Below are 144,179 nucleotides of genomic sequence, written 5' to 3' on the forward strand. Positions count from 1 at the left end.
TTTTTTTTCCTTCTTCCTTCCATTAATAGGTAAATTAAGTTGATTTTTGAATGGTAAAACATACTTGCATTCCTAGGATAAATCAAACACAGTTATGAGGTATTTTCCTATTTATATATTTCTGTATCCAACTTGCTAATATTTGTTAAGGAATATCGTGCTTATGTTCATGAAGGGTATTGGCTTATAATTTTCTTTTTTTATAGTATCTTTATCAGTGTCATGCTGTCCTCATAAAATGATTTGAAAATTGTTCTCTGCCCATTTTCTAAAAATATTATGTAACAAATTGTGCTATATCTTCCTTAAATATTTGATAGATTTCACCAGTGGAACCATCTAGTCCCAAAGTTGTTTTTTGTTTTTTGTTTTCTGTAGAAATGTTTTTGTTAGTAAGTTCAATTCCTTTAATAGATGGAGATCTACTCAGACTTTTTGTTTCATCTTGTCTCAATGTTGGTAAATCATATTTTTCAAGAGATTTGTCCATTTTATCTACATTTTCAAATTCTGTTCATATACAGTTACTCCCGGGTATTTCTTTATTTTCCATCTAAACTGTGTAGGTTATTGGTCAAGGTATTTACTTCTCTCCTGATACTGGGAACGTGTGTCATTTTTTAACCCCCTTTATAATTTCATACAGGGCTATGCCGATTTCATTACTCTTTCCAAAGAGCCGACTTTTGGCTTTGTTACATTTCTCGCTTGCTTGCCTCTTTTCTATTTCATTGATTTTTATCCTCAGCCTCATTATTTTAATGCTTTTACCTAGCTCTTCATTTTCTAGCTTCTACAGGTGGAACATTAAACAATTGATTTTAGGCCTTTCTTCTTTTCTAATATAAACATTAAAGGCTATACATTCCCCTCAAGTACCACCTTAGCTGATAGATTATATTTTTGTTCCCATTTAGTTTGAAATATTTCTTCCTTGACCCATGGATGTATTAGAAGTGTATTGTTGAATTTCCAAATAATTGTTTTTTCCCCTAGATATCTTATTGTTATTTATTTTTAATTTTCACTGTAGTGTGAGAATACACTCTATATGATCTGAGTACTTTTGGATTAATTGATACTTAACTTATGGCCCAGCATAAGGTTATCTCGTTGAACTCACCTGTGCACTTGAAAAGAATGTGCATTCGGCAATTGTTAGGTTAGCTTCCATATCGTCAGTTAAGTCAAGGTGGTTGGTAGCGCTCTCATATCTCCTGTGCATGTGTGTGTGTGTTTACGTATTTATTTAGATAGCTCTGTAATTCCCACACATGCACTGAAGACCTCTGGATGCTGCAGTGAATTCACAGGGGCATCCTGGAATATTTAAACACAGTGACATCTGTTGGACACGATGTGAGCTTCTACTAGTGAGTCTTGGGCAGATCTTCCAAATGTCAATATATTCCATTGTACAGTATCAAAAATTCACATTTGTTTATATCATCACTGATCTCATAAGGAGAATCATTAAGTACTGGGAAGCTGTAGAACTCAGGTGGAAAATACAAGCTTTCCAGATTCTAATACTAATTCCAAATACCTAAGTGTGAAAAACCATCCTCTGGCTGCCATTTTTTTTCAAATAAGAATAGAGTTCCATGAAAAAGTGCTAGTTTAATTTGCAGCTCAAACAATCACACAGTTGTTTCTTAAGACAACCACCGTTGTCTTCTGTGTAGCAGAAGTGCTTTATGAATACTTTATGAATCACACAAAATATCAACATGTTGTGTAATTGAGTTTTGAGATACAATAAAATTTATATGCTCAGTAATCAACAATTTTTACTGCTTTTCCAAGAGCATTTTCAGGTGAAACAGGCTTGTGTTTTGCTGTTGAACTGTGAGTGTGTGACCACGAGGACTGTGATGAGCCCTTGTATATTAGTGGTCAGCACCTTGATCCAGGCTGAAGGCCCAACTGTTTTACCCACCACTGCCTTTGCCCCATCAGTGCACATGTTAACGCAGAGAAAAAGGAAATGAAAACAGTTTTGCCCTTTTAGATCACCTTGTGGACTCCACTAGGGGGAGAAGTCTGTGGGCTCTAGTTTGAGAACAGTTGTGTTGGGGGAACCACTGACCACCCAGCCAGCCAGGGTTTGCATCAAAGCAGCTTTATTTATTAAATGTGTGATTTCAGAGATGTTCCTTAACTTACCTGGGCCTCAGTTTATCCATTGGTAAAGTGAGGACGATCATACCCATTGAACGAGATTGTTGTGAGGGGTTGAAGAGGTAACATTTGTGAATGCTTAGCACAGGGTTGGCCCGTAGCATGTGCCCTGCAAATATTAACTATTGTTAGTAGTAGTAGTAGTAGTATAACCTCATCATACTGTCGTCATCATTGTCATCATCATCATCATCATCATGGTCAGTTAGGGTGACCAGCAGTCCCCACTGGCCTCAGATTCTCCTGATTTTCACACTGAAAGTCTCAGGTTCAGGGAAACCCCTACTGGGAAGGCATTCCGTTGCACCAGAGTCGAGCCCTGCCCTGCACTATGGCAAGAGTCCATTAGCTTTGGTGCTCAACATCCTATTCTCACAAATCAGACTGTGTCCTCACAGAGTGGATGCCGCCAGGCCAGCACATACCCCACCTGCACCCCTGACCCCCTGGGACATAGAGTCTCCGTTCTTCCCTTGGCCATTTCCATGGGACTGGTCATTTGAGGCAACTGAAGAAAAACGTTTCTTCATAGTGAAAATATTTTAGCATGAAAAATGCTTGGAGTCCCAGTTTCCGCTCTGCTCTGGAAGCACCATCGTTTGGAGGGGGCCAAACAGCTGTTAGCTTCACTCTTGCAAACCAATCATTTCTAAATAGAGTGATACCACAATCTTAATTTTCCACTCAATGGTGAAAGCAGTCACATTATTCAGAATTATTCATCAGCACTTAGTAATTCACATTCGCGAGCAATCTCAGAGTGCTTTAATGTATATATTATGGGCGAGATTTATAGTGTGAATTACAGTATGGCAAATCACCCTTTAAAATGGTGCTTAAATCACACGAATTTAAAATACTAATTATGTAAAATATATTCTGAATTTTTAATTCCTACCTTTGTTTAACAATACTCTCATTACCAACTTCAAAAATGGGAGAGCTGTATCTTCAGAAACGCTCAATCTGAATCCGTTCATAATGGGAACAACCCATATTTTTACCAGGTTGCTTTGGCCCCAATGCCCCCATTTAAAAAAAAAGTGAATAATGATCATCTAAAAGTCACAATCATTACAAGATAACGAAGCATGGAATTCCGTTCTGAGACAGTATTCATCTCTGAGAAGCGCTTGAGAAGGCTTTGATGGCCATGAAATAACTAAGTTAAAAGGTAAAATTTAAGAAACATTTTTGCGAACAACATAGCTCTGAAAGAAACATTATCATCATTTGGTTTCTCATGTGTACCCACCAGTGGAGAACCTCTGGGAGAATTTACAACCCCTGCAATTTCTTTACCATTTAAAAAAGGCTGATCTACTTCTCAGAACCCGGGAAGATACTTGTTTTTCTGCTGGAATCTGGCCAGAGGCCATGCAGAAGGGGAAGATCCCTCGTTTACACACCCTCTGTTCCTGAAAGCCATTCTCAGGGCACAGTAAAGACAAGGCTTTATTTTAAAGTGGCTCAAAATAGCTGCGGCATCTCCATGCCAGGCCCACTCTCCTGCCCCTCAAAGGTGGGGTTGCGCATTGATGGGCAGAAAACCTCAAAATCATGTTTCTCGACAGCTAAACATTCAAGCCCTTTTTTCAACAGTAAAGAGAACTTTAATGCGAAAGCATTCACCTGCCCCTGAGGCCTTCGCTGCTGAGTTAGACTGGCTGTGTCTTGAGGCTGGACAACAAATCGTGCGCAGGTTTTTATCCTGCATTGCACAGAGCTGAGAACTTAACCACATGGGGTGTTTCCGGTGAATATTTGCTGGTTGGATGTGTGAGTTAACTTGTACCCAAACAGTACCAGGAATAGTGCCTTGCTGCAGAGTTGCTCATTGGTAACAGGGCTCCTGGGTGCGGGGCCCGGACTGCTCTAGAAGGTTCTCTGCTCTAGAACTTTCACGGTGGGGTTGTTCTTGACTAGCACTTTGGACTCTCTGATGTTACCAGCTTAAAAATGAGCCAAAGCGCCAAATGTGCCCCAAACAATTGTTTCCTTTTAGCTCTTTGGCCCCACTTCCACCGGGGCAAGACTCTTCAGCACCGGCTCTTGGCTCCCGGGTGGCTGGCCTGGCATTTTCAGTGTTTGATTAAGTCCTTACATTTTCTCTTCTTTGGCAAAATATATCTCCCCTTCCGCCCCTAGTGTAGGCTTCGCGTTTTGCTTTTCCCTATTCGAAGTCTGCCGTTTCCCACATCACCTTTCCTTTTGGATCACGATCACACTGAGCCTTTGAAAAGGGACGTTCAGGGGATGCGCATCGTAGCCTGTTTCCGGCCCCGCAGGTGGGAATGCTGACCCGATTTTTCTTTTCTTTGCAGGAGTAGCTGATTCAGATTAATCAGTTAGCAGCTGGTGCTTTATGCTGACTCTAGGAAGAGTCTCAAAGATTCAGGTTTAAATTGGAGAAGAGGAGGAGAGGAGAGAGACAAATGACAGGAAAAAGGTAAGGAGGAGAAACTACTTTTTTATTACTGTTGTTGTTTTTCCCAGGGAGAGACATTCTATGACTGTGCTCAGCTCTGGGTATTGAAGATTGTCCTGTGACATGTCTACAGCTGAACTTGACCTCCTCACCGGTGTTGGCGGGGAGGGGGCAGCCTCTAAGACGGTCCCTACAGATCCCCCCCTCTTGGTGTTCACACCATGTGTCATCACCAACCTTAAGTGTGGCCAGGCCCCAGTGACTCGTCTCTGGCTGATAGAAGGTGGCTAAGGCTATGGGACGTCACGCCCAAGACAAGGCTCCTGAAAGTCTCCTGTTGCTCACCATCTCATGCTGTCTCTGGCTCCCTCTGTCTCTGTATCTTTCTCCCTCTTCTCTTTTCTTTGTGTTTCTATCTGTCTGTCTCTCATGACCAGCTGCCATGTCTTAAGGACACTCAAACAGCTTATGGAGGTGCCTGTGTGGTGAGGAACCAACGTGCCTGGTCTTGGAGGTGACTCTTCCGAGACCCACCTAGAGACAGGTCGTGAGCTTGGAAGTGGCATCTTTAGCCCAGTTGAGTTCTGAGACGACTGAACCCTTGACTGACAAATTAACTGTAACATCATGAAAGACCCTGAATCAAGGTGACCCAGCTAAACTGTGTTTGGATACCAGAGGCACAGAAACTGTGATATAGTAAATGTTTGAGGTCACCCAATTTGGAATCATTCGTTATGCAGCAGTAGCTAGCTAACACGCTCTCCAGCCTGCTGCTCCATCTCAGGGATGCTCTGGCAGACATAAGCTAGGTCATTCCTGCCTCCTGCTCACTCCTGCCTCGTGTAGCAATCTTGCCGCTTTGGAATGTGTTACATATACCGAATCGTCTAGTATTTGACCTTTCAAGATGGCAGTGTTTTACACTCAGCTCAGTGCCCTTGAGATCCATCAGGTTGTCACGTGGATTAATAGTTGGCTCTTTTTTGTTGCTGTATGGGATTCTGTGATATGGACGTACCACAGTTAGTTTAGCCATTCCCCTACTGAAGGAACCGTTTCTCAGCAAACACCAAGTCTGGTTGACTCCATGCCTTAACGCTTTGCAGATCTGCCCTCTGTCTTCACTCTGAGCTAATGTGCAGGGTCAGATCCTCTCCACCTCCCCCTGCACCACTGAGGCAGTGTCCTAACTCTGCTGCCAGAGGTCCCAGTCGTGGATTTTAAATGGATAGCGCCACACTTTCCAGGAAACACACGGAGAAAAAGCACCTTGCTTTGTAAATAAATCATGAATATTTTGAAAAATGAAAAATTGATAGAAGCGACGTAGTTTAAAGTTAAATATTATGATGCAGTGTCCATTGTGCCAACTCTGTCTCCCTGCCCTTGGCCCTGCCCACCTCGGGTCAACCCTCCCCATGCAGCACGAGAGACTAGCCTAATGTGTCATTCTGTTGCTCCTGCCCCCCAGGGCCACCCCACTGGCCCCGGATGGAGAACAGCCTTTTTTGTTGTTGTTGTTGTTGTTGTTTTTTGGCGGTGCTGCGAGGCTTGCAGGATCTTAGTTGCCCCATCAGGGATTGAACCTCGGACCACGGCAGTTGAAGTACAGGCTTTAGCACGGCAAGTTGGGGCCTTCCCTATAGGGCTCCTGCTTAGTGCTTGGCCTCGTCTCCCGCCGCTTCCCTTCCTTCCCCACCCAGATCTGAGTGTCCTCACACTGGTCATGATCCAGGTTTTCACCTCTGACACATGTCTCAAGTCATTCCTTCCCCTTTCTAAGCGAACATCCCTCAAATGTTAGTACAGGCGTCACCTCTTCCTCCAAGAAGCCTTTCCTACTTGCCCACTCCTCAGAGGTCAGTGCTTCTCTTTGTACTCTTCCAGAAGCCTGGGTGCCTTCTGCCCAAACAGCACTTATCGTTCGAGTGTGGCTCCTGTTTACTTAAATGAGTGAACACTCAGGAATTGCTATTACTACAACTACTATGATATTATTATCAGTATATGGCTACAATGCATTTTCCTGCATTGCATTGGCTCTGATTTGGGCACGTGCCCATTTCTGGACCAGTCACCATGGCCTGGGGAAAGCGATGCTCAATTAGCTCGTCCCTCACCCCACCTTGAGTTTGGAGCCTGGGACCAGGCAGTGTGGGAAACCCTGTCACAGCAGCTTGTTGGACACCTGAGAGTCACCTGGAGCATTGGCTCGGGTGTGCTTCCTGACGCAGGGTGATGGGGGCAGGTGGCAGCCACGGCTGCCACCACGGACATGGAACTATGGAAGGAGAGAGGAAGCATCACATGCTCATTCCCTGTAAGCACCATCACTCCCTAAGGAGGTAAGAACTGTTTCTTTCTGGGCAGAATTAGATGCGTCAGTGAATTGCTTTAAGGAGTAGATTAGTGTCAGTCCTGGGTCAATGAAGATCTGCTGCGTTAAACCGGAGATGATAACTAGCAGCTCCACACGATCTTTGGAAATGCATTTCGGAACTTTCAAATCCGAGAACCCATTTCCCGTGGAAAGCAAACTCATGCAGACGTGGTGGGCGTGAAGCCCAGTTTTAGAAACACTGATATTTTTTGTTGAGTGCTCCAGTATTTCCAAGATGGAGTTTTCTCCTTGCATGGACTTAACTGCACGTTGAGCACTGCACCTCTGTCCACTCATAGCTCCATGAGCATCTTTATTTTTCTTTCTTCCTGGATTTGCTTTTCTTTGGCTTTATTGAGATATAATTGACAAATAAAATTGTAGAATAGACCCTTGAACAACATGAGGATTGGGGGCGCTGACCCTCCAAGAAGTGGAAAAATCACGTAGAAGGTATAGTTGGCAAATCCAAGGTCCCCCCCCGTACCTGGGGCTCTGCAGCCACAGACTCAAGTAGCGGTGGGTTGTGTAGTACCTGCAGTATCGACTGTTGAAGGAAATCTGTGTGTAGTGTTGTTCAGGGGTCAACTGTATATATTTAAATTGTGCAGCATGATGATTTGATATTCATATACATTGAAATATTTACCACAACCAAGTTAAATAACACACCCAGTACCTCACAAAGCTGATGTGTGTGTGTGTGAGTGATGAGAATGTTTAAGATCTACTCTCTTAGCAAATTTCAAGCTGACAGTACAGTAAAATTAACTGCAGTCACCCTGCTGTACACCAGATCCCAGAACTTATTTATCTTATAACTGAAAGTTTGTACCCTTTGACCAACATCTCCCCATCTCTCTGCACCCCTTAGCCCGTGGCAGCCACCATTGTGCTCTCTGTTTCTGTGACATTATTCACAATCGTTAAGGTATGGAAACAACCTAAGTGTTGATGAATGAGTATATAAAGAAGATGTGGTATCAATGTAAAATATTTATTTATATATATAATATTTAACTAAGCACACAGTGGAATATTACCCATAAAAAAAGAAGGAAGTCCTGCCATTCGGAGGGCATTGTGCTGAGTAAAATAACCCAAGAGAGAAAGACGAGTACTGCGTCATGTCACTACATGTGAAATCTTAAAAAAATCCAGGAGCGTCAGTGGCTCACATCCCTGTAGCTTGTGAGCAAACCTCTGGGTCAGACCTCAACGCAGGACAGGGTGGTTTGTTGGCCTGGCAGGGCTCTGAGGATGAACAAAGTGATCATCTGATGATCGGTGCTGCCCTTGGTTGCCAGAAGCCTAGCACGGGCTGTGCCTCAAGGCTGGCAGAGTGAGAGGCCTAGCTGGAGGCCCCATCGCTGTGACACAGGCCACAAGTGTAGTCTTGCTGCAGGAGGGGCCATTCTCCAGGGCACGGAAGCCCTGAGTTAGCATCAAAATGGGTTGAGCGGGAGAAAGAGTGCAGAGCCATGGTACCACGTGCTTTTCCATACTTGGTGAGTGGCCTGATTTCCCACGTTCCTGTTGTAGAATATTAACTCACTTGACAGAGGGACAAAGCGTACATTGTTCATGCCTAAGAGGCCCAGACTGCAGGGAATTCACGCTGACGAGGGGATGAAAACCCGAGTTCCAATATGGGAACAGACGTCACACCTTGTGTTCAAGCTGGTTGTAAATTAAACGCTGGCTATGTCTCGAGTGTGGCTGGAGGCTGTCACTGTGGCAAACCTGCCGACTCCTGCCGAGCTCTGATTGTCACACTCGGGTGTAGTGGGTCGCATGCTTTGGCCATATCGCTGTTCCCTGCAGCCTTCACTTGGTGATTAAACAAATATGATTCTTTTCTAAATTGCATGAAATGGATAAAGAAGTGGTGTTCTGACTGAAATTGAATTTGGCTTAATTAAGATGAATCTCTGTGCAGCTCCACAGCCCCTCAGACAGTCAGGACTCTGTTCCCTTTTGACCTTTAGAGGCTCAGGCTCCCTGGGGTCGGAGTGGAAGCTGAGTTCAGAAGCCGGCTGGCCCCTGGTGATGCTGCTGCTTCATTAACTTGGTTGATGAAATTCCTGGCATATTGGGCAGGGGTTTGGGAGAATGTCTGTTATAATGCACCCCTGAGATATGATACTATCTGGCTTTTCCCTTCCAGTTTGTTAATATTACAGGGGCCAAAATAGACCCAAACCAAGGGGTATGTGTGTGTGTGTGTGTGTGTGTGTGTGTGTGTGTGTGTGTGTAGAAAAGCACACTGAGCTTAAGTGCACAGATAACTGGATTTTCACAAACTGAACACACCCATGTAAACACCTGAAATCAGGAAAAAATTGAGTACAGAATGACCCCTTGAGACCTAGTCTCTTGCTCGTGGATTAGCCGGCTCTCGGTGCTATAACAAGGCACCACAGATGGGGTGGCTTAAGGCACAGAAATTAGTTTCTCACAGTCCTGGAGACTGGAAGTTTGAGATCAGGGTGCCAGTGTGGCCGGATCTGGTGAGGGCTCTTTTGCTGGTTTGAACGTGGCTGTGTCTTCACGTGGTGTGGGCGGCAGGCAGGGGGCGGGGAGAAACAGAGCTCTCTGGTGTCTCTTCCTGTGAGGGCGCTAATCCCATTCTGGGGGCCCTACCTCATGGAGATCGTAGCTCAGCTACCCCGAGTCTTGCTGTCTCCACACCACTTTGTTTGGACAAATGGCCAGCATGCTGTGTCCTTCCTCCAGAGTCTGTGGGTAATAGACTTCTCTATTGCCGTATTTCTTAGGGTCTTTTGTTGGAACCTGGCTCACCGTCCGTCACCCCAGAGCAGGGGCTCTACTTAACAAACATTAATTTAACACAACCATGACACGTCATGACCTCATGTAAACCTAATCACCTCCCAAGGACCCCCTCTCCAAATATTGTCACATGGTGGGGGGTTAGGGCTTCAATACATATACTGGGGGGCACGATGCAGCCCATAGCACCCCTTTTCTGAGATCTAAACCATAGATTTGTGAATGGACGTGAATGGAATCCACGTTTAGTATAGCGCGTGGTTCTGTGTCTGCCTTCTTTTGCTCAACATAGTTTGTGAGACTCACACGTGTTATTGCAGGTACTGAGAGTCCCGCATTCTCGTTGCTCCATTGTACTGAATGGTGTGAACACTCTACTGTGGATGGACTTCGGGGTTGTTTCCAGTTCGGGGCTATTTCAAATAGTGCTGCTGTGAGGCGTCTTTCCTATACATTTTGGTGAATGCAGCCCTGCATCTCTAGTGGAAAGATCCGAGGCCTGGACTCCCCTGGTCACTGCAGACATTGCTTTGGAAGATACTGCCAGGCAGTTTTCCAAAGTGACTGTGCCAGTTTACATTCCAGCTGTGGAATCTGAGAGTTTCAGTAGATGCATGCTCTCAGCAATACTCAGAATTGTCAGTCTCTTTCATTTTAGCTCATGGATGGATGTGTGGTGGCATCGCATTATTTAAATTTACATTTCCTGGCTGACTAAGGAAGTTAAGCCCCTCTTCACATTTACTAGACATTTGCATTCCCGTAGGTGCCTATTCAGTCTTCTTATCCGGTTGCCCCCTGTTTGCATTGTACTGGTTATTCTTTTTTCCTTTTCACCAATATTCTTTGAGCCTATTTAAGAGATCTTGGACTACTCCAAAGTCAGGAAGACATTCAAATAGTGCCCATACCTAGAAGCACCATTTACGCGAGAGCTGTCACTGCGCTATGGGCACTTGTCAGGAAATAAAAACGAATCCAGCATTTCTAAAAGTTCATCAAGGTGACCCTCATGAGAAAGAATCAGAGCTCTCCGTTAGGCCTCTTATGCTTATTTTATGGTGTGTTAGGGACTTGGATTTTGAATTAAGTACAGGGAGGGGACACCGTGATCCTTCCAGTACTTAGAGCCTCTGAAAGTCTTAATGCCTTGTTAATGGAGGAGTTTGGGGAAGGAAGACAGGGGAGAAGAGGGAGGGCCAGACCGGGGTGGATGCAGACAGAGCCCCCGAGAGGGGCTGTGACCAGGCCCGGCCCCTCCTTTCCTCCTGCTCCAGTTTGGCCCCCAGGGATTGCGCTCAGCAGGGTTCAGAGGGGCATCAAGGGGACCCTTCCTTTCCTGGTTCTGCAGGGCCCGTGGCTGCTGTCACCTGCACACTCAGCTCCCGACTCGTGTCCAGGAGCTCCTTGTCCCTCAATTCTGCTGCCATCTGGTCCCATTTCTCACTTTGCTCACGAACTTAGCTCTGGTCGGGACTTAACTTTGAGTGAAGGGAACCCCTGTGCTGGTGGAGGGGCCGTGGTGTGGGCCGTGGCTGCACTGCTTGTAGGGTCACTTGGTTCATGCGTAGTTCATCTGGGGGCACTGAGGATGGAGTCGAGGGCGCGGCCGGCCCAGGTTCTTCCTCCACGGGAGGGACTTTGAAGAGTACGTTAGGTCAAGCATTGGTGGTTCCCGCTCAGGATCGCTCGGGAGATTGCCTTCGGGACGTTGGCTGGGCTCGACATCTGAAGGCTCCATTCCAGTGGCTCCTTGTAGCAAGGCTGTAGGCAGAGACCCTGCCCCACCACTGGGCTGCTGGAGGTTGTAGAGGGGGGAGGAGGATGGGGGGAGATGGAGACAGAAGAACCCGAAGGAGAGAGTCAGGAGGACATCACACTCTGTCATTTTACCACATTCTATCACATTCTATTTGTTGAAAGTAAGCCACTCAATGCATCCCACACTTATGGGGAGAGGAATTAGCCTCCGCCTTTTAAAGTGAGACTTATTACCGAGGACGTGTGTACATCAAAAGGAGAACAAAGGATCTACAAGAGGAGAGACTCCCTCGTAGAGATTATCTCTTGGTCTCTCTCCCGCGTTCTCTGGACTCTGAACTCTCGAGCTCTCCTGTGAATCGAACACAGACCCTCCCCTCTTCCCAGGTGTGCATTATGCAAATCAAGCAGCCTGGCTTTTGGAGTCAGCCCCGGTGGACCTGAGCTGTGAACTTTCCCTTTGCTGACCGTGGGCAGCCTGGGGCCCTTCAAGCTGCCTGGCAGCGTGTGCACACAGCGCTCACCTGCCCAGAGCTTAGCTGCTGAAATTTAGACAGCTGAGCCCAGGGGCTCTACCTGATATTAAGGTGCACGCGCTAGCCTTTCCAGAAGGAAGCAGGAGGATTTCTCCACCACGCGGGGAGGTCAGCTCCCTGAAGCAGCTTTAAAGCCAAAGTCAAGCTGGATATTTTGCTGGTCTGTTTAGCCAAGGCCTATGTGTCCTCCCAGCTCCCACCAGAACACGCCTTCCTGGACAGCGATTCTGTCCGATGCTGTGGGGATTCTGCCTGACAGTGTTGTCCGAAGGCATGAGCTCATTTGCAGAGTTCCACAAGAGGGCTTAAGGGACTTTGTGAAATTTTATGCAAACTCCGTGTCCCTATATGTATTTTTTTTAATAGAGTGTCCAAAACTTTTTTCAGATTCTCTGAGTCCCTGACGAATCCCCTCTGCCAGGCCCTCTGTCTCCCACTCAGATGCACATGTGTCAAAAAATATGACAAGCCCTTTACTCTGTAAAGCAGAGGCCATGGCCCTCTCTCCTCACGTTTGTACCCCTGTGAATCTGGCGAGTGGAAAAGGGTTGATGTTGTGACTGGTTGTGGTGCTGCTTCCACCCCCCCCCCCCCGACGCAATTAACGGAGTTTCGGGACAGAAAGGGCTGCGCCTCGTTCTCACGCTAACCTGCCTTCTTAACGAATGGTTGTGCGCTGACTTTCTGTGTGCTTCCTAGAGCTTGGTTTTCTGAAGCCAATTCTGGGCAATAATTCCTGCTGCCGGTGTGCTGCTCTCGTCCAAAACAGAATCGAGTATTAGCTAAATGGCTCTCAGTTTGTCGTGTGCAAAATAAGCAAGCTCGAGCACGAGGCAGGTCAAAACAGAAGCTGGGAATAAATGCCAGGCTGTCAGCACCGCCCCCTCTGGCTCCACTGAACCTTGCCTTCTTCCCCGCTCCTCCCTTAGCAAAGCTGTCACTGGGATTGGCCACTGGCCGCCCTTCTCCTGAAGACCGGGACTCTTGAGATGATTGGCGGTCTCGGAGCTCGCTGTCGAGAAGGGCTGTATTTGTTAATCAGACACCCTTCAGGGCCCAAGAACACCATGGGGGCAGGGACCTCTTCCCCATCCTCCCCGGCAGGCGTCCTCAACACAGCAGCCTGAATGTCCTTTAACGCAGGCCAGACCTGCGTGCCCCATCTGATCAAAGTCCCTCCACCGATGGCCTGACTCAGAACAAAAACCAGATCCTTCCCCAGCCTGCAAGGCCACGAGGTGCCCCCACCTCAGGACCTCTTCCCTCTCCATCCTCCGCCTGTCTGCCTCCTTCTGTCCCCTTTCTTGCTCCTGCCCAGCCACACCCTCGTCCAGCCCACAGGGTTCCTCGACACACAAAGTTACGAGCAGCCTGTCTCCAGCCCCAGGGCCTTTGCACTCACTGCTCTCTCTGACCGGAACATTCTTCTCCCATGGCCCCAGGGGTGGCTCTCTCTAGTTATTCCAGTCTCACCTCCAAAGTCACCCCTCATGGAAGGCTGCCTATTTACTCTTTTCCATGGGGCCCACCGCACCCCATCACCCTCTGTGCCTATTAACCTATTGCTGTAGCCATCCTGTCCTTGCAGGTATCCAGCCATCGCTGTTTGTGCATAACTCCTAGAGTGCCGTGCAGGGAGGGGCCCAGTCACCTTGTTCACCAGCGGTCCTGCGGGCCCGGGAGTGCGTGGCAGTGAGCCGGGGCTGCTCAGTATCCGAGGGATGGGGGAGGGGGTCCCAGGTCCTTCTGGTTCCAAATCCCTGCTTCTTCTCACCCCCTGCTCTGCCCCTGCCGGGACCTTCCATCTGCTACTCGTCATTCCTTCTGAGAGGCGCAGCCAGAGTAAAAGCCCCTCACATTTATGTAGCTCTTTCTTCAGTTTATAGAGGCCATCGAAAAGGCAGTCTCAGCCCCCAGCATCACAGCAGGTGATCAACGGATAGTTGTGCAATGAACGAATGAAGGAATGGTGTTTAACCACCACTGCTGACTCCACCTGAGGGAGTCGGGGACCTTCCCGGAAACGTGGAGATAAGCCCTTTCCTGGGGAAGCTCTGAAATCATCCCGGGAGCTGGGACAGTGCAAAGGCATGATCGCGTCTCCTCCGCGCCGCCGGTTTCCTCTCCACTCTGCCTCGAATAGACCCAGGTTCCCCTGCCTTGAAAACCCCCGGTGCCCCAGCTTTGCCTTCCAGGGGCCTCCTTCCCTCTCTTTTCATGCCAGCGTTCTCAAATGACTGTTCCAGATCCCTCTCCTCCTTCTTCTCCGCCTGTTCCTTCCTGAAACTTTTATAGCATTTCTCATGTGGAGGTATTGTTCTCCTTCGGAAATTGAACTCTGTTGAGTAAAGGTGGGCAAGAAAGCTTAAGATCAAGGAGCCCTGTGAAGAATGAGAGTGATTTTTGAAGACATGAAGGCGGTGGTGGAGGGAGAGATGGCGGGAGCACGCTGTGGTTATTTAGGAAGGTGGAAATGGGCCCCTGAGCCCTGGGGAAGAAGTCGCCGTCTGCATCCCCCAGAGATTGTGCATCTGTGCGCACGCTGTGATGATGAGAAGGAAAGTGTGTAGATAACGTGTATAGATGGACGTACAGACACACAACACACACACACACACAGAGCATAATTATATGCGTCAAACAGTGCTTTAGAGTTGAAGATTTTGGCTACTGTTGCTTTAAGGGTAAAGGTTGAAATGTAAAGGTATCTGCACAATTAGACCCAGAAATTCTACTTCCAGTTATTTGTCCTGAAGAGATACTCACCTATGTATACAAAGATGGGTATTTAGTGATATTTATTGTAGCATGGCTGTAATAGCCATTGGCCTGTCCATCCATGGGAGGCTGGGTAAATGGACTCGGGTCAAATGGGGTGAATACATATAAATAAATAAGTTCAGTGAAATTAGGTAAATACATACAGATCAATATGGAAAGCTCACCAAGACCGGTGGCTTTGTGAAAAAGAGCATTCCTATTTTTAAAAAGTTGCTGAGGGGGGCACACCTACGTGTGTGTGTCTGCATCCTTTTGATGTTTAAATTTTCACTACGTTTAATTTTCATAATAATGTAAGGATGTCCAGTTCTATGGGGTAATTTAAAATTGCCTCTCCAGGGCCAAAGACAGCGAGGCTGGTGGGGTCTGCTGTGAAGCTGGGGAGCACCTGCAGTAAGGTGCTGAGACGGATGCTCTTTCTGTCGATGGTAGGTTTTGCAAGCAGGAGCCTTGCAGGCTTTGGGGGCAAAACGAAATGACCCTCTGCTTGTCTGCCACACATTTCAAGGGAGGTGGCTCTCCTTTGAGGGGCCTCCCTCCATGTCACACCCCAAGCTTTGGGTCCAGAAGCCATTTAGCCTCCCCACATTAGTGGCTCAACATGCCTTGTTGCCCAGGGGTCGTTCTGTCTGCTGGTTGTCTGTTCAATGTGTATTTTTGAGCACTTACCCTGAACGAAGCACTGGGCTAGGAAGATAACATGAGCAAAATCAGACGTGGTGCTGCCCTTCTGGGGCCTGCAGTCCAGTGGGACAGGTGGATTTTAATCAAAGGACTTCACATTTAAAATTTCAATTGGTAAATGTGGTGAGCACTGCAAATAGGTGTTCATAGCACATGCAAAAAAAAAAAGCGTGCTGTGAGGACGAGTCACTGAGGCTCTGAAGGGGGCTGCCTGCACTATTGTGCAGTCTGTGCACTGACCAAGGGCTCCAATAACATGCAGTGAGAGGCGGCTGAAATCTAGACCACACTTCACTGACCAAACTTCACATCCCAGTGAAGGGTTGTGTTCACCTGCTTGGGGCCCACTGCCCCTTCCCCAAGCCATAAGCCCTCAGGGCTCTTTGTCCAGAGGCAGCTTCTTTTCTAATTGTCCACCCAGAAGTGGAGCCACGTATTAAGGATCCCCCTCAGGCTAGAGGTGTCCCTGAGCGTGGCCTCCTCAGGAATATCAGGGAGGGCTTCCTGGAGGAAGTTTAACAGGAGCTAAGAGAGATGAGTAAGAGTCAGTTAGGTGTGGAGGGAGACCCAGGGTGGGGAAGACTGTGGTCAGTGTGGATGGTGGTGAGATAGGGGGGTGCATCTTTGCATCTTCGTCTTTGCACACCTGTGTGACCGTTCTGCATGTAAATGATTAGAAATCAGTTTGCTGGGCCAAGGCTTGAGCCTACCTCTGAATGAAACAAAAGCATATCTGACTCAAGAAGGCCTCATTGGGCATTTGGTGTCATGACTATTTTTAAAATTCTGCCATGTTGATAGGTCTGAAATGATAGCTCAGTATGGTTTTAATTTGCATTTCCCTAATGGAAAGGATGTTGAACATCTTTTCATGTGCTTACCTGACCACTGTGTATCCTCCTTAGTAGATTATCTGTTCATATCTTTTGCTCAATTTTTAATTGGATTTTTTAATGTTGAGTTTTACAGATTCTTTATGTATTTAAAAAATAAGACTTTTATTGGAAATGTAATTTGAAAATATGTTTCCTGGTCTCTTAATTTCTCTTTTATTTTCTTGACAGGTACTTTTCCTTAGCAAAATGATTCATTTTAATTAAGTCCACCAAATTATTTTGGTGTCAAGTCAAAAACATTTTGCTTAACCCTAAATCCCCAAGATTTAACTCTTTGTGAATATATTTTAGTGTTATAGTTTTATGGTTTACATTTCTGTCCCTGATTAATTGTGATTCATTTTTGTATAAATTGTGTGACTGAGGTTAAGGTTCATATTTTGTGCTATTGTTGTCTTATATTTTCCTTCTGCGTATGTTATAAACATGATCCTATGTTGTTGTTTCATTTGTTTAAATAGCTAACTATCTTTTAAAGAGATTTAAATAATAAGGAAATAATGTATTTCTTAAATACTTTCCATTTCCAGTGCTCTTCACTTTGTGTAAATTCATATTTTGATCTACTATCTTTTTTCTTCTCCCGAAGAATGTCCTTCAACATTCCTTCTACCAGCTCTGCTCAGGATGACTTCTTTCAACTTTTTTTTTAATATCTAAAAAGTCTTTATTTCAGCTTCCCTTTTGAAATAAATATATTTTTGTTCAGAACAGAATTCTAGGCTGACAAGTTTGTTTTTGATTTTCCCTCAGTGGAGATGCTGCTCCTCTGTCTTCTCACCTGATTTCTTTCTGATGAGAAAACTGCTATTATACTTATCTTTGTTTCTGGGTATGAAATATTTCTTTGTTCTCTGGCCATTTTTAAGATTTTCTCTCCATCACTGGTTTTGAGAAATTTGGTTACGATGGATGTGACTTCATGTAGTTTCCATGTTCCCTGTGCTTGAGGTTTGTTGAGACTCTTACATTCCATGTATTTATAGTTTTCATCAAATTTAGAAATTATTTTGCCACTGTTTCTTCAAATATTTTTCTCTCTGCCTCTCTTCCCCTTGTAGAGCTCTGATCACATATGTGAGACTACTTAAAGTTGTTACATAGCCCATAAATACCCCGTTTCATTTTCTGAATCTTTTTGCACTCTTGTTTCATTTTGTGTGTCTTCCATTGCTCTGTCTTCTAGTTAACTAATTTTTCCTTCTCTTATAGCTAATCTGACATCCATCCCACCCAGTGCCAGTGTATTTCCATATTAGACTTTGGAGTTTTCATCTCTTGAATTTCAATCTGGTTCTTTTTTTTTTTTTTTTGCCATGCCTTGTCGCTTGTGGGATCTTAGTTCCCTGACCAAGGATTGAAATTGAACCCAGGGCCATGGCAGTGAAAACACTGAGTCCTAACCACTGGACCACCAGGGAACTACTGATCTGATTCTTTTTTCTAATATCTTCTGTTTTCCTCTTAACATGTTTATTCACTCCTCATTGTTGAACATATGGAATACAGTTATACGATCTTAAAACAACGTCTAATGTTCTTTGTTCATTGTAACATCTGTGTTAGTTCTGGATGTGTTTTAATTGATTGATTTTTCAGTATTATGGATCATCTTTTCCTGCTTCTTTGCACACTAGGTAATATTTTCTATGCCAGACATTAAGAATTCTACCTGGTTGGATGGCAGGTATTTTCACCTTCCAGTAAATATTCTTGAACTTTGTTCTGGGGCACAGTTAAAGTGCTTGAAAATAGTTTGCTACTTTCAGGTCTTTAAGATATTTTAGGCAGGACCAGACCATCATTTAGTCCATAGATATTTTTCTCCCTAAAGCTGAGGCAAACCTTTCTGAGTACTCCGCCCAGTACCATCATTTAGTCCATAGACATTTGTCTCCCTGAAGCTGAGGCAAACCCTTCTGAGTACTCCGCCCAGTACCTCTTGAATTATACAGCTTGCTCACTTTTCTGTCAGAATAGCCACTCCTTCCAGCCCTATGTGGGCCATCGTGATTACTCATATATGCTTCGGTTGTTTCTCCCCTTAGCCTGAGGTAGTTTCCTCACACACACGTGTTTGTCAGTTCTCTGTTGAATACCTGAGGGGGCCCTTTGCAGGTTTCCCTGGTTCTCTTTCATTGCAACGCTTTATTTTCTGGAAAACTCTGGCTTCCTAGGCCTTCTTGGCTTATCAGCATCATCTCCTCACTTCAGGGAGTTTGCAAGGCTCCTACTGGGTTCCCACACCCTGTGCAACAGCCTGAAAGCTGTCACAAGGTGGTAACACAGAGCATTGGGAGCTCACCTCATTTGTTTCCCATCTCTCAGGCTCACTCTCTCTCACTGCCTGGTGTCCAGTGTCTTCAAAACTGTTGTTTTATATAATTTGCCTGGGGTTTTGGGTGGGAGGGTACATCTTGCCCCTGTTACTCTATGTTAGCCAGAAGTAGAAATCCAAGATGAATGTCAACTATCCTTTGACATGATTTAAATGCCTTTTTTTTTTTTTTTTTGCTTACTTATTTAAAATGCCTGGCATTCTTCATTCCCTTTTGTAAATCTACATTTTCATCTAGTGTTGTTTATCTTTTGCCTGAACTACTTTCTTTAATTTGTCTTATTGTCTAGGTCTGCTGGCAGTAAATTCTTTTGTTTAAAACTTTGTCTTCACTTTTGTTTGTCTTCAAACTTTTAATTTCACTTCCATTTTAAAAGGATATTTGTGCTGGGAATAAAATTCTGAGTTGATTTTTTTCCCAGTACTTGACGATATCACTCCAGTTTCCCAACAATAATATCATATAGTATATATTGGCATGGCTTCTTTTTCTGTTGTTTTGCTTGACATTTTTTTGAGTTTCTTAAATCTGAGAGCTTGGGTATTTTAATTTATTTATTAAAATATTTTAAGCTATATCCCACTTTCTGGGACTTTAATTACATGTATATTGGACTTGAAATTATCCCACAGCTTGCTGAAGCCCTCTTTACTTTTCAGCTTTTTTTTTCTTTTCTCGATGCTACATTCTGGATAGTTTCTATTGGTGTTCAAGCTTTATTCTGAGCTTTGAATTCACTGATCTTATCTTCTGTAGTGTGTGATCTTCTTTCAATCTTTTGTAACTTCAAGTATTTCAATTTTTGTCTCTAGAAGTTCTGGTTGGGCCTCCTTATATATTCCATTTTTCTCATCAAGCCCTTCTTCCGCTTTACATATTTAGCATATTGTTAAGATATGAAATGAAATAGTTTTTTTCCAAGGTCTTTGTCAAATAAATCCATCATATCTGTCATTTGTGGGTCTTTCTGTTAATTGATTATTGTATTGTTTGGGGTAATGTGTTTATGTTTCTGTGCCTGCCTCGCAATATTTAATTGGTTGCGAAATCTTGTAAAATTTTGCATTAGTGGGTGATTGGAGTTTGCTCTTGCATGCAGTTGAGTAAGTAGTGGATTAGTTTGAGTCTTTTTTGACTTTCAGTTAAATTTTGTTAGGGTAGGTCTTTGGCAACCCATGTTCTGGAACTACTTTAGTTCCACTGCTAAGATGTGATGCCTTAAGGCCTCTATCTAATACCCTTTGTGTTAGGAGGTCTCTCCTCTGGCTGATACTTTCTGTCCCATGCAGCTCCAGGAATTTCTCACCTTGCTGCTTTCTGTCCTCTTTTGCCCGTCCTCGTGCAGTTTCAGCTCTTGCTCTCAGCTGTTCATTCAGATCAGTCTTCAGCCAAAGACGAAAGCATCACCTCTGCAGGTCCTGGGAGCACTGTATCTGCAGCCCTGTCCTTCCAGCATGCCGCCAGGAGCTCTAGCTGTCTGTGCAGCCCTGCCCTTCCTGCATGCTGCCAGGAGCTCTAGCTGCCTGGGCCTCCCTGAGCTCCAGCCTCTGTCTCCTCCTTTCAGAGTGACTCCCAGCTGTTCCCGTTCCCTCTCCTTTGCTGCAGCCTTGAACCTGCCTGTGGGCATTAAACTGATGCAATCATAGGGCTCACATCACATGTTCTCCTCTTGCTGGGGGTTGGGGGAATCACAGTTCTGCACTGTGCGCTGCCCAGTGGCTGAAAACCACAGTTTCATAAACCTTTACAGTTTTCTAGCTATTTAAGATGAAAGACACTTACTGGAGAAGTTAATTTTTCATGAAATTTCATTGTCTTTTAAACCTCAAAACAACCTTATAAGGCAGGTTGAGTTTATTCTGTTTGACAGATGAGAAAACCAAGAAAAAAAGAGTCTAACTCACTTTCATAAGATACCATAGGTGGAAGAATAAGAATCTAAACCCAGGTCTTCTGACTCTGAAATCTGCCTTCTTAACCCTTATCCTTTCCTGACTCCTGCATACGAAGCCCGATGCTGGGTGTGTGGGGTACACAGGTGCAGAATATTTCCATGAGATCCATAGTCTGGTGAAGGAAACCCAGTTCACTGTCCATTTTCTATCAGAGCTTCCTTTCTTTCTTCCTCCGTAGTCTTCTGAATAAACCTTTAACGTTTTTTATTTCTTAGCATCTTATTGGAGTATAATTGCTTTACAGTGTTGTGTTCATTTCTGCTGTATAACAAAGTGAATCAGCTATATGCATACATAGATCCTCATATGCCCTCCCTCTTGCGTCTCCCTCCCACCCTCCCTATCCCACTCCTCTAGGTGGTCACAAAGCACCAAGCTGATCTCCCTGTGTTATGCGGCTGCTTCCCACTAGCTATCTATTTTACATTTAGTAGTGTGTATATGTCAATGCTACTCTCTCACTTTGTCCCAGCTTATGCTTCCCCCTCCGCGTGTCCTCAAGTTCATTCTCTACATCTGCGTCTTTTTTCCTGTCCTGCCCCTAGGTTCTTCAGAACCATTTTTTTTCTTTTAGATTGCATATGTATGTGTTAGCATATGGTATTTGTTTTTCTCTTTCTGACTTACTTCACTCTGTGTGACAGACTCTAGGTCCATCCACCTCACTACAAATAATTGTTTCATTTCTTTTTATGGTTGAGTAATATTCCATTGTATATATGTGCCACATCTTCTTTATCCATTCATCTGTCGAGGGACACTTAGGTTGCTTCCATGTCCTGGCTATTGTAAATAGTGCTGCTATGAACACTGGGGTGCATGTATCTTTTTGAATTACAGTTTTCTCTGGATATAAGCCCAGGAGTGGGATTTCTGTGTCATATGGTAGTTCTATTTTTAGTTTTTTAAGGAACCTCCATACTGTTCTCCATAGTGGCTGTATCAATTTACATTCCCACCAACAGTGCAAGAGGGTTCCCTTTTCTCCACACCCTCTCCAGCATTTAGTGTTTGCAGATTTTTTGATGATGGCCATTAGACCGGTGTGAGGTGATACCTTATTGTAGTTTTGATATGCATTTCTCTAATGATTAGTGATGTTGAGCATCCTTTCATATGTTTGTTGGCAATCTGTATATCTTCTTTGGAGAAATGTCTGTTTAGGTCTTCTGCCCATTTTTGGATTGGGTTGTTTGTTTTTTTGATATTGAGCTCCATGAGCTGCTTGTATATTTTGGAGATTAATCCTTTGTCATTTCCTTCATTTGCAAATATTTTCCCCATTGTGAGGATTGTCTTCTCGTCTTGTTTGTGGTTTCCTTTGCTGTGCAAAAGCTTTGAAGTTTCATTAGGTCCCATTTGTTTATTTTTGGTTTTATTTCCATTTCTCTAGGAGGTGGGTCAAAAAGGATCTTACTGTGATTTATGTCATAGAGTGTTCTGCCTATGTTTTCCCCTAAGAGTTTTATAGGGTCTGGCCTTACATTTAGGTCTTTAATACATTTTGAGTTTATTTTTGTATATGGTGTTAAGAAGTGTTCTAATTTCATTCTTTGACATGTAGCTGTCCAGTTTTCCCAGCACCATTTATTGAAGAGGCTGTCTTTTCTTCATGGTATATTCTTGTCTCCTTTGTCATAGATTAGGTGACAGTAGGTGCATGGGTTTATCTCTGCACTTTCTGTCCTGTTCCATTGATCTATATTTCTGTTTTTTGCCAGTACCATATTGTCTTGATTACTGTAGCTTTGTAGTATAGTCTGAAGTCAGGGAGCCTGATTCCTCCAGCTCTGTTTTTCTTTCTCAAGATTGCTTTGGCTATTTGGAGTCTTTTGTGTTTCCATACAAATAGTGAAATTTTTTGTTCCACTTCTGTAAAAAATGCCACTGACACTTTGATAGGGATTGCACTGAATCTGTAGATTGCTTTGGGTAGTATAGTCATTTTCACATTGTTCATTCTTCCAATCCAAGAACATGGTATATCTCTCCATCTGTTTTTATCATCTTTAATTTCTTTCATCATGTCTTATAGTTTTCTGCATATAGATTTTTTTGTCTCCTTAGGTTTATTCCTAGGTATTTTATTGTTTTTGTTGCAGTGGTGAGTGGAAGTGTTTCCTTAATTTCTCTTTCAGGTTTTTCATCATTAATGTATAGGAATGCAAGAGATTTCTGTACAGTAATTTTGTATACTGCTACTCTACCAAATTCATTGATTGGCTCTAGTAGTTTTCTGGTAGCATCTTTAGGATTCTCTATGTATAGTATCATGTCATCTGCAAACAGTGACAGTTTTACTTCTTCTTTTCCAATTTGGATTCCTTTTATTTCTTTTTCTTCTCTGATTGCTATGGCTAAAACTTCCAAAACTATGTTGAATAATAGTGGTGAGTGTGGGCAACCTTGTCTTGTTCCTGATCTTAGAGGAAATGGTTTCAGTTTTTCACCATTGAGAATGATGTTGGCTGTGGATTTGTCATATGTGGCCTTTATTATGTTGAGGTAAGTTCCCTCTGTGCCTACTTTCTGGAGAGTTTTTGTCTAAATGGGTGTTGAACTTGGTCAAAAGCTTTTTCTGCATCTATTGAGATGGTCATATGGTTTTTCTCCTCCAATTTGTTACTATGGTGTATCACATTGATAGATTTGTGTATATTGAAGAATCCTTGCATTCCTGGGGTAAATCCCACTTGATCATGGTGTATGATCCTTTTACTGTGCTGTTAGATTCTCTTTGCTAGTATTTTGTTGAGGATTTTTGCATCCCTGTTCATTAGTGATATTGGCCTGTAGTTTTCTTTTTTTGTGAAATCTTTTTCTTGTTTTGGTATCAGGGCGATGGTGGCCTCGAAGAATATGTTTGGGAGTGTTCCTCTCTCTGCTATATTTTGGAAGAGTTAGAGAAGGATAGGTGTTAGCTCTTCTCTAAATGTTTGATAGAATTCGCCTGTGAAGCCATCTGGTCCTGGGCTTTTGTTTGTTGGAAGACTTTTAATCACAGTTTCAATTTCAGTGCTTGTGATTGGTCTGTTTATATTTTCTATTTCTTCCTGGTTCAGTCTCGGAAGGTTGTACTTTTCTAAGAATTTGTCCAGTTCTTCCAGGTTGTCTAGTTTATTGGCATATAGTTGCTTGTGGTAATCTCTCATGATCCTTTGTATTTCTGCAGTGTCAGTTGTTACTTCTCCCTTTTCATTTCTAATTCTGTTGATTTGAGTCTTCTCCCTTTTTATCTTGAGTCTGGCTAGTGGTTTTTCAATTTTGTTTATCTTCTCAAATAACCAGTGTTTAGTTTTATTGCTCTTTGCTATGGTTTCCTTCATTTCTTTTTCATTTATTTCTGATCTAATGTTTATGATTTCTTTCCTTATGCTAACTTTGTTTTTTTTTTTTTGTTCTTCTTTCTCTAGTTGCTTTAGGTGTAAGGTTAGGTTGTTTACTTGAGATTTTTCTTGTTTCTTGAGGTAGGATTGTATTACTATACATTTCCCTCTTAGAACTGCTTTTGCTGCATCCCATAGGTTTTGGGTCATCGTGTTTTCATTCATTATCATTTGTTTCTAGATATTTTTTAATTTCCTCTTTGATTTCTTCAGTAATCTCTTGGTTATGTAGTAGCATATTGTTTAGCCTCCATGTGTTTGTATTTTTTATGTTTTTTTTCCTATTACTGATATCTAGTCTTCTAGCGTTGTGGTTGGAAAAAATACATGATATGATTTCAATTTTCTTAAATTTACCAAGGCTTGATTTGTGACCCAAGATTTGGTCTATCCTGGAGAATGTTCCATGTGCACTTGAGGAGAAAGTGTATTCTGTTGTTTTTGGATGGAATGTCCTATAAATATCAATTAAGTCCATCTTGTTTAAGGTGTCATTTAAAGCTTGTGTTTCCTTATTTATTTTCATTTTGGATGATCTGTCCATTGTGAAGGTGGTGTGTTACAGTCCCCTACTATTATTGTGTTACTGTCAATTTCCCCTTCTAAGGCTGTTAGCATTTGCCTTATGTGTTGAGGTGCTCCCTTGTTGGGTACGTAAATATTTACAATTGTTATATCTTCTTCTTGGATTGGTCCCTTAAACACTATGTAGTGTCCTTCTTTGTCTTTTATAATAGTCTTTATTTTAAAGTCTGTTTTTTCTGATATGAGAATTGCTACTCCAGCTTTCTTTTGATTTCCATTTGCATGGAATATCCTTTTCCATCTCCTCACTTTCAGTCTGTATGTGTCCCTATGTCTGAAATGGGTCTCTTGTAGACAACATATATACGGGCCTTGTTTTTGTATTCATTCAGCCAGTCTATGTCTTTCGGTTGGAGCATTTAAATAATCCATTTACATTTAAGGTAATTATTGATATGTATATTCCTATTACCATTTTCTTAATTGGTTTTGGTTTGTTTTTGTGGGTCTTTTCCTTCTCTTGTGTTTCCTGCCTAGAGAAGTTCCTTTAGCATTTGTTGTAAAGTTGGTTTGGTGGTGCTGAATTCTCTTAACTTTTGCTTGTCTGTAAAGGTTTTAATTTCTCCATCAAATCTGAATGAGATCCTTGCTGGGTAGAGTAATCTTGGTTGTAGGTTTTTCCCTTTCATCACTTTAAATATGTCCTTCCACTGCCTTCTGACTTGCAGAGTTTCTGCTGAAAGATCAGCTGTTAGCCTTATGGAGATTCCCTTGTATGTTATTTGTTGCTTTCTCCTGCCTCTTAAAAGATTTTTTCTTTGTATTTAAATTTTGATAGTTTGGTTAATATGTGTCTGGGTGTGTTTCTCTTTGGTTTTATCTTGTATGGGACTCTCTGTGCTTCCAGGACTTGATTGACTATTTCCTTTCCCATGTTCTGTAAGTTTTCCACTATAATTTCTTCAAATATTTTCTCAGATCCTTTCTTTTTCTCTTCTTCTTCTGGGACCCCTAATAATTCGAATGTTGGTGTGTTCAATGTTGTCCCAGAGGTCTCTGACACTGTCCTCAGTTCTTTTCACTCTTTTTTCTTTATTCTGCTCCCTGGAGTTACTTCCATCATTTTATCTTCCAGCTCACTTATCCATTCTGCTGCCTTAGGTATTCTGCTATTGATTCCTTCTAGAGTATTTTTTGTTTTTTTTTTTTTGCGGTACGCGGGCCTCTCACTGTTGTGGCCCCTCCCGTTGCGGAGCACAGGCTCCGGACGCGCAGGCTCAGCGGCCGTGGCTCACGGGCCCAGCCGCTCCACGGCATGTGGGATCTTCCCAGACCGGGACACGAACCCGTGTCCCCTGCATCGGCAGGTGGACTCTCAACCACTGTGCCACCAGGAAAGCCCCCTTCTAAAGTATTTTTAATTTCAGTTATTGTGTTGTTCATCACTGTTTGTTTGCTCTTTAGTTCTTCTAGATCCTTGTTAAATGTTTCTTGTATTTTCTCCATTTTGTTTCTGAGATTCTGGATCATGTTTACTATGATTACTCTGAATTCTTTTTCAGGTAGGTTGCCTATTTTGTCTTCATGTATTTGGTCTTGTAGGTTTTTACCTTTTTCCTTCGTCTGTAACATACGTTTTTGTCGTTTCTTTTTTTTTTCTTTTTCAGTGGGTGGTGATGTATTCCTGTCTTACTAGTTGTTTGGCCTGAGGCGTCCAGCACTGGAGTTTGCAGGCAGTTGGATAGAGCCAAGTCTTGGTGCTGAGATTAGGCCCTCCGGGAGGCCTCCCTCCAATTAATATTCCCTGGGGTCTGAGGTTCTCTGTTAGTCCAGCAGTTTGGACTCGGAGCTTCCACCACAGGAACTCGGGCCGGACCTCCAGCCTGGGAACCAAGATCCTGCAAGCTGGTCACTGGGGGTTCCTCCCCCCCCCCTTAGGTGTCCATGGTCCCCCTCCAGAGCCTGGTAGGTGCCCTAGTTGTGCAGAGACATGAATTCCACATCCTCCTAGTCCGCCCTCTTGACTCCGCCCTCCATACCTTTAACTTTGAAGGCATATTCTCCCCCTTATTTAACCCGCCAGCTGATTCTTCTGAGAATGAGGGAGGGTTTCTTAGTAATACTTTAATAACAGACATGGTAAAAGTATCATTGTTTCTAGATGCAGTGCCTCCCTTCCCACCAGTTACCTGGATCATCTGTGGTGTAATTAACCTTTTTCTTTTAATGCCCAAGGCACTAATTTTCAGAAAGATGAAAATGCTTTCATGCATCCACATAGTCAGAATTAAAATTTAGTTACTGGGCTCAGTAATAAGGAGGCATGATGGCCAGACCATTTTTCTTCCCTGTGGTGATCCACTCCAGGATCAGAGGCTGCTCGAACCTTGAGCTGGGGGATCTGGGCACACGGAGTGGCAGTCCTACCCTGACTGCCCATCGCAGTGTGCAGAGTTCCCCAGTGGGAGACGGGGTGCTCTTCCACGAAGGGAAGGAGAGGATGCTCAGCAGGTGAACACGCAGAGGCTCTGCATCTACAAATATTATGACTCGAAGGATGTTACGGTTTGAAGACTCCCTCTCTCTTGCCCCTACTGGGCACTGAACAAAGTTTGGATAATGCACAGATCTCAGTTTAAACACATCAAATTTGTTGATGTTCACATCTTCTCATCTTCAGTGTGTTTGCAAAGAGGTGTTTAGAGGCAAAAAGAATGCAAATATTCATAATATTTCTAGTTTTTTCTGGCTCTATCTGGTTAATTTCTTCATCCAAATAGGATGAACCTTGAAGCCTTGATTAAAATATGTTAGATGCCGGTCACACGATATTACCTGTGCTTAGCGAGGTAGATTTAAATATCAAAAGCGTGTGAAGTGCCACTGTGCATTATGCAGCGTATGCTGATGTGTTTGCTGTTAAATCTGAACCCCTCATCCTATTGTATTGCTCTGCTATGAAGTGCCCTAGACCTTTGACTTGTGAATGTTTCGTGTGGTACCTAATTTGAACTGCAAACTGCAATAGGACAATTATTTTTACAGAATTTGCAAATAGTTTTGCTTCAAATTGGCTTTGTGACGTTCTAACATCATCACATGTGAAGGTCACTCAAGCAATTTCCCTTAAAAATGCATTTTAATATTAATAACGATTCCCAAGTAGTAGACAGTTTACCGTGTTAGTCTCTGGGCTCTTGTAATAGCAATTGGCCTTTGTTTTATGTAGTTTTAGATTTCAGTTACTCTGACATTACTGAGCATAAACCATAAATAATGGAGGAACTTCATTATGGGAGCCCAGCATTGCAAGCCTAAGGCGTTCTGACTGGGATTCTGCCCTCAGCCTTCTGCGTCCACCCTGGTCTTTCCTCCACCCCAGGCACTAGCGGACAAGAAAGTAGGCACAGCTTTCTAGTTTTTACTCTTTAGAGAAAATGTACAGTATTTTTTTTCTTCGCCAAATGCATTCCTTTGAATAAAGTACATTTTTCTACAATTTAAGCTCTTGAGGGCAGGGACCCCTTTCCCTTCACTGCTCTATTCCAGCATCTAAACAATTTCTGACACATAGTAGATGTTCATTGAAATGTTTAAAAATGCATGCTTATGGCCGCCAATACACAACATCTTGCCCCAAAACAATTTTCGTAAAATCCTGGAATAGGACTGTCGTAATGGGCCTGAGCAATGTCTGTCAGCCTCACTTAGTTTACAACAAAATAATGGGCAAGCTGTACGAGAACGTGGGTTGGTTTGTTGTGTCTGAGACTACGTGTTGAGTTAATGATCGGGTGAGGAATTCAATCTAGTTTTGGTGATTCCAAGTCTAGTATATTTCCAAATATTCCCAAGGGTATATTTTGTTAGTCGCCCAGTAAACCCATTTTATGAGACCAGCATCTCCATTACACCAGAGTCAGACCAGGGCACTGCAAGAAAAGAATATTACAGGCCAGTATCCCAGACCAAAATAGATGCAGAAATCATCCTGTGAACAGAATGTAGCCAGAGTGACTCCCGAGGCTTGGTTAGGAAGGTCCGTAGAGCTTTCCTAGCTCTCTCTAGGGGTTACTCACTCTTGGGTCCAAGCTGCTATCATAGAAGCCGGGCTGTGCAGAGCCCAAGGGTGGATGTTCCAGCAAAGAGCCTTTGTCAAGGTTCTAGTTGAGGACAAGCATACATCCTGATGTGTAAGTGAGGAAGCTTCACTCCATCCCCAGCCACTGTGTGTCTGTAGCCACCCGGAAACCCCAAGCGAGAACCACCCAGCTAGTTCCAAGCAACCCCCAAAGCCATGAGAAATAGTAATAATAGTAAATGATTGGTGTTACTTTACAATACTAAGTTAGAGCATTTTTATCATGCGGACAGCCAGCAACTCTGTGCAGTGGACCAAGCGTGGGAGACATCGGAGTATCTTGGGGGCTGCAGGACTCAGAGTGTGGGCTCCTTTGCCCCCTATGGCAATACATTCTGCTGTTCCAGGAGAAACTGGAAATCTAGATTTCTATGTGAAACTTCCTTGTTTGGAAAACACTGAGATGGGCCAAGCAGAGTTTCTGTGTGCTGGATCCAACCCCTGGGCTGTCGGCAGGCAGCTCCCGGGAGGAGGATTAGCCCAAGGATTAGTCTGCTCTGGACTCTGATGCTCCATCACAACAGAGTCCAGGCAGCAGAAGACACGCTGTCTTGCCAGAATCTCCTTTTCCTTGGTGGCCGCTGCTTCTGTTTCGATCTGGTGGCTTCAGAAAAGACAGTTTCCATCCCACAGCTGTACGCGGAGCTGTGAAATGGAGCCAGGCCGACCTTCTCTACAGCCTGGTTGGAAGGAGTGTACCTTGTTTTCAGGAATTATTAATTGCTGACCAGAAAGCGCAAACAAAGGCCATAAATGCTAAATACTGATCCTGCCAGAAGGCTTTCAGGGCCTGGCTCTCAACTGCAAAGGCAATGCTTATTTATTAATTCTGTTTAATACGGTTCAGTAACCTTTAGAAAGACTTTGAAATCCGACATATTCAGTGCCTCCACTGGTGGCAGTATTTAGACCACTCTATTTGGCCAGGCTTTGTAGCATTAATTAAGTCTCTGGAAATGAAGAGCTTTTTATCTCCACTGAGATTTTCAGGGCATTGTCAGAAAGTTAAGCATTTTGGGAAAGGAATTTTTTTAAGGAGCATTTTTGACTCATGTCACAGAGTCTGGGCAATCACTTTTCTGAAAGAATCTTGGTGTCAGGAACAGGGTTGCAGAACCCGCTGACCAGGAAACCGTAATGTCCCCCCACCCACTTGACTAAGCTTCAGGCAGGCTTCTTCATGACTCCAGGCAGTGACTCTCTTTTCTTAGGGCATTTACTTTAGACAACTTATAAATGTAAATTCTTTCTCTACCCCAATGAGATGAACTTTTTAAAAAAGTATCTTGCCAGTTTTACAACCCGGGAATATCCCTGTCGAGTACCTGCAAGCAATCCCTTTGTAATGGAACCCTTGAGGGGGACAGTACCTCCGTGGCCCAGTTTCTGTGAGAGAGGAGAAGCTTAACCCTGCTGGGCTCCAATTAGCAAACACAGGTGGCTTGATCATAGAGGAAAATGTTTGTGAACCCAGGAGTAACACAATGTGCTGGACCATCCCATTGGCCATCTTCCCTCCCCCCATCACCCTCCAGGACTTTGCACTGGCTCACCCCAAACCCCTCCCACCTTTCGTTTCAGTTCTGTGGAGCTCAGATGAATTCAGGCCCCTCTCCCCATTTGCAGTAGCCTTGAAGAAAGTCTTCCTTGCCTGTTCAATGTTGCACAATTTTTGCTTTGAAATATACCACTCATTTGTATTTTTCTTTATTTGTATTTTCGTTTATTATATATTTGAACTCTACTGTTAGAGAACCCATTCTACTTGCGGGAATTATGGGGTAGGGTTTAGAGGGAATGCCTGTCACTGTGTGTTATCACTGATGTGGATTCCACAGCAGGTTGCTTTATGATTGAATTAAATACGGCTACTCAACTTCCAGACCAGCTCTAAGCATTCATTGTTTGTGTGCTTTGCAGGGGTTGGGTGGTCATAGAGGGCGTCCAAGTAAAGTCTGTGGTTTAGAACCCAAGTCATCTCTAACTGAGACTCCATGTCTGCTCTAGACCTGTCCTGCCTGCAAGATAACTGATTTTGACAGTTTTTTTCTGAGTATCCAGTGAAAGGACAGATACTGTGGGTGGACTATACCTAAATGGCGCCCCATGGGTCGGGCTCCCATTGGGTGTGTGCAGCTCAGCCTTCTTTCACCACGTCTAAACTTGCTGGTTGCTACCAGAATTGTGATCTGAGCCACGTGAGTCTTTCTCCTCTCATTGCCTGTTTATTCGTTCTGCTTCTGCTAAAAGATTGTAACTCTGCAGCCAGCAGCCACATCTCCCGCTGCCTTTCTGCTGCTCAGCCCGCATAGGGATGGGCACTGAGTAGAAACTCGGCACACATTCTTGTTGCATTGACTGCACCTGTAGCCTACTAACTGCGTTTCCCATAGGCCAGTAATATTTGCATTTGTCTGAGAACCAGTGGGTTTTGGAGAACGTTCCTCTGATTACATATCAACTATAAGATCTTGTCCTTCTTAACAAAGAGATCATCCCCTCCCTTCACAGACATTTACACTGGGCACCTACTGTGTGCCAAGTGCTGTGCCAGACACGGGAGTGAAATGCTTACTTAAAAGGTGGCGCATCACACATTGAACTGAGAGGAGATTTCCTTCATCAATAGATTCTGTCCCCTAAGAAGTGCGGTACTTAGTGAATATAAAATGTGATTTGACTTTTTCAAAGTCAATTTACATGAGAAACTCAGGCACACATCTGCTATGTACAGGTGAGTTCCCAGTTTATATACGTGGAAGTGGGAGTGATTTTCCTGTGAATTGGAGAAGAAATACTTATTATCTTATGTATCCTGACTACATGTTAGGCAGTTTGGCAGTGTTCATGTACGTGTCTTCCTATTTCACTCTCACGACAGCTCTCTGAGTTACGTAGAATGATTTCTGCTTATTTGACTGACAGGAATACTAATGCTTACCGTGATTATCTCACGTAAGGCCACACAGTAGGGAAGCTGATATCTGAACCCAGGTCTGTCTGATGCAGAATTATGACTATTAGTCCTACGAGAAGAACGAGAATTCCATGGATTCTTGGTCAAAGCTCTTTCTTTGAAGCTGTCTTGCCTCTTGTTTCAGTTTTAAGAAAGAAGACCTAATGAAATATTATTCATCCCTAGCACTGATGCACGAATGTAGATGAACCTTGAAAACATTATGCAGTGAAAGGAGCCAGGCACAGATGTCACATGTTGTATGATTCCGTTGATATGAACCGTCAAGAGTAGGCAGATCCACAGAGACAGAAGCTTAGTGGTGGCCACAGGGGCTGGGTGAAGAGAGCGGGAGTGACTGCCGAATGGGCACAGGGGTTCCTATCGGGGTGGTGAACATGTTTGGGAACTAGATAGAGGTGATGCTTACACAACACTGTGAATGTACTAAGTGCCACTGAATTGTGCCACAACTTAAACGGTTAACTTTACATTATGTGAATTTTATCTCAATTGAAAAAAAAAAAAAGAAATAAAAAAGGCAGGTCCTCCATCAGCCTGGCATACCAGGAGCAATGGGAGATGCTTCTTGCCCTGCCAAGAGCTATGCCATTTTCTCATGACCCGTGGTTCCGTCCTGTGAGATTTTGACACTGCCAGGTGGCCACACCGTGCTTGACATGGGGTGTGTGAGTTTGCTGCTTGTCCGTGGAAGTGAGGGCAAGGGGGGGATGCTGCTGTTATCACCCCAAGAAGAGCATAGCTGTTGAGAGCTCAGGCTCCTGAGGCAGATGGATCTGGTTTGGACCCTGCTGAGACCTTTCCCAGCTGTGTGACCCCTCCCACACCCTTCAAGCCTCAGTTTCCTCTTCTGTGCTGGGGTTGAGAGTATCTTCCTGAGAGGGGTGTTGTGAGGGTTTAGGAGGAAGTGTACTGTGCTGACTCGTCCACACGAGCTCTTGGCTGTTGCAGGAATCATCGGGGGTCGGGCCAGGCTCTGCATCTCCAAAGCAAAGAGTGGACTCAAGAAAATGGTCTTGAGAGACCTTCCCAACAGGCCCTGCCTGTGACCTCCCTGTCAGGTGCCCTCTGCCTCCCTGGGGCCTGGTTGACTCTAGGTCAGATAAGGGGCCCCTATGGCAGGACTGATTTTGTTCAGCTGATTTCAGTGGGCCACTTGCATGGGCTACAGAAACCCAGGAGCTGGTGTTCCCATACACACATCCTTGGAGAAGCACTTCCAGCCCCCGGGCAGTGAGATTCACAGGTACCCTTGAGATAATCACACACACAGCATCTTATGGGAAACATGGCAATGACAGTCCCATCCCTGGAGGACAGAAGTGCCTGGTGCTGGTTGCCTCGACCTGGGGAACAAAGCACCCTCCTCTGGGTGCGTGTTTACTTGCATCTGGTGCCCACTTTCAGAATTTCTGAAGCCCCCCTCGGGCCAGAGGCGGCAGCGTGTGGGAGGCCCACAGCTCTCACAGGGCTCTTGACGTTTGGGAGGCGGTACTGCCATTGTTCTCTGCCTCAGAGATATTAAGCTCAAGCCCTTAAGGATGTCTTCTTTTGCTTCAGAGGAGAAAAGCGAACATTTTCCTTCTCTCTTGAACGTGAAGGGGCTGATTCACCAAGAAAACAGCCTACCCATAATCATATGCAGGAGGATTGGTAGAATTTGTAGAATTCCTTTGCCAGCTTAGGGACAGCTGCAGTAAGCTTTGTCCTGAGCAATTTGAATCCCGAAGAAAAAGTGACTCTCAAGCTCCTTGGCGTTATCCAGCTGAGCACGACCGAATTCCCAGCGTCCTCCTCTCCACTTGAGAAGCTCAGCCTCACGTAGGTGCCTTGAGAGCCAGACATTGTAACGAAGTGGGGGGATGCCACCGAAGGCCAGACTGGGGGCTTGGGACTGATGTTCCCCTTGCACGCCAGCTGGTCCAGCCTCCCGGCCCCAGAGCCCACTGGCTGTCCAGCTGTGGTGCTGGGTGCAGCACACTCTGGGTATGTCTGAGGTTCAGCTCAAATCTGTTCTGAAAGCGGGATAGCAGCTGCCCTTGTGACTGGGAGGCGGCATCAGGAAAGCTTTTGGGGGTGCTGGTAATGTTCTCTTTCTTGGTCTGGGTACTGGCAAATGAGTGTATTCAACTTGAGAAAATTCATCAAGCAGTACCCTACATGTTTGTCATTTCAATAAATAAAAAGTTAGAAATGGTTCCCTGTATTGATCTGGGAATAACTATTTTGCTTTGTTATCCCTGTTTCTTTTGGCGGGGGGGGATTGTACTATACAGTGGGTTAGACACCCTCATGATAAATCCCTGAGCTCATGAGGCCACAAAGAAAGGCTCTTCTTGGGCATTGAAGAGATTCAGGATGATAGAGAATAAACCAGGTAAGGATGAGTGGACCCATGGAAGAGTGCTACAGACAGAGGGAATAGGCACATCATAGCTCAGACCCAAGAGACATGATATTAGAAAAGCTGAAAAGCCCTGCGCGGGGGCGGCATTTACATTTCGTCAGTGTGGGGTGGGGGCTCCTGGAGGCTCATAGAGAACCCTCTGCCGCGTGTTTGAACTCAAGCCATCCGACTTTGAGCCTGTGTCCTCCCAGAGCCTCCGTCTGGCCTGCCTCAGGCTCCCTGGGTCCTCCCATTCCTTCAAGGTCAAACTCTCCAACCTGCTTTGTGTCCTGTCTGTGACAGACCCCTCAGCCGGAGTTCTCACCTTTGTTCCCTGGTCTCGATTTCCTGATTCTGACCTTCCCACTTCCTGCACACCGCCCTGACCCTCAGCATCCCCTGGGATTTCTGTTTGCACCAGTTTCCTCGTGGGGGGCTGCCGGTCCCCCGGTCGATGCCAGAATCCACCAGACCACTGTCCTGTCTCTATCAATACTTCCCTTGCCAGCGCTGCCCTTCCCTGCTGCCCAACTGGCAGTGAGAAAACTTTCGAGAACTTTCCCTTTTAAGAAGAAAACCAGCCTGTTGAAATTGAGCCCTTCTTTTTTGCTCCATTTTCAGTGAAACCAGAGGACAGATGGTCATCATCCTCCACGTTGAGGAGAAAAAAATCTCACCAACAATTAAAACTGAAATGACCGGCATGTAAAAATATCATCTCACCAGAATTCCAAAATATAAAATAAATAGCAACATTTCCTGGTTGTAGCAAAGCTCCATGTTAGAGTTCTCTTTTTATTATTTTAGAACAGGCTGAATAGTCTCATAGAACCACCAAACTTTAAGTTAAAAGAAGATAAATGATTTCCTTTATTTTTTTAACCGAGGGTGTTAAGGGCTAATTTACATGACCTCTGTCTTTCTCTGTGCCAAGGGCCTTTTGTGCTGCTGTCTTCAGAAGAGAGCCTCTTGAGGCGCCTGGGCCGCTCGCTCTGAGCCTCACTGCTATTCTGGTGCCAGCAGACAAAGGTGGGAACAAAGCCGGCCCTCATTACAGATGTGCGGGGAAGCACCCTGCTGTCTGAAACGTTAGGAAGCACTCCGAGGATGAACAGTGGCTTCCAGAGGGTATGAACAGAAACACTTCAATTTTGGAAACAAACGCACATGAAACATCATCTTTTAGTGGAGAACATATATTAACTTATCCTCTTTTAAAAAACATAACCAGGAAACAGTGACCTTTCCAATACCTTCATGAGCTGCAGTTTTAGGAGAACATAATAAATGCCGCTAGATACCGTGGAACAGAAAACATAAGGATTCGACAAATTAAACTTTGTAACACATGTCAAGGACACCCACAATGGACCTATGTATACAGTCGCTGCTGTTGGATTATTTTCTTCCATCAAAATGTTGACATTCAGAATATTCAAGAAATATGACTGCCCTTTCAGACTTCAGATTCGGATTTATTTCCCGGTGACGCTGTGTTTATTTAGCCTTGTATTAATGTCGTGCATCAGAATTGGATTTCCCTGAAAATAGAATCTCTTACTTGACTTCTCGCTATCAAAATTCAGCACGAATCCCATTAAAAGAATGAAATGTTAGGCTAGGTTTGATGCACTAATAGCTCTTTATATGTAGAATTTTAGCAGCTAAAATCTTTTCTGGTGTGATTTCCTTCAGCCATTTTGTTTATGAGCCTGTATGAATTAATAAGCTACCAGGAGCTAGAAATTAAATTAGATTTCAAATTTAAGAAAATAGTAAAGAGGAGAACAGGTTTACCTATGTATTGGGAAAATGCTCAAATTCTGATGGTTTAGATAAAAGCCAGTTTCCTGTGGTAGAATTTACCCACATTCCAGCTCATATGGGGTACACACAGGTCTATATTGGTTTTCCCAAGTGTTTGTTTATGAGTGAGGGTCCCCCTGCCCCGCCCCACCATCAGACTATTTCCAAGTCAAGCATGGGTATTTACTTTTAAATTCTCTTGTCTTCATGCTCCTACACCCACTTTCTCAGATTTCTAGATCTATAGAAAGGATGAAGGACATGCCAGCATGTGCCCACCTCACTGCTAAGATGCCTTATAGGGCATCCAGCTGACCAAGGGGAAAAGCAACTCAGTTTGCAAGTGACAGAGCAATGACAGAGCAATGAATGTCTCCTGGTGCTTGGTACTCAGATATTTAGCTCAAAATATCAAGTAAAGTTAAGCCATTTAATATTCCTTGGGAATGAACTGTTGTGTTGGCCAATAATGAACACGAAAATGATGCTTCTGAAAGTAGAGGATGCCAATCTTGCAAATCTATTTTCTTATCCTTAATGAGCATGAAGTGATTTTTTTTTTAGTCCATGGTCCTGCAAAACCAAAAGATTATGGCATACAATTATCTCGCTGTCAAAAATTATGCTTCTGTTGAAAATGAAGTCAACTTCCTTGAATATTTAGCCCTTCGTTTAATTGATCTCTTTTTAGATTTCACTTAAGCACATTCCTCATTTTTAGGATGTTCAGAAGTCAAGATACAACAATAGACAAGTGTTTATCGGGGTCTGACATGAAGATGCCTGCCCCTGATAACAGCTACAAAGGGAGAGATGCTAACCACACGTGACTCTTGTCAGAGATGTGCTGCACCTGGTGAGAGATGAGGGCGAAGTGGGTCTAGACAAGCGCTCATCAGTCTCGGAAGGGTCTCAGGGTGAAGAAGGGCTCAAGAGAAGACGTGAAGGTCACAGGCTCCAAAGAGACTTAACGAGGTACACACTTTTCCTCTGCCTCTCTTTTCTCCCTCCTCCAGCTAATCTGTTCAAAAGTTTAGATCTCAAGCATCCCTTGACCAACTCCACTTGTCGACACCCTCTTCCACGTCATTGTCCAGCCACTGCCTTGCTCACCCGGGCATTGTAGCCTCCTTCTAGCTGGGCTCCCCTCGTTCCACAAGTGATGCTCTCAAATGCAGTCACCAGGTGGCAGAGATGCAAAACTCCTCCTGCCATTCCCCATCTCAAACCTTGAAGGACTCCCCAGTATCTTTAGGGCAGGTCCCAGTGTCTTCGCCTGATACCCAGAGCCCTTCACACTTGGCCCTGGCCTCCTTCTAACTTCATCTTCAGCTTCACTGCCTCAACTCCCTGGCACTCAAGGGAGCATTGATGGTTTTTGGCTTCTCAAGAGCAAGATGCTCCTCTCGCTCTATTTCTGTCTCTATGTATCTCTCACTATCTGTCTCTCTATCTCTGTTTTTCACTGCTCTGTCTCCTGATTCTTTCTCTTCCCCTGGCCTTGCACACACTGTGCTCTCTGCCTAGAATACTGATCCTTTCCTCCTTGCCCGGTTATCTCCTATTCATCCACTAGATATCAGGTTAAATACTGCTTCCTCTGGGAAGCCTTCCTTGACCCTCTTTGAGACCATTAGAGTGTTTCTCATACTTTATTATAATTATTTTACTGTCTCCTTTGTGAGACTATGTACTAGAAACCTGTAATTTATGGACTTTGAGCCAAAGCCTGTCCACTGCTTATTTCTGTAAATAAAGTTGCATTGGGACACAGCCACGGCCATTTGTTGTCGTATTGTCTGTGGCTGCCTTTGCGCTACAATGTCAGAGGCGAGTAGGTGAGGCATATGGCTCACAAATCCTAAAATATTTACTATCTGGCTACTAACAGAATACATTTGCTGACCCCCCGCTATAAACAATTAGGTCGGAGACCCTGGCACTACTGCAACTTCAGAACCTGGGATAGCATTGAGAACAGGCATTCAGTGGACATTTGTTGGATGCATGAATGTTGGGTACAGGGACAGAGAAGCACGGCACTGCAGGAAGTAGCAGAGACAACTGGCGTACCTGTGCAGAAGATTTGATGTGTAGAAGAATACTGAGCATTGGGTTTCTTATTGTGGCTCTTGTTGATGCTACTTCTGCCAGTTATCATGTCTGGACTATTTACTGCATGCGGCATGCAGTGCTAACAGGTTTATCTGGTCTCTATGGTCATATCCATTTTACAGAGAAATAAACCAAGTCTGAGAATATTGAAATGACTTGGCCATGATCCCACAGTAGGAAGTAGTCCATGCAGACCCCGCTACTTTAATCTGTATGCCTCCAAGTGTACTAGCTCATCTGCCTATTTGGGAATTGTGTTTTCAGTTGCATTTCCTCTGGATGGGAAGCATATCTTCTCTTTGAGCGATCGGTTAGGTGTCCAGGTGAATGGTTGTTTTTGTAGGAAGTCAGGCTTCTGTACTGAAGTTGAATTTCCCATAAATTTCATGGCAGCCACAGGTATAAGATACATTTTCAAAATAGTTATATTTGAACTAAAAAAAATGTGAGCCCAAGAATGCGACTGTTAAGAAAGAATTTTCTAAAATCAGGAACTGCATGGGAGGGAATGGTAAAAATCACCACAACCGAGCGACAGTTTCAATGGCAAAACAGAAACAAAAAACATGGGCAGCAAACTGAGAGGAGTTTTAACAGATCAGCACCATCAGGTTATCACCTGTGTTAAAGAATATGGTAGGCAGTGACTGGTTCCAGATGCCAGGGACACATTAGCTTCACCCTGGGTTATGAACAGCACAGGTATTTCAGCATCATGTCTGTGGTACCCAGTAGAATAAATATTGCATTTCATAGTGATATGCAGGATGGAGTGGCGTTTGGAGTGTGATTTTGGCCTTTTTATAGCTGCTAAGCTCTCAAAGTTGGAATTGCATTTTTATTCATTTGCCTTTAATACTGACATTATAAGTGACTCATAATTTTTTTGCCTGTTTTTGCTTAATGAGTTATTGACCCTAAAACTGATCCACAGACAGAGGAGGACTTGAATGTACAATAAAAAGTCAGAGAAAACTTACATTTCCAAAATTTGATGAGCTAGTTGCAAAAAGATTGGGAAATGGCTTGTTTGGTTGAATGAAGAAGTTATCTGTCCAGATGGCAAAATTATATGGCCTTAGTGTCATGGCCAAAGTTAGAAGTGACTGAATTGAACACTTGAAGTAAAATCCTTAATTTATGTCTTGGTATGTTTCTTTAAAAGTTTAACTATTTGAATCATTAATCAAAAACCTACAAACAAACAAAAAGCCCAGGATTAGATGATTCTACCAGTGAGTTCTAACAAACATTTAAAGGAGTCTGTCTCAAACTCTTCCAAAAATAAAAAAGAAAAGAATATTTTCTAATTTATTCTATGAGGCATCCATCATTACCCTGATATCAAAGTCAGTGGAAAACATAAAAAGAACAGAAAAATACAGACCAATAAGCCTTGTGAATAAAGACACAAAAATCCTCACAAGACACTAGCAAACCAAAGCCAGTAGCATGTTAAAAGGAGTATACACCACAACCAAGTGGGATTCCTTTCAGAAATGTGAGTGAGAGTGGCTCACCATACCAGAATCAATCAATGTAGTATAACAATTAATAGAATGAAGGAAGAAAAAATTATCTTAATACATTTGATGAAAAAAAAAAAAAGAAACGTTTGATGAAATCCAGTACCCTTTCAAGGTAAAAACAAAACAAAACAAAAAATCCAACAAATTAGGAACAAAGGGAACTTCCTCAAGATGATAAACAGAATTAAGGAAAAACCTACTTACGAAAGACTGAAAGCTTTTACCCTAAGATTGAGAATAAAACAAGGATACTCACTTTCACCATCTTCTCAGCTTTGTACTAGAAGTTCTAGCTAGAGCAATTAAGCAAGAAAAAGAAATTTTAAAAAATCCAAATTGGAAAAGAAAAAGCAAAACTATCTCTATTCATCGATGATATAATCAGTTGTATCTCTATACACTAGCAATAAACTGTCTGAAAAAGAAATTAAGAAAGCAATTCCATTTACAAGAGCATCAAAAATAATAAAATACTTAGCGATAACTTTGACCAAGGAGGTGAAAGACTTATACATTGAAAACTACAAAATATTGCTGAAACAAACTTCAAAAGACTTAAATATATAGAAATGTACCCTGTGTTCATGGGATGGAAGACATAATATTAAGATGGCAGTGCTTCCCAAAGCAATCTAGAGATTCATTTCAATCCCTATCAAGACTCCAGTGACTTTTTGTAAAATTGGAAAAGCTGAGTCTGTTATTCGTAAGAAAATTCAAGAGACAGAATGTAGCCAGCTCTATCTTGAAATGGAAGAACAAAGTTGGACGACTTAAAATTTCTTATTTCAAAACTTACTATTTATGCTGCAGTCATCAAAACAGTATGGCACTGGGTCAATGGAGTAGAATTGAGAGTATAGGGGGAAAAGCATACATCTGTGATCAATTTTTTTAAAGAGAGTTCCAAGATAATTAATGGGGGAAGAATAATCTTTTCAACAAATGGTGCTGGGACAACTGGATTTCACATTCACGAAAGAATGAAGTTCTCAGGTACATACAAACATTAACTCAAAATGGTTCAGAGACATAAATCTAAGGGATAAAATATTGCTGAAAGAAAGCAAACAAGTTCTTCATAAGTAGGAAGGTGTCTTGTGTTCATGGGTTGGAAGACATACTATTGTTAAGACAGATTGTTAAACTTAGAAGAAAATGGGTACATTTTCATGACCTTGGATTTGGCGACAGTTGCTGGGCTGTGACATCAAAAACATGAGCAAAAAGTGTAAAATAGTTACATTGAACTTAACCTCAAAGTCAGACCTTTCTGCATCAAAGGGCACTATTGAGAGTAAAAAGATAATCAAAAGATTGGGGAAAATTTACAAATCATGTATATGATGAGGGTCTAGTATCCAGAATACACAAGGAACATTTACAACTCAACAATAAAAAGACTAAATCCCCAATTAAAAAACTGGAAAAAGAGCTTGAATAAACATTGCTCCAAAGAAGATATACAGATGGTCAATCAGCACATGAGACATGCTCCACGTCAGCTGTCATTGGGGAATGCAAATCAAAACTACAATGAAATAATGCCACTTCATAGCCACTAGGGGTAGGGAGTGAATACTTAATGTGTATGGGATTTCCTTTTGGGATGATGGAAAGTTCTGGAACTGTATAGTAGTCATGGTTGCACAACAGTATGAAGGTGCTTAATGCCACTGTATTGTGCACATTAAAATGGTTAAAATGATCAATGTTATGTTTTGGTTATTTTACCACAAGAAAAAAACTGTCAGTTTCTCCTAGCAATAAAATCAACCTTTACTATGCAGCTTGGCGATTTTATTATATTTTAAATACCTTTTTTTAATTAGAAAAGCAATATTTGTTTACTATTCAAGGTTTCACACACACAAATGCACTAAGGGAAAAATAAAATATTCCTGTATTCCTATGATTAAAAAGTAGCCACAGTGGATTTTTTAATGTCAGTCCTTCTGGTTTTTGTTATCATGTACATATGGGTGTGTACACGCAAAGAGTTGTTATTTTCATTTTTAACAAAACTGTTATTATGTAGTAGATAATGTTTTGTAATCTGCTTCCCCTCTTAGTATATCATGAGCATTTTCTCATTGTCATTTGGTGTTCTCCCACATCACATTAAATGGCTAGATCATACTCCACCTTACGGTTGTAACATCATTTATTTAGCCAATTTCTATTGTTGGATGGATCGTAACATTTCACAGTTGGAATAGTCTGTAGACATTATTGCATCCAACTTACTTCTTTCCTGAGCTTTATAGCTGCAAGCCTTAAACACATGGCACCCAAAGACCATTCAACGTTTTGAAAATCGAGTTAATTTTTCACTTTGCAGCTGGATTTGAGTGTTGCATGGGCTTTGGATTCACCATTCAGGCACCTAGAAGATGGAACTAGTGGAGGAGAAGGTGGAGCGGGGAAGGAGCCAGGTGAAAATAGTGCCCACAGCATCACAGTTTTATCCTGAGCGGTTTTGTTTTCCTGAAAAATAGGTACACAGACCACAAAATAGGCCCATTGAATCTGTTGATGTCAGTTCCGTCATGTAAGATGGATAATGCCTTGAGAAGCAGCTGCAGGGACTGTGTCTCCTAAGTTCAGGCAGCACGTGGACTCACCCACAGTTCACAGAACGGGGAGCATCCTGTCAGTTGGTCCTGCCGTGCCGAGCATCCCTTACGTTTGCAGAGGCAGGGGAGCTGGGCAGGAGAAGCATCTCCTCTCTCTGTCACTTCCATTGCTGGTGGCAACCAGAGACATTAGGACATCACCTACTGATGTCTTTAAACCCAGATGACTCAGATCAGGGTCTATATAAATATGTTCATTCCTTGAGGTCTACGTATAGCCATTAGCCCTTACATGTCACTAGGTCATTTCCTTCAGCAACTTCCTCTGTTGGCTTAGTTGGACATGGTATGGTGCACGTGAGGTCACATGAAACTGGGTAGATTAACTAGTTTAGCTTAGGTTTTAAGTTCTAATTAGATTGGTCTAAGAGGACCATTCCTAGACCATTTCTTTTCTATTGGGTTGAATGAATTTTTCTTACTGAGTTATAGAAACACTTTATACATCTCAGGCACTGATTCTATTCTTGTTGTATGTGTTGCAAGTTTTTCCCATATCTTTTGCTTGCCATTCAGTGGTGTTTGTGGTGTGCAGAAATTTAAAAATTTTGTGTAACCAAATATGTCTCTTGCCTCCATGGTTTCTGCACTTCACATTTTAGTCAGCAAGGCCTTCCCTCCCCAGCATCAGTGTTCCTGTTTAGTATTTCTTTGCTTATAGAGTGCCCTCCTTCTGTTTAGGTCTCTTAACCACCTGAATTTGATGTGTGTGTGAGTCAGGGGGATGAGGAAGGCTATTTCAAGACCTCTGCTATAAAACCGTATGTTCTCCAACGACAGGTGGGTCCTCAGAATGCATTTTCCCTCCTTGGAAATTAAGCGCAGAAGCAGGTCCTGCTGCTGACAAAGGTAGAGCTTCATTTCAAGTGAACTTCTATTGGTCTTACTCCTCATCGAGGCCAATGCAGAGGCTGGAAGCTTGTTTCAATGGCCTGACGGGCTTCTTTCTAAGGGAAGACGCTGTAAGGTCATTCACAGGTTTATAAAGTGCCTTCTCGTGGCTTGTGCTGCTTACAGAAGAATTTCTAATATGGCCCCAGCATATCTTTTTTTAAAAAAATTTTTAATTTATTTTTGGCTGCATTGGGTCTTCGTTGCTGCGTGCGAGCTTTCTCTAGTTGCTGCGAGTGGGGGCTTCAGTGAAGCCCTTCATTGCGTGGGCTTCTCATTGCGGTGGCTTCTCTTGCTGCTGAGCACGGGCTCTAGGCGCGTGGGCTCAGTAGTTGTGACTCGCGGGCTCTAGAGCGCAGGCTCAGTATTTGTGGCGCACAGGCTTAGTTGCTCCACGGCATGTGGAATCTTCCTGGACCAGGGCTCGAACCCGCGTCCCCTGGCAGGTGGATTCTTAACCACTGCGCCGCCAGGGAAGCCCCTACCCCAGCATTTCTTGACCAACTTGATGAGCTTTCCGGAATGAATAGATACTTATATGCTGTAAGGTCAAAACCCCTACGTCCAAGTGATTCTCCTGAGAAAGCCTTCTTCTTTGTGCCTGGCCCAGGGATTTGCTCCTTATGCAAATGTTAGCAGGGAACAAGAGAACCATGGGTGGGTAAGGCCTGAAGCAGTGGGGCTTAGAAGCAAGTGGCAGCGCCCCTCCTTTGCAGGGAGGTGTGAGATCCAGGATCTCAGCAGCCATGGCTCCACCCTTCCTCTCTCTTGATACTTTCCGTGCTGAGGGAGAGACAGCAAAAGGCTCACAGTCCAAACTTGCATCTGTCAGCTGGGACACCACATCCCTGTTTCTTTACTAAACCATAGACAACAGTCAAAGAACATCTTATAAACATGTCAGAGCCAGGTTAAGTTAACCAGAGAAGGGAAAAGGCACTGAGAGCTTGGAACACAGTGACAACTGGGTTATTCCGAAAGAACGTGACATCCTCATAGCCTGAACAGCTTACTTTTCCCCTTGCCTTGAATTTCTTCCACCAGCACCTCTTGGTGGAGGCATCACTCACAGAAACTCTGCCACTGTTTCAAGAGCACAGTACACAGGCAGTGTTAGCAAATGATAGCGGTGACTCAGGGACAGGCTGGACTGCCCAGCAGCAGGCTCTAGTTCACAGTGTCGAATGGGTTTGCCTTCCACGGCTTCAAGTCCCTTTGTGCAGCAGGGGGCTCGGGGCCCAATCTGCTTCAGTGTTTACAAAGCAGAGTCTCTGGCCCGGAAGCCTGCCCGGGAGACCCTTTCCGAGAGCCGAGCGAACTTCTACAACTTGTGTCACCAGCTGGCCGCGCAGGAGGCCTCTCTGCCAGGGGCCCTGGAGAAGCCTTTTGGCTGAGCTGGCAGGACGTGGTTCTGGGAGATAGTGACTGCCCCCCACCCCCCCCCGCCCGTAGCCTAAGTGACCGAGGGATGCTCATTGCCTGGGCTTCGGACCAAACGCTTCCCCAGAGACAAGCTACACTACTTAGCACACTTGAAGCACAAACTAGCATAAGGGGTAAGGAAAATCCATGCAAAGGGCATTAGTAACAACAGTTACCTTCCACTTCGGACTCCCTGTCTACCGGGCCACGTGCTACAGCAGGTGTGTAATGGGCACTCTCCCCGTTCACCTTCAGAGCAGCCCCAGAAGGCCATGACTCTGTCATTGTCGTGCCTATTTGATAGATGAGACTGAGGCTCAGAGAGGCCCAGTCACCTGCCCCTGCGTCACAAGAAGTGAAGGAGACAGGACCCCAACCAAGGCCACCTGACGCAGCCATAACACATAAGTCGCTCAGACCTGTCTCGTGAATAAAGATGCTATTTAAAACGTTCCTAAAAAATAAAGACAGTGAGAAAACAGAAAGACCTCCTCCTGCCCCAGACTCCCCACCCATCTCTCTATCTTCTCGCCAGCAGCCCAGACCCCATGGCAGACAAATCAAGTTCCCTTTAGCAGAGCGCTGTGTCAGCTGCCACCAAGCCCCGGGGAGCTGCGCTCTTACTCCCTGCAACTGCTCTTGGTATAAAGCCCTAGCTGGTGAAGCTTATCCCGATCCATTTAGTCCTCAGTTATCTGGTTTCTTCTCCCGTAGGGTCTGACCCTCACCCTGTCCCCTTCTTCGCACTCAGCATTGCTGGCCACAGATTGGAAATCTAAACGTGTCCTATAATTTCCCTGCCAGTTGTCCAACTGGTGAAAGGGATGGCTGAGTAGGCCCTGCATATATATTGAAAAACCATGGACAAGTGTCAGTGACAGCCGCTCCTTTGCAAGCGTGACTGAAATTTCCCTCCTCCTCCGCCTGGAGCCTCACTGGGTGGCGTGCTGTTTTCCTAATAACAAGTTAGAGAGAAAACGAGTGTGTGTGTGTGCAGCTTCCTGGTTGCTCGGATACAAAAGATGAAAACGTTCTGTTCGTGGTTTGAAAGTCTTTGTAAAGTTATCTGGCTTTCCTTCCTTTGCTCCCCAGCATACAGCCTACAGGTGTGGGGGAAATCCCAACCGAGGTGCCTACTCAGCCCTGGCCTGCTTCGTGGAAAGGGTGCAGGCGTCTCCTTCAGAAGCGTTAGGTGCTGATTTGCATGTACTTAGCATATTGATTGCTCATTTCCAGTCAAAGTGCTGAACACCAGCCTCCAGGGCTGCCCCTCCCCCTCCAGTCCCCCACCTCTCATCCGTGGAGACCAAGTGGAGTTTTTCGACTGGAAAACCAACATGTATATTTGGAGGCTCCACTCTGAGGTGGGTTGTTCCTTCAGGGTGATGGTGAATACCGCGGACTGCAGGGACCTTCTGTCTTATTTTAGAAAACATAGTGATGAAGTGTCAGGAAAGCCCATTGTCCCAGTACCGTCTGCCATAACAGAATACCACAAACTGGGAGGCTTAAACGACAGAAATTTATTTCTCCCAGTTCTGGAGGCTGGAAGTCCAAGGTCAAGGTGCCGGCGGGGTTGGTTTCTGGTGAGGCAACCCTTCCTGGCTTCTAGGTGGCCGTCTTCTCACCGTGTCCTCACGTGGCCTTTTCTCTGCGTGAGCATCCTGCTTCCTCTTCTTTAAGGACACCAGTCCTATTGGATTAGGGCCCCACCCTCATAACCCCAATTAACCTTAATTACCTCCTGAAAGGCTCTGTCTCCAAACACAGTGACACTGGGGATTGCTTCAACCTGTGAACCCTGAGGGGACACAGTTCAGTCCCCAGGACCCACGTTACTAGATTTTCAGTGCAATTTAAAAGCCAGGATGAACGTGTAGATTTCAGTGAGTTTCAATGTCTTTTTCTTCGTCCAGTGGAAAGAGTGAGCGGTGTACTGAGAAAGCTCACGGTGCAAGAGGTAGAGGTGAGAAGTACCCGAAATCCCGTCTCAGGTTCCCACGTTTCCTTCCTGTTGTTTCCAAGGACGTGGGCATGTCCTTACCTGTTGAGGTGGCCACACGTCGCCCTGGGCCTTCGCTTCGCAGGGAGCCGGCCTCCCCTGGCCCCTGGTTGATGTGTGTCAGGCTCACAGATTTGCTCCTATTTCGCCCAGATACGCAGAGGCCATGTGGTCGCTTCATCTGTTTGTTAATTTTTGTGTACAGCTGCCCCGACCTTACTCCGGGTGCCCTTGTCTGCTATATAGTGGTAATGTCCGGTCTCTTCATTAAAAGATTCAGGCCTTCAGATTTTTGTCACGTTCCTCTGATCCTCTCCAAGACAGAGATTGGGTGTAGACATGGAGTTTGCTGCATGTTTGTGGCAGAGGAGAGAAGGGGACCTTGGGTTACGAGGACGTTCCCGTGTGACCCCCTCTCCGCAGGGTCTCAGCATTGCCCCTCGTCACCTGCTGTCTCTGACGATGCCTTTGCCTTGCTCGGGACATGTCATCTCAAGGTGCTCCCACCACCAGCGGCCCCTCTGGAGGCACGGACTCTCCCTTTCAGATGCCACTTTCCTTCTCAGAGAACCTCTCACTAGTCTGAGCCCCACGAGTGTGCTCGTTCTGCAGCTTACCAGAGTGGGTGATACTTCAGGGACAGGGGACCTTCCCCAGTCCTTCCAGTTACACTGTTCCCGCTTCGCTAAGGGATGGCGTCTGGGGGAAGGGGGGGCTCACCCGACCCCTGGAGAAGTGAAACTCCCTGACTCAACGTCTAAACTCTTACAGCTTCCCTTGACCCGCAGGCCTTTTCTGCACCCACAGCCTTTTGAAGTAACTCAGCTGACTTGAAGAGGAGAGATTAAAAGTTGAATTTCTACCACTGTTCATTCGTTCTTGAGATTAAGGAAGGTAGCTCCTCAGCCTGCTTGCTCAAGGCGAGCTCAGGGAGTGGCATGTGAACAGCTTAGGTGACGTCTCGGAGGGGAGGGGAGTAGCCCCGTCGGCTCTCTTCCAGGTGTGGGGAGACTGATACGGAGAGCAGCCACCTCGTTCCCACACCCTCATCCGTTCAGCCACGGGTCACAAGTCTGCAGCATCTCACTGCAAATTTAGCAGGAAGGCAATGATCACACGTGATTAAAAAAAAAAAAAACGATTAGAAAGAGAGAAAGAGAACTCAGCTGCTGGAAGAAAAGCCAAACAGGAATGTGTTCCTCACACGACGAGTAGTGTTTGGGGGTGAGTTAGTCCACGCACGGCCATTCCTACACCTGCAGGGACCCGGCACCACAGCTTACTCCTTGGGTAAGGCAAGCAGTGCTAGGTTTGCTCTCATTTTCTGGGCTTCTGAACACGTAGGTTTAGTTTGGATGTACGATAGCCAGGAGGGCGATTGCTCCGGATGGCAGTTTAAAGCAACAGCTCAAGAGATGGATGGAATACCTCATTCCCTCAGATTCTGGGAGACGTGCAGGGTGCAGGGAGCCTGCCTCCAGCTTGGGTCCAGAGGAGATTCAGCCCAGATGAGTCCTCTCATTGGCTGTTTGAATCCCAGCCTCCTTCATTTGCATGTTAATTATCCAATTAGTTAATGCTCCCTTCTTGAGTTGAGTGGGCTCGTGGGAAAAAAAAATAGTAGGTGGAATCTTAAGGCTATAATAATGGCGTTCTACTCCTTGAGAAGCGTTTGATGGGTGTTGTTCCACAGAACTTAATTCAGTTTTGAATATGAATCAGGATGAAAACAAAACAAATCTAATAGCAATCAATAGAGTTTCTCCATGGCGGATCTCAGGGTAATTTAAGATGAATTGCACAAAGCAAGCTACATCAAACCAACAACTGCTTCATGCCTTTATGAGCAAGGTCTCACAAGGGGGTCCTGCAGGACAGACGTTCTTAGCTCGAGGCTCTAGGGGGTCCGTGTGATGGGGTTAGGAAATGGGATTCCAAGGCCAGCTGGTGTGTGCATTTTTTAGGGAAAATGATCAGTATTTTTTCCATTAGGTTCCTTACAGAAGGATCCAGTGGTCCTCACTATCTTAGGCTCCACAAAACGTTTAAAAGATGACTCAGAGAAGGATTAAAGACTACAGGAGAGATGGCACCAGCCGTGGGTCTTGGAGATGCAAACCACTGTCATGTGTGCAAGGAAGGGGACCCTTGTCTACTAGTGGCAGGTGTGCTGGACACACCAGAGGAGTGAAAATGCAGGGACCCCAGAATCACTACCTATATGTGGACCCTGATTCTGACACCAGCTGTGTGACCTTAGGCAAGCGTCTCAACCTTTCTGTGCCTCGGCCTTCTTATCTGCAAAATGGGGATGGTAGTAGCGTGCATCTTACAGAGAAGCTTTGAAGACTGCGAAAATCCACATGGAGTTTTGCATAGACCCTGACACAGGAAAGATGATCAGTGGCCGCCGGTGCTTCCTGCCGGCACTAAAGGTACTGCTGCCTCTTTCCTTCTAGAGCCTGTACTTTCACGTTTCCAGTTGCTTCTGCACTCGTTAATGGGCGATGGCGTGTGTGGCAGAGTGCTTGGCACCACGTGAGCAGGGTAGATATTCAAGGAATGTTAATTCAGGTCCATTTTTCTTTCCGTCAAACACAGCCTCCCAGTGCAAGAGCCATTTGGGATGCTTGGAGGAGCCCAGATTTCAAATCTGATGAAGGCTGCAGTTCTGTAAATTCCTCCCTCTTTTGTGCTGATGGAAACTACTTATATGTGTTTTCATTGTCTCTCTCTCAAGAGATAAATTTTGTGGCCTGCCACTGAGTCTGCCTTCCAAAATGTAGCTTGGAGATTTTATTTGAGATAGAGATTTTATTTGAGATAAACTATCATGTGAATAAAGACAGATGCTATATTTTAATTGGGGAACATTCCATTCGAAACCTTTTTTTTTTTTAAATCAATATTACTGGTGCCGTCATTCAAAGGATATGGGCATTTGGGGGAAATTTACGTCTGACTGTGACTGTGAACCTTTGCCAGCCCTGGGTAACATTGTCTTTCTCTCTGAAAGTGGCAGTAGCTACAGATGTAACATGATCCCAGATTGCAGTCTCCAGACTGAAAGTCTGTTTCAGCGCATCCCCAGGTCCCCTGTGGTGATGTGGTGAGCCGCGGTGCTGTATCCTTACATGGGAGAGCCTCTGCCTCGGGATGACGTGTACTTAGCTGAGAAAAATAAAGGAGGTTCATTGGTTGATGTGTTGATGGTGTTGAACTTCACAGGGATGAGAAAACAGGCTGGCCACTGAGGCACCTGAGAGCCTTCTGTTTAATCTTGTCCCGTTTTGCAAACGACAGAGAGGAGGGTGAGCATGAAGGATGAGCTGAGGGTGGGTGTTGAAGGTACGTGAAATTGTGGTCACTTTGGGGGGTTTCCCACATTGAAACAGACTTGCCTTTTCTCATATAACAACAAAGGGGTCAGAAGTCCCGCCGTGTTATTTCTGGTCTGTATAGATCTGGGTGCTGCCATGTGATGAGCATTATCCCGTAGGATGAGATCGGCACCTTTGGGTTAGTGCCACACCAAGACACCCTGAGAATCCAAGCACCCCTTGTCAGTGCATCCTGCAGACGTGCACGGTGACCCCACATGGAGTTGTGGGGCTGGATGATATCAACACACTCAGGAGAGAACACACCTAAACCACACCCTCCCGTACACTGTGTGATGTGCAGTAATGTAATGTGAACGACTCCTGCCCACTGTGTGTGTGGGCGGGGCGGCAGGGGCGGAGCACCCACAATGCACTTGAAATGATGCTTTTCCAGGAAAGTAGCAAAGTGCATGACATCAGTGTCTCATCCCTTTCAGTGGCCTCTCCCTTCTCCAGGGTAACGGGGTAAACCAAGGCCTGCACAAGATCACAGCAGAGGCGGTTTGATGTCTGGAAATGTTGCGTGCCTCTCTCTCCCCACCCAGGACCCTCCCAACAGACATCCACTCTGTGATTTGTCCAGACCTGCATTGTCCCCCAGTGTGGCAGAAACTGACCCAGGATTCAAATTTTCTGGAATTCAATCTGTAAAATGGATTAATTTACACCTTATTAGAACATAAAAGCAAATTCAGGATCACCCATGGGTGGGGAGGGGCTTAGTAACAGAAGGAGAGACTTGGGCTGAAAATGCACTTTGAAAAGTGGGGCTGTGTTAATAATAGATATGACAGTAAAGGAGAGGGCTCCATAAACAGGCATCACTGGCTCCATTCAGACCTGGGGCCAGCACTAGGGCCTGCTAAGGAACAAATATGACGTGAGCGTGAACTGCAAGGCACTTGTGATTAACGGGGGAGACGTGCAAACACCACAGGTGATGGGAGCTGGATCGTGTGAGCGAGGAAGCTGCCCATTCACACGTGTGGAGGTCGAACCTCTCTGGTCAGAGGAGCAGGAAGGAAGGAGTGTGGGAACGTGGGCACCAAGAGAAGGTCGGAGGACGTTTCTGGGAGGCAGGAGGGTCCACAGTGTGTGATGCGCGGAGGCACAGAGCATGATGCAGGTGGCAGGGACTGCTGGGAGCAGAAGGGGTCCTGCTCCTTCAGAGACCAGCTTTGGGGACAGTGGACCTGCAGAATGTTCTGTAGGTTACAAGGCAGGGCCACCAATATAGAGTGGTGGCTCCTTTCTTTAAAACCATGGCCAGGTTCCTGATGGTGTTTCTTCAAGGTGAGTGTCAATGGTAGAGACTCAGCTTTGCTGGATACAGAATTAGGCTTCAAAGTGTGCCCATTTCCACTCCCCCGAGGGCGGAGAGGGAAGGAAGGCTCTTCTTCTGGACATCTCCCTGTTTCTCCTTTTCTTTCTCCAAGGGCTTCTCTGAACTTTTTCTGAAAAGTCAGTGCTTCTCTCAAACAAAACAGTGAGCCCCTGTGAGAACAGTTCCAGGAAAACAAACTCTCCAACCCGGCCCCACGTCTCCTCCTGTCCCCAAACCATGGCTCCTCAGAACTCGAATTTTGGTGTAGGAAGCAGAGGGGAGGGTCTGGTAATTAAAACCTCAGTCTTGTTTGCTGAGTGATGACTTTTGAGAGTCTCTGTAGTTCTGTGTAGCACAGTTAATTGTTACTGTTCTTAAATATTGTGACTGAGCATCAAGGCCTGGAGAACAGGGCTGTCTCTCTTTGATGTGCAGTGAGGATGCTGGAGTTGTTTTTGCCAGCGCTGAAAATGCTGGGTGTCTCTGGATGTTATATTTGTCTTGGAAAAAGGCTCCTATGGAACCAGTACAAAGAGAATTTTTTACGCTTCTGTGAGGGGAGGCCAAAAACTGTATAAGAACAACAACAACAAATCCACCATCACATTTACCCCTTAGATTTACTGACAGCCCGTCACAATGAAATAAAACGTTGATGCTCACTTTATGGACTTATTAGCTGAAGGAAGGAGGCGCTTGCTTTGAATCACCGGCAATCCAAACACAGAATCTGACATCAGCGTGTGGAAGGCATCTATTGGGCCGTGCTGATTGCCTGCGCTGCATCTGTTTTCCTTCTTTCTTTCCCAACAGAGCCTCCATCCTGTGTTCGCCCCTCAGCCTTGAGGTCCTTGTGGCTCCAGGGAAGCTGGCCACCCTGCCTTCCCAGGGCTGGGCTGGGTGTGGAAGTGAACTTGGGTCAAACAGTGGCTGACAGGCACGGGGGATTCTGGAGACAAAAAGCCACCTGAATTTTGGCACCGGGAGAGACACGTTCCCTCCCCTCTTTGGGATTGTGTTGCATGTTGGGCTTGGAGGTGCTCCTGCCATCTCGCTGGTGGAGATGGCCAGCCTGGGGGGCTGTGGGAACGGAACCAGCGTGGACACGTGAGTCCTCCTGAAGCTTGCTCTCCTGCTGGACTTCTAGGAAGATGAACCACATAATTCCCTTCATGTTTCAGCCACTTTGAGTTGGGGGGGGGGCGTTATTTATCGCCAAGAGAATCCCATGGAGGAAGCTGAGAGCTTGAGAGAATGTTCTTATTATTCACATTAGAGCTGGGACCCAAGTGACCCAAAGGAGGCATGGTCAGCTGTGCTTGGCTTCTAAGACCTCCTTCTTGGGTGGCACCTTCTCCCAGAAGGTGGCATCTCATGGCCGCCTGAGCATTCTCTCCATCTACCCAGGAGAACAGCCTCTGAGGACTGTGTTTCACTCCCCTTCTCCATCCCCCACATTGGAGCTCCTCCAGGTGGGTCCACAGAGAGTGGGAAGGATGGGGGCAGGGGCTGCTGCATCTCCTTGAGGTCTCAGAGCCCTAGTGACGATCGCAACAGCAGCACAGCCAAGGTGCCCCTTCCTGCTGCCCGCGAGCTCTGTGTGCCTGACGCCCTGCCCTGCAGAGCCCTTCCCACCTCCCCTCACCATGCGCTCCTGACCCCCCCGTGTATGAACGAGGGTCCTGGGCGCACCTGGCTGCAGAGCGCCCTCGTGCCTCCATCCTGATGCTGCTCTGCTCCCCTCTGCAGCCCCCGCGCCCGCCCGGCCAAGCGTGGGCAGCAGTGCCGAGGACTGGAGGTCTCGCCTCTGAGGTGGCTGCCTCGGCCGGATGCAAGTCCGACTGTGGAAGGTTCTGTGATGTGAACGTATCCTGGACTCAGCGGCTTCTTCAGTGTTATGAGAAATTTTTAATTATGCTTAATTGATGCCTTGTACGGTCAGCAGAGGGTAGGGCACCCAGGAAGTACCTGGGTGCTTTGGGAGAAACCCAGGTTGATGATTATAAGAATTGTGGCAAGAGCTTCCTTTTAGATGGTTTTCCCCTGTGCCCTCAGAGTAATAAGTGCTCTCCCTCTCCCATCTCTCACTCCTCTTGTCAACCCTCTAAAGGAGACATAATTATCTCCATTTTACAAGTGAAGGCACTAAAGATCAGAGAGGTTAAGTGACTGTCCAGGATCACACAGCTTGGATATTGTAGGCTCCAGATTTGAACCCAGCTCTGTCCGAATGCCAGACCCACCCAGACCCTTCACCATTACACTGACCAGCTCCTGCACTCAAGGTCCTTTTTATAATTTGCTCATGTGGGTGAAGTGAGAGAGCCCAAAGGATCTAACTTACCTGGCACGTTAGGACCATACACGTTCAAAGCAGTCCCCCATGCCTCCAGCCACCTCCCGCCTCATCCTTACTCTGCCTGCTGAGATAGTCTGATGCCATTCTAAGGCTGGCAAAACTCTATTATTCTCCCCAGAAAGATGGACCTTAAAACACAGGATAGCCCCACACTCACTGGAGCTAGGGGGATTGTAGAAGAAATAAAACCTCCACATCAGGGAATCCAAACATGCAGACCACAGTCACAGTTCTGCCATTGCATAGTGATATTTTCATCACAATGTATTAATAAAATGCATTCAGATTCTAATCATTTCAAATGATGAATCTTTGCAAAATAAACAGATGTTACTCTTGCGCCATGAAAGAATACAGAGTGTTTCCTCATAAAATCACCTGAAGCTTAACCCTGACCTCACCTGCTTTAATTATGCATAACAGCAAGTCAGACTCCCTTGCAACGAGAAGGCACTCATTACCTATAATTCCTATTTTATAACTTTTTTGTTTGCTCTGTCCCAGAATTCATTCTGAAGAAATTCAGCAGAATAAATGATCATTCCCCCGACCACCTGACTGCTGCTTTGAATATGTAATGTGGCTACACATGTATATTATTTATGAAGAATTGATTGCCGTAACATCTCAATATTCCTTTCATGCTCTGCGAATGTGGACTTAATACATTTCTTGTGAAACCCCATGGCTGGCAGGGACGACGTGCCAATACGTTGAAGAGGCAGATGGGTTTATTGGTTTGGGCTGTGTGTCCTCGGTGAGGAAATCAGGGAATTCCTATGCAAAATCCACTCGTGTCGGCATCTCAGGAGCACGATGACCGCATTAGCTTACAGGGCAGTCCTCGGTAAATAAGGGCCACGCAAGGCAGAAGTGGTTTCTAACCAGAAACACCAGCCTGTGTTTCTCTGAGGACCTTCTTGAGAGAGAAGCACGTGCCCTGTGGGGAGAACCAGGATGCAGCCTCTCTTCAGCTCGGGTGCTCCCAAGAGCCCAAGAGGGTGTGCTTTTGGGTCCCCCTGACAAGCGAGGCCTTGCACCCATGGAGTTCACTTAGAAGGCGATTTCAGGCAGAATCAGTAGGGGTGTAGGGAAATGAGACGGGGCAGGTCCACAGCCAACATGGGATGTGTTAGTTATCAAGAAGGTTATGACCATGGCTGACCCCTGCTGGGAGCTCTGGGACACCCAGGGGCGAGGGAGTGGGGGCACATCCTCCAGCACCCCTTGTCACTGGCTTCATCGCTCAGCGTTCCCGGCTGGCCCAGACAGACAACTCAGACTGGACCGTGGAGGGCTCGGGGGACAGTGTCTGTGGCAGCGTCGCTCCTTAGGGTTTACCAGACGCGGGTCCGCATCCCTCCCTGTGCACCTGGAGGCCTGGGAGTCCAGCTGAGGGGCCTCGTGAGGGAAGCCCTGTCTGCTCCACTGTCGTGCCTGTGGATTCCAGGTGAAAAGGCTTGGCACGCAGTGGGGGGAGGATGTGGAGCTCTGGGTCCTGGTGGCCCTGAGGACCAGAGCCACCTGTTGGGCCAACGAGAACCTTCAGAAGAGAACGCTGGTGCTGGGCGAGTGGGAGACTGACCGACCTTGAGTAAGGAGGAGGAGGTGAAAGGCCGCGTGGGGAGCCGCGATAGAAACAGGAGGTGCAGCTGCACGGACAGAGCAGAGAGCCCTGGGCAGTCGGGGGGTTGGGGGCCGCCTGGTGTGAAGTCGCTGCTCCTGGGGGCCTGGGGGTGCTCGGGGCAGAGGGGCCCCAGGTGTCTCTGCCGTGATGCTCAACGTGCGGCCAGAGGGCCGCCAGCATCCACATCAGCTGGGAGTGGAGAGGAATGAGAATCCCTGGTCCAGCCTGGCCTCTGACTCAAAAGCTACCGTCCGACAAGATGCCCGTGCACAGCGATTCCTGTGCACGATGAGATTTGAGAGACTCAGATTCGAGCTCTCTGCTGGGCAGTCCCTTGGTCCCCCGTGAGTCTCTGGGGACTAAGAGGCGCCAACATGGCCTCATTTTTTCCCGGCACCTGGCTCTGCGTTGTCTCATTTCAGTCTCCATGTGAGGATGCTGGTGGGGAACACCGTTGTCCTCCTTGTTCAGATTAGACCCCCAGGCTGCCCCCGACACACCACAGCCCGTGCATCTGGCCTGGACACAGGTCGGCTTTCCCTGGACCCCACACTCCCCAGGCCAGAGGGGCCGTGTGGCCTTCCCCGCCCTCCATCCCACGGGACGTCCAGAAGATCCTGTCCAAAGACCAACCCCAGGCAGCAGAGTAGCCTGATTATGTCTTATTCAGATGATTCTAGGAAGGTTTCCAGACAAGGCAAAATATTTTGCTTGCTTTGAGCCCAAACTGAAGAAGATGGTGAAAGACAAAGTAATGGAGCTGGAGCCAAGATGTTGTGTTTTTTTTCAGCTGAATATTTTTCATCAGGCATCTGATGCTCTTTAAAGGTCAAATATTACTATTGTTCATTTCCTCCTCACATAGCTAATCAAGTATTGTGCATTTGCTTAAGGTCACAAGTGTTAGTTACTGATGAAAATAAAAATCTATTCTTGATTTTGTAAGAGGAAGGCGTGGTTCGAGTACACTCTTGTAGAAACAATTTTGCATTCAGGGCAAGCATGTTCTGCACAGATTTGAATATGGGGAAATAATGGTGTTATCCCAGATAAGGGATCCCGAATCCAGTCTCTGACCACCGTGTGTGGGGCTCCTGCCCACCTGGGTGTTTCCTGTCTGCGCCTAGGACATTGGTACTTGCCGTTTCCTCTGCCAGGGACGCTTCTCCTGCAGTGTCGACCCACTTGCTCTCCTGCCCCCTTCCTGCCCCTGCCCAAAGGAGGCCTCCTCTCCGGGGGCCCTGCTGAGCACTGGGTGTAGGGTCGCACGGCCGGCATCGCTGCTTCTCTTCCAGGCCACCCGTGTGTCACTTACCATGGGACATGGGGAATCTCTGTTTGTGGACTCGTTTGCTTGCCTGCTTGTTCACCTATTCTTTGTCTTCCCACCAGAGCCACGAGGGCAGGAATTTTCACCTCTTTTGTCCACTGCAGTTTTCCAGAGTCTGTCATATACAGAGCGCTTTGCTCTGTAAATACTTGTTGCCTGAATAAAAGCAGGCCTGGCGGAGAGGAGGTGGGTGAAGCCTCAATTTGAAGAACTAGTTTTGTAAGTTATAGAATTTTCTTCCTTTCTATAAAAAAGGAGCGTTCCCAATAAATAAACACGCAGACCACCTTCCCTAGTGGGGCCGGGTCTCCCTCGAGCCCCGGGACATCGGGCATGAGGAGCTGGGCTGGGGGCTGCCGGGGGCAGCAGGAGGTGGAAGCAGTGGGACTGAAATTAAGGTGGGTCTGAGTGTCTTCTTAATGACTGAGGACACTTGCTCAGGCATCACTCACAGATTCAAAACCCCCTGTGTCCTTTGGTGTCTATTTTTATTGAAACCGTTGGGATCCCACTTCTGGGTGAACTCGTTAGTGTAAGGAGCCATCTCCTGGGCCTTGCCGGGGCCTTTCAGGTCAGTGGGCTGCAGAGTGTAAGGGGAGCTCTTTCAAGCCCTCTGTGAGCGAGGGCAGCTCCGGACGAGATAACGGCCACTCGTAATGACCCCAGGCTGGGGGGATTACGGATTGATGAGCAGGTTGTCAGCACATCACTCACTGAGGCAGCAGATGCTCATGAGGGGAATCTGAACTTGGCCGAGAACCAAGGGCGGCATCCTGGGAAGGAGGTGCTGGGGGTTGTGGTTTGAAAGAAGAAGCAGAGGACCACTAAGCCCGCACTTACTTCCTGCCGGGGGCTCGGTCTCTGTCACAGCAGCTCCACGTGCCTGGAAGGCCCTCGGTGGTGGGGGGGGCTCCTCCGTCTTCCCCATCCCCGCCCCACAACCGCCTTCACCGACGCAGGGCCCAGTCATTGAGGTGGGGGGGCACTGCTGGGTCCTGGAGTGACACCCTGGGACCTTGCCCCTGCGAGGGGCTCACGGCGTGACACTGTCCTGCTGATGTGCTCGCCCGCCCCTGCGCCGTCCCTCCGTCTTGGCTTCAGTTTCACTCTCATGTTCTCAAGTCGCCCTCCCTCTTCATTCTCTATCAGGACACCTTGTGCATTTCCTTCAAAGCTCTGACGTCAGGATCCCAGAGATGCCAGGGTCTGTGTGTTTCGGCTGGGCCGTTGCTTCCACGTGGCTGAGGCAGGGTCTGCCTGGTCTTCGTGATTCACCTGCCGAACCCACGGGCCAGCACCTGGGTGCTTTTCCATCTGTGTTGCTGAACAGGAGGGAGGAACGCACAGCCTCGCTGGCATGAGAGCCGAGAAATGGCACCCGTGATTGTTAAGGGAGCCTTCTGACCTCAGGAGGGATGCGTCTGGGGGCTGCAAATGTCCTGTCCCCGATCTGGGCTGGGTCCACGGGAGTGTGCTCAGCGGAGAGCTGATGCCTGTGCTTTTCTGCACGGCTGTTATGCTGGGAAAGCAAGTTAAAGTCAATGACTAGCACCCACTAAGTATCAGATGCTGTGCTAGACACTGGGGTGGGAGTGGAGATAGGGGGAAAGAAGAGCCAGCTCCCCGTTCAGGGCTGGAAGGAGAAAGCCTAAGGTTTTCCCTCTCTGTGGCTGGCACAGAGGTGGTCAGAGGAGGGTGCTACCCCAGCCCTGGGTGCAGGGAGCAGCTCCTGGGAGTGGTGACTTCAGCACGAGTGTCAAGGGCGGTGGGATTGGGAGGAAGGGGACCCCATGGGGGTCCTTCCCTCCTGTGGACTCAGGTAATTTGTGTCCAGTTGCCTAATTTAGTGTCTGGTGAGAAAAAAACAAAAGACTCCATCTGATACACAGGTCAGTTGGCAGCTGAGGTAACACAGCTCAGCACCGACTGTCATGGGGCATTCAGGGGCCTGGGCCACCTTCCCGCTCCAGGTGGCTGTTTGGTTCTGTACACGAGTGAATGTACACGGAGGGGACACGGAACGGCGATGGGGCAGTGCTGTTTGGTGGCTGTGAGTCGTGGCTCTGAGCCAGCCTGTCTGTACTTGACTCTCACTTATCCTCTCTGAGGCGAACGCACCCAGAGGGGTTGCACTGGAGTCTCTGTCTGGAGTAAAGGGACAAAGGGTCAAAGCAAAGGGACAAAGGTCAAAGATTTTGGCCTTTGCTGTGATAATGAGATTCTGCTATTAAAACCATTTTAGGTAAGACTGAATTTGGGAGATATTTTCCTTGGTATAGGTGACTTGCATTCTAAAATGTGGGCATGTTCCCCAGGCTGTCCAACCTCAAATATGTGTTATGGCCCCAGCGGGAGGTCTGATCTTGCCTTTCCTGTGCGGTCTGTATGTGGGTGCACAACAGTATTTCATGCACGGGTGGTATCGGCACCTCCACCCAGCGCCCTGACGTTCATTTCGACTATACATTGTTCTCCATCCGCTCCCCCCAGGGCCTTTCTGATTTAAACCACCAAAGGCGGCTGCGCAAATCACACGGCCCCCTGCCCACAGTCCACACACTTCATTCTTCCTCTGGGTGTGGAGAGTCAGTGAGATGCTGCGATTCATTAGTTATCAGTGACTTCTTGGAAATACGCCAGGCTCCCTTCTCCCCCCCTGAGTTGCAGCCAGAGCTGGGCTCGTCCTGGGCAGGAGATGTCGGCTGCCTTGGAAATCATGGGGTGTAATGAGGGGGTAACATATCAACTGCCCCAAGGAGCCCCCGAGTCATCTTCCGCAGAAGGTCAGCCCACCCTGAGCCTGTGTATAATGACTGCTTCTTCGAGATACTTAGTTACTCTCCTTCAATTAAAATCGGAAAATGCGCAGGGCAGAACATTTGTCTCAGCTAACATTCAGGGAGATGTATCTGCAGACTAATAATTACTCCCCAAACGTGGGAGGGCTGATTTCCGGGCCTATTGACAAGTCGAGTCTGATGTGATTGTTTCTCTGAAAATCAAGGAGGCACGATCCTTCTCACCCTGGATGGGCTAATTTTGATACGGAGAGGGCACGGGAACTTGGTGGGCCTGGAGGAGACCTGTGCAGTCCCCCAGATGCTAACAGCACCCCACGCGGTCTGTGCTGCCCAAGCCAGGGTCTCAGATGTCCATGTGTGATCAGCGGCTGCCTCCTGCCCCCCTGAACACGGCTAACAGCTCGTTATTCAGACAGATGTTTCTGTTTGTTTCAGATTTGGGTTCCAGAGGGAATCTGGGTTTCTTGTTTACATAATGAAAACTGTACTTCAGTTTGTGCAAGATATTAGGTCCCCCAAATACCTAGACCACTGATGGGGAGGCCAATGGCTCGGGGCCAGGGGTTAGGAGGGGAAATGGTCATTCTCTGAATATTTCTGCGGTCCCCAGCCTGAAGGATATAGGACCCTTCTGTCCACAAGCTAATTTCTACCCTATTACTACCATATATACCTGGTTCACCCCAAAACTCAGTATTTCGTTCTTCTGATTATATAAATAATTCATGTTCATTATTAAAACAACGGAACAATACATAGAAATAAAATGAAGTAAAAATCTCCTGAGTCCCATCACCCTAATCTAACCCCTGCCAGACTTTTGGTGACTGCATGTTCTCATTGCATCTTTAAACACACAGCACACACACACATGCTATTAACATTTCTATCCACTTCGCTGTCATTTTTTTGAGGGATGGACTGAATAGTCTATTCACTTAGAGATCCCTCCGACCCAGTCCCTGCAGGACTCTTTTAAAAATTGGTTGATACCAATTTTGTGTGGATTTTACCATAATCTAGGAAAAACTTTACAACAGTGATGGACATATACTTTGTTTCTAGTCCTTTTTTTCTTATTTTTTTGCCATGCTGCAGTGTGTTTTCATATGTGTATTTTTGCACATCTGGTCGTCACATTTCCAGAGAATACTGGCTCCTAGTTACTGATGAGGAAGGCAGCTGGTTCTCTGTGGAACTTATCTCCTGGTGGCTACACCACCCAGGCAGAAACAGAGGCTGTTTGCAATTCTATTGTATTTTGTCCTGCGAGAGTTTCTTTGTATTGCCCTGAAGAAGAGCCTTTTTTCATTCCCAGAGCTCCATGTGTCCCTGCGGACACTTGAGATCTAGATTATCTCCTCAGATGTTCCAGGCTCTCGCTGCCATCACATTTATGCTTTGCTTCCCCATCAGTATCAGCGGTGCCTCCAGCTGTTGGCTGGGGACCCCCGGGGATGAGTAGCTGATGTGCTGGAGGACCGGCAGTAGAAGCCTCTCCAGACCCCTCCTGGGTGCCCAGCCTTGACTGACCGCTGCTGGTCATCCTGGCCCATCCGTGTTCAGTTTCCTAACTCTCAAGCAGTTAACCTTCCACGAGAAGCATGTTCTAGGCTAGGAAGACACAGTAGTCCCATCTGCAGACTCCTGCATAGCCAGCAGAGGGAACAGGGTGGTGATTCTGGGGCTGTGTCCCGAAGGTGGCACTAAGAGTCCAAGTGGGGATTAGAGAAAGAAGATTTCGGTTGGTTAGGGTAAGCACGTGCCTGTCTCCACACTTAGAAAGGGTTTCAGGAAGCAGATTCCGATTTCAGACCACAGGCAGAAGGGCTGAGTTCTTCAGGGTTTGGGGGGAAAGTGAAATATGATACAGTCTCAGCACAGCCAGAACAGGTCTTAGGGGCCAGCAGGACGGAACTCCTAGGTATGGCCTGTACATCGGAAGTCAGGAAGGTAGAAACTAGATTTTGAACTACGGATCTGGGTAGAATATAGACAGCCTGCTAGGCAGGAGGTCGGGTTCTGAGCTAGGGTTGCAGGAAATTCGAAGGGCAAATTATGTTCAAGCAAATCTAGACTTTCCCATGAGTTCTGATTGCCTCTGACTCAACACTGTCCTCTTTGCATCCTTACGGTCGATTATTTTCCCCTGGTGATCCCCGCCCACCTCAAAGCTGAGAATCATGCTTTCAAGCGGTCAGGAGCAAGTATAGCCGGGGCATTGACCAGCAGATCCATTCACGTGAGGGCAATGGGCAGCTACAAGTTCGGGCAAGAAATGCTGAAAAGGACAGAGTTTTGGTAGGAATGTTGTTTTCTACTTTAAGATGCCTGGAAGGCATTTTAACACTGAGCTCCCGTGGAGCTGTCCTCTGGATGATACAGAACTCCATTTACTGCTGTAATCTGGGTAACAAAATGAATACTCCATCATTGTACTATGAATAGTAAATTAACCCAGATAAAAGTGTTCTACATCCAATCAAAACCATTAAGTAACTAGGAGACCAAGATGGGTGAGGATATTTTGGGGGCAATTACGACTAATGAATACATTAACTTCAAGAGGGCGGCCGGTTTTGGAGGCTTTCTGGTCTCTCCATATAAAATGAGGGTAGGTGGGAAGAAAGCTGAAATCATTTTGTAAAAAGGACAGATTTATTGATGTACGAAGGGCCGTTTAGAGGGAAGATGAGTTCTTAGGGGAGACTTCGGCATAATAGACATCAGCGTATTCATTAAAAAGAATGAAAGAAATGCTCCTTTTCTACCACCTTTTACAGTCAGGCTACACGAGACCAGAAGAGCTCTTGCTTTTGTAGCCTTTGTCCTTTTTCATAGATTTCAGTTGGCAAAGTTTTGCTATCTTTTAAGAAATGCCAGTTATTGTATTTTAAATGTGAAATTAATGCCTACTAATTGGGGACAGTATGAAAAACACACAAAAAAGCAAAATAAAAACAAAACCAATCTATAATCCTATCACCCAGAGACAACCATTATTAACATTTTAGGGTAACATAAATTATATGTTTGGGGGTAGTTGTAGTTTATTCCATTTACTTAAGAATAATGGTTTTAATATTCTGCTAAAAATGAAACCTCTTATATAAAATTCAAGCCATACAGAAAAATACAAAGAAAGATACGAAAAGCTATCACCTAATCTCTCAACCATCAGAAGTTAATTATCCCCAGTGCCTGCATCTCTCTCCAGCATATGTGCTGATAAGAGAGAAATAGATCAAGTACCTTCTACAGAAAGGGGATAATTCTGGGCATCCTATTTTAATGCGAAGAAAAGATTTTTTTTTTTTTTTTTTTTTTGGCCATACCGGCACAGCTTGTGGGCTTTTAGTTCCCCGACCACAGAGTCCTAAGCACTGGACCACCAGCGAATTCCCCCAAAAAAGGTATTTTGTTTTTTTAATAAGGCTCTAGGCAGCACTGTCTTCTCTTGCCTCACTCACTTCCAGCAGATTTCCTTAGCCTGCAGGCTCAAGCCCAGATTCCACAATGACCTGACACTGAAGAGTCTTCAGTCATGGCCATAGGGCTCCTTCATCAGGCCAAGTGGCTAAATGGGGCATCTTAGCTTCTGCTAGCATCCCACACCTGCAGATCCAAGGGAGAGAGGAGCAAACCGAAATACCAAACAAAGCAAAACTTCCAAGAGCTGAGCAGTAATGCCAATGAATTAAGGGGTCACTTACCTTAAAAGCAGACAAGTAACCCCGAGCATGAACATTCCCATTCAAAGGGGACCCTGGCTTCTTCTTGCCTTATGGGAATTGGACACATGATCACATCTTTCAAGAGGATCCAAAGACCTTCATTTTCACATGTTGACAGTAAATTCAAGCATTTAAAAAAGTATGTAACGCAAACAAAGCCCATCGATAGGTCAGCCAGATCTCTTCTGCTGATCTAAACGTGATTTTGTGCACTTCAGGACATCAGTAAAATTTGAATATCAAATGAGCAATGGGTCAGTTTTAGGGAAACTGTATTCCATGCAATATTTGGGACATATTTCATTGTTCACCTGAGATTCACGTTTACCTGGGCATCTTGAGTTTTCTCTGGCTGCCCTCAGTGATGAGCTCCTCCAATCCAGTTGCCCCTGCTTGCAGGACATCTGTGGGTCCCAGGGAGGCGTGTGTGGGCCTTCTCTGTCTGCCCCTGTGCCCAGATTTCAGAGGATTTGGCGGCTAAGCATCATGTTTGTGTTTTGGTTCATTTCTTTTTTCACTGATAATATAGTTTTGTTTTCCTCTTGGTATTGTTTATTTATTTTTGTTTGCAGTGGATTTTGAGAAAGTGGTGGCGTGAAAATGCATTTTCTTACATCCTTGACTGGTAGTCTTTGCTTTATCATGTAACATGATATCCTGTAAGTTTCCTCACCATTAAATATTTTTTAAATACATTTTTCTTGGCTGCCTACAGGTCCTCCTATGAATTTTCCAAACCCATCTCAGGTGAAGTTCAATTCTATTGAGTGCCCAGAAACCCTGTGTACAAATATTTGAGCTAGAAACAGAATTTAATGGAAGAAATGATCCATCCTTCTGTTTAGTCAGTGCAGAGACCAGAAGAAAAGGGAAAGAACCATCAGCAAAAGGTCATCTTTGACTGTTCTTAGGAAATTCTAAACATGGCAGATCATCCCAAAGCTCTTCCCAGAATTTCAATAGATTCTCTTATCTTTACCTTAAACATACCGGAGGAAGATTTTTTTTTTTTTCCTCCAGGTCATCTGGGAATCCCTTACTATTAACTGTTGTCTGTGGGCTTCCAATGAGCTTGGTAATTATTCATTTTATCTCAAGGTCAACCCTACTAACCAGGTTTGGTGTGATTAAGAAAATTGCTAATTCAAGCTATTACTTTTTTTGTTTTTTTTCTGGTGGGGGTGATTCTTATGTAATTAAGCCACATTGTAAAGAAAAACTTGATACATTGGCTTATTTGGGTTTTGACATCATGATTTAAAGTACTAGGTTTTCCTTAACAGTTTGCTGCAAAGAATGTTGACATTCCATTTGATATCCGTTGGAATCTGAAGCTACGTAAGAGGCAACAGTAAATTTACAGCTAGCGAAGGAAGGGGCTACAGTGTCCTGTCTGATCTGCATGATCCATTTAGGGGGCATCTGCCTCCCAGTAGCTGGTTCAGATTATAAGGTCACCACGGAGACCAGGTACCCTTCCCAGCATAACCACATCCCAAGGTGGATGCTATCTGTCTATTTTAATGGAATGAAACACGCTGATGACTCCATTCTATTTTCTATGTCGTTTTTCCAGATTTGGTCCAACAAGTGTAGTATAATTTGTCATCTGTGTTTTCATTTTTATAACTATTGTTTTAAATTTTGTTAGTGGCTTCTTTAATTGCCATTTTTCTGAACTTAAAACATGAGGCCGTTTGTTTAGCATTTTGGACATCCATAGGCCAGTTTCTCTGTTCCTCAGAGAGAGGATCATATTGGTGTGTCTTTGTTCAGTGTGGGAGGCATCCCTCTGCCAGAACCTGGATGACGCCAGGCCACTCGGTGCCTGCCGGCCGGACTGGAAGATCCATCTTTGTTTTGGCAGTTAATTTCTTAGTCAATCATTTCTGGCTAGGATATTAAGAAATATAGAAAAAGACAGAAAGAAAGGAAGGAAGAGAGGAAGAAAGAGGACGGGAATGGGGGTGGAATAAGGAAAAATCACCGTTTCGTGATAGTCACAAGTACAGAAGGATCAGTGAAGTATTTAGCAGGAGGTTGAGGGTGTAGCAGATTCTCAGAACATCATTTAAAAAATAATAAAGTTTCATTCCAAAGATAAATCAAATAGGTAGTGGCTCTAAAATGCTAACCTACCCAATGACAATTTGTACCTAAGATACCTCTCAGTGTCTGGAGGCAGCAAGACAAAAGACAACTACATGTTTATAGTGTCTCCTGGGGAGAAAGCTACAAAAAAAAAAAAAAAGAAAGAAAGAAAAAAAAAATAACCCCGTGTAGTCTCTTCTCTCCAACACATCACAAGCCCCAAAGCTGACAACATTCCGACCCCTGGAGTGTTTATCACTGGCCGGAGCACAACTTGATTCTCAGTTATGACTGAGTCAGCATGGCTGTTGCCGAAAGCTTGTTTTGACTTGTAAACAATACAAGTTTGTGGTAGAACTCAGTGATGGCAGAAGGAGATGGGATACTAAGTTACCATTTCTACAGTCACACTTCAGATTTCTGTAGCTGCTGCTTTGCTCTAATTCTTTGCCAGTGTGTTTCCTGTTATTTTTGCCAACCTGTTGTTTTCAGACCACTTGCCAGTGTGCTGTCTCTCTATTCAAGTAATTCAAGGATTCGCTGTTGGCAAATGGAAGATTGTTTCAGCTCCCACAGACATCTATCCCACGAGATTTGAAATTTCCTTTCCTTTTCTTATTCTTCCCTTCCTTTGTTGAGTCAAATGATGCTGTATTCTTAATGATAGCAGACAGAAGAGTACAAAATTAAAATATATATAATTTTAAAAAATATATAAATGAGATTTATTTTATGTACCATATTTATATCTCATTCCATTTACAAAGGAATCCCCTTTATTCCCCTGATATTTTCTCTCTTAAGTGAAAGCACTTTGTTCACTTTTGCTACTTAGTCCTTTATTTCTAAATCTACGTAGCCTGTATCTGTTTGCTGTCTCAGTTAGAAAACTTCATACTGGAATCCAGATGTGAACTGGCCAGCCTCGAGGAAGCTTATCAAATCTTGAGTAAGTTGGAAAGGGGGAAAAAGCCATTTATTTCTCTGAATGGTATCATTGTTTATGATCAAGACTGTGTTATTTGCGTGGGTTTCTACCTGGTAACCATCGAACACGTTACAGGGCCATTTATGCTGACATATCTCAAAGTTTTCTTCTGTGTGTAAAAGATTGATCCCCCTGTGCTCTATTAAAAACAAACATCTGTTGGAAAGGAAAGCCTCCCGTAGAAGCGAAAGAATTGATTCCGTGTCCTGGATCTGACCGATGTAGTAGGCAGGCTCCAGGGACCTTTATGCACTGTTGAATTCGATACCCAGGAAAACTGCGTAAAGCGTGTTCTCAGTGGTTTTCGTGGTAACAGTTTTCTGAGGCTTCAGTTTTATATCTCTTTTCTTGACTCCATTCTTGATTTATCCTCCTGCATCACACTACCTAGGAGTCCTTGAAATTCCAGAAAATCAGGACGGAGAAGGGTAGATATAAGTACCCCCAAGACACTGCCCGGTGCTTTCCACCTGCACTGCCTAATGCTCATTTTATGAGTGGCTTAAATTACGTTCAAATATCAGTGAGAATATTATTGGGGCTTTATTTACTCTCTCTCCTCTTGGGGCAGCGAGCTGTTGCACCCCTGCTGCTGAAAGGCACTGAGGAAATATGCCGAGAACATAGTAGGCCATCAATAAATATTCATGGACTTGGCAGGAAGAGAGAAATGACATTTTCAAAGGTGACTAATGAACTCTGGAGTCCTAAAAATGTGTATATGGATCGAGTTGTCGTTTTAAAAAGAGAATTGGACGAGGAGAGCAGAATGCTGCAGCATTAAAGCCACGTGAGATCAATTCCTCAATTAAGGCCCCGAACAGCATTTCATGGGTTTCTTTGTGCCTCTGTAGGCATTGCTCTATGGCATGTGCATCAAAGTCCGTGAATTATCTTCTTCCCCTCATTCGCTGATCCATCCCACACATATTTCCTGAGCACCTACTATGTGCCACCACTGATGAACAGAGCAGCGACAGAGAGTGACTGACCCATGGCCACAGGGAGCGTATATTTTAGCCCAGGGGTCAGCAAACTATGACGCAGAGGCCAGATCTAGCCCCCTGACAGTTTTTGTGTGACCTATCAGCTAAGAAAGGGTTTTATACTTTTTTAACGGTTGAAAAAATTTCCAAAGAAGAACCGTATCTGGTGACATGTGAGAATGATTTGGCATTCAAACCTAGTGTCCATCATAAAGGTCTTATTGGACAGAGCCACGCCCACCACCTACCCGTCCTCTGTGGCTGCTTCCAACCAGACACCATGCAGCCCACAAAGCCTAAGCTATGTGCCATCTGACCCTTTACAGAAACATTCACTGACCCCAGTTTTAATGAATGAGAAAAACAAGGTGAATAACTTTCTTTGGACGGAACCTGACTCCAAACCCATTCATTTTCCGACACATATGACAGGGTCTTTCTCTGATCTGTGAAGACCTAAGTGTTCATGTGACTTTTTACTTAACCTGACCAAGCAGCAGATGATGTTGGTTGGTAGCCACGTGACATGGGGAGGCACCTTTCAAGACTGATGTGGCCCTCTGACGTGGAAACCATGAGACTTCTGTCGCAGTTCTCACTGGGCAGTGGCAAAGGATGGACTGAGACGATGGGGGTGAACGGAGGTGGAGACACCAGGGTCTGGGCTCTTTTACAGCCGCAGGGGAGGAGTCTTCAGCGACTGAATGATAATAAAGATGAAAGCCCTCCACCCACACTCCAAGTCTCTTCATTATTTTCCTTCTAAACAATATATCTTGCCTGATATGAAAGGTCACCATGATGGTGAAATTTTTCCACATTTATTTCCCATTTGATCCTTAAAGGATTTAAGGCAGTTTTCAAGCAAAATATATGTATATTCTCAAGTTGTTGCAATAGCTAGATAGTTGTTTAATCCCCAAATTCCAATTTTTTTTTTTTTTTTTTGCGGTACGCGGGCCTCTCACTGCTGTGGCCTCTCCCGTTGCGGAGCACAGGCTCCGGACGCGCAGGCTCAGCGGCCATGGCTCACGGGCCCAGCCGCTCCACGGCATGTGGGATCCTCCCGGACCGGGGCACGAACCCGTGTTCCCTGCATCGGCAGGCGGACTCTCAACCACTGCGCCACCAGGGAAGCCCCCCCCCCCAATTCCAACTTTTTAGTTTGTTTTTAACCATGTTTTTAACCATAATTGAGCAATTTCTGATAGTGTTTTCACTAGTCTGAAGCAATCTTTCTGTAATTTACCACATAAAGATCCTTAGCTGATATTCTCTTTTTGGACAAACACTGAAATATTATGCTCAGGATTATATTTATTACATATGTTCCCAGTCGTTCTGTGTCCTTGCCAAGCCTGAGACCCACTGGGTGGGTGCAGTAGAACTTGACATCTCCAAGGTAGGCTAACTAGCTTCCCCTGATAAGAACTTTGCTTAAAATGCAGAAAATGTCTTATTTTGCTCTACCTCACAATTAAAAAACTCTTCATTTAGGCTCAAATTAACCTTTGTCTCGATGAAGCCTAATATTTTCCCATTTGTGTCTTTGCTCATTGTTTTCTGTGTATCAGAATCACTGAATCATGACTGAGCGAGGTTCGATTTCTGTTGCTGATTAGTCCCAGCATGACCTCATTTGCGTGTCCTGATATCTGTCTATACTGCTGTCAGTGGAGTTGTGTGCTTGGTCATTAACTCCTGGTAGAACTGGGCATCCTGGCTGGTCTGAGCCCAGGGCTGTGGGCTGAGGAAGTGTCTGCAGCCCCTGTTGATTTTGTTCATTTTCTTTGGGGACGTGCACCCGGCGGGTACCCTTCTCCACGTCAAATCATCATTATTACAGTGTGGCCCTGTGGTCAGATGTCCCGAGTTAAAAGGCATCAGTACCTGGAGCAAGTGCTTAATCTTTGTTAAGCTTCAGTTGCCTCATCTGTTAACCCAGGTGATCACAGCATTAAATGCATAATGGGTGTAGAAGTTGTGGTACCTTCAGAAAGGAAGGTGTGGGTGCCGTGCTGTGTGGTTGTCAACAGTATCTTTATTGTCATTCTCTTTCTGAAAAGAACAAAAAGTGACAGTCTTCCAGGTCATTCCTCCCATTTGGTCACATAACTAGGTCTGGCTCTCTTTTTAAAATATATCCTGTTTGGTACATTTTTATCTTTCGTTCATAATGGAAAATAGTGCATTTAAAAAAATATATTGCTTTATCTCTATTCCCCCTATTATATGTTTTTTGGACCAATTTGTTCTGCTTTCCATGTAACTGAATCTTAACCCATTTTCTGTCTCCCTTTCTGTGCTGATTTCTGGGTAGTTTCTTTATCTCAATCGCCAGGCTGTTCATTCTTCCAGTTATTTATCTGCTGTTTAACTCATTCATTGGTTGAGCTCCTAATTTCTATGACTGGAATTTTCGTTTGGTTCTCTTTCAATCCTGCCCGTTCTACTTCCACCGTGTCTTATTCTATTCTCATAGCTTTGCTTCTTTCTTTGGGGTCATTTTGAACGTTCTCAATTTGTAATCGAATTTTTCTATCATTTAGAGTGCTGAGGGTTCTAATCTTGCTGTGTGTCCCGCCTGTGAATTCTCACCTGTGATGGAGTATTTCCTCAAGTGGTCCTAATTTGAATCCTGAATCTCTGTTGAGTGGGGTTTAGCTGTGGGAACTTCATGTGCCTCCGTCGAGGGTGTGCTTCCCCACAGCTATTTCGTGCTTGTTTCTGCCAGATGTCCTGGAGCTGTTGCTAGCTTTAGACCAATTTCTATGTTAAATCCTTGGCCCAGAGGTTTGGAGATCATCTGAGAGTTGAATTTTGAACCCCAAACCCAGGTGGGATTCAGGCTCTGGTGATCGGTTCTCAGGAGAGACCTTTTATTTGCCTTTCCAAGGTGAGGCCAGGCAGAAACAGACAAGCTCTGCAGTGTTGTGGGTGGGTGCTGCTCTTCTGGGTTATCTTTTCACTAAGGGGGTGGTTTGTGAGGGTCCCAGCTTAGTGACGGTCTCCATCCTGCCTGCCCTCCTTGCTCTGTCCTTGCCGGGACACACATGTCTAAGTCGGCGTGCTTAAAATGGGTTCCCTAGACCAGCGTGTTCAGCACCATCTGGAAGCTTTTAGAAATGCAGAAGCTATCACCCCGGATAAGACCAACTAAATCAGAAGCTTGGGAGATGGGCTGGGGTGTAGCAGAGTGTGTTTTCATAAGCCCTCCAGGTGATCGTGGTACACCTGGAGAACCACCGCCCCAGGGGAGCTGGGTGACCACCCTCTGTACACACACCTGGCCTCGTCAGGGCAGCGACAGCTCACCTGGCTGCCTCCTCGGTTTTAAGTTTTTCTTTCTTTCTTGAACCCAGGCATTCTTCATTCTTTCCAGCTCTCTTGACTGTCCCTATAAAATCGTGTTTATTAGTTTTATCAGCATTTCTAAATAATAGCGGGAGTGTTTTCAGCTATCTGCTCTGCTCTGTTGCTGGAGAGTCGATAGTTACAGTGTTTACCTGTGAGCTAGTTAATGGCCATTCCCACCCAGACTGTCAGCTCCCCAAGGGCAGAGACAACGCCTTTCTTTGCTCTCGACTGAATGTTCAGCTCCTACACAGCATGGGAAACTTAGCAGTCACTTGACAAACCTTCGTAGGATGAATAAATAAACGAAAAGGTTAGACTTGAAATTCCTACTACATCTGTATGAGGACATTGTGTCACAGTTAGATTGTTCAGTTCCCACCCCACCCCCTACCCCCACCCCGTATTCTGGCTGTTTGCAGATTCCCATCCCCAACGTGGAACTTCTGCTCTGTTCTTTCTCCCAGTCCACAAACCCTGAAGACAGGAGCCTCCAAAAGCTGCCCCTCCCCCAGCCACACCATCCACCCCCACCTCCCCTTCTGTCTTTTCTGAGTCTAGACGTACTGCCCGAGGAATCCTTTCCATCTTTGTAAAGTGCTGTATTTATTGATCATTTCTGTAGCCGGAGGGGAAACAGGCTCTGAAGGCAGAGTGCCCGGCTCCATTTCTTAGCTTCACCTCTTACCTGGACACGCAGCCTTAGTCTCTCTGTCTCCGCGTCCTCACCTGCACACTGGGAATCCGAACAGCACCACCTCATAGTGTTCCCTGAGGACTGAGTGGTCCCCAGAGAGCACCTGACAGAGTGTACCTAACAAACACCCAGAAAGCCCAGCTATTATTTTATTTCCTGTGTCTTCTCTCCCTGAGCAGCCTGTAAATTTCGTGTCTCCCAAGCACCCGCCGTATTGCGTGGCATAAAGAATGTTTGCAGAATGAAGAAATGAATGAACGAATGAGCATCATTCCAGATAGCAGTAGCTTCCAGCGGGTCATGCAGCTCTGGATCCGTTATGCTCCCTAATATAATGTCCAATCTGTGCACTTAACAATAACATCATATTTAAATACTACTGTATAGTTTTCAGGGTGGTCTCGTATCAATCGTTTCACTAGAGTAAACTTTAAAAATAATCTGTACAAGTATTACATGTGTAGGTTCTCTCTGTTAAAAATATCAAACATGGCACACACACAAAAAATTCCCCGACTGTCACAGACAGGCCTGGTCCCCACTCCATCACTGCTAGCGATTTAGTGGTGTTCTTCCAGGCCTTTTTCTGCATGTCTGTACAGTAGGTATGTACTTATAGAAGTACAGAGTCTTTGTGTGTGTGTTAAACGTTGGTGCAATTATGCTAAAAATATAGGTCTGCAGCTCAATGATTAGATCTCGGAAATCTTTCCGTGTCAGTATGTAGAGCTGGCTTATTCCGATGACAGCTGCTTTGTATTCCATTGTGTAAAAATACAATTTTAAGGACAGTTGAATTCTCGACCAGTCTGCTATTAGGTTGTTGCCGTATACTTTTATTAGGAGCAATGTTGCAAGAATATCCTTGAAACTGACGAACATTCTTTGCTTGACTGAACTTTAGGCGGGCTCCCATGAACCCTTTCCCCAGCAAGGCCCATCCCTGTACTTCCTTGTGGAATCCAGATTTAGCAAGAATCGTGCTAAGGCAGTGTAGTGAGAGTCCTCCACCCTGATATCTGATCAACACCCCCCGTCCCCGCTATTACCGCAGGTGATCACCCTGGCCTGCCTTCAACAAGAATCCTGTTAAGTAGGTTTACCTAGAATCCCTCTCCTACCTGATGTGTCCTTTTAGTAATTTTCCATCCACTGATGCCCACCTCCCCACAACTTGCTCCTAGGCTATAAATTTCCACTCCTTCTGCTTGTATTGTGAGAACTGAGCCTGGTTCTATGCTGGAGTCTCTCTTCCCTCACTGCAAGAGTTTCTTGAATAAAAGCTCCCTTCACCGCTTTAACTTCTGTCCGGTTCTGGTTCTCCTTAACTACCTATATATACACACATAATATACACATAAACCACATATATGTAACATTGCATAAATAATACGTTAGATAATTGTATATACACATTATGTACGATGCATACATATTACATAAATTATACATCATATGTAAATCATATACACATATATGCTTTCTCTGTATCAGTGACTAGATCTCATTTTTAATTCTTCTGTAAACGCATCCAGTCTTTGAAGCAACCCTTGCACATGGCAGAGTAGCAGCATTTCCTGTGCATTTCACACAGATTCAGATTCAACAAACCTTGACTGAGCACTTACTACATACATACATGTTATATGCTGGCGGCCTCATGTCTGGGGCGTGTCTACAGTAGATCTCAGAACGCAGCAGCTCCGCCTATTAATGTCTTCCCATGGGGAGCGGAAGCGGTGGTGCTTTCATTTCTATCCTGGGTACCTGTCCCCAGGTTCCCGCCTCACTGTTCCTTTCTTATGGCTCCCTTTCAAGTGCAGCACCGAGACTCTGCCTCTCAGTTCACGTTGTGCTTCGCTTTTTTCCCCCTGTTCCCTTCCAGCTTAATTTCATTCTGTGAAAGTAGATTAAAGACATTATCATCTACATATGCATTGTGTTTGCTTCACGTTTTTCAACCTAATTACTAAACTGGCTTAAGGCAAAACTCTTCCTTGCCAACGCCACTCCTCCTCACTCAAGCAACCGAGTTTATTTCCTGTCGCATTAGAGTGGGATCTGTTTTAAAAAGGATCCTGAGACTGAACACACACACATACACACAAACGCGTGAGCGCTGTAAGCACGTACACACACACCCTCCCCTGTGAATACAGTAGCCGCAGAACTGCATTGATCCCGCAGTGCTTGAAAGAGCTGCCTGGATAGCTCATCTGTAAGTGACTAGTTACTTCTGAGCTCTGTTCACTACGGCCCTGCCTCCCTCCTCCTCTTCTGTCATGCTCTCCTGCCCAGTGGTCACACTTGGTGCTGCGTGGAAGCCTCCATAACCATGCAGTTACTAAGAGAAACAGCAGAATGTCACCACGTTTAATGCCCATGGTTTAATTTAAAACGTGAGAACTGCCTTGAATCCATCAGTGCAAAAGCAGAAAAAGAACAATATACATTTTAACGGTAACTTTTGTTCCTGCTGTGCTTTCTTTGCCTTAGTTCTTTTGTGCGGATGTGTGTATCTGGGGGTGGTGCTGGAAAACAGTCTAAGGCCATGATTAAAAAAAACAAAGAGAAGAAAAGTTATAAAGAGACTTGTCTCTATTAGTTCAGACCAGAATGCCTTGTGTCTCAATCCAGAACCATTCTTTACCAACTCAGTGTAATTCTTCAGATACATGTAGATTTCTTTCTCTGTCTCTTGTATTTAGCAATCATAGGAGAATACAGTGCTCTCTATTTTGCAACTTGCTTTTGGCAGTTAATCCATATTTGGAGATTCTTTTATACTGGCCCTTCTAGAGCTACCTCATTTTTCCCACGGCTATAGAGTATTGCATTGTACAGATTCACTTTGATTTATTTAAAGAGAGCCATATTAAGCTGCTTTTGACTGTTGGTTATAGTGCAATGCTGTAACAAACCAGAAACAATAGCTTCTGCGTGTATCTTTAGTTCATATATGTATATCTACAGGATAAATTCTAAGAAGTGGAATTCTGGGCCACAGGATATGTGCGTTTTTAAAGGAAGAGTTTTACCGAAGTATAGCAGTTGTACAGAAAATGTATAAATCAGAAGTGTACAGATCAATGGCTTTTCATAAATAGAGCACACACATGTGATGTCACCCACATCAAGAAAAGCATATTACTGAAAGGAAAGAAGTCTCCTGGCGCTGCACCCGGACGTGACTCCCTTCGCCCACGAGTACCCACCATCCACTTCCATCACCATAGCTGAGTTTCCTTCTTTGTGAACGGTGAGTAGTGGAAGCACACAGTCGGTGATCTTTTGTACATGATGTTTGTGACATCTGTCCGCGTTATTGTGTGTTTCGCAGTAATCTGCGCATCCCTATTTCTGTGTAATACCTTAAAAGATACGTAGGACCACAGTCCGTTCATTCCACTATTGATGGGTATTTGGGTTGTTTCCATGTTTTGTCTGTTGCAGATAACACTGCCATAAACGTGCTGGATGTGTTTTCAGTGCATAGAAATGTGCGTTTCTGTTGAGCGTATCCCTAGGAGGTGAACTGTTTGGTCATAGATTATCTGCGTGTTCAGCTTAGAAGACCCTCCCAGAGAGATCTGCACAGTGGTTGTAACATTTAATCTCCCACTAGCAGTGCATGAGATTTCAAGTTTGCTTCCCATCCTCACCCGTATTTGGTATTTTCTGTCTTTAATTTTATCCATTCTGGTTAAGTACGTAGTGACATCACATTTTGCCTTGAATTTGCACTTCCATGATTAATGTTGCTGATTACCTTGTCATAAGTGTAATGGCCACTTAGTTCTTCTTGGTGGAAAAAAAAAGTCTTCTTTTCCCCCTGCTGGGACATGTGTCTTTTTCTTATTGATTTGCAAGAGCTCTTCCTTATATACTGGATCAAAGGCCTTTGTTGGTACAGATCTTGCAGATATCTTCTCCCTCATTGTGTCTTGGCTGTGCACGGTCTTAGGACGTCTTTTGTCAATTTTAAGGTTACATAATTAATCATTCTTTTCTGTATGGTTGGCGCTACTGGTGTCCTGCTTAAAAATATCTGCTACCCCAGGTGATAAGATATTCTGTGCATTCTTCTCAAACACTGACTGTTTTCGCCTTTACGTTTTGACTGCAGTCCTTCCAGTTTTAGTTTAAGTGCGTGGTGTGTGTCAGGATACCTTGTCTTTCCCGGGTGGACATTCGAGTGGCCCCGTGCCGTTTACTGACAAGCCCTCCTCTCCTCTGTGCAGTGCTGTCACCTGCATGGTACCTCCGGCCTCGGCCCCGCTGGGACGGCTTCTCGCCTGCACGCCAGCGAGCTCTGCCCCCTCGGGCTCCTGTAGGAGAGCCGGCGTGGTTGCCAGAGCCCCTCGTCCTTGGCGGCATCTGCATGCATACCTTTTCTTTCCTTAGCCCTAGAGATGGCCGAGAGCACCACCCTCCTTTTCTGCTCTCTTTGTGGCTTCTTGGCCGTTGCCTTGGCCAGTTCAAGGACGAGAGTAAAGAAGATCAGGTTCAACTCTTAATCCTCCTCCTCTTCCAGAGGATCTTGGCCCCTCGCCTCCTGGAGCCTCACACTTCAAGTTTCATCTCCTCAGGGGATGAGAGGGCAGGAAGGTGTGCAGACTGATACCTCTGCCTCCTGACAGATGCTGCTGCCCAGTCCCGCCCCCTCCTCCGTCCCCTTTGCCCCCTAGGGAACTGGGAAGGGCCCACAGAGGCTCTCAGAATGGGGGGAGGGGTCTGGGCTCCACTGGATGCACTGCTTTCAAATAGATGCTCATTGGGTTGTTTTCTCCATTTCTCTTTCTTGTTCTCGGTGGTATTATTGTCTGCTATAAGCTACTCCACCATAGCCCCAAGCAGAAACCCAGGTATGGGTATTATACATTTTGAAAAATTTAAGAATATCTCTAATTGCTCTTAAAACAGGTCACCCAGTTTATACAGTACATACACATTAGCTAAAACTGTAAGGAGCTGATACTTGAATGGAAATGCAGGGTGATCCCAAGATGGGGAATTGGTACATTTCCAGCTATGCCTTTTGGGTCCATTTATAACGTTTAATCTACCATGATTCATAGGAAATACACTTGCAGCCCACATCAAAGGAACACAAATAAGCCTTTGATGAATTAATAAGAGCTGGGAGGATAAAGACAGGTGGCCTGACCGTCTTCGTGATTTCAAATATGCTGCAAACTTCGTTAATGACATTTACCTTCAGGTTTCCTGTGAAACATGATTCCTGGCCTTAGCCGGGAAATGTGACCTGAAGGCTCACCCACAGGGGCAGCTGGGCGAGGCCTGGCCTTGGAGCGAAGTTGCAGCTATTTGGGGCAAGTTCAGGGCAGGCAAGAATGATTTCTGGTCTGTTTTTTTTTTTTTTTGGAGGAGGGGGAGCTTTGGATATAGGGGAAGGTTTAATCAGTTGAAATTAAAGACAGGAGTTACTGCATGAGTCACCTCTCAATAGAGTTCAGCAAGTGGACAGAAGCTTATTTTCGAGGTGGGTGGTTGATGGGTGTGTGGTCCCCACCCAGCTCTTCACATGGTAATAAGGATGGGTGTGCCCACGGTCCACTCCTGCTGGCTCTGCCTGCAAACCAGGGTAGCCTCCTTATTTCTGCATTTGCTCTTAACACAGAAGTTCACAAGGGGGTGAATAAAACTAGAAAGAAGCCTCTGGAGTTGGAGAAAGATTATCTGTGATGAAACAGAAATGACACATTCTCCAAGGCAATGAATTTTCACCCAGCTGGATCCTTTCCTCCTGTCCCTTCTCCAATGATGTATTCTCCTGTCTTCCATTTCTGTGGCATATTCCTCCCAGCCTTTGGGGAGTTGTCTGGGATTGACACACAGCCGCTCGACATTACATCTCAGAACGCTTATTCAGTCCCACGTGTGGAGAACTTGACTCCAGGCGCGACCTGGCTCAGGTGTGTCTGTCTGCACAGACACGTTCATTAGACTGCAGACCTTGCACCAGATGAGATGTTCGCACCCCTGGTGGCTAATTAGAAGCAACTGAGGAAGCTTTTTTTTTTCCTTTTTAAACAAGGAGGTTCTTATTTAGTTAGTTGAAATAGGGCCTGGGCTTAAATATCGTGCCCGAAGCTCATGTGATCGTAATGTGCAGTTACAGTTGGGAACTGCAGGTCTGTCCTCATTTCTCACCACCATCCCCATTGCTTTCTCTGCTCTAGGCACCCTGGCCTCTTGAGATCCTCACATACCTCATGGTCATTTCTGTCTCAGGGCCTTTGCACGTGCTGTCCGCTCAGTTTCAATAATTTTTCTCCTGTGTTCACCTGACCAACTTCAAATGACCCTTCGAGTCTCATCACAAATGATTCATACTTCTGGAAGCCCTCAAGATAGCACTCATTTTTTTCATGACCCTTAACATAATTGAAAGCCTGAAAATTATTTGGAGGATTAGCTGTGAGTAGTTGATTTCCTGCACCAGACTCATCTTCATGAGTGGGTGTTGTGTTCCCTGCCGTAACCTCAAAGCCTAGAGGAGGGCAGCCCAGAGTAAACACCAGCAGTGCTTACCAAGTTCCCCTCCTGTTCCCCCCCTTCTCCCCCTCCCATCACCCAGCGTCCGCTCAGCAGGAAGGGTGCTGTCAGGACAGAGCTGCTCAGCTCTTCCAGGACCATTACCGCCATTTCCAGAGAGCATGGATTCATGGACCAGCATCGCTCAAGTGCCAGCAATGTAATGGAGCTTCAGGTTCCTAGTCACAGGTTGCCTCTGTGGGAGCTAAGACAGTCAGGATTTGAGTTCCTTTTTGTCATTATCTTTATTTTATTGTCTATTTCCCTCTCCATTTTTCTTTCTTTTAGTTGGCACCAATAAAATGCACCAAGTTTAAGCTACAGTTTGATGGGTTTTGACAAACAAATACAGCTGCTTAACTATTGCCGTGACCCTGATGTAGAACATTTCTATCGCCTGGGAAAGTCCTCCTGTGCCCCTTTGTAGTTAATCCCTCCCTCAGCCCCCTGGCCCTGGCCACCATGGATCTGCTGTTATCACTATAGTTTGATTCTTTGGAGAACTTCATGTTCATGGAATCAAACAGTATATCATCTTTTATGGCTGGCTACTGTCACTTAATATAATGTTTTTCAGATTCATCCATGATGCTGTGATCTTAGTAGTTCAGTTTCTTTTTATTGCTATACAGTATTCACCTGTACAGGTGTACCACAGGGTGCTAATCCATTCACTGAGTGATGGACAGCTAGGCTATTTCCAGTTACTGGCTTTTATAAGAAAAGTTTCTATGAACACTTGAATACAGGACTTTTTATGCGTTTTTGGTTTCATTGCTCTTAAATAAATAACTGGAAGTAGAATGGCTGGGTCGTATGGTAGGTGGTTGTTTATAAGAAACCATCAAGGGCTTCCCTGGTGGCGCAGTGGTTGAGAGTCCACCTGCCGATGCAGGGGACACGGGTTCGTGCCCCGGTCCGGGAAGATCCCACATGCCGCGGAGCGGCTGGGCCCGTGAGCCGTGGCCGCTGAGCCTGTGCATCCGGAGCCTGTGCTCCACAACCGGAGAGGCCACAGCAGTGAGAGACCCGCGTACCACAAAAAAAAAAAAAAAAAAAAAAAAAAAAAAACCATCAAAATGTTTTCCAAAGTAGTTGTACCATTTTACTTCCCACCAGGAGTGTCTGAGAGTTCCTGTTGCTCCACATCCTTGCCAACATTTTTCATCTTAGCCATTCTGGTGGGTGTGTAGTGATAGCTCATTGTGGTTTTAATTTGCATTTCCCGGATGTTTAATGATGTTGCATTTTTTTCCATATGCTCATTTGCCACCCACATATTGTCTTTGTTGAACTGAATCATTAAATCTTGCTCATTTAAAAAATTTAATTGCTTCTTATTATTAAAGTTTAAGTATTCTTTATTAAAGGACTTATGTCCAGAATATATCAAGGGTATATAAATACATAAAAAATTGAAATATATTGAAATGTATATATTTCAATTTATTATGGTCTCACTGGCTTGCATTTTGACTTTCTTCACAATGGCTTTGAAGAGCAAAAGTTTTAAATTTTGTTGAGGTCCAAATTATCAAATATTTCTTTTAAGATGTGTGCTTTTGTGTGTCTAATCGAAGAAATCTTTGCATAAGTTAAGGGAAATCTTGCTGTAAGTAAGAAATCGTTGCATAAGCTATGTTTTCTCCTTCATCTACGAGTTTTATAGTTGTAGTTCATCTATTTCAACCTGTAATCTATTTTGAGTTAACTTTTATATATACTGTGAGGTCAAGTTTGAGGTTCCTTTTTTTTTAAACCTGGGTATCCAGTTCTTCCAGCATTGTTTGTTGAAAAAAAATCCATCAATTTTACATTCCATTTTCTTTCTTTTCCTGTCTTCTTTTGTGGTATTAGTTGAATATTTTTATGATTCAATTTTATCTTCTTAATTAGCTTATGCACTATACCTCCTTTTTTTTTTGCGGTACACGGGCCTCTCACTGTCATGGCCTCTCCCGTTGTGGAGCACAGGCTCTGGACGCGCAGGCTCAGCGGCCATGGCTCACGGACCCAGCCGCTCCGCGGCATGTGGGATCTTCCTGGACTGGGGCACGAACCCGTGTCCCCTGCATCGGCAGGCGGACTCTCAACCACTGCGCCACCAGGGAAGCCCTATACCTCCTTTTTAACCAGGATTTCTCTAGGGCTTATAATATATATTTATTAACTTACCATAGTCTGTGTTTAAATATTATACTATTTCACATGCATTATAATGACATTACCATGGTGTACATCCATAGCTACCTTCCTAGCATCTGTCTATTGTTGTCACCTCTTTTCTTTTATAATTATTTTAAATCCTAGATTACATTGTTATTATTTTTAATTGAACAGTTATCTTTTAAAGAAATTAAATGACAGTACAAAGTCTATTATATTACTCACACATTTAGCACCTGAGGTGCTCTTCATTCTTTTGTGTAGATCAAAATGTCCATCTAGTCTCATTTTATGTCCACCTGAGGATTTCTTTAACATTTCTTGTAATGCTGGTGTCCCTGCATTGCAGTCTCCTAGCTTCTGTTTGAAAAAGTCTGTTTCACCTTCATTTCAAAATATTTTTTAATTAATTAATTTATTTTTTTGGCTGTGTTGGGTCTTCGTTGCTACACACAGGCTTTTCTCTAGTTGCGGCAAGTGGGGGCTACTCTTTGTTGAGGTGCGTGGGCTTCTCATTGCAGTGGCTTCTCTTTGTTGTGGAGCACGGGCTCTAGGCATGCGGGCTTCAGTAGTCGTGGCTCATGGGCTCAGTAGTATTTTTATTTTCTTCCTTCTTGTCCTTGGTTTATGATATGTCTTGGTATGGTTTTCTTCATGTTTCTTCTGCTTGGGGGTCATTTAGCTTCTGTGATCTCTGACTTTATGGTTTTTATCAAATTTGGAAACATTTTGGCCACTGTTTCTTCAAGTTAGAGATATATAAAGTTATATATTTCCATGCCTGCTTCTCTGGACTCCAGTTATACATATGTTAGACTGCTTCATACTTCCATAACTTCGTGGTGGTTCATTTATTGTTCCACCTTTACTACTCTTTTTTTCAACTGTTTGGTTTAATTTTGGATAGTATCTGTTACTCTGACATAAAGTTCACTACTATTTTCTTCTTCACTGTCTAATCTGCTGTAATTCTGAATTATTTTCATTTTTTAATGCTAAAAGTCTGAATTTTTAAAGATAATTTTTATTTTTCTCATCCTGTTCATGCTTTCAACTACTTTATTGAACATAAGTTACATTTACAATAGCTCTTTACCATCTATATTCACTAACCTATTGTCTCTGTCCTTTCAAAATCTATTTCTATTGATTACTTTTTCTCCTCTTTTTCTTTTTCTTTTAATTGATGGGACATATCTTTCTGCTTCTTTATGTGCCTGATAATTTTCGAACAAGTACCAGACTTTGTGAATTTTACTTTTTTTGGTGGTGGAGTATTTTTGTATTTCTTTAAATATCATTGGGCTTTGCTCTGGCATATGGTTAAGTTACTTGGAATCAAGTTGATCCTTTCAAGGCTTGTTTTAGGTGTTGTTAGGGTGAGTCCAGAACAGCCTGAAGTCTAGGGATAATTTCCTGTGCTCAAGCAGGATTTGCTAAACACACAAGCCGATGTCTCATGGTATAGGAGATTTCTCCACTCTATGTGATGAGAACACAAAGTATTTCTGGCCATGAATGAGCTCCCAGGGTTGTCCGACCTGTTGCTTTCTGGGGGTTCTTTCCCTGGCATTGGTAGTTTCCTCACATGTATGCATTATGCAGCTAAGTCTCCAGGGGTTACCTCTGAAATCTCAGAGTATTCTCTCTGTCTCTGTCCATCTGTCTCTGTCTCTGTCTCTCTCTCTCTCTCTCTCTCCCCCTATTCCCTCTCTTTGCAGAACTCTACAATCCCTTTAACATCTGCAAACTCTGAAATCAGTCTCCTCAATTTAGTGATACCACCAGGCTCTGTTTGGGTGTCTCTCCCTGTGCTGTGGCCTGGAACATCTTCTCAGGCAGGGAGGTGGGACACTTACAAAGATGACCTTGTTTATTTCCCTTTCTGGGAGTCACTATCCTACACTTCCTGGTGTCCAATGTCTAATAAACATCGTCTCATACATCTTAACTTGTTTTCTAGTTTTTTAAGGAGAAGTTAAATCTAGTCCCTGTTATTCTATCATGACCATAAGGGGAAGGCTTCCTTCCCTTTCTGGTTGTTAAAACTAGGAAGCAATTTCTTATGTCTCTGTAGGCTCCATCTACTTTTGCCTTGATTTTCCAGGAACACACTGTTGTTTTGGCTAATGGAAAAGGGTGATACTGTTCATTGAGAAAACAATAATTGGCGAATTAGTGAATTGAGGTATACCTTTTGGATACAAGAATGTGTTGTTCTTTTATTTTTCCTTTTTTTAAACTTTTAATCCAAAAAAGGATTTTATGTCTTCCCAAATCAGTTATCTTTCCATGAATATATTGACTAAGCATGGATCTTTGCATTGAAATGTGAGTCGACTAAATAGATAGATATAGATACACACGTGCATATGCATATATATACACGCACACGCGCACATGTATTTCTAGGTTAGTAGGCAGCACTTACAAAATAATTTACTGAAATGTGTAAAGTAAATTGGATATATACAGTTTAAATTACCCCTAAAACACACACAATAATTTATGACAATATTAAAATAGAATTGCCCAAGGAAAAGGTACTTTTAAACTTCTAAATAAAAGGGAACGCTTTTTGAAAAAGCATTCCGTTTTCTGAGACTCTAAAACACAATTTTTTTTATGGCTGATGTAAACTCTCTGTCACTTCAATATTAATTTTTTCCCCTGGGACTAGAATTATGAACATAGGTTGAGAATTTCCTTGGTAAAGTTTTACAATTAACTATGCCTTTCCTCATTTATCTAATGTATCTGGTTTCCAGATTCCTAATGTTATTTTTTTCCTACAAATCACCTAGTCATTAACTAAAAAAATAACTTGATCAACAGCACTAAAGTAAATGCATTAGTATTCATCTTTATGAGACATGCCGTAATTTAAAGGGCTTAATGCAATACCAGTATAAGTAAACTAGAACTTTGACTGTTAAACTAACAGCGTGAAAATCTCTAACTGCTCCATTTCTTTCAGTTATCCAGAAATGAGCCCCGGGGGGTGGGGGAAATGTATCTTTAATTTGGAAATATAATTCTCAGGGCAAAAGCAATTCCCCAGAAGAGTGAGGAAATGTTACTTAAAATCTGCTTTCTGTAAATAGTCCAGGTGCAAGAGAGAACTGGTTGTATGAGAGTTTCTCCATTTGAAGCAGGTAGCCCTTGTCTGGCATTTTAAATCCACGGAATAAATGGAACGGGGTCTGCCAACTTATTTTCTGTCCTGGGATCAACTGTCACATCCCAGTGGCTCCTGCTTCTGACTGGCACTGCACGTTAAAAGTAATGATTAATGTATTTTCAGATAGAGGTAAGCTCCCATTTCTCAGAGAATTTATCTAAAAAGCCTGACTCTGCATTGAGGGATACAAAACGTCATTAAAATTACCAAGACCACTCCTAGCCAGAAGTGTTCCCATCAGCTTTAAGTCATACCAGAGGTTCCGACCTGCCCAGATACGCTTCAAGAAAACCCAGTGCCGCTCCCTGACCCCAACACCCCCTGCCCTGCTTCTGTTTCCATCGGGCTGTGGTTGGGCCCAAGAATCTGAGCACCTAACAGGCATTCCAGGGTGCCCCATGAGCATTTGGGAGATCACTGTCTCCAGGGAACACCCTTACATGGGCAGGAACTTCCTCGAGGTTCTGCCTGCATCCAGGAATGCACAAATGAGTGATCCAGAGAGCGCCTCTGCCATTCTGTCAGCAGTCAGGAGACCTCAGCTCCGGGCCCCCGGGCTTTCTGGATTAGAGGGTATTTCTCACTGGACCAAAGCCTGCATTTATTGGGAAAAACAATTTTTATTTTTGCTTTTGTCCTGGATGAATGCTGTGGTCCAAGTCGCCAGGCTTAAAGATGCTCTGATGCCCTGAAGGTTAACTCACTCTCCCTGACCAAGCCAATGCCAGTGAGAGTCCACATCTCTGGAGCTGTCAGTCCCTTCTCATTGTGAGATAAGCTGATCTGAAAAGAGAGAACTGGTTACTCAGGGCCTGCAAGGGGTCCACAGAGGTGTCTGTTTACTGGAAAGGTCCTCATCGAGAGAGGGGGGTGTCCCGTGATTACTGTGGCAGTAATGCATTTTCTCTCCCAAACATGACTTTGTAGTAGGGGAATATTTTAACCTCTTTGAAGTTTAGTCAATTCTTTTAGAGAGACACACAATGCAGAACAGATTGAGAAACACTTTCACGCACTGTAGGTATCGCAAGAAAAAGACTAGTCTGCATTCAAAAAGAGGAGTAAAAATTTGCAAAGATTAATCGGTGGAGACAAGATATACTGCTAATAAAAGTCAGGTAAATGAAAATTATCAGAGATTCAATTTCCTATTCTGCTTAGAACTCAGCTCAAGGACACAAGAAGACTCCCCAAAATGAGGTGGTTTTTTTTGGTTTTTTGTTTATTTTGCGGTACGCGGGCCTCTCACGTTGTGGCCTCTCCCGTTGCGGAGCACAGGCTCCGGACGCGCAGGCTCAGCGGCCATGGCGCACGGGCCCAGCCGCTCTGCGGCATGTGGGATCTTCCCGGACCGGGGCACGAACCCGTGTCCCCTGCATCGGCAGGCGGACTCTCAACCACTGCGCCACCAGGGAAGCCCCCAAAATGAGTTTTAATAACTTTTTTTTGCTTGTGTTAGTCTGCAGGCAAAATTTTGTAGTTTTAATAATCATCTCCCACAGTAATAAGTTCCTCCAGGGTTTATACCTCTCTAACAATACATGGCTATAATTACTGCAGCAGGGAATTTAATAAGTCACCGAAAGTAGAATAAATATGACATTGTATTTTCTGAAAAATATTAATCCCCTTCTCTTTGTGTTTCTATAATTTGAGTTTTTTGATCAGGAATTTTTTTCTCCAGAGAGTTGTGTTAGTATCTCCTTACCACTTGTGACATTTCTGCTCTATTTCCTCTTTCAGTGAAGAGTTGTTCACCGTCCTCAGGGCCCAGAGTCCTCCAAGAGATTATCAGACTAACTGCACGATGTCTGGCATCTCTGTATATCAGGCTAAATAAAATGTATTATTCACTTTGCCTTTTTCTTAGTCACGTCTAGCAGTTAAAGCCCTTCTCCCCAAGTCCTCCATCACCCCTTCCCGTACACGCCATCTACTCTGTACCAGTCCTCCTGTAACTACTTTCTCATCCTCCTGCCTCACTGGAATCTCCTTGTGTCTCGATTACTAGTTTTTTCTCCTCTGTCCAACCTGAAGTCACTAAACCAGGGGCAAATTTTACCCCAGGGGAAATACAGCAAGGTCTGGGCTATCTGGGGGCTTGGTTGTCACACTGTGGAGTGGAGGGTGGGGAAGATGACTGGCATCTAGTGGGTGGAGGCCAGGGGCGGTGCTGAACCTTCTGTATGCATAGGGTGGTCCCACCACAAGCAAATATTCAGCCCAAACTTGGCTTATTTAACAGGTGCTCTTGGTTACACCAAACGGTCTTCTCTAGTGGCCTTGCCGTCTGTCACCTTATTTGTTTGTTTCTGCACTTATGGTCTGAAGCCCTCTGTGGGAATGCAGACTTCTTCACTGCTGTGTCCTTAAGAGTAACTGGCACGTAGTACGCACTTAAAACATTGGTTTATAAAGCCACTTCCTTGTCAATTGTACCTGAATCCTGGGGAATTTCTTTAGATAGAAATGTGCCTTAAAATAGTTTATGCCATTAAGCCCTTCATAACCATGCTTCTGTCTTTTCCTCAGTTCTCTCCTCAGCTCTTGCTTGCTCTCTCTCCCACCCTGTTTAGTGGCCCCCGTGCTGACCCCAGTGGACTGCAGCAGGCTTGCCCCTGCCTCCTGGGACCTTGTTGGTTTGAGCCAGTGGTGGGGGGCACTAGCAGACCAGAGGGTTGGAGGAGGGCTGGGGCATCCATGCCTCTGGTTCTCTGTAGTCCGGGCCATGGCGGGGTCTGTCCTTCTCTATGAAAGACCAAAGCTCCCATCAGACATTTATCTCCTCCGTCCATCACTCTGTCTGGGTTCCGGGACGTGCTCCCTCCATTTTCCTATTTGGAATTTTTGGTGGAAAAGCTTCCCTGCTGGTGCTTCATCATCCTGTGTGACTTCCCCTTACTTTGCCACATCTTCCTAATGTGTCCCTTCGTCAGCTCTCCTCAGCTGCGCCCTTCGAGTGTCTCCGTCTCTGCTGGTGTCTTGACCGATGTGGTCTTCTTGGCTTGTTCCTTTTTCTTCAGTAGACCCTTGAAGGTTGGTTTTTACCAAGATTTCATCTTCCACCTTTCATATTCCACAGAGTCTCACAAATTGTGACTCTTTCTCTCCCAAAGTTACAATTATCATGGATAAGCTGATGACCTTCAAATGTTTATCCTCATTTCAAAACTCCCTTCTGTCATTCGGTCTCTCATATATAATCGCCAGTTAGGCACACTTCTTTAATGCCTCTTAAAGGCTGGAAATTATAGGAAGACAGACATTTTCTCAAAGTAAGGAAGGAATTTCTAATAGAGATATCTAAAATCAAATGGTCTGTCTCCTGAGACAATGGGTTCCCTATTAAAGGAAATTGCTCAGGATAAAATGCAAGAGATGAGGTGACCTCACAGATTCCTTCTAGATCACATGACAAAAACTTGGAAATATTTCATTGAGAACTTTTCTGGTAGTACAGATGCCACTGACAGAAGAATTGGTTGGTATGGAGAAAATATCTGTGCATTTGCGGGTGTGTATTTAGATGTGTCTGGAAGAGTGTATATGTATAAATAGAGGGAGATATTAATATATACATATCTGACATCTTTTTTAATGCCTGCAACCCAAATAAAAATAAGTTCCATGAAGAATGAATTAGCTGACAGCATGCCGTTCAGTTCTGTAACTGGAGCACGCACAGGAATTTATTACAAGCAGTAGCCAGGATTTTCTCTGGACATGGGATAGTCTTTTATTCTGTTTTATGTGAAAGTTAAAAGCTAAAGAATGCCATTTGCAGACCTTCAGCAGCTTCTAGCTTGGCTTTAGAGATTCATCACAGAAGATGGAGAACTTTGATAGAGGGGCAGCACAATGACATCCAGACCCTGGATCTTAATTTCCAAATGGATTCTTCAACTTGGTCCCTGCTCTGTTCGCAGGAATGAAAGAAGAAACACCCAAAAGTAGATTTCAACTCACAGAAGTAACTGAGAGATGCCAGCTGTGAAAAAAACGAGTGAACCCCACATTCCACACACATCATTTATTATCATTTATTATAATGCCACTTCTATCGTTTTTCATCAAGTCTTCTGCACCGACAAAAAATTAACATCAAAAAAGAGCACATTTCAAACTAATCTGACTGTTGAGAAATCCCACAGTGACCTGAATCACTCTGGCAAGGTAAATTCACTAAGATTCCAGGGATCAGTCTAACATTCACCCCATTTGTCAGGCAGGAGTCAGGCAGGAAATGCCAAGCAAGAGAGGTCCTCCCAAACGAGGTGAGCGGGAACATCAATTAGTGTGGAAGCAAACACTGATGTTGCGGACAGGAAGGGGGCGTCAAGAGCACAACCGTACCCTTGGCTAGGGAGACGAGACCTTTGCACCCACCCCAGACTCTCAGTGGCAGACTTCACAGGCTTCCCGAAGGTGACACTTGGATGGAGGAACAGAAGAGCTACACAGGTGGCAGAGCTATGCTCCTGGCCGGCTCTGCAGCTGTGCATCTCCAGGAAGAGCGTCCCTCCAGCTCCTGAGCCTCCCATGATCAGGAGGCACGTTTGGATTGGCTGGAGCTTTGGGGAAGGGACGCCAGCGAAGCCTAAGCAGCCCCAAAGGGAGTGGCTATTTCGATCAGGAGAGAGAGAGAGAGAGAGAGAGAGAGCACTGAGGTTCTTTTAGACTTCCCCACTAATCTGGCCATCCCCACACTTCAGCTGCTGTCCCTCACCTTCAGAATCAAGTCCCACCTCTTCAGCGTGGCAAACACAGCCCTGAATATTGCCATCCCATCCTGAGGGCCTTTCTGACCTCTGACCACTCTTACCAGGGCCTCCCCTCCTCCGGTTCCTATCTCAGCTGGTGATCCTGCAAGGTCCCCTGCCCTGGGAAGGGAAGGGTTTTGAGGAGCATGGTAGAGAAATCCCGAATGACCTGAGATGATAGTAAGTCCATGTAAATAGACCATTAGCAGAAATAGGGCCGTATGAAATAGATAACCAGTGAGAACCTGCTGTATAGCACAGGTGCTCTGTGGTGACCTAAACGGGAGGGAAATACACAAGAGAGAGGATATATGTATACGTATAGCTGGTTCACTTCGCTGTACAGCAGAAACTGACACAGCAGTATAAAGCAGTTATACTACAATAATAAAAAAAAAGTTAAAAAAGAAATAGGGCCATTAGAGGTGCTGCTGGTGAGGGCTTGGGAGAAAACAAGGAGCACGTGTCACGGGAGAGTGAAGAGGAGGGTGCCAGAGGGGACGTGTCCAGGGAGCAGCCTGGAGACTCGGGGACTTGGGGAACCCTGAGCGGGGGCAGGGCTCCGGCACCAACCTGCTTGCACCCGGGAGCAGCTCGTCCCCAGCCTCCTGGGAGAGCCCAGCGCCCACCTGGATCTCCATCCCATGAGGCTCTGAGCAGAAGCCGCTGGAGCCGCGCTGTGCCCCGACTCTGGACCCGTGGGAACTGTGAGGTGATAAAGGGGTGCTGTTTACGGTGTTAGGCTTGTGGTGATTTGTTCCTCACTCAGGCTAGGTTCAGTTAACAGGTGAGCTCCGGAATCTCCCTGAAGGGGTCAGTTCCTGGGTCTGCCACCCTCTGCCTGTCACTCATCTCCGGGGCCTCTGTCCTCCTCTGTGAAAGGGGACATTAAATGCCGCGGGCGTCGTGAGGGTTTAACAAGATGTCACACGTACAGCACAGGGCCTGCAGCAAGTGTCAGCTGTTACCCAGCTAAGTTAATGCCAAGCCCTATTTTTTCCCTCTCCCCACGGACCAGCCATGAGAGGATGTAATCTGGTTACTGGTTAAATACAACCACGTGGCATTTAAGCAAAAGCCAGTGGCCACACTTGCTCTGAAGAAGTCCATCCCGGCTTCCGGGGCCCTGTGTGTTATCTTTATTATCAAATGATCACTGTCATTATCATGGTGATATAGGGCCATAGGAAGGATTCCCGCATGAAGACTGTTTTATATAAATTCATTTTCTTTTTTTACTAGACTCAATTTCATGAGGTTTCTGTAACTTTCAATCACAGCACCCTAAGGCACTACTGAAATACAGATGCAGTAAATTCAAATGAACTATTACGAGACATTGTAAATCGGCTTTGCCCTACTAACCCATCCTCGTAATGCTGAGTCCCTGGGAATATGAGCCTTAATGCATTAGGGTTGCTCTGGCCCCATCTTGCAAGGGGATGAACTTTATCATAGCTGAATCTGCTTCTTACCTCTTTCATTACACAGGATTGCTTCTAAGCCAAGTCATTTTCCCGACTCCATTGTCCAAGCTCTTCGCAAATCTGCATCACAGCCTTTGTCTTCACCCACCTGGCAGATACTTAGGACAAGTCGTCCTGTCCACAGGAAACACACATCCTGGTGTGAGACGTGTGTTCTCCACTGAATTTTCACGAGCACTTAGCAGGAGACCCTGTGTTTTAATCCACCCCCCCGCCCGAAGTCTAATTATTCCATATGTCTTTTCATATTTTGTCTAATCTACAGTTGTATTTCTCATTATCATTTTGTGGGTTGTGGTACTATTTCCTCCAGTTTCATTCTCCCTCTTTTATGTTTCTCGTGTACAAAAATTAATTACATTGTACCTTCAAGCATAATTTTAACACTGTCTCCATTGCATGTGTCTGCCTTTAATTAATGCTCTTCTAATGTAGATTTTAGAGCCAAATGGTGCAATATTCTGAGCATCAAGGAAACAAAGGGTCTAACAAAACTAAAATGAATGAACAAGACTCAACAGCTGACAATACATTCTCATCTCCAAACGGCACTTTGACTGTACGTGGGGCAGCAGAAGGGATTGCTTGGGGCTTTCTCTTTTTAAAGAAATGACAAGAGTGTTGAATCCAGAGTTGTGGGCTTTGTTTCGACTTACACTAATCAAACATCTGAAGGGGAATTAACCAAACACAGCGTTCTCAGGGCTCAAGGCAAGGGGGGCAGATCCTACAAATCCACTTCTTACATATTTTCAATAGGATTGAAAGACAAACCCCTCCGCCTGAACTACAGTCTATGTTTTTTCGTGTCAAAGACTCTTACGCTGCTTGGTCCCTGGGATGTTCCCACTCCAAAGAGAAACTATCTCTTTGGGTTACTACAAGGAACTTTCACAACAAGGAAAGCCAGACACAGTGGCTCTGTAAGTTAATGAGATGCCCACACAACAGAGCACAGTCTGACGAGTGCCTTCTCACCGCGCTCTCACTCATCAGTCGGACGCGCTTCTACGCAACAGGCCGGAGCGCTTTAAAAACGCGTCGTGGGCTTCCCTGGTGGCGCAGGGGTTGAGAGTCCGCCTGCCCATGCAGGGCACGCGGGTTCGTGCTCCGGCCCGGGAAGATCCCACATGCCGCGGAGCGGCTGGGCCCGTGAGCCATGATGGCTGCTGAGCCTGCGCGTAACGCGTCGTGTGTGAATTCGCAGTAGTAAATGTGCACGCTCTCCAAACAGGCGGCTTATACTGAGTTGGACATATAGCTTGTGCAGTTCTGTTTATAGACTTCAATTACTCAACATACCTTTTCTTAATGAATGATTAAAAAAAACAAAACACTCCAGGCTCAGTGGGTAATAATTTGAGTTACAGAGGCTGAGACCCTAGTCTCAGTCCATGTGGGGAAATTTGATTTGACTGAGACAACGTGCTATGAAGCTGTGTAGATTTGTGTGCCGGGTGTGGTGGGGGCAAAGCTTCCTGAGTGGGCGTGAGGCGTCTGGCGGACACCCACTGTCTCCTCCACCTGGCCCTCCTGATTTTCTGGGAACCGTCATTTCCTCTTCCCGCTGTCCCTTCCGCTGGTAGAGTTGGAATATCCTAGGTTTGAAGACTACTGCTCTACGCATAACCAGACAGGCCACTGTAGTGAGCTGAGTTGCGGCTCCCAACAAGGTGTGTCCATATGCCCTATCACCTGGGGCCTGTGAGTGTGAGCTTCTTTGGCAAAAGGGTCTTTACAGATATAATGCAGTCTTGAGATGAGATGGTCCTAGATTATCTGGGTGGGCCCTGAATTCAACAAGTGTCCTTATAACAGAAAGGCAGAGGGAGATTTGACACACATGGTAGAAGCCACCTGACAATGGAGGCTGAGACTACAGTGATGCGGCCACAAGCCAAGGATGCCTGGGGGACCAGGAGCTGGAAGAGGCAGGAAGGATCCTTTCCCGGAGGCTGTACTTCCCCCGGAGGGAGTACAGCTCTGTGGGCACTTTAATTTCAGTGTCCTGGCCTCCAGAATGGTGAGTGAATAAAGTTCTGTTGTAAAAAGCCACCTAGATGATGATAATTTTTTACAGGAGCCCTGGGAAACTAATATGGTCCCTGAAAGCAACGTGACCCAATCCCCAGACAGTTGAGTTGGGCTAAAAATTTGCAGCCACAATCTCACTGCCTGCTTGATCAGAGGACCTGTGAACTTGGAAACTGTTGTCAGTGAACATTTTATGCCATGTAGATGAAAAACGAGAAAAGTCTATTTACAGCAAAAGAGAAGAATGAAGCAGATGTGCAGAGAGAGACAGAGATGACAGATGAAAAAGAATTCTGACATAAAATATGTATAGGACCAGTCAGGAAAACAGAAAACACTAGGGGCTTCACAGAGAATTTAATATAGGGAGCAGGTTGTAGGTGATGGGGAAGAACTACCACTCCTATCTGAGGAATCAAATAGATGATAGTGAGGCAGCCCAGTATTTATAGCAACTTCACTGTAACCACCAGACACTGGAAGCAACAGTATGCTTTTCAAGAAATAAATGGACAAAGAATTATAAGAAAAAATCTTAAGGTCATTAGTTTCAGGTGCATCGTAATGGTCAGATACATGGTACGACGGTTACATTGTAACGTAATGTGTGGTGTCTGGAGCAATATTGCGTGGGTTTAAATGTTGGGCTTTTCCATTCAGTAAATGTGTGACCTTGCACAAATTAAAATAACAAAACACAATTAAAACTGCAGTACATCCTCCATACAATGGGATGTTATCAGCTATAAAATGAAGTGCAATCTTAAATGACAAGACATAGAGGAAACCAATTTCTAAGTGAGAAAAGCCAGTCTGAAAAGACTGTATACTGTATGTCTCCAATTATACAACGTGATGGAAAAACATAATTGTGGAGATCATTAAAAAACCGTGCTCACCATGGGTTCAGGGTGGAAAGGAAGGATGAATATCGAAAACACAGGGTATTTTTAAGGCAGAGAACTCTTCTCTGTGATCCTGTAATGGTGGATACAAGATGCTATATATTTGCCTAAACCCAAAGAAGCTTATAGCACAGTAGTGAAACAATTTATGCAAATTTTAAAAATTTAGAAGTTTGGGGGATCTGAAGTAGGAAAGGAGACTGAAACTGGAATCTAATTGTATCAAAATACATAAAACAACCTCACTTAAGTGGGAGGGGAAAAGGTGCTTCCTTAAGTGACTGAGAATCAGTGGTGTCTGTACAAACTAAAGCAATTTGCATATAAGCACTGTGCTGTGGTGGATCAAGTTGTTCCCCGGGAAGAGTAGGGGGTACCAGCACGAGCTGGGCTTCTGATACTGCCGCACGTGTGGACTGGAGCCGAACTATTAAGCAAGTGGATAGTGCATGATGGGAGCCAGGTTCCCACCTTTGGGTGGACCTTTACCTCCCTTCAAGCATTGGGAGAAGGCCAGAATGATCTGTGTGGGAATGAGCTAGGGTTGGAGACATCTGTAAGAACTCACGTTGAGTTTAATATAGACACAGGATTATGTTTCGAGACATTCATAGATGCGTGTATCTGTGTGGGGTAGTGTACACGTGTATATTTCTGTGCTCTGGCAGCTGGGAGGGCTGAGAGAAGAGACCTCCAGGCAATGAGCACGCTTAGGGCTCAGATCTTGTTCTCTCACGGTTCTGGAGGCCAGGAGTCTAAAATCAGGGTGATGCCGGGCTGGTTCTTTCTGGAGACTGTGAGGGAGAATCCATCCCCAGCCTCTCTCCTAGTTTCTGGTGGTTGTCAGCATCCTTGGCATCTTTGGCTTGTAAACTAATGGCTCCAGTCTCTGACGCCATTTTTACGTCACCCTCTTCCCCATTTCTCTGTGTGTCTTCTCCCTTCCTGTCTCTTATAAGGACCTTATCATCGCACTTAGAACCACCCTAATCCAGGGTGATCTCATCTCCAGACCGTTACTTTAATTCCGCCTGCAAAGACCCTTATTCCTAATAAGGTCACATTCTGAGATTCTGGGGGGACACAGCTTTTGGGGGGGCCATAGTTTAGTCCACTATAATTATATTGTGGAAAGGGGGAGAAAAGAGTAACTTTACAAAAGAGAAACTTGTCAAATGCTACTTAACTCAAGTGATGAAGGTCGATATCAGCCATGATAAACATTGTTATTAGGACGCACCCTTGATATTATGTGATGAAAATGGCACTTTACCTCTGTGATCTTCCTTCCAAAAATCCATAATCCCAGTTTAATTATGAGAAGAAAATAAGACAAATTTCAACAGAAGGCATCCCCCAGTACACCTGATCACGGCTCCTCAAAATTGTCAAGGTCCTGGGCTTCCCTGGTGGCGCAGCGGTTGAGAGTCCGCCTGCCGATGCAGGGGACACGGGTTCGTGCCCCGGTCCGGGAGGATCCCACGTGCCGTGGAGCGGCTGGGCCCGTGAGCCATGGCCGCTGAGCCTGCGCGTCCGGAGCCTGTGCTCCGCAATGGGAGAGGCCACGGAAGTGAGAGGCCCGCGTACCGCAAAAAAAAAAAAAAAAAAAAAAAAAAAATTGACAAGGTCCTCAAAAACAAGGAAAATCTAGAAACTGTCACAGCCAGGAGGAGCCTAAGAAGATATGACAACTAAATGCAATGTGATATTCTGGATGGGGTCTTGAACAGAAAAAGAATATTAGGTGAAAAGTAAAGAAAGTTTAATAAACCATGGGTTGAATTTAGTGATAATATGTCAATTTTGGTTCATTAGTTATAACAAAAGACCCAGACTAATTTAACATGTTATGGAAATTCTATCATCTCAATTCTTCCATAAATCTAAAACTGTTCTAAAAATGATGACAAGGAACTGAATGCAACTTTCTGCAAAGAAGATACACAAATGGTCAATAATTACATAAAATATATTCGTCATTACTCATAGGGAAATGCAAATCAAAACCACAATGAGGTATCCGTTTATACCTACTAGGATGATTAAAACAAAAAAGACACACCAATCAGATGTTGATGAAGGTGTGGAGAAATCTGAACAGACACAGCTGATGGGGTTGTGAAATGGTGCAGTCACTTTACAAAACAGTCTGGCAGTTCCTCAAAATGCAAAACGTAGAGTTATCATTTGATTCAACAATTCCACCCCTAGGTGGACACCAGACAGATTTGAAAACATACGACTGCACAGACTCTATAGCAGCATTACGTATAATAGCCATTATGCACAATATAATACCGCATTATGTATGTAACCCGTCCATATCAACCCATCAACTGATGAAGTGGTAAGCAAGTGCCTATATCCATCCAATGGGGTGTCATCCAGCCACAGAAAGGAATGAAGCACTGATACATGCTGTAACATGGGTAAACTTTGAAAATAGTGTGCTACGTGAGAGGATCCAGTCATAAGAACCATATATTGTATGATTCCATTTATACAATAAATGAAATCTGCAGACTAGGAAAATCCGTAGAAAGAGAAAATAGATTCGTGGTTGCCAGAGGCTGAGGAGGGAGGAGAGAAGGGGAGTGACTTCTGATGGGCACAGTTCTGTTTTGTTTTGGTGATTTAACTTTTTCTAGAATTAGATAATGATGAAAGTCTGTAACTCTGTAAATATGCTGATTAATTAGGTTTCAATTAATCTGTTATAAAAATATGCACGGTCAGTTGGACGGGGATAGATTTTGGTATATTGAGACACTGCACAGTGCTGAAATGAAATAACCACAGCTCTGTCAACGGAGAATGGATCTCAAACAAAAGGGAGCAATGAGGAAAATCATGGGAGGCCATATGGAAAGTGCAGTCCCAACAGTAGGTGTGTTTATACTGTTTAGAGACACGAGATGATAGAAGAAAAACAGAATGATCAATGCAAGTTTAGGATCGCGACTATCTTGGGTCGGAGGAGTTTATCTAAGATGATAAACTTAGAAGAAAAACAGAATGATCAATGCAACTTTAGGATCGCGACTATCTTGGGTCGGAGGAGGAGCGAAACTGGTGGACAGGCATCTAAAATTTCAGCACTGATCCACCCCACACGTGGGTGGTGGCTACACAGGAGTCTGTGTTACGGACATCCTTTCATCTGTCCATAAACATTTTAGAAACTATAAACTGCACCCTTTACTTTAAAAAGAAGTTCTCTCCTCTTTCTTCTGAGCTGCCACAATACATTAGGTCAAATTCAGGTCCTTCAAATCAGTCTATTTTGTATTGCAAAAGACAAAAAAAAAATTTTTTTTTACTTGCTAGAGGTTCTCCCCTGCCTTTGATGGCATGTTTTCTTCCCTGTACATTTTCTCTGTGATTCTTTAAGAGGATGTGACTGGGAAGGTGCTGCTTGTTTGTTTGGTGCCAGAGAGGAGCAGATCTTGCCTGAGCTTTGAAGCATTTGTACAGCAGCCAAGCAGCATCCCAGATACCCCACAAAGAGACCCAGGGGGACAACAGCCCTCCCTATCACCACTCCATTCTTTTTTTAAAAAAAAGGGAGGTTGGCTAACTTGTGAGCTTCCCATGCCTCATGGACATCGCAGGCATGTCTGAGGACTCAGGTGAGCATTTTCTGAGCTGTGGAAATGTCAGGGGAGTTCCATTTCCAAGACTCTGGGCTCTGTAAGCTGTGTCTTCTGAGGAATGTTGCAGACTTCGATTCCAGCCAGAAATAAAATGGAATGTGAGAAATAACAGAGTTGTCGACAGTCCTATTTTTATTTCCCTGCATCGCAACGAAAAGGTAACCTGTTTGGAGCATTCAGTGTGGAGGAAATGATGTTATCCCAGCACAGGGCCACGCAGGCAGGTTGGGTCTGTCTCCGGGGCCCCCAGACACTGTAAGTCACCCCGGAAACAGATTAATAGAAATCTACAGAATAGTGTGGAGGAAACAAATGTGAAGTCTCATATTTGCTTCTGTCACTTGAAAATGAACAGACGCAGAGAAAATCAAGTTGACTTTATATACTTAGCACCCATCACACTTTTGCATTTGAATTGGGCTTTATTTTCTGCTAATATTTGTTCTTTTGACAAGGAATATTTTCTCATAATATGCAGTGTTATATCACTCAAATTCCAGCATACGTTTCCTTGGTTTTAATGTCTCCATTATGATCACGTTCACCAGATGAATTTCATGGGTGAATAGGTTTTATCGTTTGTAGAACAGCCGTTAATGGAGTCCACAGGAAGAATAATGTTATTTGAGTAATATCATCTTCTAGGGTACTCGCTGGGTTGGTTTCCAAATAGATCTCAGGTGGAATATTTTTATGCTTTCTTTTTCCTGAATTCTAGGGGAAGTATGCTAGATTCTTATGTTGATGTCATGAAAATAGCTGTTTTCTAATTCTGGAAAAGTAAAAATTAAACAAGCAAGGGCAAGAAGTAAACGTGTACAGTGTTGGTTATATTATATTTTTTTCTCTTTTATTTACTATTGGTTAATAGAAGCTTTGAGATATCTTGGTTGAGGTGATTGTTAAAATCAGAAACAGAGTATCTGTATTATATAAAATGTTAATATAAAAAAGATAAAGAAAAAGTCGAAGAAAAGGAACATGCACACATAAAAGGTAGCATATCAGTGCTGATTAGACCTCATTTCAAATAAGTATAGCAAAATCTAATTGATGGATGAGTTTGTTTGGTCCCAGCGTTGACTGTGAGCTGTTTTGAAAAACAAAAAGAAAGCAATAGGAATATGATGCTAAGAGCATATATGTCATAAAAATTCAGATTTCTGGAGTTTCACTAAAACTTAGTACATTTGGCAAAATTGTGTTTGAATTTCCATGAAGCGTCAGTTAGCTAGAGGTGAGTCGTGGCTGCCTCTTTGAGAGACTTTCCTCTTGATCTGCTCTAATCCCCACCACTCCCTATTACTCACCAATATTGGAGTCCTCACACTAGCACCATTTCTCATCTCTTTGTGCTTCAAAATAACTCAAGCTCTTTTCTGGTGCATTTTATACCCTTCAGGAACACTTCTTAATTTCTTCTCTCCCCACCCGTTCCCTACCCTCACAGTCACCACTTGCTTCCCCTAATTAAAAAAAAAAAAGTATTCCTCCAACCCCAGATCCTGCCACCAAGGATCAGTGGGTTTGTCCTTTGTTTCCATGGGGCAGCGCTTCTCCAACACTGTTCCATCCTGTGGGCTGAGGTCGGGTTCTCAGCCCAGTCTGGGGCAGTTGGAGGGAGGCAAGCATGCACTTTAGTCAGCCTCAGATATCAAGATTGGACATCATATTTAGTTTGAAAATCAGTTTTCTTGTTAGATGTGAGTTCATCACTATAGGCAATAAGGGATCCCATGAAAACTAACCCTGGTGATCCATTGGCACGGGCGGGCCTGGAGATCTGGAGACCCTGCAGAGCGGGAATCAGCATGAGCCCTGCAGGCACCGGGGGTCACCAGGGACGAAAGAATCGGAAAAGTCTTTAAGAGGTGGAAGCAAGGGGTCTGTAACCACAGAGAACTATAAGAAAGGAATAAATCCTGGACAGGGGTTTGCTGGGAAACAGCATTAGTGAATGTGGCCCTTTCATGCCTGTGGCACACACGTGTAACATGGCATTGAGGCTCTACTGGGAGTGACCTGTTTCTGGATGACGTGTGTGTGTGTGTTCATGCATGCTTATATATGTTGTATACAAATTCACAAACATTACATGTTCCCTTGAGAAAATTTGGACCTCTCTCCAAAAAACAAAAGGCACAAATAAAAGTTGCCCATACTATCCACCTAGAGCTCAATGTAGTTAATATTTTCTGGGGTTTGTTCTTGTTTTACTTCTATGTCTTCTTAAAATGTTTTTCAGAAGACTAAACAGTATTTTTTTACTTGAAAAATACATAATTCACAAGTCCTATAACCTCATGTCTGTGTCACATTGTATGTTTCTCTGTATTTCAGAGAACTGAAATGTGTGTGCATTTCAGTTGACTGGCTCACTCCCACTTTTTTCTTTTCCGTTATAAATAATGAAGCAATGGACATTTTTGTGCATTCGTCACGTGCTTATGGGGAGCAGAGAAGAACAGAGCTGTTGTCCTGTGCTCTGGCTTCTAGAAGGCCTGGGTTTTTGGATGCCAGCTCTGCACGACTAGCCTCATGTCCTCTCATCCTGCTTGTCACCTTTGCAAGGTGATAGTCATGAGTCCCTACTTCACAGAGTTTTGTGGGGATTAAGTGACGCAATCCCAGTAAAGAATTTAAAACAGAGCAAATGCAATAAACGTTTACCTAAGCAAACGAATGAGCAAACAAATAAACCTGTGTTTGATTTCCGGTTCAAATGACATGCAGTATTTTAAAGCTTTTGATAGACCTACTGCCAAGTTGTCTTCCAGGAACATTTTGCCAATTTCAACATTCACCAGTAATGCATTCAACTACTCTTTTTACTGTGTTTTCACCAACTCTTAAAAATGTTTCTTAAATGCACATATTTTCAGTGTGGCAGCTTAACAAATGATATTCATGGCTGTTTAAACTTTGATTCCTTTGATCATTACTAAGTTTGAACATTGCCTTTTCTATTCATTAGCTGTTTGTGATTCTTTTGTGGTTGTTTATTCTTGTGAATTGCATATTACTCTGTTTTTGTGAGGATTCATAAATTAGCTATATATATATATATAAAGAGATTAACATTTTCTGTCTTATAGGGCAGTTTTTTGCCAATTATATGGCATACCTTTCAATTTTTGTAGTGTATTTTGTATAGAAAGTATTTTATTTTTTCTACAATTAAATATGAGGTTAATGGAATCATGATTGCTTTTCTGTTTTTGTTTTTGTTTTTTTGCGGTAGGCGGGCCTCTCACTGTTGTCGCCTCTCCCGTTGCGGAGCACAGGCTCCGGACGCGCAGGCTCAGCGGCCATGGCTCACGGGCCCAGCCGCTCCGTGGCATGTGGGATCTTCCTGGACCGGGGCACGAACCCGCGTCCCCTGCATCGGCAGGCGGACTCTCAACTGCTGCGCCACCAGGGAGGCCTTGCTTTTCTGTTTTTTAAACTTAGGATTTCCTTGAAGTGTGGAATATATGTGGACACGTGTAATTCTTTGCAGTTTCATTTTTCACATTACCTGAAACCAAATTAGATATTGATCGTTTTCTCTCATCTTAGTATTGGTATACTAGTATTGGTATTGTTTGGTTTGGTTTATTCATGAAGGTGAGAGGTCAGAACATCTCTCAACATTCCAAATGGTAATTAATACCCTTCTTAAAAGGTGTTGGGCAATCGCCCTTTTCCCTCTGAATTGATTCACCACTGTTATCATTCTCTAGCTCGCTGCGTAGTTTCTTTAACGTCTTTAATATTATAATTTTACAATCAGTATTTTCTCATCTTAATTTTTAGCCTTTTTGTAGCCACTATTATCTATTCAATTCTTCAACATAAGGTTTAAAATATTTTGTCTAATTGAAAAAGAAAAAAATTCTGTTTGCTTTTGATTACAATTCATTAAATTTATAAATCATCACAGTAAAATTTAGAGTATCGTGAATTCCTTCCCAGCAATAGAGGACATAAAACCAACCATTTAATTATTTAGTTTAAACATTAATTTGATAATTATCTTCACATGGAACCTATACATTTCTTATTAAATTGATTTTAAACATTTTACATGTCCATGTCTGCTGTTTATATGATCCTTAATCAGTCATGTTTTTTAACTTCTTTGGCTCATATATAGTAAAACTACTGATCTTTGTTTATCCTTTATGTAACTCAACACATTAGTGGACACTCATTATTTTTATACTTGCAGTTGATCTTATCAGTCTTTCAAGATGGACAATGTCATCAGCAAGAATAATTCGATCTTCTATTTTCTAATAATTATACCATATTGATTTTTTTCTTGTTTTGTTGAATGAGCTAGATTTTCTGAATGTTGTGATGTAATAGTGGAAATAATGGGAATCCTTGTCTTTTCCTTTCATCTCTGAGATTCTCATTCTAATTCCTTCAACTGTGGTCCAAATCACCGAAGCCTGACCTTTGGAGTCAAAGAAGGGCATAATCTGGCTGTGCATCAATATTTAAGTATAAACATATTATTTCAATTTTATTTATGATAATTAGATATAGAAAACAATCTAAATATCAAAAGAGTTTGGTTAAGTTAAATTACTCTGTAGCCATGAGATCACACCACTTACAGTCACTAAAAGTAACTGCTTTAAAGAATATATCTTGGCACAGGAAAGACATAAATGTGTAAGATAAACCGAAGTATCAGGTCACACGAATGTGAGCTGTGCATAGGAACCCCTGGGTTCTAATCCCATCCAGGACCCACGAGCTGAGTGAGCAGAGCAGTCTACCTAAACCTCCATGACCCGTTTCCTCATTTGTTAGATGGGGTCATAATGTACGTCTCTTCTGGGGTTCTCACAGCTATAAGATACTACGTGTCCTCGTGCCTGACACATAAAAGGTGCTCATTAAGCATTGGCTGATACTGTTATTATCCTACACAGCACCCTTCAGGCCTAAGACTTGAAACATGGTGACTTTTTAACAGAGTGTTTTTCTTATTGGTGGAATTCAGGGCAAATTAAAAATGTTTCTTCATATTTCCTTCAGCATTTTTCACAATACTGGCATGTATTTTTTAATAAAATCAGAAAAATAAATAAAGACAAAGGCAGATAATTTTGATGACTTAAGACTCTGTTACGGGACAGGACACAGGAGAAGGATGAGATGGCTTCAAATCCAGAAAGAGGCGCGGAGCTGAGGGACAGAGTGACCAGTGACAAGGGTGTGCGTTAGGGCTCTTCAGAGGAGCACAACCGGTAGGGTGGGGTCATATGTCACATACCTATACGTGATACGTATATGCACACACTATGTATAAAATCTCCATGTATACATATGTGTCTTACACATGTACATATATAACGTATATGTATACATGTGTACCTACATATGTACACATAGATAGATAGGTAGATAGATTTATTATGAAGGATTGGCTCACACAAACATGGAGGCTGACAAGTCCCAGATCTGCCATCTCCAAGTTGGAGATCCAGGAAAGACGGTGGTGCAGTTCATTCCAAGTTTGAAGATCTGGGAACCAGGGGAGCCAGTGGTGTAACTCCCAGGCCAAGATCCAGAGGGGATGAGATGAGAATTCCTGACTCAAGCAGGAAGGAAAAGGGGAGAATTCCTCCTTCCTCCACCTTTTGTTCTATTCATGACCTCAACACATTGGGTGATGCCCACCCACACTGGGGAGGGAAATCTACTGAGTCCTCCGATTCAGATGCTAATATCTTCCAGAAACACCCACAGAGACACACATAGAAATAATGATGAATCTGGGAACCACCCCGTGGCCAGTCAGGTAGACACATAAACTTAACCATCACAGGGTGGACCATCTATACCATGGAGCTGCTCGACCACAGGAGGTGGTGTGTGCCCCCAGACTGCAAGCTCCCCAACCTGACTCACTTTACCCTGCAGACACTGAGGGTGCCCAGAGTGGGGTCCAGCAGTCGGCAGGACCTCAGGACACAGGTGGGGCTGCATATGGTGTGATGAAAGCCCCAACACTGAATGCAGTGCCCAGGCTGAGCTTGGAGGGCAGAAGTCGAACTCACCTTAAACCCAGACGCTCCTTTGCTGGACCATGCACTGCGTTTGTCACACTGTTAATGTTTTATGTGTGACAGAACACTCTAGGCTTTTCTGAGAGGTTTTTGTTTGTTTGTTTTGTTTTTTGCATCCTCTACTTGTCCTTTTCTCTACTTTGCAGAGTTTTGCAGAACTCTGTGTACTACATGGATATACTAAGTAAATTAGCACATGTTCAGTACTTATTCATGTTTGTTCAGATACGGCTGTTTTGGAAACAAAAAGGAAAAGTTGTGATGGATGCCTCAGAAATGCAGTTGGCATCGTTACACTTTATAATTCAGATGTTGTGAAAAATGGGTGGCTACCAACTACAAAACCCAATCAACACATGCAATGTCATATCGCTAAAAATACTTAGTGCTTTCCAAAGTGAAGAGAGCATTTTATTTTATTTAACATCTTTATTGGAGTATAATTGCTTTACAATGTTGTGTTCATTTCTTCTGTATAACAGAGTGAATCAGCTATATGTATACATATATCCCCATATCCCCCCTCCCTCTTGTGTCTCCCTCCCACCCTCCCTATTCCACCCCTCTAGGTGGTGACAAAGCACCGAGCTGATCTCCCTGTGCTATGCGGCTGCTTCCCACTAGCTATCGATTTTAGATTTGGTAGTGTGTATATGTCAATGCTACTCTCTCACTTCGTCCCAGCTTACCCTTCCCTCTCCCTGTGTCCTCAAGTCCATTCTCTACATCTGCGTCTTTATTCCTGTCCTGTGCCTAGGTTCTTCAGAGCCACCATATATATATGTTAGCTTATGGTATTTGTTTTTCTCTTTCTGACTTCCCTCTGTATGACAGTCTCTAGGTCCATCCACCTCACTACAGATAACTCAATTTTGTTTCTTTTATATGGCTGAGTAATAGTCCATTGTATACATGTGCCACATCTTCTTTATCCATTCATCTGTCGATGGACACTTAGGTTGCTTCCATGTCCTGGCTATTGTAAATAGAGCTGCAGTGAACATTGTGGTATATGACTCTTTTTGAATTATGGTTTTCTCAGGGTATATGCCCAGTAGTGAGATTGCTGGGTCGTACGGTAGTTCTATTTGTAGTTTTTTAAGGAACCTCCATACTGTTCTCCATAGTGGCTGTATCAATTTACATTCCCACCAACAGTGCCAGAGAGTTCTCTTTTCTCCACACCCTCTCTAGCATTTATTGTTTGTATATTTTTTGATGATGGCCATTCTGACTGGTGTGAGGTGATACCTCATTGTGGTTTTGATTTGCATTTCTCTAATGATTAGTGATGTTGAGCATTCCTTCATGTGTTTGTTGGCAGTCTGTATATCTTCTTGTGGAGAAATGGCTATTTGGGTCTTCTGCCCATTTTTGGATTGGGTTGCTTGTTTTTTTGATATTGAGCTGCATGAGCTGCTTGTATATTTTAGAGATTAATCCTTTGTCAGTTCCTTCGTTTGCAAGTATTTTCTCCCATTCTGAGAGCTTTCTACTCGTCTTGTTTATGGTTCTCTTTGCTGTGCAGAAGCTTTCAAGTTTCATTAGGTCCCATTTGTTTATTTTTATTTCCATTTCTCTAGGAGGTGGGTCAAAAAGGATCTTGCTGTGATTTATGTCATAGAGTGTTCTGCCTATCTTTTCCTCAAAGAGTTTTATAATGTCTGGCCTTACATTTAGGTCTTTAATCCATTTTGAGTTTATTTTTGTGTATAGTGTTAGGAAGTGTTCTGATTTCATTCTTTGACATGTAGCTGTCCAGTTTTCCCAGCACCACTACTGAAGAGGCTGTCTTTTCTCCATTGTATACTCTTGCCTCCTTTATCAAAGATAAGGTGACCGTATGTGCATGGGTTTATCTCTGGACTTCCTATCCTGTTGCATTGATGAAGAGAGCATATTAATTGAAGAAAATTTATTATGCAAAAAAATGGAAAAATGTCTTATTGTCCCAACATTCAAAGGTAACTACTTGTGATATTTCATAAATTTGTTTTTTCTAAATTTGTTTTTCCCATTCAAAAATCATCTGTATGTCTGTTTGAGATTTTCAGTAATCACAAACCATCCACAGCCTACAGTGAGGTGTGGGAATGCCATAGTGAATGACTGTGTTGAACAGAGTTTAGGTCATAGAAATTTTGGAAGGTGATAGACTGGTTCAAAGAGAGCTGCCCCACCCCCTATTCCTGAATAGAGTAGTGGTTGGCTAATAGTAACATTTAATAAATATTTGATGAAGGAATGAATGAATGAACATGAGACTTAAATCAGTAAAAGCAACACATGCTAGGTATGATGGATAATTTGCCAGTGCTGTCCTAAAGAGAGAGACGGCCCTTCAGAAAAAGCTGCCCTTTCTTTAGGTGAAGGCATTCGGGTTTATAGACAGTGCTTGGCCTTCATAACATGCAGGAAAAGAGGTGTAGGAGTAACTTGCGTCTGGCCTTAAATCATGAGACTTCCGTGAGGACACGGAGTTCAGAGGTCTGGCCACCACCTTGGAATGAGGAATGGGAAACGTGGGGAACAAAACACAAAATAGTATCTCAGTAAATCATCCTGCCATGAGCAGCTCTCCAAGCCAGTTAGGAGTCTAGGCTTGAGACTGTGGGGAACATCACAGCCTCTAAACACGTGAGGCAGCATCATTTCTGGAGCTGGGCAGTTTTGTCAGGTGAAATCCCTGGGATGCAGGGATTCCAAAGGAGAGAAATGGGCAAAGTTGACAAATGGCTGGGCCATCCTCTGCTGGAAGAGCTGGTCCCTGGGCAGGGAAGATGAGCACACGCAGACAGAGGTCTTCAGGAGGCTGCTGAGGGGCTTTGGGGTCCTCAGATCTGGGTCACACTCAGTGGCGGGAGATCTTGGACAAGTCCTTTGACTAGTCAGACCTCGGTGTCCCCACCCTCAGGAGGGGACGATTGTGCACTCGTGGCGAGTGAGGATTCCTGGATGACGTGTGGCTTGTCCCCCACACATTGAAGTTGCACAAAGACCAGCCCCCTTCTTTCCTTAGAGCTCAGTTGTGTCATTTCCCAGGTGGCGGCCTGCTGAGAGGCAGTCCCTCCGGAGCCTGTGCCTTGTGATTTAAGCATAAACTCTTGCAGAAATTCAAATGGTTTTGCTTTACACGTTCAAAAATACAGGCATCACCTTGAGCAGCGTCTGAGAATTAGGTTTAATTTTACTTAAAGTAGACGATATGGTGGCATTTTGTATATTTGCGGAAGTTGGGGAGAGCCAGACCCACTTCAGACCACCTGCCAATGGTAGCCCCCATTTAGAGAGTGAGGGAAGTTTTTTCTCTTCTTTTTTAAACAGATTTATTGAGGTACAACTGACGTACAAAAACACTGCACATTTAACGGATACCGTTTAATGAGTTTGGACATATGCATGCCTGCGTGGTCCTCTCATCACAGTCAAGGTAACAAACATATCCAGGACCTCCAAGTTTTGTGTGCGTGCATGTGTGTGTGTGTGTGCGTGCGCGCGCGTGTGCGTTAAGAATGCTTAACACGAGATGAGTTGAACGAATGTTTAAGTGCACGACGCTGTTGTTAACTTCAGTCCCAGCGGTGTACAGCCGATCTCTAGGACCTGTTCATCTTGCATAACTAAATCGCCATGCCCGTCGAACAACTCCCCATTCCTATGAAGGAAGACCACCCTGGGGCCCACCCCGAGATGTGCCTGCAGTAGGCATCCTAGAGCAAAGCCCGTATCCAGCATCAGCCAGCAGTTAGGTTCAGAGAGTCCACAGCAGCCCAGCTCTGTCCTCCTGACACTCCATGCCCTGGAAGCACGGAGACGTCCAGAGCCTTCTAAAATATAGCATGCATCGCTTCTTCCAGGAACAAGCCCGCATCCCTCATTCTTGCAACTGTCTCTCTCCACCAAGTTCATCCCGACGCATACTTGGACAGCGGCAGAGAGAGTGGACAGCCTGCTGTCCTCCCGGGAAGCCACTCTCACTGGAAGAAGACGTGTGATCCCACCTCTCCTTACTGGAGTCAAGACCGCCTGGAGTTCGGGAGATCCCCACACCTGTGGGGAATGGGGTGCTAATCCTTCCCCAGTAACTTGGGCCGGGAGCCTGCCTCTCTGCCCAGACAAGGCAACGCTGGGTTGCAGGCAGGGCTGAGCCAGTTGTCAGCATTACAGTTATCATCCCTGTCGTCTTCGTCATCATTGCCCTTGGAGCCGCCACGTATGTGACCGACTCTGCATCAGATACCCTAGTGTGGTGCAAACACTCGGGCTCAACAGCCCATCTCAGGTTCAAGTCCCCCTGTCATCACTTGCTGGCTCTGTGACCTCAGGCGAGGTGCTCACCCTCTTTGTGCATCAGCGCCCTCATCTGCAAAATGGGTGTCACACTACTGGTACTTCACTGGGCTGCTGCGGTGGAATGAGTGGTGCAGAGCCCACAGAGGACAGGAAAGGGCGCGTGCACAAAAAAACCATGGTTTCTATCATCTCATGCAATCTGATAACAACCCATGGAAAAAGGAGTGTTTTTATCCTCAGTTTAAAAGTGCATGTTTAACAGACTTGGTTCTGATGACTGGGGATCCATTTATGAACCAGACTGAAAGCACCTTTGCCCCTGTGGAGTTTTCACTCTAGACTTGGAAGGCAACAATAAACAAGAAGGCAAATGAATCAGTCACAAAATTTTAGCTCATAGGAGATGCCAGGAAGGAAACCAGGTGGGGCCACTGCTGGGGAATAAATGGGAAGGAAGACCTAGCAGACAGTGCAGGCAGAGAAGGGCCACTTCAGCTGAGACCTGAGTGCAGAGAAAGGAGGTCAACCATTTGAATATCAGGAGGAATTGAACTGCAGGTGACGGGAATGAGCGTGCAAAGGCTCCGAGGCAGGAAGCAGACATCGTCTTCCAGGTAAGGCAAGGCCTTCGTGGCTGGAGCTCAGTGAGCAGTGGCTTCTGCCCTCCTCTGACCGGCTTTGCTCTTGCCAGAGTTTTTAGACATAGTCCTTGATTGTGAAAGAGTCTTTCTGTAAGCAAACGTTTGGTAATGCCTCCTCTTCATCCTGAAATGAAATCCGTAAGTAACACACACTATCTATTACATATATTTTTTTAAGTTCACTATAAAGCCCTACCTGTGGCATAGGGGAGAATAGAGGAGCATAATATTAATAAAATAATAGGTATTCAATATTTACATGCTCAGTACGATGGAACTAGGACCAAAATGCCCCCACAGACTTCAAAATCATCTCCTGGGGACATCACGGCTGTTGGGAGCCTGTGACCTCACAGCAAAGTGGGAGTGCAGCATGGTGCCTCTGAGCAGTGTGTGTGATAAGCTCCTCCTGTGCCCCCCGGGGAGTGCAGAGGACAGGTGGGAAGTGGCTGGGACCTTCTGGAGGTGTTTATTCTCAGTGTCGCTCTGAACATGAGTCCTTTCCCGACCCACACTTGCTGAGTCATCAGCCTCTGCCACTGCCCCTGGAGCCGGCCTGTGCCTGTGCCTGGGGTGAGAAGGGGAGGGTCCGGCACCCGCTTCTGGGTCTGAAGACACAGCCCCATCCATTCCAGCTGGGGAGGCGGCAGTCTGTGAAAGCGTGCCCGAGCCGGGGGTCTCCCTGAGGTCTGTAGAGAGGGCCAGGGGAGGTGTGGTCACCAGGACTCAACCTCAGTGACCCCCTCCGAGCTGCCCACGCAGGAGGAGCGTCTCCCCGAATCCTCCAGTTCAGGAGCCCCCAACCCCTGGGCCGCAGGCCGCTACTGGTCCTCGGCCTGTTAGGAACCGGGCCGCGCGGCGGGAGGTGAGAGGCTTCATCTGCCGCTCCCCGGCTCTCCCCACCGCTCGCATCGCCGCCTGAACGTCCCCCACCCCGTTTGTGGAAAAGTTGTCTTCCACGAAACTGGTCCCTGGCGCCAAAAAGGCTCGGGACCGCTGCTCCAGTTTACCTTCAGCTGTTTGGGTCTTTGTTTTTAAACCTCGCCCTGAGCTTGCCTTCTGTTCTTAGTCAGTTCACGCATGTTTATTCAGGTTCCGGTGTCATTTTGTGGATTGTGTTCCGCTTAGTAAATGTTGACTGCGCCCTCGTTCTGAAAGGATAGGGTAAGCAAGGATCCCGAGCAAATAAGGAGCTGTCTTCTCACTCCAGGAGGCTGAGGGCTCTCCGGGCAGTTGGGCAGGTGCACACGCTTTACAAGGAAGAGTGGCTGAGAGCAGAGGCTGGGCTGCTTCCCCGGATGGGTGTGCCTGTCAGTGAGCAGAGGCGCCCCACGTCGCCCTGGCATGGGGGGACGTCCCCTTAGGTTGGGACTAAGGGAGCTAGTTTTGAACGAAGCAGCCTCATTGTCGTCCACCCCCGCCTCCTTTCTTCCCTCCCTTCCTTCCTTTATGTTTTTCCTTAGACGTAGAGTTGGGTTTATCAGACTCCATCTCATAGCACATCATCTTTATCCATTGTGAAAGTCCCTCCCCCGCCCCCGCCATTGCCCAAGAGCCCCACCTCTATCTGTCTTCTCCCTTTCAGGACTCACTCAGATGTGATAGATGCTTGTCCATAAAATACACATGTATCCTTATAAAATGCAGAGGGTCGTTGTGATGTGGCATTGTGCTCTCACTCTCATTCTGTTTCTCACATCTTTCAATCAACACAACATTTTAAAACAATCTGTGCTCTGCATGCACATCTAGTCTGTTACTTCTAACTGCGTCATAGCCTTGCACGCGTGTATCCACAGCATCACATACCCCAACATACAGAGGCTAGTTTGCTTCCGACCCCCAGTGCCTCAAAGACTGTGCACTGAACACTTCTGGGCATATTTTGGAACAGTCACTTTAAGTCTGGTCCCAGGGCACGGTTCAAGTGGGCAAATGCTACCCTACCTGGAGTGGATGAGCTGGAGGGACTGGGCGTGGATGAAGCTGTTTCCTTCCCAGAACCAGCTGCTGGATACGGAGAAGAGGCTCCATTCCCTTCTCTGTTGACAGGAAAGCCGGAGTCTCAGACAAGGAGGAAGGTGAGAGCAAACTAGGTGCACGTGTGTGGCATCGGGTGAAGAATTAGAGGACGCCTGTGCATGGTGCCTGCACACCCACTGTCTGTACTTGAAGGAGTGAGTGAGGGGATCTGAGCAACTCTTCTGGAAGAGGAGAGGCCGAGGGCACAGTCAGCTCGTGAGCTCACCTCCTGGGATAACGACGCTGAGCGGCCCAACTCGCCCTCCCCTTCGAGTGTCCACAGAGGGTCTCACTGTGGGCCACCCTGTGCTTGTCCTCCCGCCTGGGCTGGAAGGGCAGCCGGAAAGAGCAGGACGGGGTCATCGCATGTCCTCTGAGGACGTTTCCTAGGCCCCCATCAAGGGAGCAGTTTCCATGATCGCTAGACAACCCGGAACCTGAGGCTGGGGCCAGTTAGCGCCTTGCTGGCTCCACTAAGAAGACTTCAGAAGAGCTATCCTGTTTGCTTTCCAGGCCGTCAGACGCAAAGGTGCCGAGGGCCGCAAGGGACCATTAGGGATGATGGCGCCTGCTGGGCTGCTGGAGTGGCAGGGGCTGGGCTGCTGGGCTGATCTCGAGGCAGGAGCAGTGCCTGCAAACCAAGTGGGGCTTCTGCAAGCAGTGTCCCCAGACGCAGGGCGGCCTGGGCTCCACTGCCCGCCTTTGTCCCAGTGAATTGCTTGGTGAGCCCCTGTCTCTGTGCCTCATGGGCACCAAAAATGCCACCACGTTAGGCCGGGTCTGCTTCCCTGAGGATGAGAGAGGTTGACTCCAGGATCAGTTTCCCCCAAGACTTTCTCGACGTGCTAAGATTCATTAAGGGAACTTGCAGAAAGGAGAAAAAGACAATAAGTGGCCCCTGAAAGTGTGTTCTTGCACCTTGCTATGCAGCCACTCTGCGGAGGGGCCGATTCTGTGTGAAGAAGTGAAATTCATTTTTTCATCCATTGAAACACTCCGAGTCACTGTCTCGCGGAGCTTACGTTTAGTGTCGTGAGGGCAGGTAAACACACAACTCAATACACACAGAACAGAATGAGGCCAAGGGGAGAACTGCTGTGAAGGGAAACAAAGGAGCAGAAGCCTGAAGGAGCCACACACACCTGGGACAAGATTCCTCAGAAAGGGGGACATGCGTGCAAAGGCCGGGAGGTCAGAAGACCCACGAGTAGGCCAGTGCGGCAGCTGGAGGAAGGGAGATGCCGCAGGAGGGCCGAGAGGTGGTCGGCAGCCAGGTTACTCAGGGTGTGTGGACCACGGCTGGCGGGGGGTTCATTTCTCATTCGGCAAGACGAGCAGCCCCTGGGGGGTCCTGAGAAGAGGGCTGACGTTGGTCTAACTGCTGAGTGGTGAACAGACCAGAACAGGACAGACATCAGAGCATGGGAACAATTCAGGGAATGTCCAGGGGCAGACAATGGCCGCTCAGACCAAGGTGGGGAGAAGTGGTTGGATACGGTTGACTTTTGAGAATATGTCATTAAGGAGAGGAAATACATTGTCTTCATTTCTGCAGAATCTGAGCTTTGAGACAAAAAGGAATCCAGTGCTTCTGTAATGTGAAAGGAGAATGCATAGATGACATGGCACGTGACCCAGATCCTCCCATCAGGACCGAGGCCCTCAGCCCCCCGCCCATTGCAGGGCTTGTGGGTGCCTATGGATGCCTCACAGCTCTGTCCCTCTCTGGACACAGCCCCTGCCCACGGCCGCCACCTCGCCCAAGACCCGCCCCTTCCCAGCAGCCTGGGTCCCGTGTCCCCTTGGGGTTCACCTTCTCCCTGTGCCTATTCCTCGTCCCCTCCTCTCAGGTTGTTCCTGAGACCACTCCCCAGTGAACCCGCTAAGGACAGATCTCCACCTCGCATCCTGTTTTCTGGGGACCCCAACTTCCGGCAGTTATCACCTTCTCAGTGGTTGGACTGCACGTAGAGACCCACTTAATTCTACCTTCTAATGGAAGGTTTGGGGTAGGGGAGACTCTTGTTTCAAAGGGCAAGATCTCAAGGCAGTGAGGGAAAGCACTCATGGATGTGAATGACTAATAAGCTCCTAGAGATGAGGTTTACATTGTGAATACAGAGGTAGGTGGAGAAGAACAAGCTATAGAACTTTCCAGAACATGGCAAAATAGGGGCAGATAAATGGGGTGCCTTGTAACAGAGCCGTCCTGAAGTCAGATATTTGGTCACCATGTCTGAATCCTGAAAATCCTAAATGTAATATGGCCAGACGTGCCTCTCCTTCGTCGTTCATTTGCTCCTGGAAACACATCCCTCAGTTCATTTTGTAGTGTTCTTCAGAGATTGATGGGGGGGAAAAAAAAAAAAAAGCATGTCCTCGGTCACCAAACAGTATGGGCGGGGTGACCTCAGTGGAGATTGAGTCCGGGAACGCTCCTTGTTGTCCTGTGAGGAGCTGGGAAGCTCTGGGAGCCTGCTCGGTCCCACAGGCATTTGCACTTGTCAGAGGGAGAAAAGAGCCCAGGCTTGGAAGGCATCTGTTCACAGCGGAGGGAACATCCCCAAGGGCTCCCCGGAGGACCAGGAAGAAGGCTGTGCTCATAGAGATGTTATTTTCCATAACAGAGAAGAGAGAGGGGACAGGATGACAGGTAGACTGAGCACAAGCGAGTGACAAGAGGTGGGTGACCACGGAGAGGGAAGACATCAGAGAACCCAGGATCTGTGACTTAAGACAGGAGTGCTCTGAAACCCGACATCGCCTTCAAGATTCCTGCCCGAGAGCAGGTTAATTCACACCTGTCCTCCAAGCAACGATGGACACAGGTGCCAGAACCTTTTGACTGTGGTTTGTCCAAAGGAAGGCACTGCCATTGGCTTTCAGTGGAGAACCCCCCAAGTGTCATTTGGAAGGCTGGGCGCGTGGGCTCCATAATTAGCAGAAAGGGCCGCATCCAATTCCAGCGGTTAGAATGAGGCCCGAGGCTGTGGCGATTGATCAGAGGAACCAGCAGCAGGCCTGCTGGAGCAAATTGTACCTGTCAAGGTGTTCTGCAAGAAAGGCGCAGATATGAAGAGAGCTGAGTCAGCAGCAGAGGGCATAGGAGTCTCCTGGGGTCTGGTCCAGGAAGATGCGCTTTAACGAGCTCCCCAGAGGATTCTGGGTCTAGATGAAAGGCCCTTTCCCATCTGTGAGTCCTCACCTCCTTCCAGGAAAAACGAGATTGTTTCGTTCCTCCGTCTCTGCCCCTACCCTGTTACATTTTCCCCCAGCAGTGGATTTTTGCCATAATCTATATACAAGGTACACAACCCCACTGAGAATTTCGCCAACTAATGAAACCTCAGATTCCACTCCACATCTTCCTTATTTATTTGCTTTCGGAAAGCGGGCCCTAACTGGCCATTAAGAAAGTGTGCCGTAGGTTCCTTTATGGGCCCCCTGGATTCATCCAGCTGGGACCCGAGTCAGAGGGAACGAGAGGCTTTCACTCAATGTCACAGAATGTTTAACTAACCGTTTCATTTCTTCCCAGACCTAAAGGAACAAACACATTTATTAAAGCATTTTGATCCTTTGGAGACAGATTAATATGAAGTTTGTGTCAGTTTTGTAGGATAAAATGAGTCAATAAAGAGAAATGCACACTGACAGGAGATCCTCTGAGCCACAGGTGGGACGATGCACGTGTGTGTTGTCACAGAGAAACATTACTTAGGAAGAATAGTCCGCAGTGTTGTATTTCTGTTACTGAGTGGATACTCTAAATCTCAGTTTGCACGTGTGTGTTTGTGTGTGTTTGGGGTGAGTCTATTTTTTTTTTAACTGAATATAGTGAACACATTTGAATAAGGTTTTGAACTCAAGTGTAGCAATGCCACGAGTTTCTGTTTAGCCTCTGCCATGATCTGGGGGGCCATGTGGTCTCCATCGAAACTGCTCATCTGTCACAGTTATTGTGCCAAAGTGAACACAGACATCACTTAAACACACGGTGTGGCTGCATTCCAGTAAAACTTTATAAAGTAACAGGAGGAGACCCACTGAAGCCAGGAAGAGCCCCGTATCTGTGCATCCTGAAGGGGCCGTCTGTTTTCATATCTCATTACTAAAGGATTTATTCATTGGCGATGTGTTCTGACCTTGTATTTGGGGGGTAGTTCAACTCTCAGGAACTAATTCAGGAAGTATGTATGTGTATTATACTTCTTGTAGTTGAAGACTCTTCCTGGCAGATGCTTTATTCTAATTTAAATGAGTTCTCCTTTTAGAACAGGAGTTTAACATGGAAATAATGTAGATTGTATTTTGCAAGCAACACCTTCATATCTAAGAACAGTCATTTGCTTTAAAGACAGTTCAGACCCTGACTTCTTTTACTTTAAAATAAGATTAAATTTGAGTAAAGTTTAATTGTGTTGAAATGGACATTAGCATCATGGTTTAATAATAACTAGGAAAAGGTCTTTCATTTTGACTAGGGAATTCCTGAATTCAGTAAATGACAAAGTTAATTAGACAACAAGGACAAAAGCGTCTGTTTCGTTAATCCTGTAAGCAAAATGAGACTTGATGGGATCACTGGCAAATTGGTGTTTTTGAAGTTCCCAAAAAACACCCCACTTGTGTTCCCAATTTGGGGAAAAAGAAATTCAGAACAAGTGTTACTACAGGAACACCAAATCTCTTTTTTGTTTTGCTAATAATGGATTATTATTCATGCCTCAAAGCCAACATTATTAACCTTTAAAATTACATGCTTAAAAAGGAATGAGTCCATCTAAAACCAGGAGCAAGATTAGATTCAGGTGATGGTATCTGTGGCTGTCTTCTGATAACCTGTTTCCTTCCTAATTAATTAGCCTCTCAGAACCAGGAGTTGCCAAGCAGGAGGGAGTGTGGGGAAGCTTCTCCAGGAACGTGAGACAAACGAGATGCCAGGCCAGTCATGGCTTTCCTCCTGGGAAGCACAGCTGTTCACAGCCCAGACTTGTGTTTAGACAGGGGAGGAGGAGAGGGAGGGGAAGACAGAGACACGGAGAGATTTCAAACTGGGGAAGCCATTTCCCTTTCTAGTTGAAACACATTCTGAACCTTTCCTCCATCTGTGCAGCAGAAAATTATGACAACAAATATTTGCCAATCACAACGTGATTTCACATATTATCATACCATTTAATGATCACACACGCCTCATCAAGTAAGTGCTAATATGCCTAAATTACAGATAAAGAAACTGAGGCTTAGAGAGTTCAGGAGGTTTCCTGTGATCATAAAGGAGATCCTGGAAAATCTGACTTTTTTCGGTCCAAAGTCACTGGGTGCACTTTCATCACCATTGGTTTTGGCCAAGGGTTCCCTGGATTCAGTGTAAGTAGCAGAGACTGATTATAACCGCTTCAGTAAACGCTGTCTGCCTGCCTGCTCGTTCTCCAGGTAATTGCTTTTGTTGTATCAGCAGCTCATCTGCAGCGGAGGCAGCACACACATCTGTGACTTTCCTTTTCTTCTTGGTCCTTTTCTTCTTGATACCTCACTGTCTCAGGCCATACTGGGGTTCATCAGAAAGAAAGAGGGCCCCGGGTTCTGTACTGAGCCACAGCTGTCATCGTCCCCATGCTGCAGTTCTCACCTGGGCAGTTATCCCTCTGAGCCCTGGATGGATGCCGTTTCTCACAGCAGTTCACCTCCTGACCACACAGGACATCAGTGGGCTCCTTGGCACAAGAGTCGCTTGCCAAATATTGGATAACTGTGTCCTGTTGTAACGTTGTACACAGTTGTGTACAGTTACATATATTGTACAACATAAAGGAACATTTACAGGAACACGTTTATTTAGAGATAAACTCATAGAAGAACAGCTCCTGAAAGAAAGCTGAAAGTTTAGCATCAAGCAGACAGAATTTGCCTTTGTAGGGGAATTCAGTGTCTAGCTGAGCCTGAATGGAGGCTGCGAGATTGCCACGGCCCTCGGTTATTCCCGATGGGATCGATCGGCAAACTAAAAATAAGGTGAAAAGGAGTGATTCTGGCACCCTGCTCTCCATCTGTTACTCCTAGCTCAAAAGATTTCCAGGCTGAGATCTGACTTTGGTCAGAACCCAGCCCAGGGAAACATGCTGCCTGCCACATCCCCCCATGGGCAAGGCCACCAAGGATGGAGACCTTGGGTTGAAAGATGCGTTGCTAAGGAGACCAGGATGTGGACGCGGCAGATGAGCCCTGAACCCCAAACGCACTTCCTCTGGAACAGATGATTTGCTCTTTCCAGTCTCAGCTTCCCCATAAATCAGACACAGGCCCTGTGTTAATAATGGGGCAAACTTTGGTTTTGCCACTACGTAAGGACGTTTCCCCCACGACTTTTCTTCCTGCTTGCTACGACAGGACAGCTAAGAAAACAAGATGCCTATTTGGCATTTAATGGTGTGACAACAAAAACACTGGTGATAATTACGTGTTATTCATGTGCACCGTGAACCATTCGCTTTCACCCGTTCTGCCATGCCATCGGGTATTTGCAGCGACCCTCTGAGGAAGGGGCTGTGTGGTTATTATTAGAATGACCGTATGGCCTGGTTTTCCTGCAGTGGTCCCACTTCCGGTTGCATGGCATAATTATACCTCACCGCCTTTCTATTCTTGAAAGTGTCCCAGCTTGGACAACAGGATGCGTGGTCACCCTAACTTTCAAATCCACACTTTACGAATCTGGAAGTCGAGAGTCGGAGAGGCTAGTTGCCCGGGCGTGCCCAGGGCAAACGGCAGCCTTGGGATCCAAAGTCAGAAGGAAGATTCTGAGCCACTCGGGTCTCCTGAGTCTCACACGATGGCAAGGGGCGTGTCACTGATCACAGCCCTCCTGACCGTTCTGCCACAAGAAGGCTAGTTTATGAGCCGCTGAAGGCAGGCCAGGGGGCCCCCGGGAGCCCAATGTTAGCATAACAACAACAGTCACATTCTGTTAACATAACAACCACAGTCACATTTGGGGAAACTGAGATCGTCAGCCAAACCCTTGCAGCGCCTGCCTGCTTTTCCTTATTCCTGATGTTCAGGCTCAGGCTTCGGGCTGGAATTGTCAATGGACAGGCTACCCCTGCCTGGGCTACCAGCCCAATGGAGAAAGGGGGGGGGTTGGCGGAAAAGTGCTTTAAAAGCTGTTTCTATATCATAAAAGCAGAAAGTCTTACTTATGGGAAAATCAAATTTTTGACGGACTTCCTTCACCCTAGTTGGCAGGTCTGTTGTTTAAATTTTTAAATGATGGATGCGGGAGTGGGGGCAACATATTTTTTCCTGACGCTGTGGATTCCCCAGGCCTTCATGGGACTCGACCTCTGTCTTGAAGACAGAACGTCCTGCCGAGTAGAATTTGGAAGGTTGTGTCTGTGTCAAGGTGAAGTCCACTGGCAAAGGCCCTCTAGCCATCAACAGCCAGCAGATTAGTATGTGTGCATCCACGGTCTGTCTCAGCAGGAGACGTACCTAATGCCTGTGATCAGCAGGACACCTAGTAGATCAGAGGGTGTTTGGAAGGTCTTGGACTGGACCCTCCAGTGAGAAATGCTTTTAGGACAGGACACATAAAATAACGGGGCCCTCAGGGGCGACAGTGCATCTCTGCCCCTGCCTTTGAGTCCGTATGTTTGTGTTCAGAACTGGCCTCTTAACAACATGGGGCTTCCTGCTCTTGACCTGAGTTGCCTAATTCAAGGCCCATCCTTCCAGGAGGTGTCAGGGCCTCCTGTTTCCCAGTTAAAGGTTAGGAGTACCCCGTGGTGACCATGCCAACATGGGTTGGAATTCATCAGATTCTACAGCTTTAAAATTATGTGATTCTGAGAATAGATAGAAATTACAGGGAAAAATCTGTAAAAAATACAAACGCATGGAGGCTAAACAATACACTACTAAATAACCAAGAGATCACTGAAGAAATCAAAGAGGAAATCAAAAAATACCTAGAGACAAATGACAATGAAAACACGATGACCCAAAACCTATGGGATGCAGCAAAAGCAGTTCTAAGAGGGAAGTTTATAGCAATACAATCCTACCTCAAGAAACAAGAAAAATCTCAAATAAACAATCTAACCTTACACCTAAAGCAACTAGAGAAAGAAGAACAAAATATCCCCAAAGTTAACAGAAGGAAAGAAATTGTAAAGATCAGATCAGATATAAATGAAAAAGAAATGAAGGAAACGATAGCAAAGATCAATAAAACTAAAGCTGGTTCTTCGAGAAGATAAACAAAATGGATAAACCATTAGCCAGACTCATCAAGAAAAAAAGGGAGAAGACTCAAATCAATAGAATTAGAAATGAAAAAGGAAAAGTAACAGCTGACACTACAGAAGTACAAAGGATCATGAGAGATTACTACAAGCAACTCTATGCCAATAAAATGGACAACCTGGAAGAAATGGACACATTCTTAGAAAAGCACAACCTTCTGAGACTGAACCAGGTAGAAATAGAAAATATAAACAGACCAATCACAAACATGGAAATTGAAACTGTGATTAAAAATCTTCCAACAAACAAAAGCCCAGGACTAGATGGCTTCACAGGTGAATTCTATCAAACATTTAGAGAAGAGCTAACACCCATCCTTCTCAAACTCTTCCAAAATATAGCAGAGGGAGGAACACTCCCAAACTCATTCTATGAGTCCACCATCACCCTGATACAAAAACCAGACAGAGATGTCATAAAAAAAGAAAATTACAGGCCAATATCTCTGATGAACATAGATGCAAAAATCCTCAACAAAATACAAGCAAACAGAATCGAACAGCCCATTAAAAGGATCATACACCATGATCACGTGGGGTTTATCCCAGGAATGCAAGCATTCTTCAATATATGCAAATCAATCAACATGATACACCATATTAACAAATTGAAGGAGAAAAACCATATGATCATCTCAATAGATGCAGAAAAAGCCTTCGACAAAATTCAACACCCATGTATGATAAAAACCCTCCAGAAAGTAGGCATAGAGGGAACTTACCTCAACATAATAAAGGCCATATATGATAAACCCACAGCCAACATCGTTCTCAGTGGTGAAAAACTGAAACCATTTCCATTAAGATCAGGAAGAAGACAAGGTTTCCCACTTTCACCACTATTATTCAACATAGTTTTGGAAGTTTTAGCCACAGCAATCAGAGAAGAAAAAGGAATCCAAATTGGAAAAGAAGAAGTAAAACTGTCACTGTTTGCAGATGACATGATACTATACATAGAGAATCCTAAAGATGCTACCAGAAAACTACTAGAGCCAATCAATGAATTTGGTAAAGTAGCAGGACACAAACTTAATGCACAGAAATCTCTTGCACTCCTATACACTAATGATGAAAAGTCTGAAAGAGAAATTAAGGAAACACTCCCATTTACCATTGCAACAAAAAGAATAAAATACCTAGGAATAAACCTCCCTAAGGAGACAAAAGACCTGTATGCAGAAAACGATAAGACACTAATGAAAGAAATTAAAGATGATACAAACAGATGGAGAGATATACCATGTTCTTGGATTGGAAGAATCAACATTGTGAAAATGACTATACTACCCCAAACAATCTACAGATTCAGTGGAATCCCAATCAAACTACTAGTGACATTTTTCACAGAACTAGAACAAAAATTTTCACAATTTGTATGGAAACACAAAAGACCCCGAATAACCAAAGCAATATTGAGAAAGAAAAACGGAGCTGGAGGCATCAGGCTCCCTGACTTCAGACTCTACTACAAAGCTACAGTAATCAAGACAGTATGGTACTGGCACAAAAACAGAAATATAGATCAATGGAACAGGACAGAAAAGCCCAAAGATAAAACCATGCACGTAGGGTCACCTTATCTTTGATAAAGGAGGCAAGAGTATACAATGGAGAAAAGACAGCCTCTTCAATAAGTGGTGCTGGGAAAACTGGACAGCTACATGTCAAAGAATGAAATTAGAACACTTCCTAACACCATACACAAAAATAAGCTCAAAATGAATTAAAGACCTATATGTAAGGCCAGACACTGTAAAACTCTTAGAGGAAAAGATAGGCAGAACACTGTATGAGATAAATCACAGCAAGTTCCTTTTTGACTCACCTCCTAGAGAAATGGAAATAAAACCAAAAATAAACAGATGGGACCTAATGAAACTTAAAAGCATTTGCATAGCAAAGGAAATCATGAACAAGACGAGAAGACAATGGGAGAAAAGCTCATAATGGGAGAAAATATTTGCAAATGAAGGAAATGACAGAGGATTAACCTCCAAAATATACATGCAGCTCATGCAACTCAATATCAAAAAAACAAGCAGCCCCATCCAAAAGTGGGCAGAAGGCCTAAATAGCCATTTCTCCAAAGAAGATATACAGATTGCCAACAAACACATGAAAGGATGCTCAACATCACTAATCATTAGAGAAATGCAAATCAAAACTACAATGAGGTGTCACCTCACACCGGTCAGAATGGCCATCATCAAAAAATCTGCAAACAGTAAATGCTGGAGAGGGTGTGGAGAAAAGGGAACCCTCTTGCACTGTTGGTGGGAATGTAAATTGATACAGCCACTATGGAGAACAGTATGGAGGTTCCTTAGAAAACTAAAAATAGAGCTACCATACGACCCAGCAATCCCGCTACTGGGCATATACCCTGAGAAAACCAGAATTCAAAAAGAGTCCACAATAGCCAGGGCATGGAAGCTAACTTTAATTTAATTTTTATTTTATTTGTTTATGTAAAAAGCCCATCTGTGAACCCCTGGCTTATTTTCCTTTGAAAATGACTAATTTCATATAAGTGCACAATGAATGCCGATGAGTCTTCATTTGTCACTGGGTGCCTGTGATTGGAACAGTCATTACCCTAATATATCTTGCAGAAGAGCCAACAGGATCATTGATGCTGGTTGCACAGAAGGGAGGCTTTTTCCTGCCACGTCCCTGTCCATCTGGCTTAGTGACCTCCCTCAGACTGCAGGTGTGTCAGCATGATTTACACACATATGCTGTGTGGTCCTTTGCCAATAGAATTGACTGGCCGTTAAAGAGGAGGAGAGAATTCTGTAGACATCCATACACATCCATTTCAGGATATATGGCCCATCAGCTGCTGGTGGTTAAAGTAATACAGAGGCCTAAAACCATTTTGAATATCAATATCCATCCCCAACTTTGAACTGCGTTCTAATTTGGCAGTGCTTGGTGGTGCTTCTGCCTGTCCAGCCAAATGACATTTGTCACACTCAAGTAGGAACAATTATTAATAATTTTCATTTCATTAGAAGCACTACAATAAAATGTCAACAGTCTTAAAAGTGCATCAGAAGTGTACAAATTAATTTTGATTTTCTGAAGTGGAATTACTTTTGTAAGTACTAGTCTGTGTAATCACTTCGGGCATTGTTACTTGTGCAATCAATTATACTTAAATGCACTTATCTGTTTTCAAACATGATTTTCAGAGGTCACCTATTGGTGCTTTTTGCTATTATAATAGGAATTTGCTATAGTTCATATTGTACATGCAGTAACCAAGGCATGGTTAACGTAGTGATGAGATGAATAGAAATATAATAGTAAAAATTGTCTTAGTAAGAGAACAACCCAACCCACAGAAGACTTTGGGGCTTAGTTTTGATTTAATTCTGGCTGGGGGACTACCTAGTGACTACAAAATGTTTTTACAGTGGAAAAATAAAAGTGGTAGTTCATATCTATTTTAGAATGTGGATGTTGAAAACTTGGTTGCCGATAGCTGACTTTCCAACTTGCTAGCTGTGTACCATTGAGTACATTCCTGCACACCTGTTTACTGTTTACTCACCTATAACACGAAGGGGATGGAGCATCGACTCCCATGAAGCTCTGGGCCTGCTTCCATCATTTCATCTTTACTACACAGCCTGGTGCAGAGTAGATGCGAAATTAATAGTTATTGAAGAAGTAAATGAATAAGCATTGATGACAATTCAGTGATAAAACGTAGAACATGATGATTAGCTGTTAGCTAGTATTGTTAATCATCATGATCAATATAGTATTAATAATGATCATTTCAATCTTAGAAAAACCTATTTTTCCATTTATTTTGACCAGGAAATGGAACCAAACTAAATATAGCCATGGAAAGATTCTACACGTCACTAATGATTACATAAATGCAAGATAAAGCATCAATTGAATACCTTTATTGCTTACAAAATGAGATCAATAACATTCAGAGATGGTGGAGTGGTGGAGACACGGGTGCTTTCATATGCTGTTGACAGGACTATAAATTGGCTCAACCTTCCTGAAGAGTGATTTGGCTAAATATATCACAATTAAAATGTACACACGTACTTTTGGCATCTAAGTTACAGAAATAACGTTTAAGTAGGCAAAGATACATACACGAATGATTTTTTTGTAGTATTAAATGCATAAAATGGATGCACCATGAATGTCCATCAATAAGGTATAGCTGAACAAGTTATGGTTTGCCCAAGAACAAAATTCTATATATACACGTTAAGAAGAAGAATCTTTGTGAATTGGCATGTACATTTTTCTAAATTACTGTGCTAAGCGATACAAGCAAGTTGCAATCCAACATGTATCATAAGCTTATATATATTTTTAAAGAATGGACTAGATTGCATAAAACCTCAGAAGAAACTAGAAGGCGAGTTATGATCATGCGTAAAGAATTACTGTCTTTTGGGGAATGGATTGCATGTGTGTGGCCTTGACTTTTATTTATTATTTCACATATTTTAAGTAGTGGTATTATGTGTGGTTTTAATTAATTTGGCATTGGTAAGAAATTTAAATAAATGCATCACATTTATTTAAAAATAGATTTAAGCCTATGAGAACACTCTTCGTAAGTAACCAACTGAATCAATGAAAGAAGGATAACCAGACCCATCTGAATCATCCCCCTGCCTGGTCCATTTGGGCTGTGTTCCCAGGCTTATGCCTTAATTGGCTCCCAGCTGGAATTGATTAGCAAGTGTTCCAGTATAAATGGACGCCTCATGAAAAGGGGTTGGTAGATCCCTATAATTTGTACAAAGAATCATTTACTTAAACTTCAACATTCTCAGGACCTTCCAGTAATATAACTCCGAAAGTAGGACTACTGTCAATACTTTCCAGAAATATGGATAAACTCTCAAAATTATGTCTTTGTCCTCAAAATGATTTCCTTAGCTGTTAGCTAAATTCCTGCCAAAACGTCATTATACGAAAATGGTGAGGTCCTGCCTCCATGGAAATGGAAATAACAACTCCAGCTCTTTGTGAACAGGAACCAAAGTGGTGGTTTCTTGTCTTTGTTAGAATCCACTCCATTTGAGGTCCATGAATGGAGTGTCCGCCTCACTTTTAACATGTTGATTTTTAAGAAAGAATCTAAAACATTGTATTAGTAAGTAAAGTCATAATTACAAGAAAAATGATGAAATAAATAAAATAAGAAAATAACATAAAATGAAAAAGACCTATTTAAAAAAAAAATCTCCTGCTCTAAATAAAATAAAACCTTGCATTGACCTGAGAACTTGGCTAATGAGGCATTTGCCAAGTTGTTTAGTTTTTATGGCTTGCCAAGTGTGTAATTACTTTGCTTGGCACTTTTAGAAAATGTTATTATGAACCCTTCTTCCAAAGAAAATTATGCAACATAATTATTAACTCTAAAATTACACACACATTTATCTGCTAGTATTTGCTTTCACGCTTCAGCTGTCACTTAAACTTCACCCGCTTGAATCACGCACCTGTTCACAATGATGTTTTCAATGTGTTTCTACTAATTTCCCATTATATGGTAGAAAGCCAAACACTGGGAAAAGGAAAGTAACAAAAACTGGGCTTTAATAGAAAATCACTTCCTGTAACATCTGAGACCCTGATAGCCTTCACGCGGAAAGAGGACCATTGAATCCTTGTCACCGTGATCGTGTTATTCACGGCCTCTGTTGTACATTTTCACCCATTTTGAATATTTCAACCAGAAACAACAGCACTTCTGACTCACACACAAAGGCAGGCTGGATCATGTCAGGGTTAGATTCTATTCTTGCTTTCTCTTGAATGTTGCCTCTGAAAAGAAAGAAAAGAATGCCTTTTTTAATGGACAGAAGTGAAAATGTCCAAGGACAAAGTTTTGTGAATAAAACTTTCATTTCAAGGTGGTCTTCACCCAGATTTCATCTTTGAATTTCCTTTATGTGAGACATCTGCTGTCTGCTAACCAGAAGCTCCCCAAGGGCAGGGCTAGATATCATAACTGCCCAACCTCAGCACCTGCTCAAGCTCGGGGGTCCCCCGATGCTCAGGAATTATTTATTAATAGGCTGTTTTCCTTTTGCTTCAGTTCATCAGTGATCAGAACATGAGAACTATTATGGATTGAATTGTGTCCCCCACTAAATTATATGTTGACATCCTAACCCCCAGGACCTCAGAATGTGACTATATTTGGAGATGGGACATTTAAAGAGGTGTTTAAGTTAAATGAGGTCATGTGGATGGGCGCTCATCCAATGTGGCTGATGTCTTTATAGGAAGAGATTAGACACAGACACATGCTCAGAGGGAAGACATGGGGAGAAGAGACAGCCATCTAAAGGACGAGGAGAGAGGCCTTAGAAGGAACCAGTGCTGTCAACACCACTATCTTGAACTTACAGACTCCAGAAAGGTGAGAAAATAAATTTCTTCTGTTTAAGCCCCCCTGCCCCAGTCTGTGGTCCACTGTTATGGCAGCCCTAGCAAATGCTTAGTAGAGAACTCTTTGTGAGTAGCTATGGAATAACTTGAGCTAATTCCATTGAAGCTTCATTTTGAATTTCAAGACAGAAGAGAAATGGATTCAACAGTGGCAGTGTGGTGGGATCTGTCCGTAGGGAACTGCCGCCCCCCCCCCCCCGCCAGAAGCCCTGGGGAGTCAGGAGTCCATGGTTCACTGGGTGACCATGTCCAGGGAGACGGGAAAGTGCAAAGTCAATATATCTGGATGATCGTGGCTTTCTTTGTAAGAGATTGTGCCAGCATTTTCCTGGACAGCAGTGGACAGCTTTACTGTCATATTTTAATCCATTTGCAGCACACAGACTTCCCAAATTGTCAGGTTAAAGATCCACTGTAAATTGCTGGAAATGTCATAGTTACGGTGCAGAGGGGAATTCTGAAAATGCACTAACCTATGCACATGGACACTGGCTTCCCAAGACCTGAGGGGCAGCTGTCATCTTCTTGTAAAGTTATCAAGCTCCAGACGTTGGGTTGGTTGCCCTCTTCTTGTAGAAATGTGATAGTGGATCAAACTCCAGCTCATCTTCATGGGTGCCCCAAGTCAAATGAAGGTCTGATGCTGAATACATTGCTGCTTGCAGGGAAACAGCTTTTATTGAAGCTTTACGTGTTGAACTAGGATGTATATCACTCAAATAATTTTTTAAAAACCTGTGTTTAGAATTCTTGAGACACAGTGCTGGATTATTTCCACTTTTACTGGTCCTACACTTCCAAAATTGATTGCTTCTTTTGCTTCTGGTTTAGCAATAGAGATTAATATTTATTTCTCTGGGGAGAGAAAAAGGACACAAATAAGAAAGCTCTGGGCACCTTTTTTTCCCCTATGAGCCCTGATAGTTTAATCAATATAGACCCACGTGACCATACTCTCTGGTATGTTATCAGGTATTAGTTTGCTTTTTGCTGGACGCCTCCTTAGATGATCCAAGAGAAATCACATGCAAATCTGCATGTTGCATTCTTAGAAAACATTTTTAGGTCCCATTTTAAGGAAAGAGTGAGACATATTTTCACTTTTACACCTTCTGTTCCCAAATGAAAACATTGACTTGAAAGCCAGGCTTGCAAACAGCTTCCCACTTAAACAATAAAAATGCACTGAAATCTTTCCAGTGATACCGAAGTTATGTGTAAGATGCAGAATTCAGGTGTCTATAAGCATATGGAATATATGGAAATTCACCAAGTGAAACCAATGAAGCATATTAGTTTTCAATTCAAAATGATATATTAAAGAAAACTAGCAACAGTTTCTGCTGGAATGTTCACTTAGCCCTCATGGAAATACCAAATTAAGCAACAAAGAGATGGTTCTGCTTATTATGTATTGGATATAAGAAAAGAATACAGCCATCTGAGTTGTATTCACAGGGAGACCCCCACCTTTTTGCAGGAAGAAGTGACTCTCCAAATTGAAGGCAAAGTTTATTATCACAGAGTTATTTGGTTCATGTGAAAAATGGAGAATTCAAATAGGGACTCCTAGACCATTAACAACACAGATCCCACAGTGATTACAACTGTAAACCTGGAATGTGCATTTACCTTTGCCAAATGTATTATTTTTTTTCCTAGTGATTAACAGGAGGAAAAAGGTAAAGTCAGGCACATATTAATTTCCAAATTCAAATAAAGTGGTGTGACACAATACCCGGCCAGCCTCACTTTAATTTCCACTTGGTAAAAGGACATCCTCGTAGATTTGTATCTTACTGTTCTTTTCTATTGTGTCTCAGAAGCTTTGCCATGTGGAGAAAAAATCATGCCGCTCACCAGATAGACTTGCTCTAATATAATCTCAGCCCTAATCCCTGGAAACGCCTTGCATTAATGCTTCGTAAAGCTCCTCAGTTTTTACTAAGTCAAACCAGGAGCAGAAAGATACACTGTTCCCTTGAGTCCATATGTATTTACCTTAAAGCCTACTGTCTACGATGGACAATGCATATGTTATATAATGTGCTTGTGACTCTAGGAAAGCTTCTTTGTTTAATCAGCGTAATAGCCCGCAAAGTTTATCTGAACAATAAATGGTGTTTTAGGTGCACGAGGAGCATTTGAAGCTACTCTTTCAGAAAAGCCAAACTTGCTGAAAGTTTTCTGGTTTCCTGAATCGTGTTGAGATCACAGCGTTTTCAGGTAAGACGCCCAAACTTGCTTTTTACTGGAACTCTTACTTTGGAAGGCACAATTCTAAGCATCACAAATTTGGTGGTAAATTGACGTTTAGACATGGCCACAGTGACTTTTCACGCCATCACAGAGGAGTGTGAGAATATGAGAACCTCTCATGGAAGTGGAGTGAGTGCTTGGGCTTGAAAGCGCTATTTTAACCCAGAGATGGAGAGAAAGTGCTCCAGGGCGGGGCGGAGGGGGCGGGCATGGGTGTGCTATGCTGGGCATCTTGACGTCTGAACTCAGCGTCAGAGGGTCCCTCACCGTGTCCTCCTGGAGGAGACTCCCCATGACATCATCTCTGGACCCAGTGAGCGAGGACCTGTGGGTCATTCGACCTCCAGTGTGGTCCCTTGCTGCCCATTTACGTCTTTGCGCCTCACACCTTCATAGCGTCATCGGGGGCACCAAGCGAGACCTTCTCAGGTGGCAGGTCAGCCGTGCGCTCACACGAGACCACGAAGTGTGAGTAAAGCGCAGCTTTAAGTTTGCACTGAAGGTATTGAACCTTGCTTATCAGCATATTCCTCCCCACCCCCACCCCCTGCTCAGCCGGAAACAGACTTTCCAGTGAACACTCCCTTGCTTTCCCTGGTCTGACTAGTTGCCCTCGGCTCAGATCACCCCTTCCGTGTGATATCCAGTTTTTCAGGTTCACCTCCTTCCCTCTTCATCTCCCCAGATGGAGATGGTGCCGCGGGGGGAGCTGCTGACGGCAGTGTGTAGAGGGGGCTTCTGAGCGGCGTGTGGACCCTGGACCACCTCTCGGGTCTTGGTTGGCTTCCGTGGAGGTGCTGCCCCTGGTGCCTGGCCAGGCCACTGTCCAGCTCCTACTGGCCTGTGATCCAGCTCGGGTCTCACTGGCCCTTTTGGGTCTGGCTCATATTCCATCCTTGGCCGAATGGTTCCCCTTGTACCTCTCTGTCATATCATCACTTCTGAACACCTCCTGGGACCCATGGAGACCCCAGGGGGGCCTCATCCTGCCACCCTGAAGACGTGCCCTGGAAGTGCTGTCCTCCTAGGCGGCCAAGGGGGAGCCAGATTCCCCACACGAGGCAACCTGCTTTGGTGAAACGGCTCTTGGATTCGTATTCCTGATTGCCTGTATTGGAGTCTGGGCCACCTAGGACCTGTGCGAACTTGGCCCAGTTATCTACATTTCTAATGCTTCAGATTCCTCATCTGCAAATTGCGGATGATGAAAATAGTAGCCTCTACCTCTTGTGGTAATACTCTTGCAGTATTTAGAGCAGAGAATACCATGTCGTTAAGCCTCAGTAATGACTGCCGTTACTGCTAGAACAACCTGAGTCCACGACGGTAGACGAGGTGGAGGGAGAGAGTCAGTGCTTTATTGCTGGGCCAAGGTGATGCTGAGGACACTTCAGGAATGCACCTCTACGGCTACGTAATGCATGGCTGCTTTCTGTGCGCCATGTATCAGAGTGGCTTGAGAATGGCTCTAATTTAGCCCAGTTTAACAGACAAACCAGATCAGAGAAATTATGTTACCTGCTCTAGGTAAAGAAATCTCTTTTTTTTTTTACATCTTTATTGGAGTATAATTCCTTTACAATGGTGTGTTAGTTTCTGCTTTATAACAAAGTGAACCAGTTATACATACACATACGTCCCCATATCTCTTCCCCCTTGCGTCTCCCTCCCTCCCACTCTCCCTATCTGACCCTTTCAGGCGGTCACAAAGCACCGAACTGATCTCCCTGTGCTATGTGGCTGCTTCCCACTAGCTATCTATTTTACGTTTGGTAGTGTATATATGTCCATGCCACTCTCTCACTTTGTCACAGCTTACCCTTCCCCCTCCCCGTATCCTCAAGTCCATTCTCTATTAGGTCTGTGTCTTTATTCCCGTCTTGCCCCTAGGTTCTTCATGACCATTTTTTTTTTTTTTAGATTCCATATATATGTGTTAGCATACGGTATTTGTTTTCCTCTTTCTGACTTACATCACTCTGTATGACAGACTCTAGGTCCATCCACCTCACTACAAATAGCTCAATTTCGTTTCTTTTATGGCTGAGTAATATTCCATTGTATATATGTGCCACATCTTCTTTATCCATTCATCTGTCGATGGACACTTAGGTTGCTTCCATGTCCTGGCTATTGTAAATAGAGCTGCGATGAACATTGTGGTACATGACTCTTTTTGAATTATGGTTTTCTTAGGTTATATGGCCAGTAGTGGGATTGCTGGGTCATATGGTAGTTCTATTTTTAGTTTTTTAAGGAACCTCCATACTGTTCTCCATAGTGGCTGTATCAATTTACATTCCCACCAACAGTGCAAGAGGGTTCCCTTTTCTCCACACCCTCTCCAGCATTAATTGTTTGCAGATTTTCTGATGATGGCCATTCTGACTGCTGTGAGATGATATCTCATTGTAGTTTTGATTTGCATTTCTCTAATGATTAGTGATGTTGAGCATTCTTTCATGTGTTTGTTGGCAACCTGTATATCTTCTTTGGAGAAATGTCTATTTAGGTCTTCTGCCCATTTTTGGATTGGGTTGTTTGTTTTTTTGATATTGAACTGCATGAGCTGCTTGTAAATTTTGGAGATTAATCCTTTGTCAGTTGCTTCATTTGCAAATATTTTCTCCCATTCTGAGGACTGTCTTTTCATCTTATTTATGGTTTCCTTTGCTGTGCAAAAGCTTTTAAGTTTCATTAGGTCCATTTGTTTATTTCTGTTTTTATTTCCATTTCTCTAGGAGGTGGGTCAAAAAGGATCTTGCTTTGATTTATATCATAAAGTGTTCTGCCTGTGTTTTCCACTAAGAGTTTTATAGTGTCTGGCCTTACATATAGGTCTTTAATCCATTTTGAGTTTACTTTTGTGTATGGTGTTAAGAAGTGTTCTAATTTCATTCTTTGACATGTAGCTGTCCAGTTTTCCCAGCACCACTTATTGAAGAGGCTGTCTTTTCTCCACTGTATATTCATGCCTTCTTTAACAAAGATAACGTGACCATATGTGCATGGTTTTATCTTTGGGCTTTTCTGTCCTGTTCCATTGATCTATATTTCTGTTTTTGTGCCAGTACCATACTGTCTTGATTACTGTAGCTTTGTAGTAGAGTCTGAAGTCAGGGAGCCTGATGCCTCCAGCTCCGTTTTTCTTTCTCAATATTGCTTTGGCTATTCGGGGTCTTTTGTGTTTCCATACAAATTGTGATTTTTTGTTCTAGTTCTGTGAAAAATGCCAGTGGTAGTTTGATAGGACTTGCATTGAATCTGTAGATTGCTTTGGGTAATATAGTCATTTTCACAATGTTGATTCTTCCAATCCAAGAACATGGTATATCTCTCCATCTATTTGTATCATCTTTAATTTCTTTCATCAGTGCCCTATAATTTTCTGCATACAGGTCTTTTGTCTCCTTAGGTAGGCTTATTCCTGGATATTTTATTCTTTTTGTTGCAATGGTAAATGGGAGTGTTTTCTTAATTTCACTTTCATATTTTTCTTTAATAGTGTATAGGAATGCAAGAGATTTCTGTGCAGTAATTTTGTATCCTGCTACTTTACCATATTCATTGATTACCTCTAGTAGTTTTCTGGTAGCATCTTTAGGATTCTTTATGAATAGTATCGTGTCATCTGCAAACACTGACAGTTTTACTTCTTCTTTTCCAATTTGGATTCCTTTTATTTCTTTTTCTTCTCTGATTGCTGTGGCTAAAACTTCCAAAACTATGTTGAATAATAGTAGTGAGAGTGGGCAACCTTGTCTTGTTCCTGATCTTAGTGGAAATGGTTTCAGTTTTTCACCATTGAGGATGACATTGGCTGTGCATTTGTCATACATGGCTTTTATTATGTTGAGGAAAGTTCCCTCTATGCCTACTTTCTGGAGGATTTTTATCATAAATGGGTGTTGAATGTTGTCAAAAGCTTTGTCTGCATCTATTGAGATGATTGTTTGGTTTTTCTCCTTCAATTTGTTAATATGGTGTATCACATCAACTGATTTGCGTATATTGAAGAATGCTTGCATTCCTGGGATAAACTCCACGTGATCATGGTGTATGATCCTTTTAATGTGCTGTTGGATTCTGTTTGCTAGTAGTTTGTTGAGGATTTTTGCATCTATGTTCATCAGTGATATTGGCCAGTAATTTTCTTTCTTTCTGACATCTTTAGTTTTGGTATCAGGGTGATGGTGGACTCATAGAATGTGTTTGGGAGTGTTCCTCCCTCTGCTATATTTTGGAAGAGTTTGAGAAGGATAGGTCTTAGCTCTTCTCTAATTGTTTGATAGAATTTGCCTGTGAAGCCATCTGGTCCTGGGCTTTTGTTTGTTGGAAGATTTTTAATCACAATTTCAACTTCAGTGCTTGTGATTGGTCTGTTCATATTTTGTATTCTCCTGGTTCAATCTCTGAAGGTTGTGCATTTCTAAGAATTTGTCCATTTCTTCCAGGTTGTCCATTTTATTGGCATAGCGTTGCTTGTAGTAATCTCTCGTGATCCTTTGTACTTCTGCAGTGTCAGTTATTACTTCTCTTTTTCATTTCTAATTCTATTGATTTGAGTCTTCTCCCTTTTTTTCTTGATGAGTATGGCTAATGGTTTATCCATTTTGTTTATCTTCTTAAAGAACCAGCTTTTAGTTTTATTGATCTTTGCTATCGTTTCCTTCATTTCTTTTTCATTTTTTTCTGATCTGATCTTTATGATTTGTTTCCTTCTGCTGACTTTGGGGCTTTTTTGTTCTTCTTTCTCTAATTGCTTTAGGTTTAAGGTTAGGTTGTTTATTTGGGATGTTTCTTGTTTCTTAAGGTAGGATTGTATTGCTATAAACTTACCTCTTAGAACTGATTTTGCTATAATTCCATAGGTTTTGGGTCGTTTTGTTTTCATTGTCATTTGTCTCTAGGTATTTTTTTATTTCCTCTTTGATTTCTTCAGTGATCTCTTGGATATTAAGTAGTGTATTGTTTAGCTTCCATGTGTTTGTATTTTTTAGAGATTTTTTTCTTGTTATTGGTATCTAGTCTCATGGCGTTGTGGCCGGAAAAGATACTTGATACGATTTCAATTTTCTTACATCTACCAAGGCTTGATTTGTGACCCAAGATATGATCTATCCTGGAGAATGTTCCATGAGCACTTGAGAAGAATGTGTATTCTTTTGTTTTGGGATGGAATGTCCTATAAGTATCAATTAAGTCCATCTTGTTTAATGTATCATTTAAAGCTTGTGTTTCCTTATTTTTTTTCATTTTGGATGATCTGTCCATTGGTGAAAGTGGGGTGTTAAAGTCCCCTACTATGAATGTGTTACTGTCAATTTCCCCTTTTATGGCTGTTAGCATTTGCCTTAAGTATTGAGGTGCTCCTATGTTGGGTGCATAAATATTTACACTTGTTATATCTTCTTCTTGGATTGGCCCCTTGCTCATTATGTAGTGTCCTTCTTTGGCTCTTGTAATATTCTTTCTATTAAAGTCTATTTTGTCTGATATGAGAATTGCTATTCCAGCTTTCTTTTGATTTCCATTTGCATGGAATATCTTTTTCCATCCCCTCACTTTCAGTCTGTATGTGTCCCTAGGTCTGAAGTGGGTCTCTTGTTGACAGCATATATACGGGTCTTGTTTTTGTATCCATTCAGCCAGTCTATGTCTTTTGGTTGGAGCATTTAATCCATTTATATTTAAGGTAATTATCGATAAGTATGTTCCTATTACCATTTTCTTTATTGTTTTGGGTTTGTTATTGTAGGTCTTTTCCTTCTCTTGTGTTTCCTGCCTCGAGAAGTTCCTTTAGCATTTGTTGTAAAGCTGGTTTGGTGGTGCTGAATTCTCTTAGCTTTTGCTTGTCTTTAAAGGTTTTAATTTCTCCGTCAAATCTGAATGAGATCCTTGCTGGGTTGTGTAATCTTGGTTGTAGGCTTTTCTCCTTCGTCACTTTAGATATGTCCTGCCGCTCCCTTCTGCCTTGCAGAGTTTCTGCTGAAAGATCAGCTGTTAACCTTATGGGGATTCCCTTGTGTGTTATTTGTTGTTTTTCCCTTGCTGCTTTTATATGTTCTCTTTGTATTTAATTTTTGACAGTTTGATTAATATGTGTCTTGGCGTGTTTCTCCTTGGATTTATCCTGTATGGGACTCTCTGTGCTTCCTGGACTTGATTAACTATTTCCTTTCCCATATTAGGGAAGTTTTCAACTATAATCTCTTCAAATATTTTCTCAGTCCCTTTCTTTTTCTCTTCTTCTTCCGGAACCCCTGTAATTCGAATGTTGGTGCGTTTAATGTTGTCCCAGAGGTCTCTGAGACTGTCCTTAGTTCTTTTCATTCTTTTTTCTTTATTCTGCTCTGCAGTAGTTATTTCCACTATTTAATCTTCCAGCTCACTTATCCGTTCTTCTGCCTCAGTTATTCTACTATTGATCCCTTCTAGAGAATTTTTAGTTTCATTTATTGTGTTGTTCATCGTTGCTTGTTTCATCTTTAGTTCTTCTAAGTCCTTGTTAAATGTTTCTTGCATTTTGTCTATTCTATTTCCAAGATTTTGGATCATCTTTACTATCATTATTCTGAATTCTTTTTCAGGTAGACTGCCTATTTCCTCTTCACTTGTTAGGTCTGGTGGGTTTTTATCTTGCTCCTTCATCTGTTGTGTGTTTTTCTGTCTTCTCATTTTGCTTATCTTACTGTGTTTGGGGTCTCCTTTTCACAGGCTGCAGGTTCCTAGTTCCCGTTGTTTTTGGTGTCTGTCCGCAGTGCCTAAGGTTGGTTCAGTGGGTTGTGTAGACTTCCTGGTGGAGGGGACTAGTGCCTGTGTTCTGGTGGATGAGGCTGGATCTTATCTTTCTGGTGGGCAGGTCCACATCTGGTGGTGTGTTTTGGGGTGTCTGTGGCCTTATTATGATTTTAGGCAGCCTCTGTGCTAATGGGTGGGGTTGTGTTCCTGTCTTGCTAGTTGTTTGGCATAGAGTGTCCTGCACATTAGCTTGCTGGTCGTTGAGTGGAGCTGCGTCTTGGCGTTGAGATGGCGATATCTGGGAGATTTTCGCCGTTTGATATTATGTGGAGCTGGGAGGTCTCTTGTGGACCAGTGTCCTGAACTTGGCTCTCCCACCTCAGAGGCACAGCCCCGACGCCTGGCTGGAGCACCAAGAGCCTGTGCTCCACACGGTGAGTGGCAGAGGTGCTGTTAATTTCCTGCGTTGTTCACAAAGAGAGCAGCTTAAATCCTGAGCAGCAGTGGCAGTTGGCGACAGGGAACCTGAATTGCAGAGTGAACATCTGTCTGTGACCATCTGTCTGCAAGCTTGCTGGGGGTCAGTGAAATATAGACCTGACCTGTTGTGTGGTAAAGGGGGCAGGCGGGGAATCTATCTTAATTTTAATTTGTAGTTTGACTTATTGTCTTCAAATTAAGGTGTAACTAATTCAATGCACATGTGTGTACTCAGATATTGAATATACACATATATAGATAGGCATTCAAATTGGCTTTCTGCATTCATTATGCTGATGTGTTGAATATAGATGGGATTTAAAAAATAGCTGTATTTCCAGGAAATAATAAGGTAAAACCTGCCATGTTAAAAGGACAACATGATGTTGGCATCTGTATTATTTCTCTCTTGCCCCCAAACTTAGAAGTTTAAAACGGCAAACGTTTATTATCTCCCCTGGTTTCTGAAAGTCAGGAATCCAAGAGCAGTTTAGCTAGTGGATTCTGGCTAAGGGTCTCCCAGGAGGTTGCATCCCAGCTGTCAGTGGGGCTGCATCTGCCGAAGGCTTGAATATGGCTACAGAACCGGCCTCCAAGGTGGCGCCCTCACCTGGGTGTGGGCGGGAGGCCTGGGTTCCTCACCACCTGGGCTCTGCACAGGGCTGCCTGAGAGCCTCCTGGGATGGCAGCTGACACCCCCTAGAGACTGATCGGTAAAATACACAGCAAGCAAGAAGCCACCGTTTATCACCTGGTCCCCACCATCACTTCTGTTTTATTCGTTAGAAGTGCATCAGTAAGTCCAGCCATTCTCAAAGGGAGGAGAATCAGGCTCCACCTTTTCAAGAGAGGATTATCAAAGGATCTGTGAATGTTTCAAAACCACCACCGCATCCATTCATACTGCTTTAAACCCTGGTACCCCACTGTGCACCAGGAGAGCCCTGTGCTTTGCCTGTGGCTTCTTCGGGGGTGCTCTGGTTGTGCTTCGGACGGCGTGCATCAGGCATGCACATTGTTGCCTAGAGGCACCACAGATGGGGCACACAGCTGGTCAGCTGCTGGGACAGAGGCATCTGGCTTTCCCCCATCTAGGCAAGGACCCAAAAGCAACATATTTCTAGGTTGTAAGTGCTGCGAAGGTGATTTTGCTCCAAATGTGTACTCAGCACCTAAAACAGTTTTTAGCACATAGTAATTGCTCAGTAAATAATAGTCTATTGAATGAATGAATGAACAAATGAGTGCATGAATCAATGACCATGCCTATTGACATGCAAAGGACTGCATGTCAGTTTCAAAGAAGGAAGAGCCTCTGAAGGGGAAGGAAGGCTTAAGCACAAAAAATCCAAAACAGAGTGTGTGTGTGTGTGTGTGTGTGTGTGTGTTTTCAGACATTTATACAGATTATAGCTAAGAAAATAGGGAGAAGTCTATGCAGACATTGTCAGCTTCAATCACATATCCCTGAACTTGTAGCTAAAAGATAATAAAATCCAGCATCTCTGTTAGCAGTCAGAGTTGTTAATTCACAGGCAGGCACTCTGGATGGATTCTGGATGAGAAGCTGCATTTTCAGGAGCACAGCAGGAAAATCATCACTTAGCGTAGCTGAGAATAGCTATCCGTGATTAGCTTCCCTGTGTTTGATGTGGTAGCTTTTGTGCTACACGCAGCGTGGGATGAAGTAGCCGACTCTCTAGACGAGTCTCAATGCACTGAAACAAGCATGTATACGGGGCGCAGTGAGCACGGCCAGGCGTTGAGGGCAGAAACAAGAGGCTTCTTCACCTGGGAAAGAAGAGGGCTGTGCTGCTGGCCAGGACTCCACACCCAGGTCAGAACGCGTCCAGCGGGGGATCGAATGGTCCTGGGAAGGAGAATGTGGACAGAGCACATTTCATACCCAGGCTTAGCCTCATGTCTGTGAACAGATGGACATTTAGATCATTTTTCTAGCCTGAGATGATTCCCTGTATGGAGCCAAGATGCGCAGTTGAAAAGTGAGAAGTGGAGCCTCTCAACGTGAAAATTGGCATCCGTGGACTGGAACTGTGGGTAATTGGTACTTGGCTGAGCGTTGACTTTCGGCTGGAGTGTTCAGTGCGTTACCACGAGGGTGTCTCGTGAGCCGGCCTTGCTCCAGGATGTGTAGCCCTGGGAACTCAACACGTCAATCAAAGTCTCTGCCATCGCGGGGGTTTCTCTTAAAAGACACTGCGGTTGGTGCTGCAATTTCATCTAAAAATGAAGCAACAAGAATCTCTCTCTCCATGTGCACACCTCACATCTTTTGGAGTGTAAGTGTGTGGGCATGTGGATCTGTGTGTAGAGTCCCAGCCTCTCAGAGCTGATAGTAACCTCTCTGTAGGATTAGGGACTTTGGACAGTCTGTTGACTCTTTCCTCAGAGCACAAATGTGGTAAATTATCCTCAGAGAAGACGGGCTGGGGTCCCCGGGGACGGATTATTAAAGAGGAGAGTAGGCATCCGTGACTCACTGGCAGTTGGGCGTTTGAATGGTTGCTAAGCTTTGCTCAGCGCTGATCGTTTATCAGAAAACAAACCCACATGGCTTCTTAAATTGCCTCGTAATCATCCATAAATGGTTTTTTAAATTATTCCATTTCATAAGCGCAGTCAACTTGGTTGCCTCTAAAAATACATGTACCACAGAAATTTATTTGGACAATTGACAGTTTCTCTCAAGCTTGTTCCATTTTAATATTTACTGTGATCTGTAACCAGGTTATAAATAATTATATTCTCGGTAAATTTATTTGCCTCAGTGAAATACAAAATTTAGCTTAAATATCAGGAATCTGTGATTGCTTTTAGGATATAAATATTCTCTCTGCTGTGAAATAGGTATGAATCATCAGGTACCAGTGGAAAACATTACACAGTCGTTATGCACCCTCCAAAGGTGACTGATGACTGCTTATCACAGTTTCTTCAGAGAGGTATTAGGCATCAAATGATTCATCAGTCATATTTCAGGAATCTGTTTGACTAACGGGTGGAATTATCTGAGCATCCTTTCACACTTATATCGCTTCCAGTAAAAACCACTCCTGTCTCTTCTGCGTGCACTTAATGAAGTCTGCGATCTTGCTGGCCTACGACATTTGACATGCTCAAATGAAAGCAAATAACAAAGATGCTAGATGACAGTCCATGTTCTTAATTAAAAGATTTATTGTTCAACACTGTGCGTGGCATTTCTTCACTCTCTTAAAATAGTTTACAAATTTTGAGAGCATCAAACTTAAAATACCAATTAGCTAAATTAACTCAGATAATTGAAGAACAGTATCCTTAGAGTTCTGGGTGTTTAATTTTTATTTTTGATCGTCATTGGATTTGAATTTTCTAAAGTTAAGCACTGTAGAGAAATCTATATCTGCAGGGCACGTTTAGCCTTCTAAGTAACTTCTTTAGAATGGCCCAAACTTGGTTGCCCTAAAAGTATCAGAAAAATTAATTATTAAGAACTCATCACTTAATATAAATAGTAAAGGAGTTTTGGAAGCTGCCTCTCTCCTTTTCTTCTCCTTCCATTTCTGTGGTCACTGACGTTCCCTCTGCTGGAAGCACTTTTCCCCACATAACCACCTAACGCACTCCCTCATCTTCCCCAAGTACTTGCAGAGATTTTCACCTTTCAATGTGCTCTGCAGACACCATGCTATTTAAGATGGTAACACGCCCTCCCTACCCGCTCCCCAGCCCTCCTGCTTCCCCTTGCCCTGATTTATGTTTTTCATGGGCCTTATCACTTTCTGACATGTCGTGTTAGTGTTGACTGGCCGTCTTCTCCCACAGACACGGAAGCTCCACGTGGCTGTTTGTTTTGGTCACCACTGGCCCCCCCTAACCCCTAAGATGGTGCTTCTCCCCTTCTGGGCACTCAGTTAATGCCAGCAACCTGGGGTGACCTTTACCTGCCAGTTCATCCAAGCACCTGGCCAGCTGTCTAGAACATCCACCTTTAGCGTAGTGATGCTTACGTCTCTGGACCACGTGGATGTCTTACAAACATTTCTGGATTGAGAACCAAAACGTGAAAGCTGAGTATCTGGTGAGGATTCATCCACTTCTGCATTCTCCATTCCTTGGAGTGTACAGCTGTCTCAAAAATACTGCTTACTAACCTTTCTGTAAACAAATTCCTACCCAACACCAGAAGCTCTTTAATTACACTAAAACATTAGATGTGGGCTTCCCTGGTGGCGCAGTGGTTGAGAGTCCGCCTGCCGATGCAGGGGACGCGGGTTCGTGCCCCGGTCCGGGAAGATCCCACATGCCACGGAGCGGCTGGGCCCGTGAGCCATGGCCGCTGAGCCTGCACGTCCGGAGCCTGTGCTCCGCAGCGGGAGAGGCCCCAACAGTGAGAGGCCCGCGTACAGCAAAAAAAAAAAAAACACAACATTAGATGTGAGTCTAATTAGATGTGATTTTATATTTTAGGTTATAAAAATGGAACTTTGGCACAATACTCAGACCTTTCACAAAGGGGAACATTCTTCCCTCTTATTATTGTAGGCAGATCTGGATCTAGAACTAGTCACTTTCAGGTTGTTCTCATGGCCCTGAAATAAGATTGTCCTTTCCATGCCTGTTTCTGTCATGTGCATCCAGAGAAAAACGTTTCCCCTCAGTTCCTTTCTTCTTCCTGCATTTTGATCCGTAGTCTAACCTCTTAAAATGTATGAATTAACATTGGGATATATACTTAACAGAAAGGCAAGATAAACTCCGTATAAGATGGCTACCTTTAGAAACATTTAAAATATGTTATTATAGAACGTTCTACTTTATGGGGATTTTTCCACTTATAGATAAATTGGTCTATTTGAGGAAGCTAAAATCATGATTTTGCTTTCCCACAAAACTCTCTTTAATCCTGGCGTGACCAGGATGACCTGTAAAGATAATATCCTAAATCTACCTTAAACTTCTTCCATTTTGGTTTAATTCTGATTCCTTTTCCTGCAAGGCAGCATTTGCAGTCTCTAGGGGAAAAAAGTCACGTAGGTTTAAAAATGCTGAGGCAGGCCAGGGTGACCCGTTTGTACATCCTCACCCAGCTCATCTTTCCAGAGGATGTCTCAGGGGTCCCTTGGGGTCTGGACTGGTGGATCCTGGTGTCTGGTGACATGGAGTAAGTCCGCAGTGGAGGGGGAGGTGCCTGATGGGACCTCACTGCCCTAACTTTGTGGTTGCTTCCGAGAGCCTCCTGGTCTTGGCTTGATTTGGGCCACACTTTCGCTCTTATTGTCTCTGAGACATCAACAGGCGTTAGTCAACAAGTAAATGGTGCTAATTAGCGCCAAACACACCTCTACACACTCTGCAAGATGACCTCACTGAAGACCACACGACCCCCCGCCATGGGGTAGGTATTGCTGTGATGCCCATTTTATAGAGGAGTAGATGGAGGCGAAGGCAAGCTTGGTGTCTGGTAGCAACAGGGTTAATTAGGGTCTTGTGGGAAAGCAAAATCATCTAGCCCTGATCACCGCCCCAAGTGCTCTCTCCAAAAGCCATCTCACCGTTAGGGCTTCAACATACGAGTTTGGGAGGGACGCAAACGTTTAGTCCGTAACACAGGCCTCCCAGTCTTAGCACTGCTGACATTTGGGGCCAGATAATTCTCTGCAGTAGGGGCTGTCCTGGGCATTGGAGAATGTTTAGCAGCTTCCCTGGCCTCCACCCTCAAGATGCCAGTAGCTTCCCTCCAGCTATGATACCAAAATGTCTCAGACAGGGACAAATCTCCTCTTGGAGGTAGACTTACTGCCACTTGTGAATCACTGGGCCAACCCACCTCTGAAGCTTGGGCTCTGAGCTCCGATGCCATCCAAGGTCACCTTGAAGATGATCCCATGGCTCCGGTTTTAGTGGCAGGGGTTGAACAAAATGTCTTTAAACTACCCTCTAGCCCTGACATCCACAAGCCTCTAATCAAGAAGCCTGTGACCTTGTAGGGGCTCCCCTGGCAGTCCAAATGGTTAAGAATCCACACTTCCACTGCAGGGGGGACACGGGTTCGACCCCTGGTCAGGGAGCTAAGATCCCGCATGCCTTGGCGCAGGCATTAAAAAAAGTTTACGGCCTTGTAGAAGAGGCAAGACATATGCAGAATTAACCTTCAGCATCTTAGTGCTTTGTTTTGATTTTTTTCCCTCCTGAATTGAGAAAGTTGAAGGTGCTCTCTGTCTTGGAGAAGCAAGGGCACACTTTTAAAGGGCCAGTTACCTCTGGCTCTCTTGAATACAGCCCATGAAAGATCTTAGCCAGCTCCACGCCAAACTCCTTGGGGCAGCCTTTTCCTTGTAGGGCTTACAGGACCCTTCGGTCCTGAGCAGGAGTAGGTGATGGCTTCCTAGGAAGGAAGGCCTTTGCACAGGGGCCTGTTCTGGCAGCCACACCTGCGTGCTCAGTAGAGGGACCTCTTGCTGCCTCTCACTGATGGGAGGTGCTCTGAGACCACCTACATACTCAGAAGATGGAACCAAATACGTGAGGATTAAGTACTTCGGTGAACCTGAAATTACAATTGTAATATATTTTTTAACGTAAGTGAACATGTGGTGCTTTAAATCTATCCAAGGTTACCCCGTATTCAACACTTTGAGCACCCGGGCTGCTGTAATAAACATTGTCTAATTATGCATTCTTGGGAGTGCACTTTATGTTGGGTTTTCGAGTTGGAATTTGGATCCAACTGAAGTTATCTACACAGTGCAGTTTTTGTGTATAATAAAGTAGGGATTCAAAATAGTAAGTCTTTTTTGAGGAACTCCACTTTGGGGTCTCCTTGTAGCTTCTCTCTAGAAAGGAATGCAGTTGAGAGCAGTGCTTGCCGGAGTTCAGAGTGGCCTCTCTACCTTTGACATTCTGGTTGCATTCAAGTACATGTTTGGTTGGTACAGGGTAGCAGTGCAGTTTGCAGTCCTGGGTTTTCTTAAATTCAGCTTTTTCTCCATGTTCGGCGATATTATTGGAGGTTTCATCATGACCCAGATTCTTCCAGTTTTGATTTTAAACACGGAAGCAGTGCGTTGACATCACTCGAGTAAAGGGTCTGGTCCTTCCTGATTTCTGCTTCAAACTAATGCAGCGTGGGGGTAGGTGGCCCCCAGGTGATAGCAATAGAAGTGACACTTTTGGCAGAGGCAGTAGGATAACCTGATGCCTTACTGGTTCCCACTCTCTTGGGAGATTTCTTAGCTCCACCTCAGGCTGGGCATTGCAACATTTTGAGCCCAGCTCATAAAAAGAATATTTTGATAACTTTTTTTTACGCTTTCCATGACAGCACTTTAATGGCCCCCTTCCAACTTCCTAACAATGCATCTCCTTCCAGGAGCATCCAGAGGGGGATGGGAGAGGCAGCCTGTTGAGATCAATTCCAAGGTCTGATTCCCTGCCCACCCTGCCCTGCCACCTCCTGCTCTTGAAATTTAGACACATGGACTCTTAAGGTCTATTCTGTACCCTGTGAGAGTTTAACACCCTCCCAGGATTTCTGCAAATGCCCCAGGGCTTACATTCCCATAGTCATGTGGAGATCAGGGCCCTCACTTCCTGGGGCGGGGGGGGGGGGGGGGGCGGTAAGTTGCTTTAACATTCTGCATGGGGTGTTTCTTTAAACTTCTGACCCAGAAGCCCAAACCAGCCCCTTTCTCTGTTTCTCACCCTCCCCCGCAAAAGAAGCCACTTGAGCTTTGTGTCTCTGGCACACTTGCGTCAGTGTTTGTAGGGACTGAGACAGGGCAGGGCTCAAACTGTAGGATCACACACTCGGTTTTCTTACGCGGCGGGTTAATCCGGATTCCTCCCCCAATTTAGCTCCCGGCTGCTCTTGGCACAGGCAAGCCCATCAAGGGCTCAGAGCATAATGGCTTTTTCCTATGAGAAGGGAGACTACTGAGACGATGGGGAACACACCTTCCCTTGCTGGCCCCAATCTCCTATCCTCCCTATGGGTTCTCAGCTTATAGGACCCACTGTGTCCTCACAGGAGCATCAGAGCTCTTTCACATGTCACAGGAGCTGTTCAGAAAATGACCTTGCCCAACAGCAACCAAGGACAGTTCTTGAACCTTATCACCAGGGACAGCTCTCACGCCCCACCCCCACGCTCAGCCACAGAAACAAGAAAGGTTCCCACATTATATACAATTTGCATATTCAACAGGGAAATATCAAAGGCAGAAACGTTCTAAGGCCAAAGGCAATGCTGTTTGCTTCACATACAGCTGCACCTTGTTTTCTTTTGCTTCTCAGATACTGTGTTTTTTCACAAATTGAAGGTTGTGGAAACCCTCCCTGTGTTGTCAGATGATGGTTATAGCATTTTTTAGCAATATAGTTTTTTTTAATGAAGGCATGTACATTGCTCTTTTTAGACATAATGCTATCGCACACTTAATAGACTAGAGTCTAGTGTAAACATAACTTTTATATGCACTGGGACACCAAAAACACTGTGTGCCTCACTTTCTTGTGATCCTCACTTTATTGCGGTGGTCTGGAAGCAAACCGGCAGTCACTCTGAGGTGCGCCTGTATAAGGAAACGCGGGGTATTACAAGATTGTCGTGGTCCTGAAGTTGATGATGAAAGCAGAGCAATGTGGACCAGGTTAAGTTTTAACTTTCAGCCAACCTTGGGCCAGATGCTGGGATTGTCCCCCCAGCTCCATGCCCTGAACCCCATAAAGGTCCCAACATCACCAGGTTACTCCTCTGGGATGGTGAATCCTTTCCCAGTGTGGAACTCTTAGGTTGATGTTTGTGATTCATGAAAGAAATCATGAATAAATATATTTGGTAAATTATGCCCTAAGTGAAGTTATATAACTTTTTTTAAAGAGCAGGTTGCGTGGAGTCTTTAGCATAACAATTGCAGTTGGATTATTCAAGGGAAGTGTGAATATGCATATCTCAAATGTTTTACAAAGAAAATCCTTTTTTTTGTAGGGGGGCGGGGATGATGTCTATCACTAACGACCAGAGTTGTAAGGGCACACTTGTGGAGATGCTGAGTTTGGGAAGAAGCACATGCTCTTGGAGGTGAGACTCTGGCTTCTCCAAAATGAGGGAGAGGACTTGGTTTAATCGTGTCCGTCTGGCTCCCATCCACCCAGCAGGTGCCCACACACCCACTCTCTGCATCTTGGCTCTGGACGTCGTTTCTCGTCCCCCTGCCCTTGTGTCTGCTCCATTCCAGGTCTTTCCTCCTATGGCCCTAACCATCCATCACCTGTCTCAGCCTTGGCCCCCCTTCTCTCCCTGGTCCTTGCTCCTTCTAAAGGCCTCAGGCTTGCATTCTCCAAGGCCCTTCGCTCTGCTCCAGCCCCGCACATCCTCACGTGGGGTGTGGGTTAGAGGAGTTCCTGCGAAGAGAACAGACGTTCTCAGCAAGGGGGGCAACTGCATCATTCTGCCTCCTTGATAAGCAAAGGTTCAGCAATGAGAAGATGTTCTGTGGAGGAAAGAATCTTGGGCATTCGCTGGACTCCCGGCTGTCAGTCTGGAATCCCCTTCTTAGTGTCGATAGGAACATAGGTGTGGTGCCCGCAGGTCTGTGTTCATTCGAGTGTCAGCCCTGCCAGGCACTGAGAGTCCGAGAGAGTCTCTTTCAGAAGAGAGGTTAAATGACTTACCCAAAGACTCGACACTTCTGGGAATTAGTGAAGAGTGAGCAAATCTGTGAGTCTCACCCGTAACATTCTTAATCTTGGTGTCGGGCACACAGGAAAGAGGAATACAGATTATCTGACACTATTGTCATTATCAGTGTTGCTATTATCATCCTCGATTGATTCCAGCACTGTAACGCAGAGGACCGTCCAGAATCCCAGAGCCTCCACCCTCAGGGCCCCCCGCTCCCTGGTCCAGGCAGTGGAAGGGAATGGACTCCTTCCCTTGGCATCAGAACCTGCCTCTCCCTGGGCGCCTCTTGAAGGGAGCTGCATGTCTCCAGATTAAACGCGGCCGTTGCTCTGAAGCGCACAGGTTTATTTGGTTGTCATCTTTGCTGGGTTTGCTCTGCAAGAGCATGATTGCTCCTAATTAACACACCAACACACGAATCACTTCCGGAGCCCTAGCCGCACACGCTGCCCAGCTGCTGGTCGTTTCTTGCAGAAGACAATCAGGGAAAATATAACAAGCCCGCAGCTCTCGCCCCAGCTCGATGCTTCCCCGCCACCGCCCCCGTCTCCCCTGCTGTTCCCGGGAACATGACAGGCGCTGTGGGATGGGGAGGTGTCAGCTGAGAGCAGGCTGGGGGCTGAGGGAATGACTTGGTCTTTCTGATGACAAATGTTCTCAGCTAGGTTGCAGGACTCTAATGGGGGTAGGAGGAAGACTTTACAAGACCATTCTGTCTTGAGGACAGAATTGAGTCTTGTTTAACGGAGGAAGCATTTCGAGGTGTCGAAATCAGAGCATGGGCTCAAGTCTCTCGGTCTCTTCCTAAGTGCGTAAACCAAGTCCTCATCTTGGCCCAGGAAGCACATCTCCACGGGCATCAGACCCAACCGGCACAGCAGGGCTTCCCAAGTCACAAACAGGCTCACGGAGGGGGTTTGGGGGAAGGATGCCTTAACACTGAGCAAGGTGTTCCCCAAGGCAGTTGTATGTCCACCTTGCATCTCAAAATGTGTGTCTGTGTGTTTGATGACAATTAGAAAAAGAAGATGCGTTTGGATGCCCACTCTTAACGTTTAAAAATTCCTCAAGGCCTCTAGTATCACGAGAGACACATTTCCAGCCAAAATCTCATTTAGTTGCAACCACAATCCAAGCACACACTCCTGTATTGATCGTCACAAACAGTTAAGTTTGTGGAGAAGATCACAAGCCAGGCGGCACGGCGGTTTTTCCTGTGTCCGATTCTGTCCAGCGTTCACCCGTTTGCTATTCCTACACACA

Source organism: Pseudorca crassidens, chromosome 15 (assembly GCF_039906515.1).
Source record: "Pseudorca crassidens isolate mPseCra1 chromosome 15, mPseCra1.hap1, whole genome shotgun sequence".
Lineage (NCBI taxonomy): Eukaryota > Metazoa > Chordata > Mammalia > Artiodactyla > Delphinidae > Pseudorca > Pseudorca crassidens.